Here is a 144,179-nt window from a genome sequence, read left to right as displayed (position 1 = left end):
TCCATAGACTCACCATTCAGACTTTAGAAGGAAGATTATTCAATTTTGTTACAAGAATGATCAACCCTACTAATAAAACCTTGAGTCTCCACAACAATTTTCTAGGTTAATATAAGTCTCAAGCTTTTTAGTGATCATGAATATAGTTTTGATATTAATAAGTCTGGATTTCTTTGGTGATCATGAAAATAGTGTGCTCTGCCTCACAATAAAAATAGTAGCGAAGAATATCAGTATGTGAATTGTTTAGTGCTTCTGCCACCCTTCACACTTTTGTTGCTTCTACCACTTTTGATGTGTCCAACTTGATCACACAAAGAGCATTGAGTGGACACTTGTGGTAAGTTACCAACCTCATATTTCCATGTGGAAATGGCCTATCAAGTAAATAAAAATGGAGCCATGTTAGCATTACTATAAAGTGTAAACAAAATGGAAGCATACTTTAGAAACTAATGCAAAAAAATAATGAGGTCAATGATTTAGAAACAATAAAATAGGGTTTTTAGTTAGATGATTTTAGCTATTTTTTGGTTTTGTATTTTTAAGAAAGCTCAAATTTGACAAATGAATTTGCAAGTGATTTTAGTGGAACTTAGAATAATTGAATTCCACAAAGGACATATAAGGTGGAAAATTGCCAATCAAATTATTATGCACATGAAAAATCACACATTAATCGTTTATGGCCCATAACCATTTCCAGTACACTTTTATCCCAATGGAAATAAGGGTGGCTTTGATGTAATTAGCCAAAGGTATGCATTATCATAGTCATAACCATTGCATACATATTTGAGATAGACACTTAACAACACCAAAGAATTGCATCTCAAACATTAAAGGCAGTAAATGGTTGGTTAATTGTCAAATTTTTACGTAGATGAAAAATCACACATTAATCAGTTATGGAACAAAACCATTTCTAGTCAACTTTCGTGCCAAAATAAATAGGTCGACTTTGATGTGATTGGCCAAAGGTAGCTATTATAGCCATTGGAACTACTACATACATATTTGAGACTTATTTGGCTTCCTCTTAACTATTATAAACTTCGAAGTCCTAGTCCATAAGCAACATTTATACATTGTCATGTTGTTGTTGGGAAATTTCTTCTTTTTTAATTTCCTCAACAACTAATCCAATAAATAATCTCACATTTGAGATAGCAAATTAGGAATTTTTACTATATTTACAACTATTTGATAAAGAGAAATGCACTTAGCTTAAAGAGATTTTATTTCCCTCTTCCAACCATGCATATTTTGAGAAGACCTTAACGAAAATACTGATATCTTAGTACTCCCATTACTAAGGTCTTGTAATGGATCACTCTCTTTGAATTCCGCGAGAAATTAAAATAAATAATGTGTCTCCTCGGGCATTAAATTATTTCAATCATGCCGGATTTCAAGTGGTAAATTATCTAAATCTTTCAGTAACCTGGTCAACAAGGCAAAAGACAGACCAATCCTTTCCTTTTGGATTACATCTATTGTTGTTATAGAGATGATACTTGCGTGCACTTTAAGAAAGTATACTTATCTATAATATGATTAACTCTTCCTTAAAGTTGTTGGGTTCATTAACTTTTCTATGAAATTTTAGGATTTGGGGTTTATAATCTTAGGTTAATATTAAAGTTTAATAAATATATAGAAAGTATTAAGCTTTATAATATTTCTTTTGTTGGCTAACTTGTAGGGTTTGAACTAAGAACTTCTGGAAACTTAAAATTTATAATATTAAATTAATGTTAAAATTTAATAACTATATTAGATTTATAATATTAGAACTTAAAATTTTGGATTTATAATATAAGATATTATCTAGATTTGCATTTCCTACCTTGTTGTAACAGTGGAGGCACACTCTAGAGTGATAGCAGCGGTGGAGGCACACTCTAGAGTGATAACGTGTATCCTCTGTGACATGGATATGGTATTCAAAATTTTCCACCTTCTAGGGATATGTGTTTATTCTTTCATGAGAACTAATGGCATTTGGAAGAGAAAATTAGCAAATTCAACATGGTTGTTACACTTTATCAAGTTATATTTATTTTGTGAGGTTTTGGCATTTCATATTGGTTATGCCTGGTCCATTCCATTCCCAGTATGAGTGAGGAATTTTATGAATAATTTAATATTATATTATAGATGTTTTTTCTTTTTTTTCCCCTTAAATATGTAAGTTACTCATTCATATTATTATTTGATTAAACATAAATGTGAGTAATTTTATTTAATGTTGGGAAATCAAATTAATAGTATAGGTATTTAGTCTTTGTTAATGAAATTTATAATTTAGTTATTTTTTATGGCATAGTCTAACTTATAGAGGAAATAGTCTTTTGCACAATATTTTTTTTTATTAATTTTAACCAAAATCCCGCTAAGATTGATAAATAATACCAGTTATCAACATTACAAATTAATAGAAAAATATCCAATTATAATATTTTATAAATTTTAACTTTAATAAATTTTATTATTTAAAAAAAATATCTTAATCAAAATTATATTATTGTGTTAAATTTTGTAATATTTTAAAAATTAATATTTGATATAATATTTTTAAATTAAAAAAAGTGAAATGTTTTAAAGTTATTTTATCTTAATATAATTTTACATTTAAATTTAAAAGATTATGTAATTATTTTTTATAAATTTAATGTTATTTTTAATTAATAACTGAAATATTAATGATAAAAAGGTATATATATATATATATAAGAAAAAAATGAGTGAGGTTGTTCTTACTAAGTTGTTTTGAGATTTGAAGTCATTACATTATTAATCATGAACTTATCAAGGTTTGGAGTTTCGAGCTAGTGACCTTTACATCAGTGAGTCCCTTAATAGAATACCCTATCATTATCTTCTCTATGCCCTGTGGGAGGTATGGATGAAATTGTTGTTTATACTATTGTGACTAATTTATATTCAACACCCTTTATCTCTCTATTTCCATTTACATATTTGTTTCTCTCTCTCACTAATTTCTTCCCTCGTCTTCTTTACCTCCCTCTCTCTTTTGCCCATAAGCACTTCATCAACTATCATTGAGATGGTTCCATGAGCTCTTTTTTTTTAATCGATGGAAGCATTCACCTTAAAATAGTGAATAGTTTATGTATGTCAAATATATTATATAATAATGTGTGAGTGACATTATAAAAAATATTTGTAATGAATCGTAAAACAAATAAAATAAAAATTTCTTGTTTATATTTGTCTTAAGAAAAAATGAGATGAAATTTTTTTCCCCCTTAGGAAAATCGTAATTTTCATTATGTAAAGGAAAATTACATGTTGTATATGCATATTGCATATGTTGTAAGAGAGGTAAAGTGCCTGTCAAAGTAAAGATAACCCAATGTAGCAAAATTGGTTCCTTATATCCACGCAGGGAGGCATAAATCTTTGATGAAGTTTAGCAAAATTTTAAGCAAAATTACTCTAGCATATAGAGTGCATGACAGTTATATATACATCTGTTAATTTAAAAGCATATATGAATATTTACAAATGGTAGCAATAAAATATATAACCAAGCTCCCTCTGAGCCATCGAGTCTTCTATATCCATAAACGACCGATGGTAAAACTGGTAATGAAAGTCATCCCTCTGTTCCTGGATCATCCAAGTGTCGAGAGGCCTGACCGCAGCTTCTTTGGATAATAGATCGGCAGCTGAATTTCGTTCCCTGTAAATATGATGGCATACAAATCAGTAAAAATGAGTGGTAAGTCGATATGCCTCTTCTAAGATCTGTCTCAGAGAAAATGCGGTGCATTTGATGTTTTATTTATCCAATCACAAACAACTTTTGAGTCACCAAATAATTGAAGAACTCTATAGCGTTTTTCTAGAGCGAATTGTATGAGGAATTTGGCTATGATTAGTTCAGCGTAATTGTTTGTGCCTCTTCCCAGACCCATTTGTATTTTAGAGTAGTGGGATTCAGATAGGTACAAGATGGAACCTCCCCCACAGCCAGCCTCCTATGCAGATCCATCAAAAAAAGCCCATGGAAGCAGGGGGTTAATGGATTCTGGGACAATGGTACGGGGCCGAGGGGTATCCTCATCATCAAGGATGATGTTATAGTCATTCATAATGCGAACAGATATGGAGGGCTAGTAAGGGGTAATATTCTGAAAGATGAGTTTATTGCGGACTATCCAGATTGCCCAACAGATAAGGAGGGGAAGATTTCTAGATTTAGTTGGGTTTGCCCTAGTCCACCAATTAGACCAGGCCTCCTTGATAGTCAAACCCTGCCATCTGTTTTGGGAGGATAAGGTCGATAAGGTCGAGCTCCAGAGGTCCTTTGCGGCCTGGCAATCAAGAAAGAGGTGGTCCACAGATTCATTGTTGCTCTTGCACAAGAAGCACCAAAATGGTCCATGCTAAGCTCGTTTAAGGAGGTTATCGCCAGTGGGGATCTTATTTTTAGGAATTGTCCACATGAGAAGTCGGGTCCTGGGGGATGCTTTGAGATTCCATAAGTGTTTCCACCAGTGCTCAATGGCTTGTGGTCGATGTGTGTTGGGTGTGGAGCCTGATTATCTTCTATAGTACCGGCATTTTGGACCCCAGTTCAAAATGGGGCGGCAACGCCGCCCGTAAAATGATCGCTGCCGCCATGGAGCCCCCCCCTGGCGGGGGGTTTCGGGGGCAGCGCCCCCGAAGCTAAAAACAGCTGTAAAATTGCCTTGTAAAAGTATAGTAATTTCTAGTCAATCTGGGCCGTTCATTAGGCGGATGATCTGACGGTAGAACTTATGTTTAGTTTAGGGTTTTTTGCCCTAGAAGGCAACCCCTCTCTTTATATGAGGGCATTGTATTTGAGGCTGTGATATGTGTGTATTCGGTGAGCGAGAAACATAGAGGTGAGACTGTGAGAGAAAACAGACGATATTACAGCGGTTTTGCTGTAGGTTGTATCTCTTCATTTTGCTGGATAATAAAAAGGAAGGACTGGCTGTTCGGGGTGGACGTAGCCCAAACTGGGTGAACCACGTATATCTGTGTCTCTCTTGTTTTGTGCGTTTTCTGTGTTTATATTTCTGCAATATTTTATGTGTTCCATTGCTCCGTAATATATAATTTCCTAACAACTGGTATCAGAGCCGAAGGTCTATTTGGCTGATAAACTCGCAGGAAAGAAGGGTTCCTGGTTCGAGTGGGAGCAATGGCGGAAGATGGTAAGTTTAGGGTCGAGAAATTTAACGACCAAAACTTCTCGCTGTGGAAGATGCAGATGGAAGATTATATGTATCAGAAATATCTATACCTACCATTGGGCGGAAAAACAAAGATGCTGACGGGTATGAAAGACGAAGAATGGAACCTTCTCGATAGAAAGGCACTCGGAACAATACGGTTGTGTCTTGCTGCGTCAGTCGCCTTCAACATTTCGAAGGAAACCACGACAGAGGGTTTGATGCAGACGTTGTCGAAACTATATGAAAAACCCTCGGCCTCAAACAAGGTATTTCTTATGAAACGGTTATTCAATATGAATATGTCGGAAGGTGGATCTGTTGCAAACCATTTAAATGATTTTAATACAGTTACAAGCCAGTTAAGTTCTGTAGGGGTAAACTTTGATGATGAAGTTAGAGCTCTGTTATTCTTGTGCTCATTACCAGAAAGTTGGAATGGTTTGGTAATGGCCATTAGTAACTCCGTTTCTGGATCTAGTACTTTAAAGTTTGATGATGTTGTCGGTGCTATCCTTAGCGATGAAATGCGACGGAAAAGCTCCGGTGAGACATCGGGAAATGCTTTGAGTGCAGAGTCTAGAGGAAGAAAAATGGAAAGAGGAAAGAGCTTAGGATATCACAGTAAATCAAGGAAAGGCAGATCCAAGTCCAGATCGGGGATAGTGTGCTGGAAATGTGGAAAGAAAGGACACCTAAAGAAAGACTGTAGATCTCGGAAGGGAAAAGAAGGAGATGCACAGCAAGAAAACAATCATGAAGCAAATGTGACAGGTGATGTGTTACAAGATGCTTTGATTCTTTCTTTCGAAAATATTACTGATTCCTGGGTGGTAGATTCAGGGGCCTCATTCCATGCCACACCTGAAAAGAAATACTTTTATGACTATGTTCAAGGAGATTTTGGACAAGTTCGTCTGGGTGATGACAAACCCTGTAAAATTGTTGGAATGGGTAAGGTTCTTGTAAAACAGCAGAATGGAAACCAATGGCTACTAAAGGAGGTAAGGCATGTTCCAGATCTAAAGAAAAATCTGATTACAACAGGGCAGTTAGGCAGTGAAGGTTGTGTGACAACTTTCACAGATAAAGCTTGGAAGGTCACAAAAGGAGCCCTGGTAATAGCAAAAGGTGAAAAGGTTGGTACATTGTATTTATGCAATGGTATTTCTAACTCTGTTAATGCTTTGACTTCCAAAGGAGCAGATGCAGCATTATGGCATCATAGGCTCGGACACATGAGTGAAAAAGGGATGAAGATTCTTCACTCAAGGAATTTGTTGCCAGGTTTGAAGAATGTTGATTTGGACTTCTGTGAGAACTGCATTTATGGAAAACAGAAGAGAGTCAGATTTCTCAGAGTTGGGAAAGAAAAGAAGAACGAAAAATTAGAGCTTGTGCATACAGACGTATGGGGACCTGCTCAGGTATCATCTCTTGGTGGCTCTCGTTATTATGTTACTTTTATTGATGATGCAACTAGAAAAACTTGGATTTATTGTATTAAGAATAAATCTGATGTATTTGATACTTTCAAGAAATGGAAAGCTTTGGTTGAGATTGAGACAGGAAAGAAATTGAAGTGTCTTAGATCAAACAATGGAGGTGAATATTGCAGCAAAGAGTTTGATAGGTACTATTCAGAGCATGGAATTCGCAGAGAGAAGACAGTTCCAAGAACACCACAAGAAAATGGTGTGTCAGAAAGGATGAACAGAACAATCATGGAGCGTGCAAGGTGCATGAGATTGCATGCAGGATTGCCTTTACAGTTTTGGGCAGATGCTGTAGATACTGCTGTTTATCTAATAAACAGAGGGCCTTCAAGTTCCTTGGATGGTGGTGTTCCAGAGGAAGCATGGACAGGTAAAAAGGTAAACTACTCTATTTTAAAGCCTTTTGGTTGTGAGGCCTTTGTCCATATTGATAAAGAAAATAGAACAAAGCTTGAGGCAAAGTCAAAGAAATGTACCTTTATTCGATATGGTGTTAATGATTTTGGTTATCGCTTATATGATTACGAAAATCACAAAATCATTAGGAGCAGAGATGTAATATTCAATGAAAAGGTCTTGTATAAGAATCAGTTGCAGGAAAAGAAACAGGAAAAGGAAAACAAGGAATACGCAGTCCTTGATGAAATCACTGAAAAAGTAAAGGTGCCTGAAAATAATAATAATCAACAACCACAACAACAACAACCACCACAACAGCAACAGGCACCCCAAACACCTGAAAGTGGTGTTAGAAGATCTACCAGGATAGAAGCAATGCAGGTTGAAAACAAGAAGAAGTGGGAGGTAGCCATGGAAGAAGAGATGGACTCCTTAATGCATAACCAGACTTGGGATTTAGTCAGGTTGCCTGCAGGAAAAACTACATTGAAGAATAAATGGGTTTACAGGCTGAAGGAAGAAGATGGAGGAAAGCAAAGGTACAAAGCTAGACTTGTGGTGAAGGGGTTTGCACAGAAGAAAGGTATTGATTTTGATGAAATATTTTCTCCTGTTGTTAAAATGACTTCAATCAGAACTATTTTAAGTCTTGTAGCAGCTGAAGATTTGCATCTTGAGCAGTTAGATGTAAAGACAGCCTTTCTCCATGGGGATTTGGAGGAAGAGATATATATGCAGCAGCCACAAGGATATGAGGTGAAAGGGAAGGAGAAACTTGTGTGCAGGTTGAAGAAGAGCTTGTATGGTTTAAAACAGGCTCCAAGGCAGTGGTATCTAAAATTTGACAAGTTTATGTCTGAACAAGGTTATACTAGATGTCACTCTGATCATTGTGTTTATATGAAAAAGAAAAATGATGGCAGCTATATTATATTGTTATTGTATGTAGATGACATGCTTGTTGCAGGATCTAACATGCAGGAAATAAATGTGCTCAAAAGAAAATTGGCAAATTCATTTGCAATGAAGGATTTGGGTGCTGCAAAACAAATCCTTGGTATGAGAATAACTAGAGACAGGAAAAATAGAAAATTAACATTGTCTCAGAATGAGTACATACAAAAGGTGTTGAAAAGATTTAACATGCAAAATGCAAAACCAGTTAGTACACCTTTTGCTAGCCATTTCAAACTTAGCAAAGAAATGTGCCCAAAGACCCAAGAAGACATGGATTATATGTCTAAAGTTCCATATGCATCAGCAGTTGGAAGTTTAATGTATGCAATGGTCTGCACAAGGCCTGATATTGCACATGCAGTGGGAGTTGTAAGCAGGTACATGAACAATCCAGGAAAGGAACATTGGATGGCAGTGAAATGGATTCTCAGATATTTGAGAGGTACCACAAATCAGGCATTATGCTTTGGTGGTTCAAACATATCCCTACAAGGATATGTTGATGCAGATATGGCAGGTGACAGAGATAATAGGAGGAGCACTACAGGATATGTATTTACTGTGGGAGGAACAGCTGTCAGTTGGGTTTCAAAAATCCAAAGTGTTGTTGCACTTTCAACAACAGAAGCAGAGTATGTTGCTGCTACAGAGGCTAGTAAAGAAATGATTTGGTTACAAAGGTTTATGGGTGAATTGGGTAAGGAGCATGATATGGGCACGTTATACAGTGATAGTCAAAGTGCCATTCATCTTGCAAAGAACTCAGCATTTCATTCCAGGACAAAACACATACAGCTCAAGTACCATTTCATACGAACAGTGTTGGAAGATGGAGAGTTGAAGCTGGAAAAGATACACACTAGCCAGAACCCTGCAGATATGCTAACAAAAGTTGTAACCAGGGAGAAACTGAGAATATGCTCAGTTTCAGTTGGTCTTCAAGGATGACGATGAAGATGAGAAACAGCCAGGTCCAAACAGGAGTCATTGTCCAGCAAATGGAGCAGCGGTGGAGTTGCTACAATCAGTCTCCAAGTGGGAGATTGTTGGGTGTGGAGCCTGATTATCTTCTATAGTACCGGCATTTTGGACCCCAGTTCAAAATGGGGCAGCAACGCCGCCCGTAAAATGATCGCTGCCGCCATGGAGCCCCCCCTGGCGGGGGGTTTCGGGGGCAGCGCCCCCGAAGCTAAAAACAGCTGTAAAATTGCCTTGTAAAAGTATAGTAATTTCTAGTCAATCTGGGCCGTTCATTAGGCGGATGATATGACGGTAGAACTTATGTTTAGTTTAGGGTTTTTTGCCCTAGAAGGCAACGCCTCTCTTTATATTAGGGCATTGTATTTGAGGCTGTGATATGTGTGTATTCGGTGAGCGAGAAACATAGAGGTGAGACTGTGAGAGAAAACAGAGGATATTACAGCGGTTTTGCTGTAGGTTGTATCTCTTCATTTTGCTGGATAATAAAAAGGAAGGACTAGCTGTTCGGGGTGGACGTAGCCCAAACTGGGTGAACCACGTATATCTGTGTCTCTCTTGTTTTGTGCATTTTCTGTGTTTATATTTCTGCAATATTTTATGTGTTCCATTGCTCCGTAATATATAATTTCCTAACAATGTGCCTCACCTAATACAAGATAACCCTCCTTGGAAGAGTATTTTCCTGACTTTGCGAGTGCCCATATTATCTCGTCCTCCCCTTCTACAATTTTGACGTGAGCTTCTGTTAAGGCCGCTGTGTAGTCAGCCCATAGTTTTTCCCGCTGTTGTGGTATGTGCAAGATGCGAGCCGACTTCCAGGCTTGTTGAAACATAGTGGTATGATCAGGGTCAATGTCACTGATGTGGGTAAATCCCGTTGCACTGAGATGGGCTTTGAGCTCGATGGGCAGCCTGTGGGCATTCCCACATCCAATCCAGGGATCCTCCCCTATCCGCACAACATTTCCAGCTTGTATTCTCCAAGTAAGGCCAGTTCTAATGATCTCCAGAGATTTCAACACTGCCTTCCATATAACAGATATCCCTGTGATATATCTTAGAGGTTGTCTTAGCCAATCCATCAAATTAAGAGGTGCAATGTATTTTGAGGTGGCCACCCTTGTCCACAAGCTGTTTGAAGTGATGAGCTGCCAACCAAGTTTGGCTGCTAGAGCTGAGGAAAAGTCCTCCAACTTCTTGATGCCCCACCCTCCCCATTTCTTTGGTAGTGAGAGAGCTTCCCATTTGACCCAAGAAAATATTCTTCCAGACTATTTGCCCTTCCAGAGAAACCTACAGCATAGGGTTTGTATCCTAGAGAGTATGCCCCTCGGTATCCATGCTAATGCCATCCAGTACACCGGAGTAGCCTCCAGTACTACTTTTATGAGGATTAATCTGCCTGCCCTGGATAAGTACTTGTGATACCAAATATTGAGTCTTTTTTCCAATTTGGCTATAAGCCATGTCCAGTTTGTTATTCTGTATCCCAGGGGCTTTAGATTTTATCCCAAGTATCTAAGCCCATCCTCCATTCTCATCTGCGTAAAGTTGAATCTTTGGAGAGCATATTGAATCTCATGTGGCGAGCATTCAGATGTTGTCAATGTGGACTTGTTGCAGTTGACAATCATGCGAGTAACAGATTGAAACAGGGAGAAGGTATTCTTCTTATTAGTCAGGTCCCTTATGCCTCCATTGAGGAATATCAACACATCATCCACAAATAATAAATGAGTCAGTATGCATCTATCAGTGATTTTGATCCCTTGGAGTTTGCCCCCATTATGTTCTTGTTTGATGAGTTTGTTGAGCCCTTCCATGATGAGCAGGAAGAGCAGTGGACATAGGGGGCATCGTTGTCTAAGGCCTACTTTTGAGTGAAAGAAAGGAGATGTTGCTACATTTACCAGAACACTTAAAGATATATTAGTAATACAACACATGATCCATTTGATGAATTCGAATGGAAACCCTATGTGTGTTAGAAGCATTCTTATATAGAGCCAGCTTACTCTGTCAAAAGATTTTGAGAGATCAACCTTAAGTATCATACCTTTCATTTTCTTAGTCTGAAGAGAGTGAAACACCTCTTGTGTTGTTCCAACCACCTCATGGATTTGTCAATCTTGTAAGAAGGCAAATTTCTTAGGTGAGATATGGGTGGATAGGATGGGCCGCAGTCGATTGGCTATGATATTAGCTATGATTTTATAGATACAATTTCACAATGAAATGGGCCGAAAGTCATCATACAAGGCCAAATTATCATATTTGGGTATGAGAGCAATGAATGTATAATTGAAAGCTTCATACATCTTGCCATTGATCGTGGTATCCTTGACGACCTTGAGGAGGTCTATACCAAGTGTCTCAAATAAAGCCAAATAGAACTCCACCGGCCAGCCATCGGATCCTGGGCTCTTGTATCTCTTGAACCATTTGAGAGTGGCCTCAAGTTCTCCAAGAGTGACCTCCTTAGCTAGCTTCAATGCATCCTCCTGATCCACAAAATAGGGAAATAGTTGTGCCACTCGAATGATTTCAGCAAGAGTGGCATTGGTGGGCGCTCTATAAATATTCTTAAAGTGTGATGTTGCCAAGGGCGCTAGATGTGGGAAGGTGTTTACAGAGTTCCCATTCTCATTCGTGAGCTACCATACGGTGTTGATTGCTTTCCATCCGTTTGCAAATTTGTGGTAAAATTTTGTGTTATCGTCTCCCTCTAGCAACTAGATTGCGCTGCTTCGCAATCTCCATGAATCTTCTTTATCCTTTAATATTTTGCCTCTTATACCGTATAAGGATATGAGCCTATCCTTATGTTCAGTCAAGGTGAAAACTCCTCCCTGATTATTCTCAAAGTCATCAATCTCTGCTTCGATATCCCTTAGGGTTTGGTCATCGTGTACTCTCTTGTTATGTGCCCAAATTTTAGAGTCTCTTCAGCTCTTTTAAGTTATGAGAAAAACCCTCTGCTATATACCCCCTAGCAGAAGGAGGTGGGCCTTCTAATAATCCATGACCATGCGAGCATAAGATGCATCCTTTATCCAAGAAGAGTTGAATTTGAAACGACCCTTAGGCTAATTGGTCCTCTCTCTGATTTAAAAATAAATAGGCAGATGATCTGATAATCCTCCCAATCCCACCCATTGTCTATAATTAAACCCCAAGCTTAGAAGGCTTTCCTTAATAAGGAAACAGTCTAGTCTTCTGGCAAGGCTATCTTCCCCGGCTCTGTTATTCGTCCAAGTGGGCTGCAACTTTGCTGATGGAATGTCCACCAAACTATGGGCTTCCAAGATGTTCTCAAAATAAGCTGATAGGGGATTATATTGGGCACAATGTCCCCAAGATTCATAGTGGCCTATGGAGAAATTTAGATCCCCTCCCTGAATTAAGTATTCCTTTTGTAGAAGATCAGAGCTCATAATTTGTTCCTAGAATTCAGGCCTATGATGGCATGGCCCATACACATTAATAAGCCTGATCTCAATGCTCAGGTCGGCTAAGAATATATTTTCCCCCATATACCCATAGCCTCCCCAGCTATTGTAAAGGTTGATGGATCGGGTGTTATATCCCAGAGAAATGCCTCCCGATCTTCCATTTGCATCAAGTGCTAGAAAAGACCATCCCGGGAGCATCGATTCGAGCAGATGGGAGATGGATTCAGCACTACCCAAGGTTTCTTGAAGAAAGATTACATCGAATGATTCAACATTGATCAGTCTTCGAAGTGCTAATTTTTTACCAGGCCTAGCTAGCCCTTTGAAATTGAATGAGAACAGCTTCATGGAGGGGGGTCGACCAAGGTGTTCAATGCTCTAAGTTCCCTGTGAATGGTGTTTTGTTTCCTTAATGCAATTTCCTCTCCGGCCTGCAATTTTACTTTGGAGAGAGAAGAAGGATGGCCTCGAGGTAGCTTAGGAGGCATGGGGGTTGAATCCATGTCGATACCTAAATGATCTGAGGCTTGTAACTTCACCTTAGATCGAGTCAGGTATCGCGGGGAAGGAGGCCCTGACTTCGGAGCATGGGTTATGTTAGGGGGAAACTCCAGGAGGGAAGGTGGGATGATAGAGACAGTGGGGGAGGGGATATGGAGGGGGAAAGCCACAGAAATGGGGGGCTGAGTGTAGCCGACAAAGTCCTTGTAATTAACAGATGCAGAGAGTGAAATACTTTCAGACAAAGCATAAATATGAGAAGAGCAAGGTATAGAAGTACTCTTACCTGAAGATAATGCAGCCCCGGCAGCCGCCCTAGACCTGGTGAGTGGAGGAGAGGGAGACTGATGAGGTGTTTTGTCAGTCTTCTTCGGTAACTCCTTTGTGGGTGTCTCCTTAGCTGCTTTAGGGTCAACATGAAGCTCTGCATCTCCAGAGGAGGGATGCTCCTCTTGCGACTTATGTTTCCTTGTCGGCATTGCCTTGCCAGACTCCCCTGCTCTTGCCTTATTGTTAAGTGGGCAATCTTGAAAGAGATGACCAACCTTATGGCATCTCCTGCATTTGAAGGGCACCCCTTCATAATCCAATATCTGCATCCTTGATAAATTTCTCCATTGGAGCGTAATGTGCTCCTATAATCCCTCCCTGGTATCTAAGTGTACCAGTATCCTTGTGTAAGCCATCATGCATGTCGACAAGAAGGATTTGTCATGTTCCAGGTATGTACCTAGGGTATTCTTGATGCGCCTAAATATGTCTTCAGACTAGAACTGTAGGGTTAGTCCTGGTAGGCGAACCTAAAGGGGACCAGCCCCAAGTTGCTCTCTTTGGATCAAAGAGGGGATTACACCTGCGCAAGAGGACGGGAGCCTGTTGAATATGCAAAACTGATGAAAGGACTCAGTTTGTATGCTCGACCCTCGCAAATATTAACACAAACCATCCCATGACGAAGGTTTGGAAAAAAGGGAGATCGGCCAAATGATGTCCCCATACTTCGGCTGTCCATTGCTTCAGCCTGGCCGCAGTATAATTCTATCCCCATCCTCTTCCAACCAGAACTCTATCTATTGTATCCATGGTGTCTCCCCACTGAATTTCCTCGCCCAACCTGAGAATTACATCCTATGCTTTAGATCTTACGCACCTTTGCTTCTTGCTTGGCCTGTGCCCTGCATCAGATTGGGCCTGTGGAGGGCCTCTCGAAGGAGGGTTTGTAGTAGGGTTAGGAGGCTCTGTAGGAGGCCCAGAGGGGAAGGCTTCGAATATGGGTGGGATCTCGGTGAAACTGTTAGATGGAGGGGGCGAAGAGATCAATTCCAAATGAAACCCTATTAAAGTGACCAAGAGTTTGCCAGGTAGAGCAATAGAGGGATTGTGGGAGCCTGCTGATGGTGGGAAGGATGCGAGACCTGAGGAGGAGTCGGCTAGATTAGGGCCTACAGAGTGGGCCACAAAATTTAGGGTGGATGGCGACAGAGGAGGAGTTGAGTAAGCCGGCCAAGAGGGGGTGACCTCTGGGAGGGTAACGACCGAACACGAGGGTCCTGAGATCGAGGGTAGCGTCGCTATTGTGTCGGATAGCTCGCAACTGTAATGGAACAAGCCTGTCGGGTTTGCATGTGGTGTTGTCTAGATGGGGGCGCCCTCTAATGGGTCCTCTGAATAATCCACTAGGTCATCCATAACCGCCCCGAAAGTCCTGCGCCAACTGTCGTCGTAAAGAAAATTGTGCCCATCGTTGTTGAGACCAGGAGCGGGTGGAGAGGTTCGAGAGAGGGTGATAAAAAACGGAGGGGTAATAATCCTGACCGCTACGGAGAATAGCAGAGGATGAAACAGCATCATTCATACAATGAACAGTGCGGCCAGAACGACACAGACTCAGACTCAAGGGGACAAAGCTTTAGGGTTCAGTTCTCCGGCTCAAACCCTAACCCTCGTCGGGTCTCCTCTTTCATCTCTTCATCCCTCTGAGATGAAAGTTTTTTATATACATGTTCACATATAATAATGTATCAAAATTCAAACTTAAATTAGTTATAATGCTATAAAAAAAAAAATATCAAAGTGATATCTGAGTTGTTTTGCCTTAGCATGAAACTTTACTTTAGATAACTTGATTTTATCATTAGTATCATTAAGCTCAGCTTTAGAATGCACCTTATTAGACATGTTAGTCTAAATCTTATAGTCCATTGTTGGATTGACTTAGTACATTGGGGGATTCACTTTCAAAATTACATTATGAAAACATGTACAACTTATGAGATTCATATATATTTGCAACTACCTATTGAATTTTCCTTAGCATAGATATTTCTCATACAATTCAAGCGATAAATGAAATACAAACTCCATAGACTCACCATTTCAGACATTAGAAGGAAGATTATTCAATTTTGTTACAAGAATGATCAACCCTACTAATAAAACCTTAAGTCTCCACAACAACTTTCTAGGTTGATATAAGCCTTAAGCTTTTCAGTGATCATGAATATAGTTTTGATATTAATAAGTCTATATTTCTTTGGTGATCATGAAAATAGTGTGCTCTACCTCACAATCAAAATAGTAGTGAAGAAAATCAGTATGTGAATTGTTTAGAGCTTTTGCCGCCCTTCACACTTTTGTTGGCTTCTAACACCTTTGATGTGTCCAACCTGATCACACAAAGAAAATTGAGTGGACACTTGTGGTAAGTTACCAACCTCATATTTCCATGTGGCATTGGCCTATCATGTAAACAAAAATGGAGCCATGTTATCATTAACATAAAATGTAAACAAAATGGAACCATCTTACTTTAGAAACTAATGCAAAAAAAATATTGAGATCAATTATCTAGAAACATTAAAATAGGGTTTCTAGTTAGATGATTTTAACTTTTTTTTGGTTTTCTATTTTTAAGAAAGATCAAATTTGACAGATGAATTTGCAAGTGATTTTAGTGGAACTTAGAATAATTGAATTTCACAAAGGACATATAAGGTGGAAAATTGTCAATCAAATTATTATGCACATGAAAAATCACACATTAATCACTTATGACCCATAACCATTTCCAGTACAATTTTATCCCAATGGAAATAAGGGTGGCTTTGATGTAATTAGCCAAAAGTAGGCATTATCACAGTCATAAACATTGCATACATATTTGAGATAGACACTTAACAACACCAAAGAATTGCATCTCAGACATTAAAGGCAGTAAATGGTTGGTTAATTGTCAAATTGTTACATAGATGAAAAATCACACATTAATCACTTATGGAACAAAACCATTTCTAGTCAACTTTCATGCCAAAAGAAATAAGTTGGCTTTGATGTGATTGGCCAAAGGTAGCTATTATAGCCATTGGAACCACTGCATACATATTTGAGACTTATTTTCCTTCCTCTTAACTCTTATAGACTTGGAAGTCCTAGTCCATAAGCAACATTTATACATTGTCATGTTGTTGTTGGGAAATTTCTTCTTTTTTAATTTCCTCAACAACTAATCCAAAAAATAATCTCACATTTGAGATAGCAAGTTAGGATTCTTTACTATATTTACAACCATTTGATAAAGATCAATTCACTTAGCTTAAAAAGATTTTATTTTCTTCTTCCAACCATGCATATTTTCCCATGATGAATGCATATCATTATCTCTAATTTCTTCGTGAGATTGCATCCTACTATTCACATATAAAATTGAATTCTTACTCTCTCCAATGAGACTTTTATCTTTTCTAACAACTCTATGGATATTAGTGGTTTGACATAGTTTCATAATGTGAATGATGTTCTATTCTGAAATCACTACATGATGCAACATTTCATGTTGAAGTTAAGCAATCTTCACCAACTAGAAAAGGAAAATCTGAAGGCATTTAGATAATCACCATCTTCTACTTGAAACAAAATCTGATGCTACATACATAGCCAAGTCTCGCAAAATATCATGTTGAATAAAGGAAAGCTCATGGTTGCTACCATAAAACTTCACCTTAGTACCTCTCAATAGAAAATTATTTTTTAATTATATTTTATTCAAATAATTATATTATTTAAAATTAAATAATTATAAATAAATTTTAATAGTTTTTTTTTATTTACACTTACTAAGCTATATTATATTTTTATCACATTTTAAAATAAATTTAATAAAATCTTCTTATTTTGAATAATTATATTGAAATTTATTTTTATTTTTTAATATTATTAATATATTTTTATAAATTTATAAATAAGTATATTTGCTAAAAAAATAAATTAATATTAATGATTTCATATAAATTTGTTAATTATAAATAAATAAAAATTTGAAAAAAATAAATTGTCTATGATTTCATATGTATTGAGTGAGAAGGTATTATCTTCCAATATTACTTAATATCATGATCATTTCAATATCTAATATGAAAATGATTTAATTTGGTTCTTCAAAATCTATCAAATATTTTCTATTGGAACTTGAAAGAGCATCTTCGAAGATTAAGAGGCAATCTATGTTGGAAAGGTTATAGAATCTATCAATTTGGCATAATGTAAGTGATTTCTCTTTATCTTCTAGCTTTGAATGACATTTTGTTTACTAATTTCTATCTTCAATGATTTTTTATATATCATGATTCTTCTCAAATTTATGTCTTACAACGTTTCTTTTGCAACATCTGGTGCAATTGCTATTTATATATGGATTGATTTTTTTTTAGAGATTTGAAATGCCATGAGTTTCACCAACACATTTCAACCACAAGAGTTTCATCAACACAATGCAATCCAAATTATTATTGGTGTTACCTCGCACCTTTATTTGGTTATTATGCCTGGCGCAGGTATTGTATTACACACTCAATTTTGCCTTCAACTTTTGACCTTTGATTACGTATTAGTCTATCTTTGATCAAAATTTTCGCTTAACCATAGTTTAACATTATGAATTCAATTTTTGATATTTTTATTATTATTTAAATGTATTTATTTGTAAAGTGATGTGTTTAGTAACTTCCATTTCTATTAGCTACTAATTTTTTGTTTTAAGTTTTATTTTCTTATTATATAACTTTTTTTTTTTTCTATTATTTCCATTTTTACTAATTATAGTTTATTCTCCATATTTTCAATTTAAGATGACTTATTATTATATTAAAAACCTATTATAATAAATTTAATTATAAAAAATATATATTAATAAAAATAAAATACATAAATATATGTATAAAAAATAAGCATACATATTAAAGTGTATATATGTTAATATAAATAATATTAATTGATTATATTTCTTTATTTTTGGTGATGGCATTCAACATTGTAGTATTTTATTAGTTGTTTTATTTTTATGATGAAATTTTGTCTTTATTATTTTTTAGTTTATTTAAATTATGTTTAAACTAAGCTATATATATACTAGCTACTATGTAGCTCTTGCTAGAAACTCCCAAATATATAAGATCGTGTATATATAAGATGAAACAAATCAACACCATGCAACCTTATGAAACACCAAAAGAGAATTTAATATAGAATGATTATCCATGCATGCAAGGGTTGTCAGGTTATAAAATGGTTATCTATGCATTTGTGATGCATGCAAGGGTTGTCAGGTTCATCTATTGATTAATTAGTCAGGGAATAACATCTATAGCATATTATCAAGGCAACCCATCACTCCATATAAATTATTGTGTCAATGTGCACTTTATAAGGACAATACTATGAATTCGAGTTTTGATATCATAGTTTCTTCATGTGAATGTATAGAAAATTTCTCGATAGTTAATAGTAATATACTTCCTTTTTTATTATGAAGTTTTTTAAACCATAGTATAATATATATATATATATATATATATATATACTATTAAGTTGGAAAAAGGTACCTATGTTCAGTCTTCAATAATGTACTTGTGTCATTATGTAATGTACTTGTCAAAAGAATAAAGAAAATATTTATTATTATTATTATTATTATTGTGACTTATTAAAGCATGGGTTTCATGCTTGGGTCACCATGTTTTAGGTCAAAGTCCCCATTGAGGACTTCTGGGATTTATTATGAGTTTATAGAATTAATGTACATTTAAAGAGACCCTTCTTTGGCTTTTGAATCATGTAAAAAGGTTTAGTATTGAGTAAAATATGAATTATGGAACCTCAACACCATGTCGGCCTAAGGGAAGATCAAATCGACATAAGACCCTATTCGACCCCACAAGAACCCTATAAAAGGAAGGACATCAAATTCATTTGGATCATCACTTCTCATCAAGTTTGAATTTTATCTACTAGTCAGAAGTGCGAAAATCTGTTTGTTGGGTAAAAGTGTGAAGTGGGTAGCTGGGAAAGTCTATTGCCCAGAGGTCGAAGTGAATGCGAATTTGAGGGAGTCTAAGGAGTCAAGGAAAATTGAAATTTTGGTGGTGGTCTCTCTCTATTTCGTGCTCTAGATTGGGATATCGAAGCCTTGCAAGTTGGATTGTTGCTAGAAGTTTTTGGTTGCTACAAGTTGTTGCATAATCAAAGTTACTAGGAAGAGGTCAATCTTCTGGAAGTTGACTTGGTGTGGAGGGAAGATCTGGTCTTGGTCTAGGGTGAAGAGTCTCAAATAATACTATTGAAAAGAAGAATTACTTTGATTGGATTTTCCCCTCAAGGGGGTTTTTCCCTGGCATGTGGCTACATCTTGTGTTCATTGTTTTAGGTCTTGTTGCTTTTGGTAATTGCTTGATGAACTAAATAAAGAAGATATAAAAAATCATAATTATAAGAAATATCACAAGTAATTATCAAGATCGAGAAAAAACTTTATCTCCTTTCTGATTTTACAACATGGTATCAGAGCTTTGGTGAAGAAGGAAGAAAAAGGCAGATGATCCATTCATAGGCACTATCTGAGGGAAGGAGTCAATCTTATTCAATGAAGACATCTAATTCTATCAAGGGTGAGAACAAGCTTGAAGGAGCATCTAACTTCATATCCTGGAAGAAGAGGCTTGACCTAATCCTCGAGAAGAACAAGGTATTAGATTTGATAAAAGGAAATGTAAGAAGCCTATACAAGAAGCCAGTGATGTTGACAAAGCGAAATTCAAAGATCTAGAATTGGTGGTTATGACTCTGATGGTGGAAGGGATAAAATACAATATTGTCCCATTCATAGCTAACATAGATCATGCTCAAGAGATGTATGAAGTGATAAGGTGCTCAAAATTAGGCTATAAACTCAAAGTGGTAGAATCTTGATAAACTTAGCTTCAGATCGAAGTGCTCGTCATCCTGATTCCAACAGTGTGAACAACACTCGAATCCGAGCTCATATGAAGAAGTTAGAGCAAGTCAAAGTTCAGGTTTGACTTGGACAGATGGCAGGAGAAGATGACATGGCAAGACTCTTCAACGAATGGGGAAGCACCAAGTGGTAGGCTGCCATTGGCCCCGCATTTCACAAATCGCATATTGCAGGTGGGTCGGCGTTAAATAATCGGCCCCAGAACAAGCCAGGGTGCAATGCGATAATCACAATCGCACATCGTAGAAGGGAAGTACTACAGAAATCGGCCCCCAACGTACTGGGTTGCAATGCGATAATCGCAATTGCAGATCGCACAGTGTAGAGTCCCGTATATATGTTACCCCCTGACTCTGCCGATTACAATTTACGATGGATCTTGGATGTGATAAGATTATGGGTTTCAGTTGATAGTTTTGTCGGGTCTGTCGTTTATCGCAATCACATATCGTCCACGTTGCGTTCACAAACCATAAAACCTATTGGTTCTCGCTAATTGCGATTTGCGATGGAGCTGCCGATGTTGATAGCTTATGGCTGCCGCGTGGAGAAATTTTCACCCAATTTGCGCTTTTTGGAGAAAAATTATAGGATCATGTCGGAAATTGTGCAATTTGTGGAGCGAATATTGGGAAAACTAGGAGAGGTCATAACTTCTTCAGTTTTCCACCAAATTGGATGCAAAAAGAGGCTAGATAGCCATTTTTTGGATATTTTGGACTCATTGGAGCAGGTTTTAGAAGCATTTGAGCATTGTAAATACATCTTTTTACACTTTTGAGCATAATAGAGAGGCCCAAGCCATTGGAAGCTAGACCAAGGAGATGTAGCCTAGGAGGGGTGAACTCATTTATCATGTTCCTGTTGTAATGTATTTTTGATGATGTTCTGTACATGTTTATGTTGTTGTTCAGTCTCTTATTTATGTTAAATTTCTCATAAAATTAACATAAAAACTCATCATTTCACTTGCAAAAATTCATGAATCCTTAAGCACAATGAAATCATTTTGTTTCTAATTTGAGGAGGATCTTAGCACAACAATATAATATTCTAAATCAGATCCTTTTGGTATCAAAGCTCTAGGTTTGCTTTGTGAAAGAAGGATTTAATTATTTGCAAGTTTATGTCATGCTTACAAGGTTAAAACTCAAAAGAGGAGAAGGGAAGATGGTTGGAAGCCCTAAAGTTGGGTCAAGTCGAAGGAGAGCAAGGTTGCCACAATCTCCCACACCAGTTCAGCCTCAAGTTGCAGTTGAGACTCTAGAGATCATGTCTCATGAAGGATAACCTACAAACATGACAAAAGATGATAAGACCTTCAGAAAGGTTTTCTTTGACATGGCATAGATGGTGAAGGTCCTCTATGAAGAGAGGAATACCAGGTTGCAAGGGGAAAGTTCCAAACCTCCCAAAAGAGAAGGCTCTTGAGGAGGAGGTAATGGAAATGAATACAAACATCCACCCTCTCCACCATTTTCTTCATATTCTTCTTCACAAGCATCTTCACCCTCTTCCACTAACACAACCCTTACTCATACTCATCATCATACTTCAAAAGGAACTGGTAAATCACCTTTTTAAAAACTTGATGTTAAATTTGAGCTACCCATGTATAATGGTGAAGTGAATGTAGAGAAACTTGATAATTGGATTTGTCAGTTGGAGGTCTATTGCAGGATTCAAACCCTTCCAGAGAATAACATAAAGATTCAATTAGCTTCCTTGATAATGGAGGGTGCAACACTAGTATGGCGGGAATCAAAGACCCAAGAGGAGATTAAAAAACACAGTAAGATCTCAATTTCTTGGAATGATTTCATTGCTACAATAAAAAGACAATTCTACCCTCTAGCTTATATGCAAAAAGCCATCATGAATTGGTAGAACTTTAGACAGCTTAAAGGTCAAAATGTGTAAGATTACACCCAAGAATTCAGAAAAAGGTCTTTGATGTTAGGTGTAGATTTGCAATCATAGGACACATTGTTGAAGTACATAGGGGATTTACACAGTTACCTTAGGCATACTATCTTAATGTTTAATCCCAATAATCTAGATGACGTGTGTGTGCAAGCCACTCATCTTGAGGCAAGAGGGAAAAACACCCCAGAAGAAGGTAGTGAAAAGCCATTTAAGAGTAAAGGAAAGGAAAAGGCTTTCACAGGGAAGGCAAAGAAAAATACGTCTAAAAAAAAGGAGAGAAAGTTACATGCAAATATTGTTATGGAGAGGGTCACGATGAAGCTCATTATTGGAAGCTTCATCCCAAAATGATACCAAAAAGGAACAACAACAAGTGAAAACAAAAGACAACTGCAACCACTCAATAGGATTTGGGATCTAATTCGAGTGATGAAACTAAAATCATAGCCATGGGGTTAAAAGGAAAAGAATCCATTGTTATCACTAGTTCTTCAAACTCACAAAATGAAACTCCAAATGAAAAGAGGGGAATAGAACTTTTTCACATAAGGGTGATTTCAAAACATAACAAGATTGATACGCTTTTCGATCGTGGCTCTCAAGCCAATCTTATCTCTGAAAACATTGTCATAAGTTTAAACTTGGAAACTGTTCCACATCATAAACCATATCCACTTGGATGGGTGTGTGACTGTGTAATTGCAAGTTACTAGAAAGTGTAAACTGAAATTCTCCATTACCACAAATTTCATAGATGAAGTGGAGCTTGATGTTGTGCCGTTAGATATTGGTGGTATAGTTTTGGGTAGCCCGTACCTTTATGACAGAAAAGTTATCTTCCATAGACATGAAAACAAATATCATTTATTCAAATATGGAGTAGAATATATTGTGAGAGATCATAGCAAGAAAATAAATCTTTCGCTTGTTAATGCAGGGAAGATGAAAAGACTAGTGAATTTGAGCAAGAATTTTGTGCTTCTAATGATCAAACCCAAGAATGATGTTGATAATGAAGCTTTTAAAGGTTGTGATTCAAATTTGAAATTTGAATTGGTTGACGTAGTTAACCAATATGATGAGATGTTTCAGGAACCAAAGGGATTACCTCCCAAGAGAGGAATCCAACATGAGATACAATTGCAGCAAGATTGTCCTCTTCCTAACATTGGCATGTACAGGATGTCAGTGATGGAAAGTGTAGAAATTAAGAAGAAAATTCAAGAGTTGTTGAATAAAGGGATCATCAGACCATCTTCCTCGCCATGTGGTTCACCTATTGTCTTGGTGCCAAAGAAGGATGGAACATGGCGCATGTGTGTGGAATTTCGTGCATTGAACAAAATTACGATAAAGAATCATTACCCACTACCTAGAATAGATTATTTACTTGATCAATTGAAAGATGCAAAGTATTTTACTAAGCTGGACTTAAGAAGTGGCTACCATCAAATTAGAATAGTTGAAGGAGACATTTGGAAGACAACATTCAAAACAAAACAAGGTTTTTTTGAATGGCTAGTTATGTCATTTGGTTTATGTAATGCTCCCACTACAATCACGTGTGTCATGAATGATGTGTTGATGCTATTTCTTGATGAGTTTGTCATAGTCTACTTAGTTGACATCTTAATTTTCAGTAAATCTCTTGATGAACATGTCATGCATGTAATAAAAGTACTTGATGTCTTGAAAAAAGAACAATTGTATCTTAAGATGTCAAAGTGCGAGTTTGGAAAAACTAATTTAGTTTACTTGGGTCATATTGTTGGAGGAGGTGAGTTGAAAATAGATCCCTCCAAGGTTGACGTAATTGTGTATTGCCCAAGGCCCGAGAAAGTTATTGAGGTAAGAAGTTTTTTGGGAGTAGCCCAATATTGGAGGAAATTCATTGCTAATTTTTCTCTTATAACTGCTCCTTTGCATGCGTTGACAAGTGTGAAAAAGGTTTTTTAGTGGGGAGGAAAACAACAAAAGGCCTTTGATGCATTGAAGGAAAAGATCAGTACAACCCCAGTACTTGCACTTCCAGACTTTAGACAGTCATTTGAGATTAGACTGATGCTAGCGACTACACCATGGGTGCAGTCCTCATGCAACATGGTAAGCCAATCTATTTTCATTCAGAAACTTTTAGTGGTGTGGTAATTAACTATCTTACATGTGACAAGGAATTGTATGCATTGGTGCAAAGTGTGACAAAATGGAAACACTACTTGATGGGTAAGGAAACAGACATTCACATTGATCATCAACCATTGCAATACTTGCAATCACAATCAAAGTTGCAGCAATCAAGGCACTTCCGATGGATGGTTTTTCTTCAACAATTCCACTTGGTAGTCAGGTATAAGAAAGGTGTCTACAATAAAGTTGTTGATATGCTTTCTAGGCCTATTATTAGTGTCGTTACTTTACTCAAGCATAATTTTGTTTTACATAAAAGTTATATTGAGAAATATGCATTAGATAATGACTTTCAAAATGTTTATGCAAGCTTGATTCAAGGTAACCAAGTAGAGGAATTGGATTACCATTTGCATGATAACTTGTTGTACCATGTTGGTAAGCTTTGTATTCCATAGGGAGAAAGAGTTAACATCATAAGAGAGGCACATACTTCTCTTATTGTTGGTCATTCCGGTGTAAGTAAGGCGGTGGCACATCTACAGAGGTATTGTTATTGGCCTCGTATGATTGAAAGTGTGTCTCGTTTTATTAAAGGATGTTCATTATGTGCAATCAGTAAGCCTAGCAATAGGAAGTTAGGATTGTACACACCACTTTCGGTTCCTTCACGACCGTGGGAGAGTGTTTCTATGGATTTTGTAGGAGGTCTTCCATTGTCAAAAAGAAGTCATGATTATTTGTATATAGTTGTGGATAGGTTCAACAAATGTGTATTTTGATGCCATGTAAAAAGCAAGTTACAGTTGAACAAACTGCTCAGTTATTCTTTCAGAATGTTTGGGTGCATTTTGGATTGCCCACATCCATTGTTAGTGATCGAGATTCTCGCTTTGTTGGGAATTTTTGGTCAATATTGTGGGGATTCATGGACACCAAATTGCAAAAAAGTACAGATTTTCATCCACAAACAGATGGTCAAACAAAAGTGGTGAACATAATAGTGATACATCTTCTTCATGGGTATTGCAGCAAGCATCCTAAGTTGTGGGATGAACTTTTTCACTATATTTAGCATGGTTACAACCGAGCCAATCACTCTTCAACTCAAACATCGCCATTTGAGGCATGCTTGGGATACTTTCCTAAATCTCCTTTGGATTTTATTTTTGGTAGATATGTTGCTATTGAAGTCATAGCGACATAGACAGAGCAAGAAATTTCATTGAATAAATCCAATTAGTACACCAAAAGGTTCAAGAACAGCTTGAGAAAAGCCAAGGCAAGTACAAAGCAAGGCACGACATGCATCGTCAAGATCACAAGCTCAAAGTTGGTGATGAAGTTTGACTTAAAAATAACAAAGAGAGGCTCCAAGGAGAAGGTAAAAGGATAAAACCAATTAGATATGGTCCATTCAGAATTTTGGAAAAGATTGGTAACAATGCCTTCAAGTTGGATTTGCCTTCATATATGAAAATTTATGTTGTTGTTAATGTTGAGAATTTAAGGTTGTATGAGCCTCCTTTGATTGAAGATGAAGGAGAGAATATTCAAATTTCATCTATTGAAGACTTTTCTCGAGAATTCTTTGATGAGTTTCAGCAAGACACTATACTTGACAGAAGAACAAGGATATCAAAAAGGGGAAGTGTCAATTATCTTCGAGTGGGGCTCAATGGTACAAATCCTTTAAAATCAAAATGGATAGAGATTGGAAAGGTGAGGGAACTATACCCTCACCTACTGGACATTTAAATGAGATCTTTTGGGGTCCAAAAGGCTTCTAGTGGGGAGGAGTGATCAGGTGCTCAAAATTAGGCTCAAAACTAAAAGTGGCAGAATCTCGATAAACTTAGCTTTAGATCGAAGTGCTCGTCATCCTGATTCCAATGGTGTGAATAACACTTGAATTCGAGCTCATATGAAGAAGTTAGATCAAGTCAAAGTTCAGGTTTGACTTAGACAGATGGCAGGAGAAGATGACGTGGTAGGACTCTTCAGCGAAAGGGGAAGTGCAAAGTGGCAGGCCTCCATTGGCCCCGCATTTTGCAAATCGCATATCACAAGCAGCCAGTGTTAAAGAATCAACCCCAGAACAAGACAGGGTGCGATGCAATAATCGCAATCACACATCGCAGAAGGGAAGTACTACAGAAATCGGCCCCTAGTGTAATGGGTTGCGATGTGATAATCGCAATTGCATATCACATAGTGAAAAGTCTCGTATATATGTTATCCCTTGACTTTGTCAATTATGATTTGTGATGGATCCTAGATGCGATAAGATTATGGGTTTTTGTTGATAGTTTCGTCAGGTCCGTCGTTTATCGCAATTGCATATCATCCACGCCGAGTTTCACAAATCATAAGACCCACCTGTTCTCACCGATTGTGATTTACGATGGAGTTGTCAGTGCCAATAGCTTATGGCCACCGCGCGATGAAATTTTTGCCCAATTAGCGCTTTTTGGAGCGAAATTGTAGGATCATGCCGGAAATGGTGCAATTTGTGGAGCGAATATTGGGAAAACTAGGAGAGGTCATAACTTCTTTAGTTTTCCACCAAATTGGATGCAAAAAGAGGCTAGATAGCAATTGTTTGGATATTCTGGACTCATTGGAGTAGGTTTCATAAACATTTGAGCATTGTAAACACATATTTTTGCACTTTTGAGCATAATAGAGTGGCCCAAGCCATTGGAAGCTGGACCAAGAAGGCGTAGCCCAAGAGGGGTGAACTCCTTTATCATATTCCTTTTGTAATGTGTTTTTGATGATGTTCTGTACATGTTTATGATGCTGTTCAATCTCTTATTTATGTTAAATTTCTCATAAAATTAACATAAAAACTCATCATTTCACTTGAAAAAATTAATGAATCCTTAAGCACAATGAAAGCATTTTGTTTCTAATATGAGGAGGATCTTAGCACAAAAATCTAATATTCTAAATCATACATGAAACCTTTTCAAAAAAAATCATTATTAATAACATCGGTCAAGTAGCAAGTTTGAAGAATGAGTTGAGAAATACGAAGATGACAAAAGAAGATATTGTGTCAACCTTATTTGTGAAGATAGCTAAACTCTAGGATGATCTCTTGGTCATCAATGAGGTTATTCTGGACAAAGAACTAGTGATCAATGCTATATTAGGATTGCCACCCTCTTGGGGTGCATTTTCTTCAAGTCTCAACAGTTGGAAGGAAGCTCCCACCTTTAAAGAATTATGGACCGCATGTAATCTAGAAAAATTAAGGACCTCAATGGTTGCCAATCCTAAAGGAGTATCAAATGCTTATGTTTCTCGTCATAAAGGAAAGAGATCAAAGGGACAAAGAAATAAAGTTGACATGTCTAAGATAGAAAGAGTGACTGCCCCGAGAATCAAAGGAATAAGAAGAGAGGAAGAGATTAAGCCAACTTTGTTGAAGAAGGAGACTCAAAGAAAGTCAAGCCTAAAGAATCCGACATTATGGACTTACACTATTAAATCATTTGCTTTACATAACTTGTTTTATATGTTTTAGAATTTATAATTTTTTAACATATCTTTGGAAAAGACATTTTTGTATTGCTTTAAATTTGTAGGTTTCCCTCAAGCTTTGGAGGGAGCTCTCAACAACTCTCAAAGATAAGTATCTCATGTATTTTCAGTTTTGGGTTCATGTACTCATTTAGTTTTGATTATATTAAATATTAATTACCTTTCTCCCTTTGTTGTCTTGGTTAGGGAAAACATCTGCAAGAAGGAGGATCTCTCAAGACAAGGTTAGTCAAGAAACAAAAGTATGCTTTGAATACACTGATTGAAAGGATTATTCATTTGATGATCTATTACTAACTTTTTTATGACTAGCTATATTGAATCTTAGTGATTCTTGTTCGAGTGATTCATCTCTTGATAAATCTTCCCACCCCACTCATATTCTTGATTGACTATGTAAAACCCTAGACATGTTCTCGGAAACCCTAATCGAAGGGTATGCTAATGTGAATATCTGAAATCCTAAGTTAATTAGGGATATTGAAAGTTTTATTAATGATGTCTTGTTTGGGATTTTGTTGTGCTCTAGAAATCCTAACTTATTAGGATTGAATGATGAGGTCTAAATTCTTGAACCCTTGAAGTTTTGGTAATGTTGGGTTTGATATGTTTCTACATTGGAACCCTGGCTCATTAGGGTTTGGTGGAATGTGTGATTCTACATTGGAACCCTAACTCATTGGGATTTGGTGGAATGTGTGAGCAAGACCCTTACATTGTCTTAAAAAAATTTCCTTAGTATGTGTGTGTTTTTCTGATCAAACCCTAGTGTAATCAAAATGATTGCGTATCTAATTCTTATTTGATATTGTTGTGACGCTAGGTTTGACTAACACATGATATGAAATATTTTTGAATGATGATGAAATCTAGACATATATGGATATATCCTTTTGGTTGAAATCCTAGGTTGGTCCATGTCAAATGCATTTATGTTATTGGACATATGATATGCTTATTTATGGTTATGAATTCCTATATATGTGTGGACCTAGTCATTGATGGTCATGAGCTTTAGGATTTAATGGAAGTCCTTGTCTGAGATTTTAGGACAATGATATCTGAAAATCTAGGGTTTAGTAGTGAGTGGCATTGTCTAGTGAGAAATATAACAATCTGAGATCTATGTATGTAATGATTGTTGAGATTATGAAAATGGAATTCTAAGGTTTTGGAATTAAACCTTAGTCAAAGTAAAATCTCTGGAATATGATGGTTTGATATCTTTATATATATTGGTGAATTTGTGAATTCTAGTGTTTTGGGTTAAGCCTTATTTGAAGTAGAAATCTCTGATGAATGTTTAACTATATGATAATCTGAGATTTGTGAAGAAATTGTTGAAATTAGAATTTTTGGTTGAGTTTGATGATTGCTCAAAAATCTAGGGTTTGTGAACTTACCCTAGTGGTATTTGGTCATGATAGTGAATGATTGATGGTAGATTGAAAATATAGGGGTTTGGAACTAACCCTAGTGGAAGATGGTAACGTTAATGACTAAGTTGTGATTGACTTTGATTGATTCTTTTGTATGAATCCTTAGTGAGAAGTCTAACATATATGTTTTGAAAGGTTATTAGATACCTTGGAGATCTATATGTGTGTAAATGGTTTCTAGGATTTTTTATATGTTGTAGTAAGGTATTTCATACCTTTGGAAGACATATTGAAACCTTAAATGGAATGAATGGTGTTACGAAAAATTCTAGGGTGTATAACAAAGTCCCTATCAAGATGTTGAAGAGTATATGTCTCTTGTTTGTAATTGAGTTTGGGTATCTGTTATGAATAAATTTGAAATGATTATGTGATTTTGATATGGCTAACATCTTGCTTCTATAGCTTTGGTTGAACTTGCTATTAAAGTTGTGTAGGTACACAATCTTCAACTTGGTGAACATGCTCGATGTGACAAGAAAGTTGTGCTGGTACACAATCTTCAACTTGGTGAAGTTGTGATGAGCATGATGGGGATGATGATAACTTTGATGAAATGATTGGAAGCCACAAAAGGTTCTTAGATTTCGAAAAGAGGACATTGGTCTCCCAGAGGAAGCATGAATATGAGATATCTCCCTAAGATTAAGAGGGAGTCTGGATAAAGAGGTGCTTCCTAGTTGAGAGGGAGGGCATAGCTTGGTATCAATTGAAGAATGAATTTCGAAGGATATGTTGTTGCATGTAAAGTAGGAAATATGATTGAGGAATATTCTGTCAAAGATTCAATTGATATTCCTATTATGGAAAGTTTAGAAGCAACATCTATTGTCTGTAAGACCCCGAAGGTTTGTATTTGATTACGTACATGTGAAAGTATATTATTGATTGGGGTTTTGTTTGTACAGGTGAATTTCTCGAAGTATTTGATAGCATGTTGGTTACCAATCATTTTGATTGGGAGAGATTGGTCTTTCTTGATCTGCTAGATCAAGTGGTGTTGAGGCTTTGCGAGTGAAGCATTGCCTGGGGAGACATTTGGCTGACACTTTGTGTTGATGTCTGAGTCCCTAAAGTTGGAAAGGTGGTGTTGATTATTGAGCTATGTTTTGGATACACAACTGAATTTTTGGGTTGGTGGTTAGCAAGTAAGCCCGATGGTACCTAGAGGGGTTGAAAGCTTGAGTCCAACTTAGTCCCACTTAGATAGATTTCCCTGGTCAGGAATCTAGTCCATGGCATTGTGGTGCCTAAATTATTGAGTGACTAGTTGGATAGATTGTCCTGGTTAGGAATCTAGTCCATGGCATTACGGTGACTAAATTTCTTCATGGTTCATATAGTTTTATATGTTCCATTGTGTATGTACATTATGAATACCTCCCTATTTAAGAGGGAGTGTTGGAAAAAAGTAACTATGTTCGATCTCAAGAACGTACTTGAGTCATTTTGAATGTACTTTTAGAAAGAATAAAGAAAATATTTATTATTATTATTATTATTGTGACTTATTAAAGCATGGGTTTCATGCTTGGGTCACTATGTTTTAGGTCGAAGTCCCCATTAAGGACTTTTAGTACTTATTCTGAGTCTATAAAATTATTATACATTTAAAGATACCCTTCTTGGGCTTTTGAATCATGTAAAAAGGTTTACTATTGAGTAAAACATGAATTATGGAACCTCCACACCATGTTAGCCTAAGGGAAGATCAAGTCAGCCTAAGACCCTATTCGACCCCACAAGAAACCTATAAAAGGAAGGACATTGAGTTCATTTGGAGCATCACTTCTCATCAAGTTCGAATTATATCTTTTGGGTAGTAGTGCCAAAATATGTTTGCTGGGCAGAAGTGCGAAGTGGGTAGCTGGGAAAGTCTATTGTCGAGATTTCGAACTGAATGCGAGTATGGGGGAGCCTAAGGAGTCAAGGAAAATTAAAATTTTGGTGTTGGTCTCTCTCTGTTTCATGCTCTAGATTGGGATATGAAAGTCTTCCAAGTTGGACTGCTACCGAAAGCTGTTGGTTGCTGCAAGTTGCTGCATAGTCAAGGTTACTAGGAAGAGCTCAATCTTCTGGAGGCTGACATGGTGTGGAGGGAAGGTTTGGTCTTGGTCTAGGGTGAAGAGTCTCAAAGAATACTATTAAAAGGAATAATTACTTTGATTGGGTTTTGCCCTGGCGTGTTCATTGTTTTATGTGCTGCTACTTTATTGCTTGATGAACTAAAGAAAGAAAATATTACTAAACACACTCCTCAACATCGAGATATTACTAAATATGAATAGTAATTTATACTTTACAAAATGAGGATACATTGATTTATAAATATCGTTCGCCATAAGAATTACATTAAGTTGATTATTCCTCTTGATATGATTGGCAAACGTGTTCCAACTAAAAGTATTTTCATTCAAGAGTTGATGAATTTCATATAACTTTCTTGAATGTCATTAATTCACTAGTGTATTTCCCTGCCTACACCATGGGTACTCTCCTTCCTCACAAATTCTCGAGTTGCAATGGAGTTGTAGGATAAGTGAATATTCTAGTAATGTGGAAGAGAATTCTCAAGCCCAAAAAGTTTTCATTCAATATAATCTCCGCACACACCAAATTCACAAAAATACTCTATTGGTAATTCCATAATCGCTTTGCATTAGGGCAATTGTCTAGCAATAAGGTGCGTAAAAGATGAGCCTCTCATAATTTGGTCTTCTTTTATAGGAGTTTTATGTGTTGTCATTTTGATCTTATCTAAAATTTATCCAATTCTCTTTTATTTTTATTTTTTAAATTCCATTATTTTATTGTTTTCTTCTAACTCCTTTTTTTTATTATTTTCTTCAAACCTCCTTTATTTTATGTTATTTTTATTTAATTTTTCCAAATTTTAGTTAGAGATTCCAATTCTATGCTTCTTCCACATGGACAGTTCTCATGAATATAATTTTTCCTTAATTTTTAATTTGTTTGTTTTTATTTCGTGCACACCACCTCCATTTAGTGTTAGAATTCAATCAAGATTTTATTGTCATTATTTCTAAATTCAAAATATTCTCTCCATATATTTTTAGAATATCTAGAATACTTAATTGAGTTAAAATTACTTCATTTGGTTTTTCTTAAGTTCGATTTTAAGTATATCCCAATAATCCTCTTTTTCCAAGTTTTTTTTGTGTGTTTTTAAATTTAGATTTTACTTGGAACTTCATTTTATTTATCATCCTTTAACTTAAGTGTTTTAGCCTATTAACTTGAATTTCGATTAGCTTTACATTTCCCAATATCATGGATTCCTAATCGGTTATGCCCTTCAAGAACTTCCTCACGAAGTTCTGAGGTGCCACAACACTTTCCCTTCAAGTATCTACGACTAATTGAGGAGAAGATAGACAAGATGATGAACACAACTATTAAATCCATGGTTGCCCTTTGTTGTGAGACTAATGGTAACTAAGGATTAAGGTATCTACATTAATGCACACCCCTTAGTGAAACATCATGAGTCACCAAATATGTGGTCCAACATTCATGACATCACACAATTTCAAGGCAAAGGTGTTCAACACCTTCCAACCCAAGCCACGACTAGTGTGCTTGCTAGTGGACTGAATCAACGATGACATCCCAACCTTCCAAAGATGATCTAATCTACTCCATACAACCACATCACCTATTTGTGAGTCATTTGATAAGCATGCAACCTATTATTGCAATCACTAACATGTCAGCAGTAATTTTGTAATAATATATTATTGACTAATTAAAAATTCAACATCATGTACTCAATAACCAAACTGGAATCACTAACCAATCACATGTCTATGTGCCATCATGGTATCCTGACATACTCAGACAATGTTAGTAATTCATATAATCATAATGATTAGTGATCACAATATATACATGATAAGTACCATTAAAAACATCAATACCACACTAATATCCTGATCATCAACATAGTCATAAGTGATAATCAAAACAAGCACATCATGAGTAATAATCACATGAAATAACAACTAGACCATCAATATTTGATTTCCTCAAAAATTAAAGTGTAGGTCACAATATTTGTCTTAGAAGTCAAAGTGAAACTGAAAGTGTCTATCTCAAGTCAAGCTAGGACGGGGCACTATATATTTCATTATAACATCCTCATGGAGGAAGCATTTTTTATTTCAATATTTAATTAATGCAGTAAAGTGTTTTAAAAATCACTCCCCATAACCTTGGAAAATAGGTATTTATTTCGACTCAATCACATGATCGTGGTGAAGACCCTGCACACCAGGAAATTCAACTAGATCATAGAATTATGCTAACCATGGAGGGATCTCCCTATTTTTTGTTGATAATAAAAAGTGGTAGTAAGGCTAAAATGAAAATTGAAGGTGTAAAATGTCAAAAAGAATATGATAATAGAGTTTTCAATACATGGCTTACTTACTATACTTCTTACCTTAGAGAGAAATCCCTTGTGTTGTACCTCTTTTAAATTTGTTTAGTGGAGTCATCAAGTGAGAACCAACAAGTTAGTGATAGTAATCTCACCACAATAAAAAAAACATAACAACTTACCAAGATGATGTGTTGGACACCAAATCAATTGACCTTATCCTTGACAATGGTGCCAAAAAATGTTACACCAAAACTAGCAATCTCATTAAGGTCCTCACGAGGTGCTAAGTTGGTACCACACAAGAAAAGTGCCCACTATCACTTTGATACAAGTCCCCACTCTTTAGGCAAATTCCTACAAAGCCAAGGAGGCTTTCATATACTAAAATATACTCCATCCTATAGACAAATGTCTTACAGTACCTATTGGGTGATGGATTTTAGGAGTTAGTTTAGAATCATTGCCAATCTGTAAATAATATATATATATATATATATATATATATATATATATATATATATATATATATATATATATCGTAATTAAATAGATTAAATAAAAAATTATGTTGCAGAAAATGCAAACCAAAAAAAATACTCTACTTGTGGGAAATAAACCCTAGAAATACATAATTGTAACTAAGTATTTAGTGTCCTTACCAAGCTTGAGATGAAATAATTCATTGTAGGTATTGATATGTGGCCGAATATGAACAATTTGCTTGTTTTTTTGATACTTCAAAAAAAAAAAAAAAAAAAAATTCATAACCCAACAAACTAAAACCTCTTTTTGGGGCCACCCACAAGCCTATAAATGCTCAAATAAAGATACTAGGTGGAAATGTTAGGGAAATAAAATATGAACAAAATAAGTATCCTAACACTTAAAAATAATGAATAATATGAAAAGGTATTAAAATATGGAAAATCTTGCTCAGTAGGAGAGGTCAAATCCCAACAAGGGTCAAAACCCATATTTTCCTTTATACAAAAAAATAAAATAAAAAAATCTAACAAACTTGAAATTGATTGTTTACTTTTAAAAATTGTTAATTTAATTTCATGTCCATAAGTGAAGAAAATTAAGGAATTTGAAGATATATCCCTTTAGGCTCAAAACCCTTATGAGAGGGTTTCACTTACCATGTAAATTTGTTTTTGTAAATTGAATTTGAAGACATGTAAAACCCTTCTATAGCTCGTTGAATTGCTTCAAATCTACCTTCTTACATTAGACAAGCAAGCCATACCTTCCTTGGGCCAATGACATAATATTTTTGTGTAACACAAGTGAATAAAATGACAGGAGAAAATTAAATTGAGCTCAAGCTAGTGAAGTACTTTTTTGTATTTTAATTAAAAAGAATTTTGGGAAAAAAAAAATGAAATAAATGGTGGTGAAGTGAGACTTACTTTTACCTTTCAAATTACCCCCTCTAGTGTCGAATTTTGATCACAACCCTCTGTAAATTGGCCTTTTATTTTTGGACAAGAAAATGAGTTTGAAGTCTAGGACTAGTTTCCCTCACTCTTATCTAACATGATATACCAATATCCAAACCCAACTAGTAGTGATCCCCTTGTTGAAATATCTTCGACCAATGGATCAACTATGGAATTATGAAAGATATTGTCCTTGAAGAAGAAGTGTTATGAAACCATCTCACAAAAATATAGAAAATATAGATCAACGCCTTAGAAATAAGCCTCTTCGAAATAAGCCTTTTTGTATTTTAATTAAAAAGAATTTCGGGGAAAAAAAAATGAAATAAATGGTGGTGAAGTGAGACTTACTTTTACCTTTCAAATTACCCCCTCTAGTGTCGAATTTTGATCACAACCCTCTGTAAATTGGCCTTTTATTTTTGGACAAGAAAATGAGTTTGAAGTCTAGGACTAGTTTCCCTCACTCTTATCTAACATGATATACCAATATCCAAACCCAACTAGTAGTGATCCCCTTGTTGAAATATCTTCGACCAATGGATCAACTATGGAATTATGAAAGATATTGTCCTTGAAGAAGAAGTGTTATGAAACCATCTCACAAAAATATAGAAAATATAGATCAACGCCTTAGAAATAAGCCTCTTCGAGGGGGCAACCTCCTTTACATTACACAAATGAACAATTCTTAGATGATTCAAATGACAAAACCTCATTTCTATATATAGGAGCCTAAGGGGTCACAATATAACCAAAGTCGACCTAACAATAATAATATAAAGGCACAAAAATAAAAATAGTGGGATTCTATGGGGCACAATAATAACAATATGGGGACAATAGGGGCACAATAATAACAATAAGGGATACAACAACAATAGTAATGGGGGAATCACTAGTATTATAGGGACCTAACATGCCCCTCTCCTTCAAAAAAGTGTTGTCCTCAACACTTGAGTAGTTCTGGATGCTTCTGTATAAAATTCTCATCCTCCCATGTGGAATCTTCAACGGGTAAGTTCTTCCACTTGATGAGATACTTTGAAATTGATCGATTTCATAGCTGTCGAGTTCTTGTTTCTTTGACTGCTTCAGGTTCCAATATGATTTTTCCTTCCTCATCAAGTTTTGGCAATATTGTTTGAACTGGAATCTTGTCACCTATAACCTTCTTTAAGCATGAAACATGGAAAACTAGGTGCACTCAGGAAGCTACATGAAGCTCCAATTTGTATGCCATAGTACCTATCTTTTGCAACACCTTGTACGGACCATAATACTTTGGTGATAATTTATTATCCTTCTTAGCTTGCTTGAGGGAAATTTGTTTATATGGTTGTAGCCGTAGGAATACCCAATCACCTACATCAAAACTTCTTTCGCTGCGATGTTGATATGCCTGTTGTTTCATTCTATTATGTGCCAAGGTGAGGTTATCCTTTAAGAGTTGGAGAACTTGTTGTTGATGCTCAATGTGATCTTCCACTGCTTAAATCTTAGAATTTTATCTTAAATATGATGTGATGGATGGTGGATGATATCCATAAAGTGCCATAAATGGGTTCATTTTTGTTGCAGTATGGAAGGAAGTGTTATACCACCATTCAGCCAGAGGCAAACATTTGACCCATTGTGTCTGTTTATCAAATACAAAGCAACGAAGATATCCTTCCAAACATTTGTTTACTATCTCAGTTTTCCCATCAGATTGAAGATGATAAGATGAGCTATGAGCTAACTGAGCACCAAGACAAGAAAATAATTTTGTCCAAAAATTTCCAGTGAAAATGGGATCTATGTCGCTTACAATAATCTTTGGTTTTCCATGTAGTTTTTGAATTGTTTCCGTAAATGCAGTAGAAACTGTATTCGCTTTAAATGGATAAGATAATGCACAAAAGTGTGCATACTTGGTAAGTCTGTCAATTACCACCATGATAACACTCTTTCCATCGGACTTGGGTAAACCTGTGATAAAATCCATTGAAACCTCCTCGCAACGTTGGCTTGGAATTTATAAAGGTTGTAATAGTCCTGGGGTCTTAATTGTTTCAACTTGATTTTGTTGGCAAACCAAACATTCCACCACAAACTTTTGAATATCCGATTTAAGGCCATCCCAAAAAAAATCCTTCTTGAGTGTCCTCCTAAGGGAGAGGTGTGCAATTCCCTAAGAATGTTTTGTTTGAGTTGGGAATTCTTACATAGGTATGAGATGTACTAGGATCTTGTTGTATGTTTTGAATGAGTGCCCACACTTCCTCGTCATTCTTCCATTCATTCCTTGCTTCGTTTATCCAATCTGGTCGGATAATAGAAATGGCGCAAAGAAATGCTTCCACATCCTCATCCTTTCTTGAGAGTGCATCTGCCACAACATTTTGCTTCCCTTTTTTGTAGATGATTTCAAAGTCATAACCCAACATCTTTGTGACCCTTTTTTGTTGCTCTTATGTAGATAATCTTTGTTCTAAAAAGTATTTAAGACTATCATGATCTATTTTTACCTTGAAGTGTCTTCCCATTAGGTAGGGTCGCCATTTCTTAAGTGCATGTAGTATTGCCAGCATTTCCTTCTCATAAATAGCTTTGTGTAAATACTTTCCTTTTATTGGATGACTTTCGAGAGCAACGAGTCTTTCTTCTTGCAATAAAACAACACCGATTCCATTTCCTGGGGCATCACATTCCACAATAAAGGTTTTTGTGAAGTCTGGTGTAGTTAGGACCAGTGCTTGGCACATTGCCTCTATGAGGTGTTCAAAGGCCTTCGTTTCTTCTGGAGTCCATGAAAATGCATCTTTCTTCAATAATGTTGTTACAGGTTCTACTATTCTCCCATAATTCTTAACAAACTTGCGATAATATCCTGTCAACCCGAGAAATCCTCGTAGATGCTTTATGGATGTGGGGATTTTCCATTCCTTAATGGTTTTAATTTTGCTAGGGTCTACCTTAACACCTTCATGAGATACAATATGACCCAGATATTCCACCTCTTGTACTCCAAAGAAACATTTGGAGATTTTTGCATATAATTGTTTCTCCTCTAATAGTTTGAGCACCATGTCAACGTGTTGGACATGATCCTTCCAAGACTTGTTGTAGATTAGTATATCATCAAAAAATACTATTCACAAATTTTCTAAGGAAGGGTTTGAAAATGGAATTCATCAAACCTTGAAATGTAGAGGGTGCATTAGTAAGGCCAAAAGGCATGCCCAAAAATTCATAATGACCCTCATGAGTTCTAAATGTTGTTTTTGGAATGCCTTCAGTCTTCATTCTGATTTGATGATATCTTGAACAAATATCCAACTTGGTGAAGTAAATTGATCCATGCAATTCATCCAATAATTCATCAATGACGGGAATGGGAAATTTATCTTTAATAGTGATCTTGTTGAGCTCCCTATAATCTGGACACATGCACCATGATCCATCCTTCTTGTGAACCAATACTACCGAAGCATAGAAAGAACTTTGACTAGGTTGAATTATACCAGCCTCTATCATTTCTGCAACCATACGTTCAATTTCACTCTTTTGGACATAGGGATATTTGTAAGGCTTGATGTTTGGAGGAACACTTCCTGGAATCAAATTAATAGCATGATCATGATCACGAATAGGTGGGAGACCTTTGGGAGTCTCAAATACCTTGGAATGATTGTCCAAGACTTTTTGGAGATCTGGAGAAATGGATGATTTCGATGTGGGGACCTCTAGTGAAAATAATTGTGCAATATGGCTCGTTGTTCTTTCTTTAGAAGCTTTGTCATTCCGTTAGAGCTAATTAACTTTCCCGGTTTCCATGCCATACCCCTTAATTCAAATTCCTTTCCTTCTGAAGAGAACTTCATGAAAAGTTATTGAAAATTAAAAGCTATTGTACCCAAGGATTGTAGCCATTGGACTCATAGTACAACATAAACACCACCCAATAGAATGGAAAGAATTGGGCTATTCAATACATATTCTCCCACTTATAGCTTGATATTATGGCACTTTCCTAAGCAATTTATGGTTCCTTCACTTGCAACCATCGCTTGACACTCTGGTGCTGGATATAGGAAGCAATTCAATTCCTTGGCTATCTTACAATGAATAAAATTATGGGTACTTCCAGAATCAACCAACACTATTACCTTTTATTCTTGATGTGCCCTTCTATCTTGATAGTTTGAGGAGTGGTAATTCCAGCCAATGCATTACAATATATGATCGGATTCATTTATTCTTTTCTAGGGTTTGTTCCTGGTGTATATCCTCTTCTTTTGACATTTCTTGTTCCTTTTCTTCCTCCTCTTCACAATCTATGTAAAATAATTTCTTCTCGGCACACTTATGACCTTTAGTGTATTTTCTATCACAACTGTAACAAAGCCCTTTTGCTCTTTTTTCTTCCAATTGTTGTGGTGTCAACCTTGTAGGTTGTGAATGGCTAGGGGCAGCAACACTTCCATCTTTATGATTGTGAGTGGTAGGCTTCCTTGTTGCCATAATTTTGCTTTCCATTTTTATTGCCAACCTGAATGCCTTCTCCAATGAATCTGGTTCCCAAAGGCGAACCTCATGTTGGATTTTATCTTTTAAATTCCCTATGAACACATCAATCATATGCTCCTCTCGAATATCTTTTACCCTTATATTCGATTTTTGGAAGTCCTTAATGTTCTCCATCATTGAACCCTTTTGTTTGAGATTTATCAATTGGCTAAAAAAAGTGTTGCTTTTTGTATCCTAATAATGTGCTATGATTTCATCCATAAAAATAGCCCAAGTGACAACTTGTTTACGAGAGCAAAGCCATCGATACCATACAAACTGATTTGGTTCCAAATATAAAGTTGCAATGCATACCTTTTGTGTGTTTTGCACATTATGGAGATTGAAAAATTGCTCCATCTATAGTATCCATGTTTCGAGATCCTTGCCATCAAACTTCCTCATATCGATCTTTGGAACATGGTGGTTCTTCGATCCAACATTAGAGTCTATGAAATCATGACTAACATTTATTTTGTTCTCATCATGAGTTTCCTTTACTACCCTTTCGCCATTATTAAGCATTTCTTGTAGAAAATTTGTCAAATCTGTCTTCAAATCTTCCATGCCTTTCTTTAAATCATCCATCTTAGCTTCCACGCCGTCCATCTTAGCTTCCATGCCGTCCATCTTAGCTTCCACGTCATTAATCTTAGCTTCTACACCTTTCTTTAAACCATCCATCTTAGATTCCACGCCATACATCTTAGCTTCTACGTCTTTCTTTAAACCATCCATCTTAGCTTCTGTTACTTTTTGTGCGAGTGAAATTTATTGCACTTGGTCTTGTAATTGTGATATATCATGTTTCATTTCTTCCTCTTCTTCATGAGTCATGCTAGAGCTTTCAGGTTGCTTACTAGGTGTTTCCATTTTCTTTCTTCAGGGCATCAATTACCGATAATAGTGCTTCACTATGCCCTTTGAATTCCTTCAAACTAATTTTTCAAACCAATGTTATGCAAAATTAAAAAAAAAAAAAAAACTACACACCTTTTTCACGTTATAGGAGCTTGATATTGAATATGATGTACCTCTGTAATTTTAGATCTCCAAGGTCTGAAATTTCTTTCTGCGGTAACGCTCTAAGTAATCTTTCTAACCCATCAAGTTTGATCAAGATTGGATTCTCCAATGAAGAGTTATGCTAACTCTCCCATGATGACCTGAGTATAGACTCGTTCAATAGAGCAAACTTGCACAACGTGCCGCGGGTCACCGTTTCAACCTTAGGTTCTGAAAACGATACCCAAAAAACTGCAGTCCATCCTCTTTCTGTAACTTCTTACGAAAATTCAATTTGATGCTCAGAGCGAAAGTTATGACGATTTTCCCAAGGTCACCTGTTTGGAATGTAATTCGGGGGTCTGCAAAAACCCTAACTTCCTCAGATTATATCTCCAAAAATATAGCGAGACAAGATCTGAAATTTGGGCCCAAGGTTCAGACCGATTCTATCTCAAATGGATTTTTTTTTTAGCTTCTGAAACTTTGTAGCGAAAAAGTTATAGCAAAAATTCCACGATGACCTGTTTGGAGCAGCAAAACCCTAGAATCCAAAGCTCTGATACCAAATGTTATGAAACCAACTCACAAAAAGATAGAAAATATAGATCAATGCCTTAGAAATAAGCCTCTTCGAGGGGGCAACCTCCTTTACATTACACAAATGAATAATTCTTAGATGATTCAAATGACAAAACCTCCTTTCTATATATATGAGTCTAAGGGATCACAATATAACCAAAGCTTACCTAACAATAATAATATAAAGGCACAAAAATAACAATATTGGGATTCTATGGGTCACAATCATAGCAATAAGGGATACAATGACAATAGTAATGGGGGAGTCACTAGTATTATAGGGACCTAACAAGAAGCCCCCTATAAGGCTTAGTCCAACAATGGGATTTTGAAAACCCTAACCTAATGAAAAGAAAGTGAGTCCTAGTGTCTTAGCCTTCCTCTCGCATGTGGCTATGTATCCCCTCAATGGATTGATCCACAAACTTTTTGTGAATTGGACTAACCTGCAAAACTCTAATGAAAGCACAATATCTAACAACGATTAAGAAGAAAGAGAATAGAAAATCCAATCCCAAAGATAAATTATTTGCACCAAATGAAGTTCTTATTATGACATAATGACATCACATTTTCACAATGCACAAATGGGAACGAGGGACTAACCTTGTATAATTTTGAATTTAACAACTAATTGAAGCACTGTCCCAAAAATAATGAGAATACTTGTCATCTACAAGTTGAACTCTAAGTATTTACAATCAGAAATATTTTTTACATGAGAAATATCTCACAAAAGGGGGGTTGATTTGCTACAATAGGCTAAACAACTAGCTTTGGGAGGTTCGATGTCCTTGAATTTGACTTGAGAAGAGATTATTTTCTTGAAGGAAGACTTGCTTTGATAACCAATGAATAGACTTTATCCACTTGAGGTCCAAATTTCCTTTAAAGTGCCTTTAACATTGTTGACATCTTGATTTTGACGCCCAACGAATCCCTTGATGAATTCGAATTTTGAATTAACTTGAGATGCATTTTCCTCCTTTTTGCTTGGATGATAATTTATTAACTTAACCTTTTTTTATTGGCCTGGCCCAATGATCATATTATTACCTTCAAATGGCCTAACCCCACTAATTAATGTGCTACAAGAGTAGATCTCCAATGCATTGCTTGGTTTGCTATCTTGGGGTACACTGGTTTTTTTGGAAAATAATTTTAGATGACTTTTGATATACCGCATGCCTCATTTGACCAAGGATTGATCCCAATATGTCTAAAAAGAGTCCACACATGCCACGAAAAGAGGGTGGTCCCCTTTGACTAAGGATCTCTCTATGATTCCTTGACATTTGACAAAATTTCCACCTGGCATGGAAAGTACAAATTACTCTAAGAAATTTGAGCCTTTGTTAACTTTGACCCCTGGAATCCTAATTAGGATCCATGAAATTCAATGGGAAACGTGAAATGTTGGGAATTGTGAGAATGGTATGTTGAGAAATGTGACATGATAATGCACCAAGGCCAAAGAATGCATGCAGACTCAATAAATATGACTATGTGGGAACGACATAGGTGTGTTCAAGGCATGAGCTGGATTATCCCTACAAAGTATGATCAACCCTACAATACTAGTGGCTCATATAAACCATGAGTCCTAGGAGTTCCACCCCTAGTACTTCATCCTATCTAGGATGAAAGGAGTTGAGAGCAGGTACTAGAGGGAACTTCCCTGACTAATAGGCCTAGGATACAATAATAGATAGCATTTACATGGCTTACAAGGATTTGACTTGTAGTATTTGGGCTTACAATGCGTTGCCAAAAATTAAAAGTGCATATATGTGCCCTACTAAAATAAGGGGTAATAGTAACCAGGGTAAACTTTAGAATCTTCAACGTACAAGCTTGTCAACAACAAGGATCATAGCCATTGTAACAACATATTTGATATGAACTTACGATATCACTTGTGGAAATTAAACCAAGGTGGGATGGGGATTATAATCAATCCTCCCAACCACCAAAGATAAACCCAATTGATCTATATATAATTTTATTATTTAACTTGTTCATTGCATACATCTAAGATAATAATGTGTAAGATCACTCAAAATGGATCCATAACTTTGTATAAAAGTGAATGTGAACACCGGCAAAATAGGATAAAACCCAACCAAACATAATGCATTGAACATCAATCAATCACTTATATTATATTGGCTCAAATTACATGATGTTTTTTTAATTATATAATTCAGTAGTGATTTGTATATCCTTTTTAAACTGTGTCTAAGGAGATAAAGAAAAATTCGAAAATATTAGAAAATTGTTAATATTTAAAATTATATCCTAAGAAAACCTATTTTGTTGAATGCTAAGGGTAAAAGGCCTTTGGCAAAAACATTAGAGATATTAGGTAAAGCAATTTTTTTGTTAAGTAATGTGTGTCCTAAGATGACTGGCACGCCTAACCTATGGCATGAGTAGCTATGCCTTAGGGGCTTCTAAGTCGTCAAAATCACTCAGGGATCACACTCGATCCAGGCCACACTAGCACTTAGCATCACTAGATTTTCGCCCACAAAATTTTGAACAGGTGACCTTTTCACCGCGGAGTGTCTTAATAGAGCACCTTGTCACCAACTATTCTACACCTTGTAGGAATTAGTTAAAGCATTTAAAGAAAAAACATGTGATAATTTTCCTAGGGAATTTAGAGATGTTTTTTTCTAAGGAAAAAAAACAATAGTTTTATTAAGATATAAAATTACAACTAAATATGTTGGAGAACATTCATATGGCTATGATGGGTGTGTGTGTGTGCCTCAACTACCTAGAAAGTTCTAGAAAATCATAGATCAAGATTGTCATACAAGGTCATTTGTTTTCGCTGATCAAAATGAAGATTCTATTGCATGTTTAGATTTTTAAAATATTTCATAATGGGCCTAGGGGTGTCTAATGCTCATGAAGAAATATTGTTTGCGACCTCTCTTTTCTTCTGTGATTTTCCATGTGTTAAACCATTTCTTGAGTGTCTAGAAACTTCTTGCTTCTTGTTCCTCTATACATGATATAATGTTATATTGGTGTAAGAGGAAATCATGAGCTGCAAATTTTGGAAGAGAGGTTAAAAAGTGTAATTTTGTAAGGGATATTCTCCTTTCCATCTAGTTTATCGCTAATAAAGAGTCCCCATAAATGTGCAGATTAATGATTCCTTGATCTTATGCTAAGTGTAAAAGTAGCTCAAGTGCCATGAATTCAACATAGTTATTTGTGACAGAGCCCAAACCTGCAGAATGTTAGAGAATGTTCCTCTTATAAGAAGAGAATGTGACTCGTGCCCCCCTTGGGGAGATTCCCTTGTGGTGCGCCATCAAAGAGTTCCTAGGGATATTTATTTTGAATTACCACCTGTCAGGGAGCTTCCTTAGTAAAAGGGCCATGTGATAGCACAAAGTCTAGAATAACCAAACTCTGCATAGCAACCTTAATAACCATTGGCAATTTTCCTTTGAAAATTACCTAATTCCTTTCAAGGAAAATGCCTGAGGCTACTATGAGTGGGAGAGCTTTAAATTTCTTTGGGACATGGGAGGAGAGCCATGTGTGCAAACCTTCCTCAATTGAGGCACCAACCCATCAGAAATTTTGAAATTGATTTTTTTGAATATCTTTCCAAACATATTTGGAGAAGGGGCACAAAATGAAGATACAAGTCATTAATTCTGAATCATATTTGCACAATGGGCACCGACTTGGACCATGTAATGACTACTTCTACAATTTATCCCATGTAGAAACTTTGTTTCTTAGAAGATGCCACATGAAAATTTTGTCTTTTTCAAGACCATAGTGTGTCTATAGTTTTTTACGCACCAAGGCGGAGGATCAAGAAGAGATTCCTATACAAGCCTAGATGCAATATTTTCATAGACAAGATAGCCCAAAATATTGGGAATTGTGAGAAGTGATGAAAGAAGAGTTTTGATATAAATTTCCCATGTTGTTGCATGCTCTCCTTCAAGTTGAAAAACTTGACAAGTATCCTATCATTGTTTCCATTATCTCATTTCCCTACGAGGGACTTTGTTGAGATAAATGTAACCTTCACTGTGTAATATATGAATTAAAGAATCTAGAAGTTTGTGATTGTTTGAGCTACCAATCCAAGGTTACTTCCTAGTCATTACTTGAGTTCCATCCCTCGTATTCCAACGAAGTCCCTAGTCAATAATGTAAAATGCATGAATAATAACTTTCAAGTAAATATACAATTTATAAAGGATTTTTATAGCTCTTTGATCCAATCCATAAGAGAAATAAGTTTGATATATTTGAACAACATAAATTGTGCCCATAAACCTTCTCCTTATATGAATCTCTAGGCACTCTTGGAAGCTAGAGTAGATGCAAACTAGGCTAGAACCTTTAGACCCCACCCACTTGAGCTTTTCACGAAGCAATAGACTTCCAAGAGGCCATAGTAAAGGTTTGTTTGTCCTCCTTACCTGCCGGTAAAACATAGAGGGATAAACATTTGATTTTCTCTAACTCCTTTTGGGATCCATGATAAGGAGAACTAGGAAACTAGAATAACTTACAAACTTGATTTGAAGAAAATGACTTACCTAAGATAGCCACCAATGATACCAAAAATTGTTCCTTTTTTCTATCTTAGATAGTAGCCGATACCAATATGACTTTAGTAGTTGTTAGGATTTGAAGTAAAGCCTGAATATTTGAAGTTTGTGTTGATTTTTCCAATTGTAAACACATTAAAGTTGAGGTGATAAGAAGTTTGTGATATCAAAGTCCCGTGAGAATAGGGATTATTTTGATCTATTAACAAGAATGGAATTGTTTAAGGAATCTAGGAGTGCTTCCAAAGTTTTCATATCTATGATGCCGCCATCACAAAATATCAAAATATCATCTACAAAAAGTAAATGAGATAATCTATAGTTTTTTTGAAGAGAAATGCCTTTAAATGAATTATTATTCTAAGCATCCTTTAATATATTTCTAAGGCATTCAACAACCAAAAGAAAGAGAACATGAGAGAAGGGGCAATCTTGCCTCAATCCTTTGTCTGCATTAAAGAAGGGGGCATCGCTCCAATGACCAATAATGCAAAAGAAGTGGTAATGGTATAATTGAATATCCAAGAGACAAATGAGTGATTGAACCTTAAATAAATAAGAAATGGACAAATATATGACCAACTTACCCTGTCAAAAGTTTTTTATAAATCGTCCTTATACACCACAATTTTTAGATGATTTGTGTGGATGGAATGAAGCCTTTCATGAGCCAAGCCAACAACATTATGGATATATCTATCCTTTAGGAACATGAATTATTTTGTGGAAATGTGATAGGAGAGGATGTCTTTGAAAGGTTTTGCAATAATTTTGGAGGTGGTCTTGTATATGGAGTTACAAAGGGAAATAGGATGAAAGTGATAAAAGGAGGCGGGGTTGTCCTTTTCAGGAATTAGAGCCACAAAGGTAGAGTTGAAAGGAGCCAAACTTTGGCCCCTATGACTAAATTGCTCCACCACTTTGATCTAGGATATATGAAGATTAAAAGGAAATGCATAAAAATAAATAATATACACACAAAGAAATATAACAAAAAGCACAATAATCTGGTGAAAACCCAACTTATATTGATAAATGAAATAATAAAATATTGTAGAACACAAACTGGCTAGAATTTCGGTAGCTATCTCTGATCAGAGAGAGATGGTGGTTACGCACATTCACAAAATTCATTACTAGAGGTTGAAATAATGGACTTTTAACATAAATAAAGAAATCCAGAGGTCAAAAACCCTAACCCTAGAAGATGAAATTCCAAAAGGTTTGTGGGCCTTGAGGTGGTTAATTCGTACATCAACTTCTCAAGGGTGTAACTTTTGTATACAATATGTGTTTAGGGTGCTTGATAGCTCATTGGAGAGAACTGTAAGAGGAATACAACTTTTGACTATGGCCAAGGCACTACATGGAAACCCCTACCACCCCACAAATTGCCAAAAGCATCATTTAGGGTCTCAAAATGACCTCGAAAGTTTGGGATCCAAAAATCACAAAAAAATTATCAAGAAGATAAAGAACCATTAAGACACTAAAAGAGGTGTGTGGCCATTGATATATGCTTGGATTACACTTATAATAGGTATTTGCCTAAAAAATAAGGCATCCTACATAGAATTCAATTGGTAGTCCATTCGGCCATGGGCTCTTTCATTTTTGAAAACCTTGGAGAACCCCCTCAAGCTCTCCCTTTGTGATTTTCACCAATAGTTGTTTTTCCTAATATACATCGATGAAAATAGATTAATATGAAGCTACTTAAAGAATATTATCAATATTGACCCTTTCTTGGCCTTGATAAATTTATTTGAAGTAATTTCTTCTCTCCTTGGTTAGCTCCTAAATAGATGATACATAAGTGCCATAAGGAAGAATAATGGACCATATCATATTTATGAATTTCCTGTGATTGGCACAGTGGTGAAATAATTTCGTGTTTTCATACCTTGCATGTAGCCATAGTTTACAAATTTTAATCCTCCACTTTTTTCCCTTGTCAAGTAGTAAATTCCTTATTTTATTCTCTAACTCTCTTAAAATATTCTTGTTTTCTTTAGAAATCATTTTGAAACCTCCCCCCTCTATCTAAGATATGTTTTGGACTTCAATGTCCTCAAGTAACTTCCACTTTCATTCTCTTTTTTCTTCACCAAAGCACTAGCAACAACCTTGGCTCTTTTTTTATTTGCTTGGAACTAGATCAAGGGTGAGGCAACATCATCTAGATTATAATGTCTCTAGACATCTTGAAAGGTTTGTATGGATGAGGGATCCTCAAATTTGTGGGGATTGGGCTTGAAGGGACTTAGTGGCTTTGGGACCACTTTATTAATTTCTAGAAAATAGCGTAGTGGTCTGACTCTCCTCCAACGTCTTCCCAATGCCTAATTCTCATATTTGATTCCACAAAAGCTTCAAAGATTAGGGTTATGTCTAATCTTCTGGTTATTCAATCATTTCATATTCTATTGTTTCACCAGGTAGGGAGAAGCTTGGGGATTTGAATATCGATAAGCCCACCCCTCTCAATTTACTCTAATAGGAAATTGACCAAAGGGTTAGATCGAGCAGTCAAACACATATTTCATTGTGGCCAAATTTTAGGTCCCCCACAATGATGAGTGATTCTCTAGTTGAAATAGGCAAATTTAGAGTGTGTTCCCAAAAAACTTCCCAATTATAATATTATTTATATAGATTTAAACAAAGAAGAGAAAAATCTAGATCCCTAGAGTAAAGATCCAATGCCAAGCCATTCCTAATTGACTATGTTGATTGTAAACTAAAATCCCCTTTCCTTCATATTGAAAAAATTCCATTGGAGTTTCTTGTTGTGTCACTTGAAAGAAAATCCTAATCAGGAAAGAGGAAGAGAGAAAATTGGTGGCTTTGTTGCCTTTTATCATCGATTCTTGGAAAAAAATAATTTGAGGCCCATGAACATTAATCAAATGCCTTAGAGCCAATTTTTTCATGGTGTTCGCTGTGCCCAAACAGTTTAAGGAGAGAATTTTCATTTGAGGCCCCTTGAAGGGGCAGATGATCCAAGGGCCCCAAAAATGGGTTTTTGCTTATACATGCAAACTTTTGTGTGAGCTTGAGAATGGGTTAGAGAGAGGAAGGATTCCCCCCCTTTACCCTAAGATCTAGTGCTCGAATTATCCAAAGAATCCATACCACCTATCACATTTCCCAAAGAGATACCCTCACTTGCTAACTTTGAATAAGTGATAGAGATTGATTCGGATTTTGAGTGTAAATTGTAGTTTGATGGGAAGGTCGAAGGAGAAGGGGCAAAGGATGACAAGGGGAGCTAGATTCAACTAGAGTAACCCCAAATGAAATGGTGGTTTCGACTAGTACTCGTGGAAGGATAGAGTAAGAAGGTGTAGTGGAGGGCCCACCTAAGACTGGGAGAAGTGTCAATAGTTTAGGTAAGGATAGAGATGGATCCAAATTATTAAGGGGAGGGGGAACATAGATTGAAATAATAATGTCAATAAATACTTTAAGTGGAGAGTGAAATTTGAAAGCATACACATCTCCTCAACAAGTGAAGGCATCTCTACTCCCTTATCCATGCTCACGCATATCCCTTGACTTGGCTTTTCAAAATCTATTTGATCAAGGATTGTCCTCAAGGGAGATACAAGATGAGTAAGAGCAATGTTCTCCTCCTGAGTTTGAAAAACCTTCTTTTCCCATATTTTGTGTTTGTTAATCAATGAATAGTTGGTACCCAAATATCCATATATGTAGCAATGACCACATTTGAAGGGGACACCCTCATAGTCAAGGGCTTGTCAAATGAATTGGTCCTCATTCATGATGGTGATAATGTATACCAATCCCTTAGATATATTAACCCTACCAAAATATGGACCATGCCCATATAACCGGTGTTTTGATAGGATTCATCAAACTCATAAAAAACCCCAATGTGTTGCCAAATTTTCTAAAAATTTCAGAGGACCAAAAGAGGAGTGGGAGCCCTAGAAGCTTGAACCAAATAAGGAGTACCTCCATCTTCTCAGATTGAGCATCAAAATTGATTTGTTATTTTTTGGTGAAGAGGGATTATGAGCCCTGAAACCATCGACCTTGGAGTAATTTTTGAGTATCAGATGTTGAGTTTATGATCTAGGGCATCCATCCTCACATGAGAATCATATACTTTGGGGAGTAACCCCAAATTCCCAAGAAGTTTACATTTGTCCATTTATGTATACTTTAACTATCCTTTTAAATTTTTAGCCAACACTAAATTAACCAATATATAAAAAATATAATTTAAATAATAACATATTATATTTTCCCAAACCATAAAACCAAATTTTAGTAATCATTTAAAAATTAAATTTACATGCCTAGAGTCCTACAAAATTAAATGACCATAAAACTTTATTTAGAGTCCTACAAAATTAAATGACCATAAAACTTATATAGAGTCCTACAAAATTAAATGACTATAAAACTTATAACGTAAACACGAAGTAATAAAACTCTTTCTTCTTTATTTGGGAAAATTGAATCATGTCCCACGTCCCACTTTCTTGTCTTAGAGGGGCTTTCGTGCCTTCCTAGTAATGGGATGTGAGATTTTCCGTGACATATATAGATAACTATAGCAATGAAGACACCGATTATTTGAGGATTTGAATCTGTGATAATGATACTACGAGTCGGTTCAAATTTCAACGAAATCTTTATCGATTTTACCTAATATTCACCCCATTTTAAATCTCTAGTGGTAGGCCTTTTCCGTCTTAAATTTATAAAAACTTCTTAAATCTATGAAAACTTTACTGGGGGACAAAATAGTTGTCCCACCATTTGCACTTTTCATAAAGAGGTTCTCCTAATTTATGGTTATTTGGCCTTTTCCTTCTTAAATTTATAAAAACTTCTTAAATCTATGAAAACTTTACTTGGGGACAAAATAGTTGTCCCACCATTTGCACTTTTCATAAAGAGGTTCTCCTAATTTAGGGGTTATTTTACCAAGCTTACAGTACTTGAATGTTTATTGGTGTTTTTTTAAAATGTAGAGGGTTAATAATGTAGGATATTATTATTATTATTATTTTTTATATAGATTTTTTTGAAATGGGGTAAATTTTTTATAGACGAAGTTTTATTGTTAAAGTTTTTATGAATTAATTATTTATTTCGGTATTTATATTAAATTTAGGGAAGATTTTTTTGAATAAGAATTGAGTTTATTTATATTTATACCACTTTAAAATGAAAATCACATTATTTATGTGCTCGAAGCACTTCATAAATATAGTGCAATTTGAGATTGAACAATATACTCATAAGAATAAAATTACATAAACAATGTATCTTTCACTTTTTACCATTTAAAAATTAAGAATCAATTTTACCTTCTTTTTTTCCCTTCTTCTTTTTAATCTCATGGCGCCCCCTCAAAGAAAGATCTACAGTGACTATCTGTAACTCAGATGATGGGAGCTTAGGAATTGAAGATGGAACCATTTTCTTATTAGAATTAGAGTTGTTAGTATCATGAAGGCACTTCATTCTTCAAGGAAGGAGAACATGCTCAATTGACATCTATGAGGAGGAAATGTGTGTATCAATATCTTTTGTTTGAGCGTTCCAGATAAGAGAGGGTTCCCTAATCAATGCTTTTAAACAAATAATATAATCTTCTTTGAATATGGTGTTTGTTGTTTTCCATTATCCTTTTTCTCATCTTTATCAAGTGGAAATGTCGAACTTTTAGATTTAGACTTAGTATGTAAAAGACAAACTCATGCACGAGGACAAGAATCTCATAGATATCTTGGAATATGAAAAATTTGCATTGAAATACTGTATTCTCATAAACCAATATCAAAATCCATCTCATTTTTCATTTGAGAATGATTTTGTCTAGAAGACCCTTATTTAAATTGATCTCAACATAAAAGCAACCATATATGCATAATACTATTATTGCTTTCTTAAAGTTTATTTTTACGTAACCAAACATAGTATTTTCCATATCCTCCATTACTAAAATATGTCAAAACGTAATGGAAAATTTGGAAGGTAAACCCAAATTTGCATACGAATAACTAACATAGAGATTGGATCAAATTTAAGAAACCAAGAAGTTATAAAAAGTCATATTATTCCTCATAACCAATGACCCTCATCAAAAAGTTCTTTATAGTATACAAAAATGAATGATAAAAAACCTTTTGGAACAGAGAAAAGTCTCATAGCTCTTTGTCCAAATTCAATGGATCGACTTGTAATAACAGATGAAAGAACTCGATAACCATTAAATTTCTAAATAATAGTCATTTGTTCATAGTTTTGATGTAGTTCAATAACATTCGATGATGTAATTTCCACCAATGTTTAATCGTCCACTTTATCCACTATATAAACATACAAAGAAGGAGTTGAAATTGTTGTTGCATATGGTTTTTTTTTTAGTAATGAAACTAACTTTAACTTTGAAGAGATCACCAGTCTCAATACTTCTCTATATAATCACAATACCAAATGGATAATCAAATAATTACATAACTGTATTCTAATTAAACATGCAATGCCATTTATAAAAATTATTAGCTTAATGATATTTAATGATTGCAACAATTCACGATGAAAGGCGGTAAAACAACCACATAATTTATTTGGAGAATTTTATGTTATGTAATATGGAAGGAAATTTTATCTTTCAAACTATTTTGCAAAATATCACATAGTATGTAACTTTATTAAAATGTAAAAAGTTATAGAATACATTGTTTATTGATCTAATTAATGTTAATAAGATAATAATTAAATTAAACACTCTTATTTATAAAAATAAAAAGATATACATTGATTTCATTATTTAATTCATAAAATTGTATGTATTTTTATTATATATTGATTTTATTATTTAATTCATAAAATTGTATGTATTTTTATTTTATATATATTTTTATAAAATGAAATAAATTTATAATATATTTTAAGAATATTAATATTAAAATCATAATAATTATTAAATTATTATATAAAATATAAATATTATTATAATTTAATAACAATATATACAAAATAAAAATATTAAATAAAAAAAATAGTCCTTAAAAATATTAAAAGTTTATTTTAAAAATAAATGTCAATTCCAATTTAATACTTTAGCTAACCATCTTTATCCACTCTTACATGTAACATAATAATAATACAAACCAATTTTATAAAGTTAAACAAATAAATACAAATGACTTGACCAATTTATAAAGTTAAACCAAAGGAAATTTTATTAGTTTATATAATTCCTTAAAAAAAATATTAAACATCAATTCCAATTCAATATTCTAGCTAGCCATCTTTATCCACTCTTACATCTAATAAAACTAGCAATTGCCCTAAAAAGTGCAAAAAGAGGCCGATAGATTTTTAAATTAGAAAAATAGTATGGAAATTGGAAAAATGATAAAAAAATGCATTTATAGATATGTATTCAGCTCATAAAAATGAAGGACCCCATAACAAAAATGAATAATATATATTATAATTTTTAAAATATAATAATTAAAAATTTAATCTTATTGTTTTGAAAAAATTATTAACAATTAATTATTTAATGGTTAACATTTATGAATTTCACAATTTACTTCTCATTACGATTATTAGATTTAAAATAATATGTTTTTATCAACTAAACAAAATGGTTGGTATTTTTTCCTTGACTTCCATTTAGTATAAAAATCATGTACTAACATTTTAATGGAATTATTTCCTTCTATTTTCATGTTAAATTTAACCTTTTTCGCATTATTTCATACATACATTTCATATATAATCATAGTCATTTCTAATGATAACATATTATTTAATATTTCATACCTACATTTGATATATAGTCATTTCTAATGATAACATATTATTTAACAATTCATGCCTAAACTGAAATTGGTCAATTTAACTTTGAGATACAATTAATTTAACTTTGGAATTAACAGAGTTGGTCAATTTAACTTTGAGATACGTTTAATTTAACTTTGGAATTAAGGGAGTTCCATTATAATGTGTAATGGAGTGTCATTTTGTATTTTTTTAATACAATATTATTTATTAAGGGTTATAGTGATTACCTATTACTAATTTTGTTGGGTTAGTAAAAATAGCATGCCAACATGGTAATAATTTTGTTGGGTTAGTAAAAATAGCATGCCAACATGGTAATAAATTATCTGGAGAACGACTCTAACAAAGCAGCTACACTAGTATGTAAAAGATTGTTTCAAGAATTATATCAAAAGTATATATGAAAAAGCAACAGTAAACTTGAATTTTGGAAACGGAATCAAATCCATAGATAAGAAACAGTTATCCTTGGATGTAAAATATCATGTACAAAGAAGCACACATAATATACAGCGCTTCATGATGCAACGATTGGTCCCATGCACATAAACATGGCTATGTTTGGGTGGAATCCATCAAGCTATGGAAACAAAGGTATTTCTGCTTTGAAAATGCATCTTATATTCCATTATTAGACAACAAAAATTACATCAAGAATTATAGGCTGTGGAACCAAAGCATGAACATGCAAGCCTCCATGATTTAAAATGCCTAAAATTCCATGCAGTCAACAAATTATTTAAACCCGATGAAGGAATGTCCGTGAGTATGTATGGTACCAAATTTGAAAAGTCGATAGTGCATGCAAAGAGTCTCTCTAGGAGCAATAAAACAGGCTGCAGTGTACTAAAACTTTTGGGAATAACATGTTGGCCTCTCATATGCCTATAATGTAACTGCAAAAATATAAATATACTAAACTGGCAATACCAATGACCAAAAAATCATACCTGTGTATGATTTCAAGTCAATGAAGATTCAAGAAAGATGGTTTCTAATTTTTGCAGGTTGTTTCCCCATCCATGAATCAATCATGTTCCTTTACTCTGTTCTCAGTTGCATATCCTCATTTGTTGAAGTTTTTCTTCCTGGGCAAACTACTATCATACTTAAAAGCATGCAACATGAAAATAACTGTAGGCCTTTAGAAGGAGATCATACTGCTTGGCTCAGAAGCTGAACAAAACAAACATTCATGTATTTGAGTAGGGTTTTTTCAACTCTAGCAAGAAGAATGCATTTTAACACATGATATCTCTCAGCTTTCAAAAAGAGTTAAAACCAATTTAAACTGCAGATTGTACAACCCAAGCAGGACACTTGGCATGAAAAAGCGAGCTATAACTCATGGAATTAGACTGTGTCTACATCCCATATTCAAGTGTTCTTGCCTGTATGCTCAATTATGTGCATGGATAAATCACAAAGTGCTTTTCAGTTCTCCTGTCTGAATCAGCAAGCCTTGAAAAAAATTAGGCTGATGAGATATAACATTATAAGAATAAGGCGTTTCCCAACATAGCGCAACTTCTAGAATATATTTAGTTATTTCCAGTGGTAAGATTTAAAAGATTTCCAAGAACTCCTATAATGCTCACAACCAATGCCATGACAAGCATAGCCCACGGGAGAATCTTCTTCCTTAATCCTAAGCTTTCCTCTCGTTAGCAGGAAATATGAAACCTAAAGATAGACCTGTGGTTGCTCCTGTGAACTGAAAAGCTACCCAAATATTGGGAATCAAAGTAGATCCCATGTAAAGAAAAACCAAAACAGTGATAGTCAAGATGACAAACCTCCTGTTGCTCTCAGAGAGGGGCTTCGATCCCTTGAAGACCATGCAATCCATTGTCTGCCGAAGTGAAAAATGGATCACAGGAAAAACAAGCATCAAATGGAGCACATATCCAACCCTAATAATGTTATCAAGAATGGAACTGAAAGGAATTTCAAGGTCTTTGTCAAAATTTGACAAAATATCTGAATCTGTAGATTGCCCAAATAGAAGATAACCTGATATTGCAGTAGATTCGTACACCAACACACACAGCACTGTGGTGATCCTTCCAACCCTGTTCATCTTAGCAGGCGTTCTATCCTGCATTTCGTTATAGATCGGCTGTACATTGAAATGACATATGTATGCATTGGTCATGATTGGGATTACCACGAGAAGATCCAAAATTGCCCTTTTGGACCCAACATCAGGAAGCAGCCGAGGCCTCTCGATCTTGCCTTCTATAAGCCTAACAAAGGCAATAATTGATGACAAAACAACAAAAACAACTGCAACTGCAACAGATGCAGCAGATGTGAATTTCAATGAATCTATCTTTTTAAGAGCACAGAGAGGCGCCAGAACAAATACCATTGTGATGAAAACTATCAGTCTCCGATCGCTCCACCACCCTTCCTTTCCTGTCCATTGATCAAAAAGCCCCTGGTGATGCGAAGATCCGGACATCACATCTCCCATGATAATTAAATAAACAATCATAATCCCTGCATTGTTTACAATAATATAAATCTCTGATAAAACCCTGGCAGAGTGCCCACAAACAGATTCAACAGTTTCACCATAATTAGAAGCTTTCAGGCGAACAGAAAACTCGACCAGCAAATACCCATCAGGATTATCACTGCAAAGCATAATGGCAGACCCAAAACTTTCATTGTTGCAGGCAGTGCCATAATTCCTGCACCAATTACAGTCGTCGCCAGATTGAAAACTGCACTAGGGATACCAGATCCAGACGCCACTTCTGCTATCCCTGATTTTTCTGTTGACAATAGGGGTAAAGCATCACTGTCTTCCGAACGCAATGCCTTTGAGGTAACCCCATTGACAGACTTCTTGATCTCTGCCTCGTTGTCCAGCGATATGTCCTGCGTTTGCAGCTCGATGAACGAGTGCTTTATATGGCCCTGCATTGTGTAAGTGGTGGAATTGCGAATGCCAAGAACATTGCCCATCAATTCAAATAGTGGTTGCAATTGAGTGATTATTTACTATTTAAACTTGTTTTCAATTGAAATGCAGACTGTGGTGATGCTTTGTTTAATATTGAAACTGAAATTGTTTATAGCATTTGTGAAAAAAATCAGTTGTGTGAGATACTGCAGGGGGTCGCAGGCTCACTGCAACATGTTAGGCTAAAACCATGGATTTATGGTCCATGGAGACCTGCAAAAAGTAATCCCGAGATAAGAAATCTGCAAACCTTCAAACTCCACACTGGCAGTATCCTCTTTTTTGATATCTTGTCGTAAAGCTTGTAACTTTTCCAAAAATGTCGGAGATTCCAGAGTCTTCACCAACTGTTCATACAACTGAAACAGAAAAGAAAATTCATCAGGATCAAGTTGCTGCCAACTTCAGACTAAAAGGTAGTATTCCAAACAACAGTTCTTAGATTTATTCTGCACTCAGTTCCAATGTCAAACTGTCTGGTCTGCTAATTATGGGGCAAGCATTGTAAGTGATTATGGAAAATATCTCCAAATATTATGAATCGATATCTTTAACTCTGATAAATGATTGGTAATGGTCATTATTTAATATTTATCAAAGTTGAAAAATTCAGCTGGGTGAATGAGTTGGTGAGGCCAGAGCGTAAGACCGATTTCGAATCAGCAAAAATTGTTCAAAATAAGGGTTTTCTTTTCCTTATAGACATTTGTACGGGATTTTCCAATTGCCTGCCAATCGGACTGGCCAGGGAGCAAATAACTCACAAGTTACAGAACTAAGTGGCTGTCAGGAAGTTCGACTTGCTGGCAAAGAATCAAACTGGATATGAGTTAAGTTAGCCTGGGAGAGCAATTTTCAAATAGCTTCAGCGAAGAAAATCATACTAGTTCGATAAAATTCATGTTAGCTTTAGATTTTTGATCTAGCATGCCCCAAAAGATTAATTATATAATATGTCAGGAGCACTACAGACAGACTTCCATCATGATAGCAGGCTGACAAATCCCACCCCGGGGCTGCAATAGATTCACTGAAAACATGTAATTGCACAGAGAAAAGCTGGTTTCTTTTAAATCCCAGGGTGGAGAGATCTTGAATAATGTTAATAAATTATACTCTGGAAAAAAGAATAATGTATCAAATTTAATGTTAAACGACAAAAAATCCCAAAACAAAGCCTTGTTTGTCCCTGAGAGAAGCAATATGCCTTTGTGATAGGTTGCTGATCTGATTTATTTCTGGCTTATCTGTTCAGTTGAGGTGTGATGTTAGATTTTCTAAGCCCAGCAAATTGATTTAGAGTGCCAATAACTTTTATACGCAGAATTTAGTTTTAACAGCATAACCAAATCTGAAATTTATGCGCAGGGAATATTTAATTTAGTTTTAAGCTAATTTTAATTTTCTACAGTGAATGCACATCCCAGGGAAACTCTCTGGTCACTTCTGATTTCGAGGATGGTAGCCGCGGTGAACTGGCCGGTTGCAATTTTTGTAATTTAGTTTTAATCTAATTTTAATTTTCTCCAGTGAATGCACATCCCAAGGAAACTCTCTGGTCACTTCTGATTTTGAGTATGGTAAACGGGGTGAACTGTTCAGTTGCAATTTTTGGCAACCTAACCTAGCCCGGACATTGAATGAGGCCCAATAATATACACAGAGGTAGCCATCCCGGGGACTTGACCCCATGACCTCCTGCTTGTAATGCACAGCACTCAACCACTTGAGTTAACCCACTGGACTAGATTAAAAACTAAACATGCAATACCTTATGTGGGGTTTTGCCCATGCATTCAATTTCCTCTTGTTTTGTTTTGCACTAATTGCCCACTTTTTGTGATATTGATGTGTTAATAAAAGAGAGCTGATTTACAGGTATCATTTCAGGAAGGCATTTGAGTCATTCAATCAATAACGAAGTACATCTCTGTCTCCGCTGTTCCCAGTATTTGAATTTTCGCTGATGCTTGCTATTCTTTAAATGCCATAAACGTTACTTTGTTGGTAACCTGAACAGAGAACACCAACCCAACTATGTGGGTTAAGGAAGAAGGCATTGAGATTCATCTCAGCTGTGGCTGTTCCTATTCCTCCACCTCCAGTTAATGACAAAGAGGAAAGAATGCACCTTGCTGAAGATTATGGATTTACCCAAATTGGGGAGCCTGTTCCTGATAATGTGACATTGAAGCATGTCATTGATACACTACCTCAAGAGGTATCTCGTTGTCTCAGTTGTTTTGACATGTAATTACAAATCCTCTAGACGTGCAAGTTGTGGTGTATTTTAAGGTCACCTAATTCTGCTTTGTAATACCTGGACAGGCATTTGAGATTAACTATTTTAAGGCTTGGAGAACTGTAGTTACATCAGTTACTGCTTATTCACTAGGGATTTATATCATATCAAGAGCACCTTGGTACCTCCTCCCTCTTGCTTGGGCATGGACTGGAACTGCAATCACCGGGGTCAGTTTATTTTTATATATCAAACGATGCTTTCATGACAGTGAGCATGTTAATTTTTGAAAAGAGTTGTACAATTTGGGAATTTTGTCATCATGCCTTTTTTGTTTGTATTCTTTTGCTAATTGTTTTTGTTTGTAGTTCTTTGTGATAGGACATGATTGTGCACACAAGTGCTTTTCAAAAAACAAGATGATAGAGGATATTGTTGGGACGCTGGCCTTCTTACCTCTAATCTATCCATATGAACCATGGCGAATCAAGCATGACAGACATCATGCCAAGACAAACATGTTCTCTCTCTCTCTGTATGTGTGAAGTTTGAACAGAGGGAAATTAGTGAAGCAAATGGTATTTGTTTAATTTGGTTAAAATGCTGACTATAATTCATAACAAATAGTTTCATTTCTTTCTCATTTGCATGTAAGGAAGCAAATTATTATCGAATCTGCTAGTATGCCTGGAGAGGATCTACTTTGGATTTTTCTAGACAATGATGAGTCCTTTTAGTTGTTTGTATTTAGCCTACATTCCAGAAAAAGTTACAGTCTATATGATAACTCATCTGAGATTAAATGGACCTGATGCAATTATGTGAGAGTGGAATTCTTACTTGAGTTTATTATTTTTTCTACAATATTAGCCATTGGATAAATAGTTGCTACCAGTTCAGCCTGTAGAATGGTTTGGCATAAACAGTTATTAAATAACAAAAACCTAAGTGAAGAACATATCTGCCAAGCCTCAACTTATGGACAAATATGTATCTAGCATACTCAAACGAAAATAAATATTTGGTGTTTGTGCATTATTCCATGCATGTCGACCTGGAGGCTGGCTCTATATGTGTGTGAGAGAGATTTCCTGCAATCCACCTAGAAAAAGATGAGAAGTGAAGGTTCCTCCTTGACAGCGGATCACTAATTTTACACTTATAGTCCAATAATGGCACCTTGACAAGACCAGTTACTAATATTTGGATATTGATATGATCTGTGACTAATTTCTTTGCACCTTGACATAAGTTGTGACTCTTTTGTGCCTAGGCTAGGTGAAGACACTGCATGGCACCGATTGCTAAGGGAAAATTATGACTGTTTACCGCTGTCTTTGAGGCCATTGTTTGATGCTGGATTTGGTCCATTACGTCCATGGTTATCAGTTGGTCACTGGTATGCATCTATATTAAAGGACTATCTTAATGGTCTCGGATGTCCATATTACAGTACGATAGGGCATGATGTACCATTTAATTCAAGATGATCTTTGACAAATAAGATTAAATGAATGTAGTTGACGTTTTTTATTTGTTTTTCCTTTGTTATGCTGAGAGCTTCACCTAGGAAGCATGAAAAACGATGAATCCAATCTCGTAACAGCTTTTGTCTGTATCATACTCTATTATACCCACACACATTTTCTGCTTTATGACAGGTTGAATTGCCACTTTGATTTGAACAAATTTAGAGCATATGAAAGAAAGAAAGTTCTTATAAGTTTGACTTGGGTCTTTGCATTCATGGCTATTGGATGGCCACTGATAATATACAAGACAGGAGTTATAGGCTGGTTCAAGTTTTGGCTCATGCGATGGCTTGGATATCACTTTTGGGTAAACTTCTCTTCTCTCATATTTGTCATCAACTCTATTCAAATGGGCATGTTCGTCCTATGATTTTCTACTGGTTATGTAGTTTATTTAATTTACTGCTTCTGAAATTGTACAAGGATTCGTTAAAGCTTGTGGCATTCTTTGTGTGCCTTTTTCTGACATGAAATTGTGCAGATGAGTACTTTTGCTATGGTCCATCATACAGCACCTCATATACCTTTCAAACATCCCAAACACTGGAATGCTACACAAGCTCAATTAGGTGGAACAGTTCATTGCAGTTATCCACATTGGTGATGCTCAATTTTACTAATTCATCCTTTTTCTATTTTCATTCAATTTGTTTTTCTTCATCTTATTATTTTGTGTGTGTCAGGATAATGAGGCCTTTGCAGATCACTCATATATTTATTTTGCAGGATTGAATTGTTGTGCCATGACATTAATGTTCATATTCCCCATCATATTTCTCAAAGAATTCCAAGCTATAATCTACAGTTAGCTCAGGATTCCCATTATATTACAAAATGAAAGAAATTCTTCACTAAACATGTTAGTAGCGTACTGATCATCTTGGCGGTTGGAGACAGAACTGAAACCCAGCAGGGGCTTGCTTGTCATAATTGTGAGTACAAAATTTGACTGTCATTTTTTGCATCTTTCTATTTATATAGATTGTTTGAAATGTCTCCTGCACTAGAGGTTCCAATCTCCAAAGCTGTCCAAAAACAGTAGCTGCCACAAGAGATCCCCATGTTAGGGGTTAGTATCTTGAAATTAAGTGAAAATTTATGTCTTAAGATTAAGTAAAAAATTGTGTCTTAAGACTTGCATAAAATCCTGTGTGATTCCAGAACAAAATTAAAAATGTTATACCTGAGAGGTTTGTAATAGCATTAGATATTGCCAGGGCTGTACATACTCCTTTACCACCACCTGACATGTCTTCACCCAGCAACAACTTTGAAAATCTTTCTTTCATCATTTCAACTTCTGCAAACATAAAGCAGTAGAGTCATTAAGGCAAACAAGTTTACTTGCCTGAAATTAGACATACCATCAGGCCAAACAATATGCAGTTACTCATTTGTCACCAAAAATTCAGTGCCTCTGGTTGGTATAGAAAATGGTCAAAATAAAGGGACAGCAGTTCATGGTTAAGCGGTCAAAGCAACCAGACAGCTAGACAGCTAAAATTCCACACAAGGCATATCAATACTATCTAAATACACCTCAAAGTGACAAACTTGAAAACGTATTGTCCATCCCAAGGGACTTGATGAGCAAAGGTGAAGAGTTAATATTTACCAACCAAATAAAAATATAAAATGAGCCAATCTTTGACGAAAAACTGACCACACAGCATACGGAGTAAAGACATAATTAAAACTTAGAGCAAATCTCTGAGACACGTCATAGGGGAAAAGTATACAGCAGAACCAGAGGCACAGACAAACTGCATAAGATCAGTTTCATTGAAATATATGCATATAGAGCATACGCAAAATACCCTGCAAATAGTTCCAGTGCAAGATAGCCATATGAAATGGTGACAAAATGCATTGAGAGGGATTTCAGGGCAGAGGATGCATATAGATCTCGGATAAATTGCATTACAAACAGTTATAGAAAAAATTATTTGCATTTAAGATGTTTCCATTGCAAGATTTGCAGCAAGTTATTCACTGACTGAACGGAAATCAGTTGGAGAATAAGTTATGCAGAATAAACTTAGAACGGAAAACAGTTGCAGAACAAGGTATGCAGAAAAATTAGGCAAAACTCATATCTAAGGGGGTATGCGCACCGGCTCGCAAAATGGATGAGAGAGAGCTTCATCTCAAGATATGCAGTTGGACAATAGTTAAACTACATCAGACGGCTTGTTCTCTTCAACATGGCTGTTATTGTGTACCCTAGAGCCATCAAGCCTCCAAGCAGACGAACACTAACTTCAAATGCAATATTTGGAGATATGATAAATGGATTATCAGCAACCCATTCCTCAAACATAAGACTGTACTTTCCATCCCTATTCCTCATCCGCAAGTAAGACTGACAAGTCTCTGGATCTTCCCCAGGGGGCAGTAGATGAATGTCATAACTTTCTTCAGTTCTCTCTGTATGATCTCTTCACAATATTTCTTTAATTTGGTCTACTGTGGCAATACGGCTAGACTTTAAACTGTAAGTCGGTGTTTGAAATCCAGAGAAAGGGTTAAATTTGTTCACAATTTTAATATGGGCAGCCTGCAAATCAGGCTCAATGTAGGCCTTATACATAGGATAAACTGTCTCTGATATTTGATAAATGATGTCCGCCGGTGCCTGACCAGACCAATTTATATCCCTCAAAACCCTCTTGACAAGATCAAAGTGAACTCCTCCAGTGACAGACACGCGGAGATCCAAGAAAGGGCGTAACCGTTCGCTCAAAGCATAGATACCTTCAATAATCACAATCCTAGATGATGCAATGTCAATATCCCTGTACCCAGTGCGTTTGCTGAGTTTAAAATCATAGACAGGAACCTTCACAGATTTTCCAGCCTTTAAATCATGAATATTTTGAAGCAGAGTATCATAGTCTGTTAACCTGGGATCATCATAATTTCCGTCGATTACTCGGCTGGAATCGTTGTAATTATCCATGGAAATAGAGATGATGTTCGGCATGAAATTCAAAACCCTCTCAGAGAAGACCGTTTTCCCTGCACCAGAAGGCCCGGCCAATCCCACCAATATAACCCCCCATTCCTCTGTGTCAGGAGCTGGCACGCCCTGATAAAAATATAGAAACCCTTCTCAAACGACAGACTATCAGGAATCATCGCAATTTCTTATCTGTCGCAGTCCTTCCTCTTCACAAGCTCAACCTGGTTCTTCAAGAGGCCTCCGCCCTTCCTATGGCTCGAACGAATTGAAATATGCGGCGAAGACGATGGTTCTAGAGCTCTCCGCCCATAACAACCTCTGCCCATAACAGAAATGAAGGCCATGTTCCGCCATGTTCCGTCCGTAACTGAAGGATGAACGCCATGACGAGTAACTGAACGAGGATAAAAGTCGCCAGGTGTCAGCGTCTAGTCGTTTCTTCAACAAAGAGGAAGTTCGCCAGGTGTCAGCGTCAGAATGAGAAGGACGACGAAAAGTCCCTTTCAAAGAAAGGCCTATCGGCCTAATAATAATACAAGCTACCATCTTTATCCACTCTTACATCTAACATAATAATAATACAATTTGACTTATTGCAAGTTTATTTAAAAAATAAACATCAATTCCAGTAGCCATCTTTATCCACCTTTACCTCTAACATAATAATAATACAATTTAGACCAATTTTATGAAGATAAACGAATTGACTTAGACCAATTTATAAAGTGAAACAAAACAAAATTTTATTAATTTATATAATCAATAAAATCTATCTATCAATAATAAATTAATTAACATAAAACAAAGTAAATTTAACAACCCTAATGAATTATTATAAGCATGGGATATTTTATTAATTTATATAATCAATAAAATCTATTTATCAATAATAAATTAATTAACATAAAACAAAGTAAATTTAACAACCCTAATGAATTATTATAAGCATGGGATAGATCTGGCTCTCCATTTGTGTCAATGATGAATTCAATAGGCTTCAAAACGAGTTATCCAAAATTTTCGATATAATTTATCTGGAAGAGTTATACTTAAATTAATATATTTTTATCTAATTTTTATTTTTATTATTTTAATTAATATTTTTAATTTAATTTTTTGATTAATAATATATATCTATTTTTACATCAAAATAATAAGATAAAAATTTAATATTTTTTTAATAAAATATAAATTAAAAATATTTATCATTATTCATTCTATAAAGAAATTATAAAATATATAGAGAAATTATATTTATATAAATGTGTGTTTGGTGCAAAACAAAGATTTAGAATTATATTAAAATTTGTTATTGATTTTTATTTTAAAAAATTGCCATAGGCATGCGGTTTATGCAATATAATTATTATATAGTAACAAAGTTCTCGTTTCAAATCATAAAAAAGTAAGAAAAATGCCCCAAAAAGATACAAATTTGTATAAAAGCTAGTATGGAAAATTTTGTCCCAACTTGAAGGTAGTAGCATGCTGATTTTTAGCCTTTAAATCTTCAATCTGGAGCCTTAGAGCATTGGTTTCATCCTTTAACTTATGAATATGATGTCTTTGCTCAATGAAAATTTCCATTTTTAATGTCTAGTTGGTGGTCAATTGAGCTTGTTGAATCTACATCTGATCATTTCCATGCCGTATCTCTGCAATTTCTTTTGCTTGGCCACTAAAGCAATCCTGATTTCCTATATGTGCCTTGAAAGCCATACTCATAGTTGAATTTGTCTCCTGAGGAAGTTTAGGGATGAGACACACATGACGATGCTTAAGCAAACTAGATACCAAAGAGATCCAACAAATGCATAAAATAGGATAAGGCATTTTCCAAAGTAAGAAAGGAATAATGGAATGAACTTCATCTACACCGGTTGAGCATTGTGTGTAGATGACCTCACACGATGATAGACATGTGAACTAATGATCTCAATTCCATGGTGAGATCATACTTGTGACATGGGAATGACATAAACCTAATGAGAATAAATAATGAGTGTGGGAACCAATGGAGCCATATAATCATTAAGGTGAAGGCTTCAATTCGTACATGGGTTGGCGTCACCATTTATCCACACCCTAACCTAAGACTTAATTCCATGCTCAACATGTTAAGTGAGGTTAGGGGATGGGATGAAAGGAAACTTAATCATTAAAATTCAAGGTTTCTTTTTGATGCCCTATTTGCTTGATTTGTAAGGGAGTCCACTCTTTTATTATTTTGCCTTACACATGATGAATTTGAAATTTTTTGAAATGGGATAAAGTTCGTTGGATTCTTTTGAAAAAGGACTCTAACTCCGTCATCTGAAGACTAAGATGAAGCTACTGGATTATGAGCATCAAATCTCCCACTATGATTACTTGATTGATATTGAGATTTTTAGCTTGTTTAATTCCTTGATATAGTGCATACACTTCACAATTAAGATGAAGATATTGGATATGAGCACTAGTTTCACTATGATTATTTGATTGATGTTAAGATCCTTAACTTAATTCCTTTATATAATACATATGCTTCATCTTGATCTTCATTGTTTATAGCTCCAACTAAGTAAAAAAATAGAAAAAACAAAACTTTTTTTCCATTTCCTCTGGACACACTAACACTTCCACTCTACATTTACCACCCATTAAATTATAATATATTTTATAGCTTTAAAAAATAATAATAAAACATTAAAATTACATTTTTAAATATAATTTTTCAAATTAAAATTAATATATTTGATTATTTAAAAAAACAAAAATAAATAAAAATTAAAAAATAATACATATATATAAAATCTGATAATTGACAATTTCCTTATCATGTAATTATTTTTCTCTATTTAATCTGCAACACGTTACCATTAAAATTAATATATTTCATATCTAAATTCCATCCATCACCGGTATTCTCCTTCCTATCAACTACCTAACAACTACTTAAACTTAGAGGGAAAACATTCAAAAGTTTGCGTCACACCAATTTCATGAATTTATCAGCAATTTAAGAATGACAACAATAGCCAACTACGCAATATACAATCCGCTGGACTCAATAAATAAAACGTATAGAATTTTGTGTTTTTTAACCGAGAATTTAGTCTAATTAGTTGTTAACACTATAAAGAGGTAAAAGGAATTTCTATTTTTATTTTAATGAACATTTTTAAAATAGGGATAAGATAACTTTTAACTTATTATACTTAAAAGATTCATAAATTTTTTTAAAGAATAAAAGGATTATTTAAATATTACTCAAATGAAATATTTTTTTTTAATGATGATAATGTTTATTGATATTAATGAGTTTTATAGATTTTAAGAAAAAGGATTAATGGAGAGTCTAGACTTTTTATAATATTTTATTTTTATGATTAAATCGAAATGAAAGAATTGTTCTTAGATTATATAGTTTATTTTACTAAAGAAGTTAAGAAGGTTGGTAATGTGACGTATGTTTTGGAAATGAGAGCAGATGTGAGTAAATGTTGAGCAATCCAAGAGAAAATGTTTCTTATTTTCAATCCTCTTAGTATTATCCATTTGACAATTTTTTTTTCCTAAAGCGTTTTGGGAATAGACCAATGCTCGGTTTCACTTCAAAGCTCATGGGAGTTAGTGCTTATCTTTGCGATGTTCATTTTTTTCTTAGCATTGGTCAAGATACAGAGAATTCTGGTTAGCAAGAGTGGGGTTGATCACCTCCTTATAATACCTTAGCTTTCTTTTCCCTTCTAACTCCTTGTCATCTCAAAATTTATCCTTAAATTTGGAAGTAATAATATTTTTAATGTTATATATATTATCCAAGATGATCCTCCTTTAACCCCCAATATTCAAGCCAAGACTAAGCATCCTTGTGCCAACCTCGCTTGAGCCGGAGGTGGGGGTTTTGGCTAGAGTTAGAAGTAATTTTGGGGAACCTCTTAGTTTCCATGTTGTAAAGCTTCTTTTTATACATTAGATAGCGAAACATGGTCATGCTTTCAATGGGGAAAGACTAGCTTCAGTCAAGAGGATAAGATAGGGAGTATTACCTTTAATCTTGAGGTTGTAGGTTATAAATTGCTTTTCGATCAACTCGATCTCCCTCCACGATTCTCTAGATATATTGCAACCTGTTATGAAACCAACCAAACCTCACATTCTAATAAGATAACAGGGGTGATGAGAGCCTCAATGAGAAACCTTTTTTTTTTACTATAATCCCGGAGATTAGTCATCTTGCAACTATTTTCATGCTCATAATAAGGTCTCCAACCACCAATAATCCTTTATTCAAAGGTATAATTCCAATTGAGTTGATGATGAATGTTAATACCTAAATATTTGTATGAAGAAATCTTCTCCAAGTAATTGTTATCATAGATGAAATTGTCATGGTTGATATTTTTGGATTTAATTATCATGACTTTAGTCTTGTCGATATTAACAGTCATACCCATCTTGGAGCAATAATTATCCGAGGATTTTAAGTTGTTTGTCGAGATCCTCATGGCTTTCACCTAGAAGAATAATATCATTAGCATAAAGGAGAAGAGTAATGACCATACCAGTGACCTTGGGGCTGACGCATCCTGCAACTTCCAAAAACACTTCTAGCTTATCATTGTAAATGCCAAAAAATGTAGGGGATAGGGGACACCCTTGCTCAACACCGATATTGCATTTAATTTCTTTAGGCCATCTCTCAATAATCTTAAGCTTGATAACAACGTTCTTGTATAGTCGAATCACAACAACCCTCAACTTAAGAGGAACCGTTATCTCTTCAAGCCTTTTCTATAACTTATCACTAGGAATCGTGTTGAAAGCTTTTCTAAAGTCAACAAAACAACATAAGAAATCAATTTTACTATGTAACTTATCAAAATTATAATAATTTTTAAAGATTTTTATTAATAAAATATCAAATAAATTTAAATAATTTTATTATTATTATTAACCCACAAATGTAATTTATAAAAATATTAATCATTATTTTAAAATTTTAAATATTTCAAAATTCTAATATTGATTTACTCAAATTTAAAATATATGTAATTGTATTTTAAAATTATTGTATAACAAAATTTATAATTAACCAATTAAAGATATTATAGCTTACATCATTTTAATTTTATAATTATTTTAATTATAAAAATAAATTAATAATTTAAAAATAAAAAAATAAAATTAAAACTATTAAATAAAAGGCATATTTTTTTGTTTGCTAAGTTATGCGATGATTACATCTAAGTTATGCAATGATTACATTTAATTTGTGGTTACGTGAGTCTTGAAATGACTACATTTAACTTGTAACTTTAATAGCCACGACTTAGAAGCATTTATACTGTCAAATTCACCAAAAATTAACATAACACTCTGTCATTATTCACTCTAACTCTCTAATTCACCAAGCCTCAATATAACGCCCTGCACCATGACTTGACATAAAGCCCTATCACCATTCACTCTACCCTCCATGATAAATATACATTTTATGAAAATGTAATTTAATTATTTAATATATACATTTTATAAAAAGAATATAAAAGGTATATGGATGACACCAATGTCATCTGGTCTCACGACCAAGAGGAGTTAGATCTCTTCTTCGATCATCTCAACAATCAATCCTCGGCCATTAAGTTCACTAAGGAACAAGAAATCGATGGTTGCCTCCCTTTCCTTGATATTCTTATTTCTAAGAATAATGATGGTTCCCTCTCCCACCAAGTGTTTAGAAAGAAAGCACATATGGAGCAGTGTCTTCATGCTAGTTCCCACCATTTCCCGGCTCAAAAGATGGGTGTTCTTAATACCCTTGCTACTCGTGCCCTAAGGATCTCGGATAAAAAGAGCTTTGAGAAAGAAAAATCCCATCTCCTCGACGTCTTTGTTGAGAATGGTTGTAATAGATACTTAGGTCAGAAAGCGTTCCTCAAAGCTGCCAGGGATTCTCTTAGTAAAAGAAAACTGAAGGATCGGATTCCTGGTGTCGATCTTCCGTTTGTTCAAGGGACTACTGACAAGATTACAAGAATTCTTAAGAAGCATAATGTCCCCGCGACCTTTAGGCCCTTTAACACCATTTGTAAGTCCCTCAGATCGGTGAAGGATCCTATCAACCCTAGAGATATGAAAGGGGTATACATTATCCCTTGTTCCTGCGGGACCCCCTACATTGGTGAGACTGGTTGCTCCATTAATCAAAGGATTAGTGAGCATGCAACTGACCTTAAGCATAGAAGAACCAAGTCTTCTTCCTTAGCAGAACATGCGGAGAAAACCAAACATCATGTTTGTGTTGAGGAGGCTAGTGTGATTGCTAGGGTTTCACACATATTAATCTAACATTTAGATATTCGATTAATTATTTAGGGATATTTAAAATATTATTTTCAATTCCTTTAGAACAACTATTATCTGAATAAAATTTCATTGTAAAGTAGTTAGAACCTTTATGTAAATTCATATAGGCATTGGATTAAATCTGGATAATTGATTGAATAGATCAACCTCTAGGTTAATTAGATAAATAATTATTTTTATTAAAATATGATCCTAGCACCTTACTTTTATATTTTACCTTTTATAACTAACTAATAACTTAATAATTATTAAAATCACTTTTTATATATATATATATATATATATATATATATATATATATATATATATATATATATCACTTTATATATATATATATATATATATATATATATATCACTTTATATATATATATATATATCACTTTATATATATATATCTATATATATATAATTTTTTTTTTGACTTTTATATTTTATATATTTATTTATTTAATACCTTTTTAACTAACTAATAACTTAATAATCATTACTTTATATATATATATATATATATATATATATATATGCCCCTTTGACTTTTTATAGTAATATAATTTTCAATTTGATAAATTAAATTAACTTGTTTTTATCAGCTGGTTCTAGTCCATCTAAGTACTCCCCAGTCAAATTTAGCCGTTATAGCCATTTCCCGATCTTGAATTATAGCCATTGGAGGTCTGCTCTAATCTATTTAACATGCATAGCTTGATCTGCGCCTAAACTTGTCGTGACGATGAACTACACTGGTTGGTTCGAAAATGGGTTGACAAATGAAATACCATGTGATTTATGGCAAAAAATCTATCATAAAAATGAAATTTAATTATTTAATATATGGTAATTTAATTATTTAATATTTTATTTTTAATTAATTATATGCCTATTTTAATTATGATATTTTGCTTTATTTAAATATATATATAAATAAATTTATAAAAAGATGCTTAAAACATTTTTATTATACAAGATATAAATATCACATGGGGATTTTTTTTGAAAAACAATTAACTAAATAATATTAAAAAAATAAAAAAATCGTTTAGGTGAACCATGCTCTTTTATTTAAGGAAAAAAACAACAAATTCAAATTTACAACACATTTAAACACCACCACATTTTTTTTAAATTAATATTTTACTTGTTATTACACTTTATGGTTAAACTAATTTAATATCGTTAAAAACAATAACGACACATACACGTCTGCTTGCTCAATGCCACCTGACAAAAAGCAAATGCCCGAAACTAAAATCATTTATGGTTTGGGTCGGTGAGAAATTAGGTGGACTCCTACTTCCATGCCTGTCCTGTCTTCGTTCATTCGAAGGTGAAAAAGAAGCGCGGAGCGAAAAACGCACAGCAACGGGGCTCTCAGGTTTCAGGTTGCAACCACCGTCCTGCCACTCTACAAGATTTGTGGTCCAATTTCCCACGCCACTCTCGAAATTGAGCTTCAAAGCAGACTCACGGAAACTGGCCTCCGTTATCGCACGATCGCATGTTCAATTCCCCCGGCTGCCTCCAACAGGTCTCGAGTTCAATTCCCATCCCAGTCCAGAAATGACGAACGAATTTCATTCCAATGGCTTCACGAACGGAGATAAGCTCAATTTCCCACATACAAACGGTGCAACGGAGCATCAGCAGGGCATCAATGGCAGCGACGGTCCGGGGAAGCCCAGCAACAACGTCGCAGAGGAGAGACTGGACGAGCTCCGTCAATTGCTGGGAAAATCGAGCGGCGACGTGCTGAGGATCGCTGGTGTGGGGGCAGGGGCCTGGGGCAGCGTCTTCGTAGCCCTACTGCAGGACGCTTACGGAAGCTTTAGGGACAAAATGCAGGTTAGAATATGGCGGAGGCCCGGCAGGTCGGTGGATCGAGCCACGGCGGAGCATTTATTCGAGGTCATTAACTCCAGGGAAGATGTTCTCAGACGCCTGATCAGGCGTTGTGCCTATCTTAAATACGTAGAGGCCAGGCTCGGGGATCGCGTTCTGTATGCCGACGAGATTCTGAAAGACGGTTTCTGTTTGAATATGATCGATACACCGCTCTGCCCGCTGAAAGTTGTGACGAATTTGCAGGAGGCCGTGTGGGATGCCGATATTGTTATCAACGGCCTCCCTTCGACAGAGACTAAGGAGGTTTTTGAAGAAATTAGCAGGTATTGGAAGGAGCGGAGGACTATGCCAATTATTATTTCGCTGGCGAAGGGGGTTGAAGCGGCTTTGACGCCTTTTCCGCGCATTATCACTCCCACGCAGATTATCTGTCGAGCTAGTGAGTCATTTGTTTTAAATTTTCTTAAGCTCTCTCTTGGTTTCGTTGAATTTGAAGAAATTTATGATGCTTTAAGCTTTTATAATAGGTGCTGGACTGCATGCTTTTAGATGCCGTTCAATTTTTAGTTCTGCCGATTGGGAGGTTATGACCTTAAAGTCAAAGACATTTGTTGAGGGACGCCCTTATAAAGTGTGCAAGTTTTTACTCCTTGAAAGTCCTCATCACTAACCATTGTTTACTGCTCCTCCCCCGCCGGCCAAAACAGCTTGGTTGCCAAAAGACTGCAAGTTGTCGTTAATTGAATGGGACAATAATTACAACAACTAGCCAGGTTATGGTTAGGTTAATGGGACCATAGTTGGCTCCACAGATGTCTGTATATAGGGAAAATAGGGTCATCATATCATGCACCATATTTTAGCGGCATCTTTGGCTATAGTTCAGTCGTATTAGGCCTCATCATATCGTATTCGTATTATTTTTCACGTAGTCCTAACAGGCCACAATTTCACCCTGAAAAGAATAGAATTCAGGGATGATTTTGAGAATATCCGGCATAAATTTTTGAAATTACAGCTGTGAAGATGAGGATTTTGGAGAATTTTGGGTGACCTAGGCTTTTTGATGGGGCGGAATCCATTTCCGCCAGTAAAGAACAATTTAAAATACTCCCACAATCAAATTTTTTGAATTTTTTTGGCCGGATTCCAATGAGAAATCAATTTTAATTTTTTTTATTTTTATTTTTAATTTTTAATTTTTTTATTTTTTTAACGGATTCCAGCAAGAAATTTGATAAATTTGACGTCCAGGCAAAATTGTATTCATGTAAGACTACACCATTATTTTTTTTTGGTTGTTTTTCATTTTTTTCAAATATAGATTTTGCCTACTCTAATATTTAGGCTGTATTTCCTTTTTTCAAATACAGATTTGGAGTATGCTCCTGTATTTTTGGTGTATTTCATTTTTTCCAAATAGGATTTATTCTGTATCGTATCAGTATGTCCATATGATTCATCTGGATCCATATCAACCCCAAATCTATTAAGCGATGATGGAATTTAAAAAACTGAGGATAAAAATCGAGGTTAAGATAAACCTAGTTATCATATATATATATATTTTTTATCATGGTTGTGTTTTTTCACTATTATAATATAACCGCAAATTTTATTTCATTATTGGGTTGTAGAATACGCATCATGGCTCTTGGTGCAATAACTATCGAAGGGAATCACACACGGTTGCTCAAACAACACACAGGCCATGGTCAATCAACATACCCAACAGTAGGAATTTGGACATTTGTGGATATGACATGCGGCAGGTACTTGTGGCAGAACTTGGTCCCTCACATCCACAAATCAAAAAACATTTGAATTTTCGACGTTCTATTTGAGGGAACATGCAAATTTCCCACCTTGCTTTTCTTGGTGCAATAATTATGAATGGGATCACATTGGGTTGCCCAAAACAATCAGCAGGCTATGGTCTATCATCACACCACATGATAGGAATCTGGACATTTATGGATATGGCAAACGGCGGATACTCGAGGCAATGTTGTTAAGAGTTTTTCCCTCGTTGCTTGTTAGTTGTTTTCTCTGTCCTCATGGCATAGTTGTGACAACAGATCCATATCCTGGTGCAATAGATGTATACCCTGGGACGCAAGCACAACATTGATGATTGGAGTTAGGTGCAACACTAGTTGCTTTGGAAGGAAGCTGTTGTTATGTAGGGGTGAATCATGCTTCCAGCATGCGCAAGCATGGATGCACAGTCTAAAGTTCAGACTTTTTTCAGTCGAGTCTTAAGTTCAGACATGCATTTCCATAAATAGCTAGGCTGCAGATACTTGCGGTTTTTTTTTTTCCATTTTTAAGTAGAGGGCGCAGATCTCACTGAGGGCATGCATGGATGCATATTTAAGCTCATCCTCTAGTTGAGGCTCTCTTTACTTGGAACTAGTACCCATGCAAGGGGAATGCACTAGGCTATCAGATTAGGGTATGGATTTGGCACAGTTAAATAGAGTGGTTTTTGCATGTGTCCAGATTCTTTGTACTTTCCCTTCATAAATGAGATTAGGGTCCACCACTGTGCTGGTTAGCGAATTTTACTTATGAGCTATTGCATGTATTTCTTCTAGTAAATTGAAGATAGATGCAGTATAGAGAGTTTTGCATTGTGAGTTTGTTGTTTGCAATTTCCAGTAGTATGTGTTTGCAGATTAATGTATTTAGAGATTGCTATTTTGATTGAGGTTTTCAGTTTTTCAGCTAGCTAGGTTTAGGTTAACTTATGTAAGTGCAAAATTTGCTCACCATGGTTTGAGATCATGGTATCATAGCATGTTCATTTAAATCCTCCTGATCCATTGATGGAATATGTCGTTGAATATGAGAGAAGTTGTTGGAGGGTTTTGAGGGTCCTGATGTCCAAACTTTGGTGAATGATGTAGATTTGGAATTGTGATAGGTTGTTGATTGGGATGCCTAAGATCTTCTGCAAATTGGAAGGCTGTTATTGGCACCAATGCAGATCCATCTTAAACTTGGACCTATTAATCTTTGAGAGGGATCAAATTTCTTGAGGTGTAATTTTTTTTATCATTTAATATGAAGGAATTGATACATGAAATGGAATTAAATGGTTATTATTTGACATGGTATCATATCATGTTCATTAAAATCATTTAGATCCATGTACATAATGCGTTGTTGCATATGAGAGGGAGTTGTTGGAGTATTTCAGGGGGTGTGATGCCCAACCTTCAATGCGTGAAGTATATTTGGACCCATGATAGTTTGTTGGTTGAGATGCCTAGGATCTTCTACTAATTGGAAGGATGTTATTGGCACCAATGCAGATCCATGTCAATCTTGGACCTATCAGTCCTCGAGGGGGATCAAATTTCTTAAGGTGTAACTTTTCTTTATCATTATTAAATGATAAAAAGTTTCACACAAGAAATTTGCACCCTCTTGATGCTTGATAGAATTAGGTTTAAGATGAAAGTAAGTTGATTTGATTTTGTTTAGATGTTGTTATGTACATGTACATACATATTTGACAACATCTATGTCATACTGTGTTGTAGAGCACCTTGCTACTCTCTATGCAATGAGATAGGAGATCTACACTTGGGATAGGTGTGGCACCACTGAACACTTTCTTTTTACCAATACTTATGTTCGTGGACTACGCCTAACCACTTATCCTACTTAGTTTGTGTTTATCAACCAAGTAATTATTAATGTTCCTTTATACCAATGAACACCCATACACATTCATTATCAACCATTGTTTACTTATATGGTTGGGAGGGCGAGTCGTGCTGCCCAAGCCAACTCGTCCTTCATGTAAGGAGCGCCCCCTACTCATTGCAAATCTTCTCAAATACATGTCGGCCTTTGCATGAATTGTAGGTCGGCCCATGGTCTAACCATCCATGCTCCCATGCTTATATAAACCTTCGTTCAGCCTTCCTTTTATGCGCATTATTACATAGTAATCTTCGCACCTTTGGTAAGCTTGCACTTTTCATGTTCAAGCCGCTCGTTTCACCAACAAGCTCGCACCTCGTGGTGGTGGGCGTGCCAAGGACTGCAGGTCCTTACATCCTCTTCCACCTGAAATCGTTGTCGTCCCTGACAACATACCATCCTGGTAGCCATCCACCAAGATCACCATCAACAACTGTCTCATCCTCGGTCCATGATATCAACTCCTCCACATACTGCAAACATTCCTGCAACATATGTAGAACTGCCATCTCCATCATGTGTCGTCCCATCCTGTGAACTATCTTCCTTGTTTGCCTGATGCCAACATCTCTTTGGTACACTGCTAGCCCTCATGACTCGAACTAGTAGGGTGATCAATCCAACTGTCACGCTCAAATCATAAGAATGTCCATCCTTATGTTTTCACCAGCCTATCTCAGATTCTGCCACATCCTGGACTCACCAAGAATCTCTCCCATGCTCAAGTCCATGGGAACTCCATCCCATCTGCAACATGTCATGATGCTTGATGCCGAACCATCCCTGCACCATCTGTCATACCTGCTCAACCTATTTTAAGGACTCACTGGCATAAGCAGCTAACAATGAGCCCCATCTTGTTTCCCATCTAAGAAGATGTGGAGGGAGTAGAGCCTGAAGGCTCACCCTCACTAATCAACTCAATCCATTTGTCAGGATTTTCTATCTCCATCCTCTGTAGATAAGTGACCCGATCCTCCTCTCGGACATTCGACCTCACATAAGCCTCGTCATCATCATCATCATCATCCTCAACCACTTCTAGTCTTCTTGACAAATCCAAGATATTTTCAGAAAGTGTCTTGATGACCAATGACTGCTCGGTAAGCTTTGTCTCAACCGTGAACAACTGCTTACTCATATCTTCCATCCGCTTCTCATCCTCCATTTGCATTACTGCCAACTTACAATCAGGCTTTGTCACTCCAATGGTTGGTACACCAATGGGTACATCCTCCCTTCCATCGTAAATGTACAGCCTCTTCAAATGTGGAACAATCATAGCATCGAATTGTTTCAAGAATTCCATTCCCAGCACAACTTCATAGTCATCTATCCACACGATAGTGAAGTCGACCTTCCCTGTCCACTCACCTAGTGTTGTGTCCACTTTTCAGCTACACCAAGAACACAATCAGGAGGAGAATTGACTGTCTTCATTTGTGCCTTCACCAGTACAAACTTCAGCCCAATTCTTCTCGCAGTATCTTCACCCATGAAGTTGTGAGTTGCCCAACTATCCACCATAGTGAGTATATCAACACCCTCAACTTTCATCCAAACATACTCCAACTTGTTCCTCTCAGGATCCCTCCGAGAGATCACTTCTGTAGTAGCAGCAGCGCCAAGTATCTGCATCATCCCTACAGAAGCTTCTTCATTCTTCGCATTAGATTGTGCAATCGCAGCGACTTTCAGTCTAGAAGGACAATTCTTCACCGTATGTGGTGTAGCACATATCCAACACTTCAAGGCTTTCTTCGTCTTCGACTTATCATCTGATTTCGAAGCATCATCCTTCTTCTTTTCTTTCGGCTTATTGGACTCCTTCCTATCATCAGAAGTCTCATCATAATGCTCCACCAACCTGTCCACAGCAACAAAAGCTTCCTCAAGTGTTTTAATCTTCTGCCTCTTCACTTCATTGCGTGCCCAAGGCTTCAGTCCAATAATGAAGTTGAACACCTTGTCCCTCTCCGACATGTCAGGAAGTTCCAGAACCGCACTTGCAAACTCCTGGTGATATGTCTGAAGGTTCCTTGTCTGCTTTATGAACTTTATCTTCATCCTTGCTTCCCACATTTCATCTTGAGGACTGAAATGGGTCTGCAAAGCCTTCTTCATCTCATCCCACGAAGTAATGTCACCAGCACTGCCATTGGCAATCTGATCCATCCTCCTTCGCCACCACATCTTAACATCCTTTGTCAAGAACTGAGGAGCTACCTTCAATTTCGTCTCATCATGAGATAGACCCAATCGTTCCAAGTATTGCTCCATGTCCCATAGAAAGTTGCCAAGAGTCTTCGCACTCCTTGTACCATCATAAGATTCTGGTTCTTTGACTTTCACATTAGGCACTCCTCCACCTGAGTTATGCCTCACGGCCTTCTTCAACACCGCGATCTCATCTCTGGCTTCGTCAAGAGATTTCTGCAAGTCCACGATCTCTGCCAAGCCTTGATCTCTTGCCTCTTCAATCTCCTTGACCCTTATTTTAAGTTGTGTGCACAAAAGGTCAGTGTACTTGTGTTGATTCCGGAGTTCATCGAGCTCTTAACCGCCTCCTCTACCTCTGTTTCCGTCTTTGCCTTTGCCTTGACCTCCTCTGCGGGTTCCTTATCTGTATCTGTACCTAGCACTGAATCCGCAACATCTAGCTCTAGATCCAAGTAGGATCAATTTCATTTGTTTCTTTTGAACCAGCAGAAGATCCCCCAGCAGCTCAAGTATCAGTAGTGGTTGATACGGTTGAAGTTGAACCGGCATCCTCGTCATCACTTCCAGATCGAAACCCAATAGCAGCAGTTGTTTCACCCGTTGATCCGGAACCACTAGTAACCGTTTACATAGAGTCATAGATTCGAGAGACGATTGACCGAAATGAAAACCTTAAACCTTCCTTCATCTTCGAATTGGCCTCTTGATCCTTCATGACCAAGTCCATCTTCTTATTCCAGTAAGCCTCTAAGCCCTCCATCCTTTCCAACACTTTCTCAATGAATGCCATAGTAGCATCTTTCGCACCATGACTAGATCCAACCTGAGATTCACCTGCCATTGCTAACAGTTTCCTTCTTTGCGATCTAGTTTCCACCATCCAACAACTTCACCAAGATGCCTGCAACCTGAACCAGCCCTCGTTCCACTTGTATGTGAAACAACTTCCTTCACCTGCAAGTACCTGCTTCGTTGTCACCAATTCCAAGCTTCCAAGTGTATCCACACCTGCACTTTGTCACGAGCAACCCTACTCTAACACCAGCTCCAACCGAGCTCTGTCACGCCCCCAGGCCGGCGGTAGTCTTTCAACCGCGCTTGGCGAGGTGCAGCACCACCGAACACTTTCTTTTCACCAATACTTATGTTTGTGGACTACGCCTAACCACTTATCCTACTTAGTTTGTGTTTCTCAACCAAGTAATTATTAATGTTTCTTTATACCAATGAACACCCATACACATTCATTATCAACAACAATTATACATGAAGAACACAATTGCACAGTATAAAGGGAGGGGCAATTCCTTGAACAATGAGTCTGCTCGAATAATATTTTATACAACTTTACAAAGTTACAATGCTTTACAAGTATACTTGGAAACCTCAAGTTTCATACTTGGCCAAATTTACAACTTTGTCACACTTTCGTGTGATGACCAAGATTTACTTGCCCAAGGCCTTTCGCACTTCACAACCGAACCTTGTTCTCGTGCACGATGGGCGGGTGACTCCACCAAGTCACCAAGACACTCCCTCGCACGACCGGCTTCACCGTTCACCAACTTTGCACTGGCGGGCGATTCCACCAAGTCTCCACCGTTTATCCTTGCACTACGGGCGGGCGCTCACTCGAGCTACCTAAAACACCCGTGTCAAGTCTTCGCACGACCGGGCGCCCACGCCTTCACCCATGCTTGCGTCCGTTCAACCGGCGGGTACTCCTACCCCGCCCTCACCCAAAACCGAGACAACATGCCTACCTCCGTGCAGCCTTGCCCAAGAATGGGCGCATCACCAATCTGCGCCTTTCCTTCTTGCTGCGGCTACACTTGTCTTGCGCCTTCTATGCATTAGATGAGCGAGTTGTGTGTTGTCCAAATGAGCTCCACGCGTTGTTTACTTATATGGTTGGAAGGGTGGGTCGAGCTGCCCAAGCCGACTCGTCCTTCATGTAAGGAGCGCCCCCTACTCATCGCAAATCTTCTCAAATACATGTCGGCCTTTGCATGAATTGTACGTCGGCCCATGGTCTAACCATCCACGCTCCCATGCTTATATAAACCTTCGTTCAACCTTTTCCTTTTATGCTCATTATTACATAGTAATCTTCGCACCTTTGGTAAGCTCGCACTTTTCATGTTTAAGTTGCTCGTTTCACCAACAAGCTCGCACCTCGTGGCGGTGGGCGTGCCAAGGACCGCAGGTCCTTACATCCTCCTCCACTTGAAATCGCTGTCGTCCCCGACAACATACCATCCTGGTAGCCACCCACCAAGATCACCATCAACAACTGTCTCATCCTCGGTCCATGATATCAACTTCTCCACAGACTATAAACATCCCTGCAACATATGTAGAACTACCATCTCCATCATGTGTCGTCCCATCCTGTGAACTGTCTTCCTTGTCTGCCTGATGCCAACATCTCTCTGGTACATTGCTAGCCCTCATGACTCGAACTAGTCGGGTGATGAATCCAATTGCCACGCTCAAATCATAAGAATGTCCATCCTTATGCCTTCACTAGCCTATCTCGGATTCTGCCACATCGTGGACTCACCAAGAATCTCTCCCATACTCAGGTCCATGGAAACTCCATCCCATCTGCAACATGTCATGATGCTTGATGCCGAACCATCCTTGCACCATTTGTCATACCTGCTCAACCTGTTTTAAGGACTCACTGCCATGAGCAGCTAACAATGAGCCCCATCTTGTTTCCCATCTAAGAAGATGTGGAGGGAGTAGAGCCTGAAGGCTCACCCTCACTAATCAACTCAATCCATCTGTCAGGATTTTCTATTTCCATCCTCTGTAGATAAGTGACCCGATCCTCCTCCCGGACATTCAGCCTCACATAAGCCTCATCATCATCATCATCCTCAACCACTTCTAGCCTTCTTGACAAATTCAAGATACTATCAGAAAGTGTCCTGATGACCAATGACTGCTCGGTAAGCTTTGTCTCAACCAGGGACAACTGCTTACTCATATCTTCCATTAGCTTCTCATTCTCCGTTTGCATCACTGCCAACTTACAATCAGGCTTTGTCACTCCAATGGTTGGAACACCAATGGGTACATCCTCCCTTCCATCGTAAATGTACAACCTCTTCAAATGTGGAACAATCATAGCATCGAATTGTTTCAAGAATTCCATTCCCAGCACAGCTTCATAGTCATCTATCCGCACTATAATGAAGTCGACCTTCCCTGTCCACTCACCTAGTGTTGTGTCTGCCTTTTCAGCTACACGAAGAACACAATCAGGAGGAGAATTCACTGTCTTCATTTGTGCCTTCATCGGTACAAATTTCAGCCTAATCCTTCTCGCAGTATCTTCTCCCATGAAGTTGTGAGTAGCCCCACTATCCACCATAGTGAGTATATCAGAACCTCCAACCTTCATCCGAACATACTCCAACTTGTTCCTCTCAGGATCCCTCTGAGAGATCACTTCTGTAGCAGCAACAACACCAAGTATCTGCATCATCCCCACAGAAGCTTCTTCATTCTTCGCATTAGATTGTGCAATCGCAGCCACTTTCGGTCTAGAAGGACAATTCTTCACCGTATGTGGTTCAACACATATCCAACACTTCAAGGCTTTCTTCGTCTTCGACTTATCATCCGATTTCGAAGCATCCTCCTTCTTCTTCTCTTTCGGCTTATCGGACTTCTTCTTCCTATCATTAGAAGTTTCATCATAATGCTCCACCAACCTGTCCACAGCATTAAAAGCTTCCTCAAGTATTTTAATCTTCTGCCTCTTCACTTCATTGCGTGCCCAAGGCTTCAATCCAATAATGAAGTTGAACACCTTGTCCCTCTCCGCCATGTCAGGAAGTTCCAAAACCGCACTTGCAAACTCCCGCTGATATGTCTGAAGGTTCCTTGTCTGCTTTATGAACTTTATCTTCATCCTTGCTTCCCACGTTTCATCTTGAGGACTGAAATGGGTCTGCAAAGCCTTCTTCATTTCATCCTACGAAGTAATGCAACCAGCACTGCCATTGGCAATCTGATCTATCCTCCTTTGCCACCACATCTTAGCATCCTTTGTCAAGAATTGAGCAGCTACCTTCACTTTCGTCTCATCATGATTTAGACCCAATCCTTCCAAGTATTGCTCCATGTCCCGTAGAAAGTTGCCAAGAGTTTTCGCACTCCTTGTACCATCATAAGATTCCGGTTCCTTGACTTTCACATGAGGTACTCCTCCACCTGAGTTATGCCTCATGGTCTTCTTCAACACCGCGATCTCATCTCTGGCTTCGTCAAGAGATTTCTGCAAGTCCACGATCTTTGCCAAGCCTCGGTCTCTTGCCTCTTTAATCTCCTTGACCCTTACTTCAAGTTGTGTACACATAAGATCAGTGTACTTGTGTTGAGTCCGGAGTTCATCGAGCTCTTCCTTCATCTTCGAATTGGCCTCTTGATCTCTCTCGACCAAGTCCATATTCTTAGTCCAGAAAGCTTCAAAGTCCTCCATCTTTTCCAACACTTTTTCAAAGAATGCCATAGTAGCATCCTTTGCACTGTGACTAGACCCAACCTTAGATTCACCTGCCATTGCTAACAGTTTCCTTCTTTGCGATCTAGTTTCCACCATCCAACAACTTCACCAAGTTGCCTGCAACCTGAATCAACACTTGTTCCACTTGTATGTGAAACAACTTCCTTCACCTGCAAGTACCTGCTTCACTGTCACCACTTTCCAAACTTCAACCAACTTTCTGAAAGACTCCTCCAAGTCTTCGGACTAGCTCTGATACCAACTGTCACGACACCGGAGATGCGGTAGTTTTTCAACCGTGCTTGGCGAGGTGCGGCACCACCGAACACTTTCTTTTCACCAATACTTAAACTTAGTTTGTGTTTCTCAACCAAGTAATTATTAATGTTCCTTTATACCAATGAACACCCATACACATTCATTATCAACAACAATTATACATGAAGAACACAATTGCACAGTATAAAGGGAGGGGCAACTCCCTGAACAACGAGTCTGTCCGAATAATATATTATACAACTTTACAAAGTTACAATGCTTTACAAGTATGCTTGGAAACCCCAAGTTACATACTTAGCCAATTTTACAACATCATCACACCTCTGTGTGATAACCAAGATTTCCTTGCCCAAGGCGGGCGGGCGCACCTTCACATGAGCTGCCTTCCGCACTTCACAACCGAACCTTGTTCTCGTGCACGACGAGTGGGTGACTCCACCGAGTCACCAAGACACCCCCTTCGCACAACCGGCTTCACCGTTCACCAACTTTGCACTGGTGGGCGACTCCACCAAGTCTCCACCGTTTATCCTTGCACGACGGGCGGGCGCTCCCCGAGCTACCTGAGACACCTGTGTCAAGTCTTTGCACAATCGGGCGCCCACGCCTTCACCCGTGCATGCCTCCGTTCAACTGGCGGGTACTCCTACCTGCGCCCTTACCCAAAACCAAGACAACGTGCCTACCTCCGTAAGGCCTTGCCCAAGAACGGGCGCATCACCAATCTGCGCCTTTCCTTCTTGTTGCGGCTACACTTGTCTTGCGCCTTCTCTACATTAGATGAGCGAGTTGTGTGTTGTCCAAATGAGCTCCACGCGTTGTTTACTTATATGGTTCGAAGGGCGAGTCGAGCTTCCCAAGCCAACTCGTCCTTCATGTAAGGAGCTCCCCCTACTCATCGAAAATCTTCTTAAATACATGTCGGCCTTTGCATGAATTGTAGGTCGGCCCATGGTCTAACTATCCACGCTCCCATGCTTATATAAACCTTTGTTTAGCCTTCCTTTTATGCGCATTATTACATAGTAATGTTCGCACCTTTGGTAAGCTCACACTTCTCATGTTTTGTCACCTCGCGCGCCTAGTTGTTGAACCAACTTGTCGCACTTGTGCCGTTGGGTTTGTCAAGGACCGCAGGTCCTTACATCCTCCTCCACCTAAAATCGTTGTCGTCCTCGACAACATACCATCCTGGTAGCCATCCACCAAAACTAAGATTTCCATATCCGAACAGTCTTATCCATGATATCAACTCCTCCACATACTGCAACCATCCCTGTAACATATGTAGAACTACATTTCCATCATGTCTCGTCCTCATCCTGTAGTCTTTCATCAGATGCTCCACCTGATATGGACATCTGTTTACACAAATGTCAACTCATGTAGAATCAACTCCTGTCGACACACCTCTGCACATTGGTACCCCTTATGACTCGAACTAGTCGGGTGATCAGTCCAACTGTCACGCTCAAATCATAAGAATGCATATCTTTATGCCACCATAAGTTTTTCCCTGACTCCTGCTACATCTCAGACTCATCAAGAATCTGTCCAATTCCCATGCTCAGGTCCATGGAAACTCCATCCCATCTGCAACATGTTCAGCTCATGGCCTTGTTGCACAAGAGTGTACAACCTCTCCACCAGCTCATACATCTCCATGTCATAATAACATCTGCACAACATCCTTTGCTTCGGCATTCCCCATAGAATGTCCATGAATGACACCTATACACATGCTCCTACATAATGTCCCTGCATAACTGTCATGCTCCATGTCTCCAACCTGATGTCCATGACTCTAGTTGTCCATGATGTCCAACCCATGTAGACTCCATCCCAACATCTGGTCATCTGCATCCAAGTCTGCAATTTGTCATAAAGAAGCCTCTTCCTAAGGCTCCTTGCCAAGTTGATGTGGTTCCTTCCTATCAAGGCCTCCACACCAACCCATCTCCAAGGTTGTCTATAGAGAAAGGAGGGCCAGGAAGTTTCCTCCCTGACTCTCATTCACCCATGTATCAGATTGATGTTGTGTCCTCAAGTATCTATGCACAGCTTCAATCTCCTCACATGTACATCCAAGTTCCCCAAGCTTGCCTTTTGTCAATTGAAAGTCATATATGCCCATAGCGTACCTGCAAAAATCCACTATACCATCCGGATCTCTACCTCCATAATCTTCTCCAATCACTGCCTCTAAAGTAGTACTCGGACTCCCTTCTTTTGCAACTCCATTGTGAAGATCATCAGTAGAAGATGTCTTTGTCAAGTGCTCCAAGGTTCGTGAGATTTCCCTCTCACTTACTTCATCCTTCCTCGCTCTCGCAACGAAGTCAATCGACTTTCCTTCCTTCGTTGTTTGAGTCATACTCCCAAGTCCTCTTTGCTCCACATCCTCATGCTTCACATTCAGATCTTTGGGATACAAAGTCATAGAATTCATCCTCGGTCTATACCCCAAGCAACTCCTTCTATTCATCGGCACCATCATGGTTCTTCCTTCAGCTGTGATCAAGAGAATGTCCTGGTCCACCATTGGTATGGCTTGTGCAAGCCTCATAAAATCTTGTCCCAACACTATAGAATGATCATCCATGTCCACGATCCTCAAGTCCAACTTTCCAAACCACGATCCCACTCTCACTTGAGTGTCTTCCATCACACCAATAACAACGTTCATGGTAGAGTTGACTGCTTTGGAAGCACTCCATTCCCTCTCCATCTTTGCTTTCTTCCCAAAAGACTTTGCTGCTTTCCTGCTTAAGAAGCTATGAGTAGCTCTTGTATCCACCAAAACTGCAAATCTCTTGCCCTTCACGGTAACCTGCACAAAACTCAGCTTCAAGGCATCACTTCCTTCTGTTGGCTTTATCTTGTGTCTCACATCAACAACCTTCTTCAAGAATTCGGCCTCAGAAGTGTCAATTGGCTTGTGCTCCAACTTGACATTCCTCCTAAGGTACTTCACTTCCTTGCTTGGCTCTTCTAAGCAACTTGATCCTGGTCTAGCTTGATTTCCTTCAAGCTTGTCCTCCATCGCATTCTGCTCAAGTGCACCAACCAAGTGTCCATTGACTACCTTCATAGAACTAAGCTTCCGAACATCCTCTGGATTGTCTCGGTAGTGAGTTCCCAGCCTGTCAATGTAGTCGAGCTCTTCCTGCTCAATCACAACGATCTTCTTACCAAGAAGCTTCTTTTTTATCTCTTCCTCAATTTGCTTGATTTCGGCTTCCACCATGGCACTTTTCTTCCTTAACCGGGCTCTTTCATCCAAGAGCTCTTGAAGACCAAGACCACTTTGTCGGATCTCCTCATCAAGTTCCTTGAGTTCACCATCTATCGTACTTCCGCATTGGCTTTTGAGTTCTTCAAGTTCCCTCCTTAGTTCCGAACAACCTTCCCGAATCTTCATGTTCTCAGCCTTCATCGAAACCCAGTTAGAACTCCATCGACCCATCTGTTCCAACACTTTGTACCGGAAGACTTCACCTGCATTATGGCTAGATTCACCTGTCATAGGTTCATCCACCATCTTTGCCTTTCAGCCTTCTCCAAGTTCCCTGCAAAACATGAACCAACTCTTGTTCCACTTGTATGTGAAACCAGCTTCCTTCACCTGCAAGTACCTATCACCAATTTCCAAGCTCCCAAGTGTATCCTCACCTGCACTTCGTCACGAGCAACCCTGCTCTAACACCAGCTCCTTGCAAGACTCCTCCAAGTCTTCAGACTAGCTCTGATACCACCTTCACTTCAGTGGAGGTGTGTAGCAGCTTCAACCTTCAATGCCCGAATCAGCTGCTCTGATACCAGCTACAAGAGCGAGGAAGGATGAAGTAAGTGAGAGGTCAACCTCACGAACCTTGAAGCACTTGACAGAGACATCTTCTACTGGTGATCTTCATAATGGAGTTGCAGAAGAAGGGAGTCCGAGTACTACTTCAGAGGCAGTGATTGGAGGGGATTATGGAGGTAGAGGTCCTGCTGGTATAGTGGATTTTTGCAGGTATGCTATGGGCATATATGACTTTCAGTTGACGAAAGCCAAGCTTGGGGAGCTTGGGTGTACATGTGAGGAGATTGAGGCTGTGCACAGATACTTGAGGACACAACATCAATCTGATACATGGGTGGATGAGAGTCAAGGAGGAAACTTCCTGGCCCTCCTTTCTCTATAGGCAACCTTGGAGATGGGTTGGTGTAGGGACCTTGTTTGGAAGGGGCTACACCAACTTAGCAAGGGGCCTTGGGAGGAGGCTTCTTTATGACAGATTGCAGACTTGGATGCAGATGACCAGATGTTGGGATGGAGTCTACATGGGTTGGACATCATGGACAACTAGAGTCGTGGACATCAGGTTGGAGAAGTGGAGCATAACAGTTATGCAGGGACATTATGCAAGAGCATGTGTAGAGGTGTCATTCATGGACATTCTATGGGGAATGCCGAAGCAAAGGATGCTGTGTAGATGTTGTTATGACATGGAGATGTATGAGCTGGCGGAGAGGTTGTACACTCTTGTGCAACAAGGCCATGGGCTGAACATGTTGCAGATGGGATGGAGTTTCCATGGACCTGAGCATGGGAATTGGACAGATTCTTGATGAGTTCGAGATGTAGCAGAAGTCAGGGAAAGACTTATGGTGGCATAAGGATGTGCATTCTTATGATTTGAGCGTGACAGTTGGACTGATCACCCGACTAGTTCGAGTCATGAGGGGTACCAATGTGCAGAATGATGTTGCTGTTGGGTCGACATGTTGGCACATGATAGGAGTGTGTTGGCATCTGATGAAAGACTACAGGATGAGGATGGAACATGATGGAGATGTGATTCTACATATGTTGCAGGGATGTTTGCAGTATGTGGAGGAGTTGATATCATGGATAAGATTGTTCGGATATGGAAATCTTGATCTTGGTGGTAGGCATGTTGTCGGGGACAGACAACGATTTCAAGTGGAGGAGGATGTAAGGACCTGCGGTCCTTGGCACGCCCACCGGCACAGGTGCGACGAGTTGGTTCAACAACCAGGCGCGCGAGGTGACAAAACGAACGGAGTGCGAAGGTTAGCTAGAGGCAAAGTGTGCACGGACAAGTGAACAAGGCAAAGGCATATGTGCGAAAATGTGAAGGCAAGCCATATGTTTATACGGTGGATGAGCGTGGGCAATCCACATAGCAAAGCCGACGATGGAGGAGAGTGTTTGGGGGCGTTGGTCGATAGGCCAACCAACCACAAACATTAACAAAGGCGTTGGTTGAGGTAAAATGATAGTCGGCCGAGAGGTGGCACGACTTCTCCATGGAAGCGTATAAGTAAACAAAGCGTGGAGCTCATTTGGACAACGCACAACTCGCTCATCTAATGTAGAGAAAGCGCAAGACAAGTGTAGCCACAACAAGAAGGAAACGCGCAGATTGGTGATGCGCCCGTTCTTGGGCAAGGCTGCACGGAGGTAGGCACGCTGTCTCGGTTTTGGGTGAGGGCGCGGGAAAGAGTACCCATCGGTTGAACGGAGGCGTCCACGGGTGAAGGCGTGGGCGCCCGGTTGTGCGAAGACTTGACATGGGTGTCTCGGGTAGCTCGGGTGAGCACCTGCCCGTCGTGCAAGGATAAATGGTGGAGACTTGGTGGAGTTGCCTGCCTGTGCGAAGTTGGTGAATGGTGAAGCCGATTGTGCGAAGGGGGTGTCTTGGTGACTTGGTGGAGTCACCCGCCCGTCGTGCATGAGAACAAGGTTCGGTTGTGAAGTGCGGAAGGCAGCTCGTGTGAGGGCGCGCTCGCTCGCCTTGGGCAAGGAAATCTTGGCTATCACACGGAGGTGTGATGATGTTGTAAAATTGGCTAGGCTATCACACGGAGGTGTGATGATGTTGTAAAATTGGCTAAGTATGAAACTTGGGGTTTCCAAGTATACTTGTAAAGCATTGTAACTTTGTAAAGCTGTATAATATATTATTCAGGTAGACTCATTGTTTAGGGAGTTGCCCCTCTCTTTATACTGTGCAATTGTGTTCTTCATGTATAATTGTTGTTGATAATGAATGTGTATGGGTGTTCATTGGTATAAAGGAACATTAATAATTACTTGGTTGAGAAACACAAACTAAGTAGGATAAGTGGTTAGGCCTAAGTTGCAGGAAACGTGGCCCTAGGGGTCGTTTCCCCAGGGGAAACGAAACGAAACGCGTTTCCGGCCGTACGGGCCACGTTTTGTTTTTGTTTTTTTTAATTTGTTTTTAAATTTTTTTAGGGTTTCTAGGATGTTCTAGAAACCTATTCTAAAGTTATAAAAGAGCAGTTTGTCTCATTCTCTCATCACACTATTCAGCAAGTCGTTTCTCTTGGAGACTGGCAGTTGTTTCAGCTAGGGTGTTTTGAGCAGTGAGCAAAGTAGATGTGCACTCCAACCTTCGCCTTGCATCTCGTAGGGGTCCAGAATATAACAGTGGTCCTTCTAAAGAATGGGATGTGGATGCAGAAAATCCTGATTTGGATCTCTCTCTTGCTGCCCTGAATATTGAGGACGATTCTGGAAGTGGAATTGGTGCATCATCTTCTTCAGCACCACCATCCACTGTTGAGCATTCTGCTGCTTTTATTTTTGATGGGGATTGTTATGATGAGGATTAGTCTTTTGTGACTTGTCTCTATAGTTCTTGCAGCCTTATAGTCTTTATTGTACTTGCAGCCTCATATACTAATATAAATAAAGGCTGATTTTGGATTTTCCAGTTCCTATATTTTTATTTTCATTATGTGATTATTCATGACTCATGAGTAAATGTGATGTAAATTTAATCTTAATGTTTAAATGTAATAAATTATAATCATATAATGTAAATGTATCATTAATGCTTTATGATTGCACATATATATATTAATAATTTTTAAATATTTTTAATATATATATATATATATATATATTCGCGTTTCCCCGTTTCCAAAATTTGGGGAGGTCGCGTTTCGTATCGCTTCCCGTTTCGGAAACTCGTTTTCGTTTCCCCGTTTCGTGCAACTTAGGGTTAGGCGTAGTCTTTCAACCGCGCTTGGCGAGGTGCGGCATCACCGAACATTTTCTTTTCACCAATACTTATGTTCGTAGTCTTTCAACCGCGCTTGGCAAGGTGCGGCACCACCGAACACTTTGTTTTCACCAATACTTATGTTCGTGGACTACGCCTAACCACTTATCCTACTTAGTTTGTGTTTCTCAACCAAGTAATTATTAATGTTCCTTTATACCAATGAACACCCATACACATTCATTATCAACAACAATTATACATGAAGAACACAATTGCATAGTATAAAGGGAGGGGCAACTCCCTGAACAATGAGTCTACCCGAATAATATATTATACAACTTTACAAAGTTACAATGCTTTACAAGTATACTTGGAAACCCCAAGTTTCATACTTAGCCAAATTTACAACTTCGTCACACCACCGTGTGACAACCAAGATTTCCTTGCCCAAGGCGGGCGGGCGCGCCCTCACACGAGCTGCCTTCCGCACTTCACAACCGAACCTTGTTCTCGTGCACGATGGGCGGGTGACTCCACCAAGTCACCAAGACACCCTCTTCGCACAACCGGCTTCACCGTTCACCAACTTCGCACCGACGGGCGACTCCACCAAGTCTCCACCGTTTATCCTTGCACGATGGGTGGGCACTCACGCTACCCGAGACACCCGTGTCAAGTCTCCGCACAACCGGGCGGCCACGCCTTCACTCGTGCACGCCTCCGTTCAACCGGCGCCCACGCCTTCACTCGTGCATGCCTTTGTTCAACAGGTGGGTACTCCTACCCATGCCCTCACCCAAAACCGAGACAACGTGCCTACCTCCGTGCGGCCCTGCCCAAGAATGGGCGCATCACCAATCTGCGCCATTTTCTTCTTGTTGCGGCTACACTTGTCTTGCGCCTTCTCTACATTAGATGAGCGAGTTGTGCGTTGTCCAAATGAGCTCCACGCGTTGTTTACTTATATGGTTGGAAGGACGAGTCGAGCTGCCCAAGCCGACTCGTCCTTCATGTAAGGAGCGCCCCCTACTCATCGCAAATCTTCTCAAATACATGTCGGCCTTTGCATGAATTGTAGGTCGGCCCATGGTCTAACCATCCACGCTCCCATGCTTATATAAACCTTTGTTCAGCCTTCCTTTTATGTGCATTATTACATAGTAATCTTCACACCTTTGGTAAGCTCGCACTTTTCATGTTTAAGTCGCTCGTTTCACCAACAAGCTCGCACCTAGTGCCGGTGGGCATGCCAAGGACCGCAGGTCCTTACATCCTCCTCCACTTGAAATCGTTGTCGTCCCCGATAACATACCATCCTGGTAGCCACCCACCAAGATCACCATCAACAACTGTCTTATCCTCGATCCATGATATCAACTCCTCCACATACTGCAAACATCCCTGCAACATATGCAGAACTGCCATCTCCATCATGTGTCATCCCATCCTGTGAACTGTCCTCCTTGTCTGCCTGATGCCAACATCTCTCTGGTACACTGCTAGCCCTCATGACTTGAACTAGTTGGGTGATCAATCCAACTGCCACGTTCAAATCATAAGAATGTCCATCCTTATGTCTTCACCAGTCTATCTCGGATTCTGACACATCCTGGACTCACCAAGAATCTCTCCCATGCTCAGGTCCATGGAAACTCCACCCCATCTGCAACATGTCATGATGCTTGATGCCAAGCCATCCCTGCACCATCTGTCATACCTGCTCAACATGTTTTAAGGACTCACTGTCATGAGCAGCTAGCAATGAGCCCCATCTTCTTTCCCATCTAAGAAGATGTGGAGGGAGTAAAGCCTGAAGGCTCACCCTCACTAATCATCTCAATCCGTCTGTCAGGATTTTCTACCTCCATTCTCTGTAGATAAGTGACCCGATCCCCCTCCCGGACATTCGGCCTCACATAAGCCTCATCATCATCATCATCATCCTTAACCACTTCTAGCCTTCTTGACAAATCCAAGATACTATCAGAAAGTGTCTTGATGACTAATGACTGCTTGGTAAGCTTTGTCTCAACCATAGACAACCGCTTACTCATATCTTCCATCTGCTTCTCATCCTCCATTTGCATCACTGCCAACTTACAATCAGGGTTTGTCACTCCAATGGTTGGTACACCAATGGGTACATCCTCCCTTCCATCGTTAATGTACAGCCTCTTCCAATGTGGAACAATCATAGCATCGAATTGTTTCAAGAATTCCATTCCCAGCACAGCGTCATAGTCATCTATCCGCACTATAGTGAAGTCGACCTTCCCTGTCCACTCACCTAGTGTTGTGTCCACCTTTTCAGCTACACCAAGAACACAATTAGGAGGAGAATTGACTGTCTTCATTTGTGCCTTCACCGGTACAAACTTCAGCCCAATCCTTCTCGCAGTATCTTCTCCCATGAAGTTGTGAGTAGCCCCACTATCCACCATAGTGAGTATATCAGAACCTCCAACTTTCATCTGAACATACTCCAACTTGTTCCTCTCAAGATCCCTCTGAGAGATCACCTTTGTAGCAGCAGCAGCACCAAGTATCTGCATCATCCCCACAGAAGCTTCTTCATTCTTCGCATGGTGGGATCAAATTTCTCGAGGTGTAACTTTTCTTTATCATTTAATATGAAGGAATTAATACTTGAAATAGAATTAAATGATAAAAGGTTTCACACAAGAAATTTGCACCCTCTTGATGCTTGATAGAATTAGGTTTAGGATGAAAGTAAGTTGATTTGATTTTGTTTAGATGTTGTCATATACATGTACATACATATTTGACAACATCTATGTCATACTGTGTTGTAGAGCACCTTGCTACTCTCTATGCAATGAGATAGGAGATCTACACTTGGGATAGGTTGTAGATTTGATTTCTTTTGAGTTTGATATGTTTGTTCAAGTATATTCATAGGGTTTCTGGTGATGGTCAATGTCTATCTTTGAGTGTGTCACATGTTGGAAAGTGCTTCCAACTATGCACTGTGGAAGTGCAGGATACAAAATGTGTTGGAAGATGTTGAAGTATAGCATCCTATGGATTAGGAGGTGACACCACTTAGTGATTCCAAGAACTTTTTATAACATACTAAGAAATTAGTGAAGGTAAAGGAATTGTCCTTATTCTGTGTAGGCTTACTAGATCTCTCCAATCTGCTGGAGAACCTATGCAATATCTGTCTCTGAATCAGGATCATATCATTGAACCAATCCCATACCTGAAGTCTATGGTACCACCCTTGGCTCAAGAAAAGTTGTCTCTAGAAACACCTTTGAATACCAGCCTAATGAAATGTGCTGGACCTTAACCCTCCAGTATTGCAAGGGAGCAAACCTGGGGGTTAACACAACCATGCCCAATATCTGAATAGTTGAATAAAAAGACATGCATATTTTTAAAAACAAAACTCAAACTGACATGCTTTATAAGGGATATGAGGCTATGGTAGTTTTGGGAAGTATGCATCTACGATATTGGGTTAGCCCTCTTGGGAAATCCTGAGATGTTTGGGACTCCCCAACCTCCAAAGTATATGTACACTGTATATGCTGCTTATATGCGAAACCTTTGGACTCTGTTTTCTGTATTGTTCCCTTTTCTCATGATGTTGCTGGTTTCCTTTTTCTGGGAAGAGTTTCTAAATGATGATTAAATGGAATTGGAATTGTGGTTGTTGGAGGTTATTGAAGTGGCAAAGTCAAGTTAGTAAATGTGACCAAAGATAATATTGATATTATGTGTCTCGACATAAAACAGCTATTCCATTGGACTGTTTCTCATGGAGTTGTGTTGAGGCCTATATATATATATATATGTTAAGATCTATGTCATTGTTACATCCAAAATATGTATGCGGAAATAGTGGATCGTTTTGCTGGAGAATATGAACATAGAAGGCTATTATTTTCATTCTGAAGCAAGCCCCTTCTGGATAGCTTCTTTTAGATTCATTGTTCCTTGCTGCATCTCAACCATAGTGGATTGTAATATGGTGCTATCATCTCAATTGTGATTAGTAATTTTAATTCTTTTCTTCTTTTAGCTTTGCTCTTTCCTCCTTTTTGGTGTCTTTAACATGAGTGCTGTGTTTATTGATTTATCCCATGTGGAGTTTTTTGATTGACAGCTGGAGTGCCCACAGAGAACATCCTTTATTTGGGAGGACCAAATATAGCTTCAGAGATATACAACAAGGAGTATGCCAATGCTAGAATATGTGGATCTGACAAATGGAGAAAGCCTCTAGCAAAGTTTCTACGTCAGCCCCATTTCATTGTTTGGGACAATAATGACCTTGTTACTCATGAAGTTATGGGTGGTTTGAAGAATGTTTATGCCATTGGTGCTGGTAAGTTTCTCTTCTTGTCATTGTTTTGGTAGCACTTTGGGCTATGTATTTTCTCAATGGATAAGAAGTTGGTTCTTGTTGCATTCATCACATGCTTTTGTTATGTGCATTTTCGTGTGAATGTCTATTTGCTCACTTTTTCTGAGTTAGAATATAATAAATCTCCATGCAAAGCATGATAGCTAATAATATATTTCTCATAATTTTGGCTTGTGTGTGTGTGTGCGTTTCTCCAGTTTTATACCAATGGAAATATATTGATTCTCAGTATAGTCCCTGAACATTTGAAGAGAAATGACCTGAGTGTGGACCATGGAAGATTCAAAATTTTAATGTATAACATTTTAATCTGGCTATTTCTTTTCGAAAAAAAGAAACTATGCCCCATTCTGTAGAGAATATTTCGCTTGTAAAACAGAATTTGTTTGCTTGAATAAAAGCAAAAAAAATGCTTTTCATAATAGACATAAAGGCATTCAAAACTACATAATTTTTGTTTTTGCTAACATTAATACAGGCACTGAATACTACATAATTTCCATATTATTTTTCTATCAAAAACATATATCTAGTACAACAATAATTTAGATGGATGCATATGAACATAGGCTGGTTCCTTGAATCTATTTTGAGCAGGTTTTACAAGGTTGAGTAAATAGTGATGTAACAGAAAGGCATTTAGACTCTAGAAGGATGTAATTAGGTTATGTTTTTGTCTGTGATGTATTTGACTAGGGCACATACCATTTCAAGTTTGTTCTACCCTTTCATTTCTCAACCATTTATAAAACAAACAAGAAACTAAAGGCGAGATGGCTTCAAGTAAGCATTTCTGTTACCTTGAATTCAGGAAACCCAAGGACCTAACCCCAACTCTCCCGAAGTCTAACCTGTAAGTGGGGAAGTCCTTCAACCCTTTAATTGCACATTTGTACTTTTTTGTACACCACGGACATTTTTAGCTTTAAGATGTATAGCTATTGGCTATTTTAGTTTGAGACTGAAACTTTCTGTTACTGAAGTTTTCATCTCATTTATTGCCTGGTCCAACCGTGGAGTGAGTAAAAAATGGTTTGGTGCAATGTCATAGTTTTTTTAGAATGCTAGAAGTGGTAAAGGGCATTATCTCCCTTTCAATTTGCCTTTATAGTTAGAATAAATGACTTAACAGGAAAACTTCGTAGTGTTCCAACTTCTAGCACAAGAGGATATGACTTTGGAAGTCCATGTTTTCCTTGCAACATTTCAACTGTTCTACTTCTTGCACTTGTTTTGGTGATGTGGATATGATCACTGGTTATTATCTAATATGCTTGGCAAGATCTTAGTCATAACCTATGTTTAATCATTTTTCCTTGCAACATTTCAACTGTTCTACTTCTTGCGCTTGTTTTGGTGATGTGGATATGATCACTGGTTATTATCTAATATGCTTGGCAAGATCTTAGTCATAACCTATGTTTGGGATTCATGATTTATTCCTTGTGAGGTTGCAGGTATGGTTGCAGCTTTGACAAATGAGAGTGCCACTAGTAAATCAGTCTATTTTGCCCATTGCACATCGGAAATGATATTTATAACTCACCTTATTGCCGAAGAACCAGAGAAATTAGCTGGTCCTTTGCTGGCTGACACATATGTTACATTATTGAAGGGGCGGAATGCATGGTATGGGCAGATGCTAGCCAAGGGGGAACTGAGGCCAGATATGGGGGATAGCATCAAAGGCAAGGGAATGATTCAGGTAATGATATTATGCACTCTGCCAAGGTACAGTGTATACTGAAGCTGTTTCTTCAATTCTCCAAGTGACTCATTATAACATAAGGTTTCTAATATTATGTGACCATAGTATGCATAAACTGAGCTCATTGTCTTGTAACAGGGTGTGTCAGCTGTAGGGGCATTTTACGAGTTGCTTAGTCATTCTAGCTTAAGCTTCATGCATCCTGATGGAAATAAACCCATAGCACCAGTGGAGTTGTGCCCCATTTTGAAGACTCTCTACAGTATATTGATTACAAGGTGATTTTTTCAACTTTGTGAATCAAAACAAGGTAGCATATCTAAAGGAAAATTTAGCCTCAAGGCAAGTCAAAGCAGAAAGTAGGAGTTGATTTTCTGCTTTTGTATGATTGGAGAAAGCTAATGGCATATTGAAAATTTAATATGAAGTCTGGAATTGTAATTTATAATGCTCATGTTATTTTCAGTTAATTTGTCAAATTTTTGCTACTTTTCTTTGAAGAGCATGGGTCTCTGGATGCTTACCATTGCAGTCCTATCATTTAACGGGCATGGCTCCAATAAAATAATTCTTGCCAACTTGTTAAAATGAGAAAATGTTGGTATAGTGTTGTTGATGACATCTATGTAGGTTTTCTTCTTCCATTTTCTAGGAGTTGCACTGGCACTCCCATTTTGTATTCATACTGGTTGTACTCTTCAGTCCCATTGACCTACTTTTGTAGTCATTTATAGGACATTAATAAAATTATCTTGTCTTATCTTATCTCATGGCTTCATGGTCACTCTACTTTGAATCAATCTTAGCAACATTTCAAAAGATTTCCAGTCTCAAGTGACAACAACCACCCTTTTCTAGATGTCCTCGTAACCAAAGAAATGGACAGAACTGTTTCCCATCAAGTCTATAGAAAGAAAACCCACATGGATAGGTATCTCCATGCTCAATTTCATGACTGCCCTGCTCAAATGCTGCTATTCTCAACACCTTAGTCACCAAAGTCCTCTTTATTTCTGATAAACACCCACCTTGACCATGAGAAACCCCACCTCAGAAAAGTCCTCTGAAGTAATGGCTATTCAAAATCTAAGCTAAACAATCCTCTGAAGTAATGGCTATTCAAAATCTAAGATAAACAATGCTTTTCATAAAGCCGACAAATGTAAATCTAGCTCCTGCCTGAAGTGTAGAATTTCCACGAAATTCTGATCTGCTATAGTGAACAATATGAAATACTAATTTCTTTTCAAATAGACACATAAGTTCTCTACTAGAAGCATCCCAATAGGAACAGAAATAAAAGCACAACTCACACAATAGAACAACACAATTTTTCTAGGGAACCCAACTGGGAAAACCCTCAGTTGCTTGAGAATTTTATTGAAGAAGAATAAGCTACATATCTCTTACAAATAACCCTGCTTCAATGGAGAATACAAACTGATCTCTCAGCCTTCAACTAGGCTTGAACCAACCTTGCAAGAATGCTGATCTGCGCCCCTCAACCAGCCCGCACTAACGCCCGAAATCCTTGCGCATTCCTTAGGAAATTGGCCCCTATTTCCTAGTGCATTCGACCTCCTAAAAATAGGGTTTTCTTCCTTTTTTTGTGCACTTCCCAAGGGAAATTCTCCTCCAATAATTCACACAAGGAAATCTCTTTGGCTTGTTCCTCTCACAAGCTCACAAACTTGTGCTCAAATTATGAATACAAGGTGTGCCTTCGATCTTCTTATAAGCACTTCGATTTGGCTATTGTTAGTGAGTTCTAAGTTTGGAAAGTTGAACTGGTGGTTTTCTAGTTAACAAAAGTCAACACAAGTTGTTAACTAGTTTCTCCTAAAAGTTTGGAGGCTAACTCCACTAATTCTTTCAGTTCCCAAACTAACTCACACTAGAAGACAATTAACTCGGTCTTCCACAAATTCGCACTCGTCAAACTGCTTCTTGAACTTGTCCTCATCACTGGAACTTGTACATGACCAAGGAGAACACAACTTCAATTCCTTGAATTAAGGCACAAATCAAGGAATCGATTGCTGCACTACTTTTCAACATGAACCATGATATTACCAGTTCCCAAGCCTTTCACCACTACATTGAAGGCTTCACTGGTAAAAGGTCTAAAATCCTCATGAACGAAAATATCAAAACCATTTTTAAATCCCATATATCTCTAAGGATCAGTTTAACAACTTTAAAGGCAAATCTGATGCTTTCCTTCAACAAGGTGTCTTTGAGATCTTTTGCTTTTGTGGAGTTTCATACGTAGGCCAAGTTCGTTGTTCCATAGAAACTAGACTTAGAGACAATATTGCTGATAATAACCATATCTGGACCATCAAACCTGAAATTTGGCCAAAACTCAATATGATTCCACTAGGCTCACTAGAGTTGTCCAAATTGAATAGAACCCAAATAACATTAATCATGAAGATGGAATTGGATACAAAGTGAGCCACTCTTGACACCCTATTATGGACCGCCTTGTAGCCAAAAGGAACACCCTTAAGTTGTGGTACTTGTTATCAATCTGATTAGCAAAGCTGCCAAGGTCCTTGCAACCTGCTGGGATTGACACACAGAGGGTAAGGGGTCACTATCACTTCAGCCCGAACCTCCACCCTTTAGGCCCAACTCACTCTTTAAAGGCCAAGAGAGGATTCCTTATTGATACTTTAATCAACTCCAAGTAAGACTAGTCCCTTAAATGCGGTCAAAGAGAGGCATATGAGTTAATTCTGGGGCTGTTCTGCTGTGTCTGTGTATAATTATGTAGCGGAAAAAAAAACAACAAATTAAACTATACCAAATGATTTAAACTATAACGTGTAACTATTCAAATCTAAGGTACAAAAAATTCTTCTTTGTTTGGACTGTTGACCAGGGATTTATGGGTCAAAATAGATAGCTTTCCTATTATATCAAATTGCAAAGTTTGCATAAAATGACAGGGACACCAACTTATTTTGCCCAATTTGGCCACCCAGTGAGTGCGTTTGCATTCCTAGCTCACAAATCTAAGGGTGGGGAGGTTGTTGGATGTTAAATGAGGCCTTTAAACCCACTTGCCAAATTGTAATAGCAAAAAGACACAATTTTTAGCAAGCTTGATTTCTTTTTTTTGAAAATGAGAGTACATCTATTTAAACAAAGTGCTCAGAATTTTTCTCGATTTAATATTTATTTTATTTTTGGTTAGAAATTAAATATTTGACTCTAAAACAGTAAAATCAACAAGCAAAAAAAATGATAGTCACTAAAGAAGATTTCAGAAAGTTACTTGCTGGGAGCTTGAAATCATGGATTTTGGTGCAGATTTGGTAGGTACAGCTAGCAAAAATTTGAGATCTGCATTCAATTGACTAGATACAATTGTAAGATATTCCCAATATAACAATGTATTTATCCTTGGTTCAAATCTAGCGTTATTTTCAACTTCTAAAACTTGCTATTAAGATGAAATATATAAAAACTAGCAAAGTAATTATTCCTTATCTAATGCTGAAAAATAAAAGTCTCGAGGTTTTTAAAATCAAGTGGTTGTTGGAAATATACCTTGTACCAAGTAATGCTTACCTCACTTTGCAGGGATGTGAAACATGTGCCTTCTTAGATCAATCTTGCAATTGGTCAAGGAAGAGGGCTTGGTTTGCTCAAAGAAGTCATTCCCCCTTGTTACTTAATAAGCTTTCTAACTTTCGGATCCAACTAGGGGTGACACCTAGGGGTGACACCTTGATGTGGCTTCTTTCAACCTTTAGTTTTAGTGAAAGATGGAATATGAACTTCCTCCTGGATGAAGCTACCCTTTGAAATGGTCCAATCATTTGAAGCAACCCACCTGCAAAACAAAAGGAACAAGGTAGGGTTTCCCCATAGTCTGTCTTCTCCATGTGACTAGTAGCCCCTCGGTGGCTCAACTCTTTAACTTTGTGTAATCTTACTTAGAGAAATTATTAGATTATAACATGGATACAACAATAAACCATGAAAAAAGAAACAAGTAAAATCGACACCATAATGAACAATTATTTGAACGAGGGTTTGCAAAAATGAGCTATTTTTTATTGATGACAATTATCTCATAATGTTAAATGTAACTAGTGTCGGTCTTCATAATTATGATGTCATGACTTGATGTAATCATTGTACTTGTCAAAAGAAAGAAAAGAAAATATTTATTGTTAAAAGAAAAATTATTTGTACATGGGTTTCTTGCCCATGGTTTTGATACTAGGTTGTGCACCCATTAAGTGCTCTAGGGATTCAAAGTCAAAGTCATAATGTAAAACCCCTAGAAGGGCTCTTGTATCAATGTAAAGAAAAATATTTTATGTCATGGATAGAGACTGCCCAAGAGATCAGGTCAGCCAACCCTAAGGATCAGCCTAGAAGAGGCTTGAGGACCCACTCAAATGGCTATATATTGGAGAGGAATTTGTCCTCCAAAATGTACTTGTGCATTCGACTTTCTCAAGGAGATCTGAGGCAAAGCGGAAGGGCGAAAAAGGAGGAAGAAGGACAATGAATTTGGAAGATTGTTTTGGTCTTGGATTTTGGTTTATCTCTTTCTTTGGCAAACAAATTCTCTGTGGAAGGTTAGATTGCCTCAGATCCGAAATTGTGAAGTAAGAACAAATTTTGTTTGGGTGGTTGGCCTGGTCTCTTGGTGGATGGTCTAGTGTCTTGGTCTTGGAAGTCTTCATTGAAAATTCTATAAGGAGTTCTCTGGGTTTTCCCCCTTTGGAGGGGTTTTGCCCTAGCTTGGAGCCTATTTCTCGTGTCTCTCTTTGTTTGCATTGTGATCTTCTTGTTGGCATTTATTTTGATGATGAAAAGAAATAATAATGATGATGATGAAGTGATAATATATCTCAAGTAAATGTCAATGTTAAAGAGAAATCATGTGATAAACTAACCCTAATGGATGCCCTAGATTTCTCAACATGGTATCAGAGCTTGGTTCACTTGTTTAAGGGCAAGAAGAAGATCATAAAGGGCTTCAAAATGTCAAGGAGAACTCTGATCTTTAGGACCAAGCTCCTAGAAGGAAGTAACTCAAATTCTAGGCACATATAAAAGCCCTAGTCTCTGTGTAAAGGCCAAAGGTCAGAGGATGTTAAAGGAAATGTAACTAGGTTCGGTCTTCATAAATGTACTTTTATATTTATACTTATTCAAGAAAAGAAATATTATTTTTATAATATATGTCAATGAGTTTCTTGCTCATTGAAAGAGGTCTAGCACATGTTAAGTGCTATAGGTGATTCAAATGGTCAAAATAAATTGTTAAAGACCTTAAGGGCATGCTACACCATGTATACATTTGTATAAGAGTCAAAGAATATCTCTCCAAGCAAAGTCAAAGTCCTCTCCATGCAACAACATCATCAAAGAAGCAATTTCGATGCAAAAGAAGTGAAGTCGACCTAAAGGAGAGGGACAAACCTCCAACGACAAGCATTCATACCTCTGAAATTAGGGAGCAAAAGAAGTCGAGAAAATGTGAAAGAAGTCAAGAAAAGGAGCCTCTAGTGTAGTGAAAAGGGAAGAGACAAAACTGAGTGATAAGGGCTGTTCTAAGTGTGAATTACAGTCACACATGCGAGAAAAAGAAGGGTAATCTGCGGTCATTACAATAGCCACATCACAATTACATATCTCTCTTGTTTGGGCTAGAAACTTAGGCCTATAAGGCCTCCTACTCAAGTGAAGAAGAGACTCTCACAAGCGAAGGAGAAAGGAGTCAAAACCTAAGGGAAACCTCCTACACTAGCGAAAAACTAGGGCTGCAGTGCTGTCACATCAAGTTTGCAACCTCACATCAAGAAGGAGCTCGGTTGAAAGAGTTCACTAAGGATCAAGGAGAAATATCTCTTCTAGAACTAAGCATAAGAAGGTCTATCACTAGTTGCCGAAAGTAGTAGGAGGAAGAAGTGCCGGAAGGAGGAGGACGAAGGAAGGATTTGACTTGTGCTTGGAGGATATTCTAGTCAAGGGTCTAGGGTTTGGCATTGATCAAGAAAGAAGCTTCAATAAGAGAAAACTTACTGACGGGTTTTCCTCTCAAGAGAAGAGAGGGTTTGGCCCTGGCAGAGAGCCAACATCTTGCGTTCTTGTTTTATGTTTTGATAGCAGTTTAATGAAGCACACACACATGCATTAATAAGCGAAAAAGAAGATTAAGCTAACAAGAAAAGTAAAAAGACTTCACAAATTGTTATCTAGTCCCGAAGAATCACTCTACACCTAATTGCCCTAGATTCTTCAATAGAGGAGGAAAGAGCAAAGGTCTTGAAGAGTGTATAATCTCTGTTTTGAAGCACCAAAAGGCTAGTTTGATAGCCTATAGGAGGCGAGTCCATTGATGTAGAGATCAAACCTCTGGGCACAATAGGTAAGAAATCTCTATTTAAAGAAGTCTGAAATCTCTGTGCTACCACAAAGATCCGAATTTTTGAGCATCAATTCTTTATTGAAGTTATTATAACCACCAAGAAGGAACTGAGATTTCTTTTGAAGAGTTCTGAGCATAAATATTTAGTTGAAGAGGGAGCTGAGCCTCCTTAAGTTTTGGGCATAAGACCTAAAAGGAGCCGAGTCTCCTACATTGAGGTTCTATGCATAAAGAAATTTTGGAGGGCTTGTTTTAGAACTTCTATTCCTTGAGAAAGAGGAGCTGAGACTCCTGATGTGAAAGGTTATATCAATCATTTTTGGATGGTGTTGATCTGAATTGATTGAAGTAAGAACCAAGCCTCCTACCCAAGCATAAAAGTATAATCTCAGTCATCTTGTTTTATGCATTGATAATCCAAGTGCTTGGAAGATCTAGAGGAAGAATCAAATTCTGAGCATAGGATCAAGTGTGAAAGGCGTCAGTCATAGTCACAGTCATATTCAAGGACAGAATCTATATTGTTGCAATCTTCTTTCTCCAAGGATGTTCATCCTTCTTGCAGTGATATAGAAGACAAAAATTTGTGACAAAGAAAACAAATACCCTATAGCATATATACTCGATTTAAAGTTTGAACAATCACAAGGAAAGCCGACCTTGTGACACCTGTTCTGAGCATTTGAAGTCTAGACAGCGTGAATAGAATTGCCATCCTTGAATTTTTGATGGTGGACAAAGGAACACTTTATCTAGTCCTACATATTCATCTTGCAGAGGTAACGAAGCTGAGGTCTTAAAGGAAGCAATTTTGGGCATATATATGTATATACTGAAGTAGCCTACACAGTCACTTGAGAAGTTGACTTGGACAGTGAAGTAATAAGACGACCTTTGGAGCCATATTTGTGGTTGTCAAGGGTATTCATGTGAAGGACAAATCCATTTGTCAAACCATATCAGTGGTTTTGGAAGCCCTAACCATAGGGTCATTCCTAGTACTCAAAACAACATTCAATAATCATTTCTCTTTTATACATTCTGGTAAGCGGTGATGATCTATTATACAAACTTAAGGTGATGGAAAATTTGCAAGTAAAATTTTATGTATTTTGGGTAATGGATCACTTTACAAAACACATAAAATAATGATTTCTAAATTTAGCTAACAACAATACCATATTAGAAACACATAACAAAAATGATAAAGGAGTTTGCCCCTCCTGGGCTACATCTCTTGGTCCAGCTTCCAATGTCGCGACTCTTTCATTAAGTGCTCAAATTTGGGTTTACATGGATTTATAGTACTCAAAATGTAAATATTATGTCTCCAATGGCTTCAGAATTGTCAAAACCCCTAACTGGGCTCTTGTTGGGCTCAATTTGGCCAAAAACTCAAGAAGTTATGCTCTCCCAAAGTTTTTCTCTGCTAACTGATCTACAAACTGCACTGCACTACTAACCATCCTATGAATTCTGCCTTTCCAAGGCATGCTGAGTGACAATTTCGCCATGCGCCGACGAGATTTGCGCCAAAATTGGTGCAAAATGTTACTTAGTTTAAATTGCTCAATAAGACCTTGTGGCGGCAGAAAACTAGGGCCACATGGGGCCATGCGCTTGGGGGCTGGGGCTAATTGCCTGCCTTGTCGGCATAGCCCCTGGCTCTTCGGTGTTTGGTTCTATTGTGCCTATGAAACTGGGGCCGTTCCCAAACTTTGCGTAGTGGTTGCAAAATCCACGCTAACCCCTTCGCTGTGGTGGAGTCTGGTTAAATGGTGGTTATGTGACTGGGGCTGTTCCCCAAAACTCCACCCCCCAATCTGTTCCGCTCTGGGGTGTATATACTGTGGTCCGATGGCTTGTAGTTGTTGGTGCCGGAACTGTGGGTCGGGGCTACGCCCGAGCCCTTAGCTCCCCTGCCTGCGGTCTCGTGGGCGTGGGGTGATTGGGGGCTAGGGCTTAGCCCCGACCCCATCCCCCAAATACCAACAACATAAACTTTAAATGCAACTTCGCCACTATACCTGTTAAGAACTACCACGTGCCCTAGCGGTAAGGGGCTGCACTGTTGGTTAAGAGGTCGTGTGTTCGACTCTCCCAGAGAAATCTTCAGGAGAGAAATCTTCTATTGAAGGAATCTGAATATGCTCTCCTTGATCATCAATCAAAGGAGGCTCATATAATCTCAAATTCTCAACATTAACAACTGCATACATTTGCATATATGGAGGCAAATCCAACCGGAAGGCATTATTACCAATCTTTTCTAGAATCTTAAAAGGTCCATACCTTATTGGTTTCAATTTTTTACCTTCTCCTTTAAGCCTCTCCTTGCTAATGTAAAGCCAAACTTCATCTCCAACCTGAAAACTGTGGTCAACACGATTCTTATCATGCCTTGTCTTGTACTTGACTTGGCTCTTTTCCAACTGTTCTTGAACCATTTAATGCACCAATTGAACTTGTTCAATGAGTCACTTAGCCTTATCAATGTCACTATGACCATCGATAACAACATCTTTCCCAAATATAAAATCTAAAGGAGATTTTGGTAAGTATCCAAAGCATGCCTCAAATGGAGATGTTTGAGTCGAAGAATGCTTTTGCTGGTTATAAGCATGCTGAATGTAGAGTAAGTCTTCATCCCAAAGCTTAGGATGTTTGTTGCAATAACCACGAAAAAGATGTACTACCGTTCTGTTCACCACTTCTGTCTAACCATCAGTTTGTGGATGGAATGTTGTACTCTTTTTCAACTTGGTGTCCATTAGTCCCCATATGCTTGACCAAAATTTCCCAAGAAATCGAGAATCTTGATCAGAAATAATATATTTGGGTAAACCCAAAATGTACCCATACATGTTGAAAGAACATTTGTGCAGTCTGTTCAGCTATAACCTGCTTCTTACAAGGCATCAAAATACACATCTTGCTGAAACGATCCACCACAACATAAAGATAATCATGATTTTTTTTAGACATAGGTAGCCCTCCTACAAAGTCCATAGAAACACTTTCCCAAGGACAGGAAGGAACTAGAAGTGGAGTATACAATCCTAACTTTCTATTGCTAGGCTTACTTGTAGCACATAAAGAACATCCTCTTACATATCGTGACACACTTTCATTCATTCGAGGCCAAAAACAATACCTTTGTAATTGTGCCACCGTCTTGCCTACACCAAAATGGCCAACAATAAGAGAAGTATGTGCTTCCCTTATGATGTTGACTCTTTCACCCTATGGAATGCATAGCTTGCCAAGATGATACAAAAGTTTATCATGAACATGGTAATCTAATTCCTCTACTTGGTTGCCTTGACACAAAGTTGCATATACATCTTTAAAATCGTCATCTAAAGCATATTGTTCAACATAGCTCTCATGCATGATAGAATTATGCTTAAGAATAATTGAAGCACTAACAATTGGTCTAAGAAGCATTTGACAACCTTGTTATAGATACCTTTCTTATATCTTATCACCAAGTGGAACTTCTGCAAGAAACCCATCAATCTGAAATGCTTCGCTTGCTGTAGCCTGGTTTGTGATTGCAAGTATTGCAATGGTTGATGATCAGTGTGAATGATAGTTTCCTTTCCCATCAAATAATGTTTCCACTTTTTCACACTTTGCACCAATGCATACAGTTCTTTGTCATATGTAGGATAGTTAACTACTGCACCATTAAAAGTTTCAGAATGGTAACATATGGGCTTACCATGTTGCATCAAGACCGCTCCCATGGCATAGTCACTTGCATATGTTTGTATCTCAAATGGTTGTCTTAAATCAGGAAGTGCAAGAACTGGAGTTGTGCTGATTCTTTCCTTCAATGCATCGAAGGCTTTCTGCTGCTTGCGTCCCCACTGGAAAACTTGCGTCACACTTGTCAGGCATGTATTAGAGCTACAATTGAAGAAAAGTTAGAAATGAACTTTCTCCAATATTGGGCTGCTCCCAAAAAGCTTTTAACCTCAATTACATTATTGGGCTTAGGCCAATCTACAATGACTTTGACCTTTGAGGGATCTATCTTCAATTCACCCCTCCAACAATATGTCCCAAATACACTAATGAGGTCTTTACATATTCACATTTAGACATATTTAAAAACATCTTCTCTTTCTTCAAGACATCTAGGACTTACCTAACATGCCTGACATGTTCTTCACGGGTTTTATTGAAAATCTATATGTCATCTAAGTAGACAATCTCAAAATCATCAAGAAAAGGCCTCAAGACATCATTCATAACTCTTACGAATGTTGCAAGAGCATTACAAAGCCCAAATGGCATAACCAACCATTCAAACAAACCTTGCTTTCTTTTGAAAGCTGTCTTACATATGTCTCCTTCAGCAATCCTAATCTGATGATAGCCACTTCTCAAGTCTAACTTAGTGAAATACACAACATCTTTCAACTGATCAAGTAAATCATCAATTCGAGGAAGAGGGTAATGATTCTTTACCGTAATCTTGTTCAAGGCTCTGAAATCCACACACATGTGCCATGTACCATCTTTCTTTGGTACTAAAACAATTGGTGACCCACATGGCGATGTGCTTGGTTTGATGACCCCTTTATCAAGCAACTCTTGGATTTTCTCTTGATTTTTGTATTCTCCATAACTGACATCCCGTACATGCCAATGTTTGGAAGAGGACAATCTTGCTGCAATTGGATCTCATGTTGGATTCCTCTTTTTGGAGGCAATACTTTGGGTTCCTGAAACATCTCATCATAGGTGTTAACAACCTCAAACAAATTAGATTTTAATCTTGCATCACATCCTTGGAAGGCTTCATTTTCAACATTTTCTTTGGGTTTGATCATAAAGAGTACAAAGTTCTTACTAGCATTAACACGCCTCTTCATTTTTCCATCACCTTCAAGTTTGTATAACAGATCATTTTGGTATTAGAGCTCAAGGTTATTTTGAAGGTTTGATTTTGTTTGCAAGTGTTTTATGATGCTTACAAGGTTGAAGCTTAAAATAGGAGAAGGAGAACTTGTGGGTCCAAGTCCTCACATTGTTTCAAGGAGAACACACACACCTCAAGCTTCAATAGTCATGGCACATGAAGAAGGTCCTGGAGGGATGTTTGAAGATGAAAGAACTTTTTATTGGGGTTAACACTTTGTATTATTCAAAATGTCGCTTAGTTTAAATTGCCCAGTGAGGCCTTGTGGTGGAAAACCAGGGCCACATGGGGCCATGCACTTGGTTATAAGCATGTTGAATGTAGTGTAAGTGTTCATCCCAAAGCTTAGGATGTTTGCTACAATAACCACGAAGAGATGTACTACCGTTATGTTCACCACTTCTGCCTGACCATTGGTTTGTGATTGCAAGTATTGCAATGGTTGATGATTAGTGTGAATGATAGTTTCCTTTCCCATCAAATAGTGTTTCCACTTTTTCACACTTTGGCACCAATGCATACAGTTCTTTGTTATATGTAGGATAGTTAACTACTGCACCATTAAGAGTTTCAGAGTGGTAACATATGGGCTTACTATGTTGCATCAAGATTGCTCGCATGGCATAGTCACTTGCATTTGGCTGTATCTCAAATGGATGTCTTAAATCAGGAAGTGCAAGAATTGGAGCTTATCAAATTCTTTCCTTCAATGCATCAAAGGCTTTCTGCTGCTTGCCTCCCCATTGGAAAACCTGCTTCACACTTGTCAAGGCATCAACATACACATCGTGGTGAAACGATTGACCACAACATAAAGATAATCATGGTTTTTTTTAGACATAGGTAGTCCTCCTACAAAGTCTATAGAAACACTTTCCCAAGGACGGGAAGGAACTGGAGGTGGAGTATACAATCCTAAATTTCTATTGCTAGGCTTACTTGTAGCACACAAAGAACATCCTCTTACATTATATTCATGTTCCTTCAATAGAAGATTTCTCTTCTGAATTTCTTGAAGATTTGCAACAAGACATTATTCTTGACAGAAAAACAAGAACTTCAAAACGAGGGAATGTGGAGTACCTTCGTGTGGGACTCAGAGGCACAAATCCAAGCAAATCCAAATGGATTGAGATTGGAAAGGTGAGGGAACTGTACCCTCATTTGTTTGTTGGCTGAAAGTAGCGTTTTGGAGGTCCAAAAGCTCCCTGTGGGGAGGAGTGATCCAAGGGATCAGTAAACTGCTCAAAATATGAAGTGTTCAAAAGTGCTCGTAACTTGTACCAGAGCATAGATCTCGACGACCTGGATCCAACGTAACTTGAATGGCTCAAAACCAATATCGTATACTCCCGATATCGCGTTCTAATCGTTTTCCCAAACAAGTAAAAAAAATTGCAGGTTGGACGCAGGACTGCTGATTGGGCAGTTCGTACACTGATTGGGCAGGGTGACTATACAATTTGGTCCAATGGCAGGTTGACAAGTGTCCTATGGTGATTGGTTCGAATTTGGGTGATTTTGATTAGTGGTGGATTTTGTTAGGTGGACCAATGGTGGGATGAAACGTGGCCCAATCATGGGTGGCCAGGTGGGACCCTGGGGTTCACTAAAATTTTGGTTATCGGCCAAATTGCTTCCGAGAGAGTCAAACACACAACCTCCGAAACAACAGTGCTACGTATTACCGCTAGGGCGCATGGTAGTACTTAATAGTATTGGTGGCAAAATTATATTTAAACTTTGTGTTTCATTGTTGGGGGAAGGGGACAGGGCTGGGGCTAAGCCCTGGCCCCTAGTCATCCCACGCCCGCGAGATTGTAGGCAGGGGAGCCGAGGACTCCGGCCTAGACCTGACCCCCGGTTTCGGCAGTAGCAACTACAAGCCACCGTACCACAACGTATATACCCGGAGCCAATAGTTGTGAGGGTAGACCCTGATCATATAATTGCCATGTAACCACACTTCACCACACCAAAGGGGTTAGCGAGGATTTGCAACGGGCGTGGAAAGTTTTGGAATGGTCCTGGTTTCATGGGTGCAATAGAACCAACTGCTGAAGAGACAAGGGCTATGCTGATGGGGGTAGGCGGTTAGCCCCAGCCCCCGGGTGCATGGCCACATGTGGACCTGGTTTTCTGCCACAAGGCCTTATTGGGTAATTTAAACTAAGTGACATTTTGCACCAATTTTGGTGCGAATCTCACCGACCTCGGGCGAAATTGTTGCTCGATGCACCCTATAAAGGCGGAATTTGTAGGATGGTTAGCAGTGCAATGCAGTTTTTAGATCAATTAGCAAAGAAAACTTTGGGAGAGCATAACTTCTTCCATTTTTGGCCAAATTGAGCCCAACAAGAGCCTTTTAGGAATTTTTGACAGTTCTGAAGCCATTGAAGACATAATATTTACATTTTGAGCACTATAAATCCATGTAAACACAAAGTTGAGCACTTAATGAAAGAGGCCCAACATTGCAAGCTGGACCAGGAGATGTAGCCTAGGAGAGGGGTGAACTCCTTTATCATTTTTGCTAATATGTGTTTCTAATATGGTATATTGTCTCTATTATTGTTGTTAACTAAGTTAAAAAAAATTATTTTATGTGTTTTGTAAAGTGATCCATTACCCAAAATACATAAATTTTTTCCATCACCTTCAAGTTTGTATAACAGATCAGGTGAGACCTAGGAGCTATAGGTAGTAAGTGAATACAACAAGACTAAATTTCTGTGTGAAGATCTATTGTGAAGTCTTGTAGCCATCAATAATAAAAGTAGCATATTGTCTCTGTTGTAATTCTGAAGCTTGAAGTGCAACAATCATACTATATCTTAAAGGAACACTTGGAGAAGCAGGTCCTATCAGAAGAGCAATGATATCCCTGTTTGAAGACTCATTGGAAGGAAGTCTTGAAGATGGCAGAGGATCAATAAAGATTGCAATACCTTTGTGAAGAAACCATGGCATCCGAAAGTGTTCGTCAGTACAGGTATGTAACCATGAGGTATGTATGGCATATTTTTGTTAAGGGTCCAACATGTATTATAGTAGGGTTGATTGATTATATAGGGTTTGTTAAAATTGTTGACACTAGTAAAACCCTAGTCATATAGAAACCCTAATCTTGTTCCCTCATAGAAACCCGAACCCTTGGTCTTTAGGGTTTATATGCAATCTAGGGCTCATAGGCATGGATAAGGTTGGAACCCTTGGTCTAGGGCTGGCACTTGAAAACCCTAGAAGTACAACCTTTAAGTCTCATGGTAACCTTAGATTGACAAATAGATATCATGCTTTTGTTATTGTATACTTTGCTTGGGGGTACTTGTCAATGAATGTTGCAAGTACAGGAAGTAAAGGAAGGAGGATGGGTTGATCCTCTGTTTTGGGAAGCATGATGGAAGGAGGGAACTGTAAGGACCCTTGGATCCTTGGGCACTATGATAGATTCATGATATAATTGTGCAACTGTGGATGCCTGGTAAAGTTAAAGACAACGTATGAAAGAATTTATAAAACTGATATAACAGACAACTAGCCGATATGAAGATTCTGCTGCAAGCAAGGATCATTTATGGATCCTCCTTTGTGATGACATAAAATGAGTTCTTCACCTTGGGAAGAATGACTATGATGATATCACTGTCTTTGAGCAGGCCTCATAAGAAGCTTGCTGGTTCAAGTTGCAGCACGATGGACCTCATCTTGGAAATGAGGAACAGGGCTAGATGATTGGCTAAGATATGTTCCGCGAAAGGCTCTGATGAAAATTGAAGACCATGAAATTGATGAAGACATGATATGCTGCACGATCCTGCTATATGGAGAAGTTTCACTTTAAAGAGGGATATGATGACTCCATTGGGTTGTTGCCTTGGTACTTAGTCCAAGGACGTTGATGTACATCATGATATCAAATATAATAACAGGTTGTAGATAGTTTGATGATCATGTCCTGGTAAGATCTCTTTACGGATGTTCAAGAGGGACTCATGTTTGAGCTTGATAATGATTAGCTCGTGAATATGAAAGTGATAAAGATGATGTCATGATGAAGGGCCATCATAAAAAGAGAGTTGTAGAATGTCAACTACAACTAGTACTCGTGTGATTGGATGAAGGATCCTGAAAGAGGCATGACTTAAAAGAGGTAGCTGTATGAAGAATGGCCATATGTGGACTAAAATATCACTTTTTGATGAGAAGGATGACATGACTATTTGTTCAATCCTATGTGTCGTTGAAGAGAAAGTGATGCAGAAGATGGCCCATGCCCTACGAAGAAGTTATAAAGAAGAAGGCTCCTTGACGAAGAAGTTGAAGTTCACCCATGACATGATGAAGAAGAAGAAAGAGGAGCCCTACAAGCAGCTGATAATAGTATGATCTCCACCAAAGAAGCAGTTGGCAACTGTTAGAAACAAGTCCCTAGAGAGCTTGGGCAAGTCCCATGGTAAGAGGGAGCTCGAATATATTCCTCGTATAGGAATGATTAGATCCTCCTTAGTTAAGAGGGAGTGGCAGATATGGTTCTCTACTTCATGTGTCATGCACTAGACCAAGACTAACAACCGTAAGTCTTAGTGAAGGCCATGAGAGAGAGATAAACACATCATTCTTGTCTTCATGTTATGAAGAAAGAATGGAGGATTCGGTAAGCATCTGGTTTCTAATACTCTTTGAGTATGTGGTAGGGCATCCAATAGGAAAGATTAGTCGAAGAGGAAATTCCTTGAGGATATGTTATTCCAAGAAAGGAAAAGTACTAAAAGGACATACCTTGTGAACATCCAGATGGGGTATGTGCCTTGAGCGATAATGATTTAGGTGTCTATAAATCATTGGTCTAGCCAACATTGTGCTCTGATCTTGTGGAGAGATAGAGTTGTTGGTCAAGGCCTTGCTATGTGGTTGATATGTTGAGATGCACTGATATAAGCTGATGAAATAGCTTATGAGATGGCTTACCAATCCGACTCTTCTTATGAGAACTTTTCAATGGAAGTACTGTCCTTGTACCTGTTGTCAATTATGAATACCTCCCTAGTTAAAAGGGAGTGTTGAAATGTAACTAGTATCAGTCTTCATAATTATGATGTCATGACTTGATGTAATCATTGTACTTGTCGAAAGAAAGAGAATAAAATATTTATTTTTAAAAGAAAAACTATTTATACATGGGTTTCTTTCCCATGGTTTTAATCCTAGGTTGTGCACCCATTGAGTGCTCTAGGGAGTCAAATTCAAAGTCATAATGTAAAACCCCTAGAAGGGCTCTTGTATCAATGTAAAGACTTATTTTATGTCATGGAAATGTCTAGAAACTACCCAAGAGATCAGGTCGGCTAACCGTAAGGGTTTGGCATAGAGGAGGCTTGATGACCCACTCAAATGGCTATATATTGGAGAGGAATTCACCCTCCAAAATGTACTTGTGCATTCGACTTTCTCAAGGAGATCTGAGGCAAAACAAAAGTGGGAGAAAGAAGGAAGAAGGACAACGAATCTAGAAGATTGTTTTGGTCTTGGATTTTGGTTTATCTCTTTGGCAGCGGAATTCTTTGTGGAAGGTTAGATTGCCTCAGATCCGAAATTGTGAAGTAAAGAACAAATTTTGTTTGGGTGGCTGACTTGGTCTCTTGGTGGATGGTCTAGTGTCCTGGTCTTGGAAGTTTTCGTTGAAAATTCTATAAGGAGGAGTTCTCTGGGTTTTCCCCCTTTGAAGGGGTTTTACCCTAGCTTGGAGCCTTGTCTCTCTTTGTTTTCATTGTGATCTTCTTGTTGGCATTTATTTTGATGATGAAAAGAAATAATAATTGTGATGATGAATTGATAATATATCTCAAGTAAATGTCAATGTTAAAGAGAAATCATGTGATAAACTAACCCTAATGGATGCCCTAGATTTCTCAACATATAAGACAACAACAACTATTACAAGAGGGGAGACTAACTTTTTATAAAACATTTCTAATGGTCAGTTGGACTCCTCAAATAATATTTTTTTACTAATCATCCACAAGTTGGAGACTTACTATTTGTTCATAAAATATTACATAAAAAATATTTATTTGCACATTAAGGGGTCGATTTCGGTCATAATGCACGAGTAGGTCCAAGGTTACCTTTGCTAATAGCCCAGAATCATCGATGATGAAGAATGGTAAACTTAGTTGCTCAACATCCCACTCCTTAGTCCTTGAAGAGGCTCGATTTGGTCATTAATGAAATCGACTTGACTAAGAGAGCTCGACTTAGTCATTTGGAAGATTATTTTTCTTTGTAACGGTACTTTCTTGGTCCATGACTTAACTTTTCGGTCCTAGATGTCCCCAATGGCTGGTTAGACCACCCAACATTTAGTTGATTTCTCCAGTGGCTAGTTCAACTTGACTTTCCTTTGCTTACTAACTTGACATGGCCATGTGCCCTCTGAATCTCCAATGCTGTGGAATTTTTGGCAATTTTGACACTTGGGTATGCTTAACATACCCTAATCTAAACTGGGTATGCCTACAAATCTCCATATCCTACCTAGTGTTACCACACCATCATTGCCCCTACCACATCATCAGTCCATTCTGCTAATTCTCTAACACCTTGAGGAATCTAGAAATTCGGGTTGACATTTTGAAGCAACAAGTGTGGTTCATCTTCAAGACGATGATGAGAAACTTGATCAAGTCTAATGGATTAAATAGGGAAGAGATAATAAGAAAAAACCTAAAAAAGTCAAAAACCGATATAAAAATCAAAATCCATCAATGAACTTTAGGACAAAATAAACGTTCAAAAGGAAATTTTAAAACAAGAAAAAAATATTTAATATTTATATTAATTAACTAATATTATAAAATTCTTAGAAATAATAAACATAAATAAATTTACCAGAAATATAATTAACATTAAACCCTAAAACAAGGAAAATAGCTTATAATAACCTAATCTCACTAAAAATATATAATAAAGGCTAATCATAGTAATATATATATATATATATATATATATTATAATTCCCAGAGATTATAATGTTTCATATTAATATTATTAATTTCATATTTTTTGTTTAATTTAATTTGTGTTAGTTATGAATATGAATAAGTTAGATATTCATATTCATAACTAACACATAAATTAAATTAAACAAAAAATATGAACTTAATAATGTTAATATGAAACATTATAATCCCTTGGAGTTATAACCATATATAATTGATATGTAATGATTATAATATATGATTAATATTTAATAGTAATATTAAATAAATAATAAAGGGACCCTTCAAATGATAAACATAAATTATAAAATTAAAACATAATATCTATGTAATTCTTATAATAATAGTAAAAACAATAAAATATAAATATATATCCAAAAATATTACTTATTTATAATAACCCCCAACTAAAAATATATAATAAAGGCTAATCATATATATAAATATATATCTATATTTATATTAATTCCCAAAGATTACAATGTTTCATATTAATATTATTATTCATAACTAACACATAAATTAAATTAAACAAAAAATATGAACTTAATAATATTAATATGAAACATTATAATCTGTCGGAGTTATAACCATATATAATTGATATGTAATTATTATAATATATGATTAATATTTAATAGTAATATTAAATATTTAATAAAGGGACCCTTCAAATAATAAACATAAATCATAAAATTAAAACATAATATCTAAGTAATTCTTATAATAATAGTAAAAACAATAAAATATAAATATATATCCAAAAATATTACTTATTTATAATAACACCCCCTCCACACACATATATAACTTAGGTACTCAAGAAATAAATGATCATATAACCAAACAACAACAATAAATAAAGTTATAAAAATCAATCTCTCTTGTTGTTTTTCCACGATCCTGGTGTCTAAGATAGAATCTTAAATCACTGAACCACAACGAAGCTACTTTGAACAATAGAACAATATACAATAGTAAATCCACTAGTGCACAAAATATACACAACTTTTTACAAAATTTTATAATAACCCAACTTCGTTATATTAATCAAATTGATAATACGACAGTCTAGGGCTCCCATACTAGGGACAATGGCCCTCATACATTCACTAATACAAGATACAAAATTGGGGCTTGGTGTCAGTCCATCGATAACCAATCTACCCTCAACAAGATACTCTGACCATCTGGCTGATGTAGCACGCTCTTTCAACTCCCCTCGGTCATACCCTGTACCTGCCCAGTCCTTCGGCCCTCGATCTGCAGCACTGCCTCTATCAATGATCCATGTCCATTTGGCCATTGAACCTCGGCCATCCAATTTGCTCTCTCGTTGATTACTTGTCCATCAACACATCAACACATCGAAACTCCTTTTGAGTTGTTCAAAACTTCGTTTGTGAACAACTCACAATTGCTTCTCAGCTACTCAGGGACTTCTGCCCACTATAATCTTCCTGCGCTGCTCCAATGAAGAATAACATAGGGCACGGATGGCTGCCCTGCCACCTATCATTACTAGAAGTCTTTTTCCAACAATGAACATGGGCTAGGAGGATTGCCCAACTTCTGCTGTAGATGCCCTTCTCTACTCAAACTGCTCCTGGCTGATCAGACCTTGGGCTCAACAACTGCCACACTAACAACTATTTTTGTCCATCAAAGTGCTGCACACTGGGCTCCAACTTGGGCACTATCACGCTGTCCTCCAACATACCATACAGGCCTAATCCACTGTACATACTTGGTCCATTCTCACGTTGCCTTCCAACAGACCACAAGTGACCAATCCTTGTTGTAGCATCTGCTCACTAGTTAGGGCATCCAACAACTAGGATCACCCATTCTTTTGTCTGCTAACAGACTTCCACAAACTGTCCACCAAGATCCTCATCCATCTAGCAAATCAAACATCAACAAGAGAGCACAAACTCCAACACACTGCTGGTCTACTCTTTTCCTAGGGATCTGTGCTACATGAGCTCTAGTTAGGGCTGAAGTCACACTGCTACAATACCCAAAACACTGCTCCAATCTCTGTGTTCCCTTGTCAAAACACCTGTCACCCTTCGCTGTCCTTCAAGGCTTCCAATACGCTGCTGTTAGGCCTAAGGATCCTCCTCAAGACACTCTACAGCTCTCGGATCTGCTACATCAAGGAGTTCAAATCACTGATCAAGCGTTAACGCCCTCTGTTTAGGCTCCGTCTTGGGGAGAGGGCCCTAACTAGGCCTCTTGGCCGTCCAACAATTCTCCACACATGCTGCTGTAGCTACAGCACACCTGCGGCCCATAACAGAAACAAATACACTCTTAAACCAAGCACAAAAAACACCCTACCTCATCTCTGAAATCTGCGGCCTGTTCTCCAAGAGAAGTTGCACTATCCAACAAGAAGATGCTCCACAAAACTCATCCTTTCTAGCCCTTTGCTTGGCTGCCTCAGTCCTGCAATATTTCAGAGGTATACTTGATATGATTTGTACTTAGGATGTGTGAAATGAGGTTTCCCTTACCTCCATTTTATACGCCTCATGTGGCAATGTCTAGCCCTAAAGGGCACCTTTTCAACCCAAGGCTGACATGTCCTTTGTGCCACAAACCCACATCATAACTTCAAAAATTCATATCTCCACTTCTACAACTCAGATTCGAGTGCTTTTCATTACATCCGGTTACTCTCAAAGTCCTCTATCAACTCAATTAATCACATGTAGAAATCTCCTCATGGATTCACACCCATATGCTTGGGTGCAAAGCCCCCCAGAGGCTTGGGTTTCACGCCCACGAGTGCTTTTGTGGCGCTCCAACCTCCAATCCCCGAACCCTAGGGCTTGGAGTACCTCCCAGGGTACAAATCTCAACATTTCTTTCTCTATATATGTATATGTATGTATATATGTATATAATTGTTAATGCCTAGGTACAACTAAAGACATGAAATCTAAAACAAGAAATGAAGGACCAAACAAATCAAGTCAAAATGGATACATTAAAAAAATTAATTTAACAAAAAAAAAAAATTCCTCCCGATACAAGGAAACTGTAACACAACCCCGTATATAATACCTATGTATCTCCCTCTCTTATTTTTTTTTTTTTCGGTTCAAGAAGATCTAACCTAACAGGGTGCCACCCTATAGTTGAGACTGTGGGAAAAATATCTAGGGGAGGTTGGAATTTTTTTCCAGATATCCCTCTTGTAATTAGAGAGAGAGTCATGACTGAGTTCCTAAGAGATGGTTACAATACAAGAGGGGACAGTCAAGAGTCCTACAGTTTGGTCAATTTTGTTCCCATCTGACTGCTGCCCCTAAAGAAATCCTATATTACACCTCAAGGGAAAGTCACACTACATTGTTATACTTACAGTCGTTTAATATATTGTACTTGTACTCACAACAACAGAACGAACACCCCTCTCTAGGAGATAAGCTTGGAATATGAAGGGGATACCATAAGCGTTCCCTTCAATTCCCTCATGCAAGTGTTCAGGGAAAGCAGATTGAAATGAAAGATGAATGGTCACTGTCAGATGTTTTTCCCTCTCCTATGATACAACTTGATCCGTAAAAAAAATAACACTCCCAACCAGTTTAGAGTGTAGCCTAATTATAAATTCATTTTGCTGAAGATTGCTCCATCAGGGTAAGTATACGCTCAACTCCTATCAGTTTTGGACAGTAGACTTCATATCACATATAACCAATCTACAGTTGCTTCGACATTTAAAACTGAGATCAGAGCTGATAAGTCATCTTAATGTAATACGATGAGCAGAAACATCATGTAATGAGAGACAGAAATTTCCAGCAAATATGAAGTACAATATTGACTGCTAAAATATCTTGAATCCTTGTCATTTACTTCATAGTACAAGTTATCATGTAATTACTTTTCTTTCTATCAAGCAAATAACGTAGGTACAGAACTTTTATTGTCCCTTGTTCTTTTAGGGGTATAGTAATTAGAAGATTTACTTTCATGGCAGTACCGGTTATGTATGAAGTAATGCCTACTAAAAGTTATCAAAACAGATGCTGGTAATATTTCTGTCTGTATATACAACTAATAATTTGTAACTAGAAGGAAGCAATCCTGTACATTGACATATTTGTCAGCTTCATTTCTAAGCACGATACCACTTTCAGATTTTATCTCTATTCCATGATATTCTCTGTAATTTGGATAAATGAATCAGCAACACCTATTGTTTAAATGTATGCGGAGTTTGGCTATAGGTTGTGGAAGAGTAATATAGAAAGAACCAGCGAGCGACGAGTGAATAAGCTTGTTGTCAAACTTCTGTCTAATTCCTTAAAATGATATTCATGACCACAGCCAATCCAAAGTGAACTGAGATATTTTGGGTGTTAAGGCGAATGGCGTTACATCTGGTAATATTCTGTCCAACATTACCATTACTTGTGACACCATGCCCAAATATAAATACACAATAACAGTCAATCATGAATACACAGGACTAGCATAGCGAGTTTACTACTAGGAATAGAGATAATGGCAACAGAATTGATACAAGGAGATGCCAGGGACAGAGTTATTATAAGCCACAGTCAAGACTCAATAGCATATGCCAACAGAGCAAAGCATGTACAAGTCTGGAACGGAGTTTTAATAAGCCTCAAATAGTATGCCCAATCTGTGCATAAGCAAAATTATTCTAGATGTACTAGGTTTTCTTCCTATGAACATCATGAAGAATTGAGGCTTCAAGTGAGGTACTACTCTGGTATACTGCAATCTGTCAAGTACCAAACACCAAGATCTGGAATCTGTTGGCTTAGTCTTTGTTAGTTTTTGTAGCATCAGATGTGTTCTAGTCTTGAAATTTTGTGGAGAGGCTAGAATACACGAGATCTCCAAAACCCATAAATCATTTATAAAAATTCTACCTAGAGACGACTTAAATAAAATAATTAATCGTTTTTTAATGTTTCTTAAGTCTAAACTTAGGAAATATGATTAATTAAAGGGTATTATGGTGAGAATCTTCTAGAGGAAGACATGGATCAAATTCTAGTTAATCTTAGCCATCGATTATGTTTTAATCTTAGCCATTGATGTCTCAACGAGAGATTATAAGAAGACACTCAATGGGCTTGGAGAAAACACATCAACAGTTACTCAGTTGCTTGGGCAAATCAATTTTCTCAGTGGCTGAAGTTTAGTAGAGGAGATAGAGCTGGAGGGTGAATTGCAGGAGAGAGAGAGAGAGAGTATCAATAGTGGTCCGGGAAGTGCAGAATGAATTTTGGAAGAGATAGCGTGAAGAGAGACACAATCCACTAGAGCACTGCGCAGAGGGTGATGCAGAGACACCAACGTATGGATAGAAGGTCCATCTCGGGGTCAAGGAGTTGCTGTGGAGAGTGAAAAATTTATCAGTAGATTTCTCTCAGTGTTTTTCCTCTGTTTTGCTTTCCGAATTCTTGTAGTTGAATTTCTGCTGAAGAATTAATAAAGAAACCCTCATCTACTTCATCGGTTTTCCCACATTGGGTTTTTTTGGGGACAATTGTCCAAAAATAATTGTCAAAATTCTGTGTGTGTGCTAGAATTTCTCTAATTTTCCAGCATTTATTTTTCCACAATATTTGTTTTGTGAAGGCTGCAGTGTATATATTTCAATATTTTCCATAGGAAATTGCAAATAGTTTGTTTAATTAATTTAACAACTACAAGAAATATTATCAATGGTTGTAGTAGGATTCCGGGTTACGGAATTTTCACATGGTATTAGAACACAGCTTGGAAGCTAGAGAGCTTTGTGGCAGAAGGGAAGAGGAATTTTGAAGCTTTGTGTAGGCAGCAGTTCGAAACACTCAGAGGCAATGCGGTTCCTTTGGCCAAGAAGGTCGTTTTTTTGTGGAAAAAATTATTTCTCTAAGAGAGTTGACAGAGAATAAATTTTCCAGATCAAAGATTACCAGAGGTAGAGGGAGCAACCGTGTTTTCCTTGCAGAGCAGATCTTTGGCGGGAATGCAGTTATTTTGCATCAGTTTGCTGGTATAGAATAACGTTAGGAAGGAAAGGAGAAATAGCACAAAAAATCATGGACAAAATCAACTGTCAGGAAGCCTCAGAATTATCTTCTAGGTTGGAGGATGAGTTCGCGTGCTTGTCAGGTTCAACATCATCTAGTGTTTGGTATATTGATAGTGGAGCTTTGGCTCATATGACAAGAGTTAGAGAATTTTTCTCTAGCTATCAGGAGGAGCAGATGGACTTCCATATCACTATGGGTAACAAAACTAAATGTGCTCTGGTAGTGAGAGGCACCATAGAATTTCAGAGGCATCATAGAGGTATTTTGGATATATATATATATAGAGTAGACGCTTCCGAGATGGTTCGCTTCCTAGATTTTTGGGAAATGACGCTTCTATGGATCCGCTTCCAAAAAATGTTCCCGCTTTGTGCAACATTGGATTAAACTGCTGCACTACAATTCCCTAATTTATGGTTGTTTCTACTGTAAGCTGGCTTCACTATGTCTGCTAGATAAATCAGGTTGTTGTTAGTTTAGTTGCTTGTGTTTGTAATAGTTTGAGCTTGTTAAAGTCCCTCTGGATAGCAGAATTCGTATTAGAATTCTATTTCTAATAATCTGATATCAAATTAGGTTCGTAACAGGTACATAGATCAAATAAGTATATCATGGAAGAAAGAGAAGTACATCACATGAACAATAGGGTTCTGGAAAATGCTGTCCTGAAAAGGCCAAAAATGTTAACATATGACCTTGTGCACCAAGAGCAGGGGACTTGACATCTCGTTGGATCAGCTCAAATCCCCTAGGTTAAAATGGGAGCGATCCTCCTGAAAAGTAATTTTACAATAATGTTTCCTTGAAAGCCATTTGCAATCAACCGGACTGTGGGCCACAAGGATTTGTAGTTGTCCCAAATCATCCAAGTGTCTCCCAGAATAAGAATTTTCTGTGAAAGCGACATAGTGAAAAAGGAAGTGAAATTCAGCGAAAAACTATGCATAAAATACTTTGGCTGACTGACATCTCCAAAATAACATGTTCAACTGTTTTATCCTTGCCGGACAGAACACAAACAATATTTCTCATACCAACCTTGTGAATCCTGCTCCTGATAGTGAATTCTTGATGCAACAGAAGCCACACCCAAACTTTCTGTTCAAAAGGAGATTGTGATTTGCAGATGTACTGGGACCTCCTCAACCATCATGCGACATGATCCCCAAACCCTCACCTTTGGTTCAAGCGAGGGACAATGTTAGACGTGTGCCACACCTTGTCATAAAGATCCTTGGTCACATTAGATTAAATGGCTTGCTATTATTCCATCGCCAATCTCTCCAGAGCAGACCCAACCCATGTAATTATCGTTGTTCCGTTTGTTGGTGACCCCTTTTAACGACATATATCTCAAGGCAGGCAGGGCATTTGTGATTCACGGGACAGTCTAAGTTATGGAGTATCTAAGCTAAATTGGGTAATGCTAGAATGAGTGTTTTCATCCTTATTTGTGGCATGGTTGGATATTGTTTTTTTGTTGTTAAAATTGGAAAGTAGGGCCAAACTCCATGTGGGTCATCTTATTCATGGCTGATAATATTTTTATTAGATTCTTCTTGTCGAGAGGTGTAGGATTGATCTAAAGATCATCCGATTCCGATAAGTATTTATGGAGATATGAATTGATTTTGATTATGGAATAATTATCAAGCCGACCTACAACTCATGTAGGCTCAGAAGCCCAACAATGGAATCTATTCAAACATCAACAGTTGTGTATAAATACAGGAGGACTTTTCCTCATTTGCACTCACTCATCTCATCACATCTCTCTCTCTCTCTCTCTCTTTTGCGCAGAAAAGAGGCTCCTCTACTGCGCAAAAAAGAGACTCTCTCTCACACATGTGGAAGGAAGCTGCTGAACCTGAAGTTGCAACTTCAGATCCAAACTTTGACAAGCATTGACCATCAAACCTCCTTTTCTGAACTGCGCTGTAGGTCCATTTGGACCTCCTTTGAAGGCCACATTTTTTGGTGGTGGAATCAAGACGATCCGACGGTTGGTTTGCGAGATATCGACTGCCCTAGTTTTGATGATGAAGCCGCTAATGCTGACGCTGTTGATCTAGGGTTTGCTACTGCTGATATAAATCAAATTTATTGTACTATTTCTCTCTGTTGAATTATTGAAGATAAAAGAAGATTTGATCAAAGGGTTTCCCCACACATTGTGGGGTTTGTCCCTGGGTAGCCGCCACATCTTGTGTCTTTTGTTTTGGCTTGTTTTCTGTTGATCGTTTAATGTTCTATCTGCACTTTATTTATGCACATGTGATTGCTAATCTATGAATAATAATAAGAAAGAAAAGTAAATTGCTCTAAGCATAGAAAATACCGTAACTTAACATGGTATTAGAGCTAAGGTGAAGACAAAGCCCGAGTAAGAGCAAGAGCAATCACCGAAGAGAAGATTGACAAGGCTATTCGAAAAGAACTATGGGGTCCTCATCCCGCTTTCCTGCCGAGGATAAGCTCCGTGAGAAAGCTGACTATCACGGATGGAAGATGTCTATCGATCTAACCTTAGAAGATCAAGGAGTGTTGGACCATGTGAGAGGCAATATTGTTGAGCCTCCAACAAATGCATCCGCTGCTGCTTGGAACAAATGGAAAACCGGAGAAGTCAAAACAAAGAAGATCATCCGGGACTCTATCAACAAGCACTTGATGGCCTACATTTCTGACTTAAACACCTCCAAGGAAATCTACGATAGATTTGGTGAGTTTATTTAAAATCAAGTTTTGTTTCTTAGAAATAAACTGAAGGAAATTAAGAAGGGTAAAGATGAGAGTATGCAAGCATACTTCTTAAGGATCACCGAAATCATGAACAATCTCTTATCTATTAGGGAGACTATTACTGAAAGGGAAATGGCACTCATGACTCTTGGAGGATTACCATCTGAATGGTACGTGTTCAAGACTACTCTTCTGAACAATAATGTAATTCCTGGTTTCGAGGAATTAATGGCTAGATGCATTCAAGAAGAAACAAGGGTAGAAGAGCAAGAAATGCTCATGCCTAAAGGTCCTCTTGCTGCCTTTTCTTCTCATGCTAAGAAGAGAAACAATTCCGGGACTAAATAAAAAAGAAAGGCTGGACCTAAGGGTGGAAGAAAAGGACATTGTTACATCTGCGATAAAGCAAGTCACTATGCAAGGGAGTGCCCTGATAGAAAGGACTCACACCGGGACGATGATCAAAATCCCTCTGATGGAAATCAAAGGAATGACAAATTCAATAGCAAAGGTAAGAGGAGTGCTGGGAATCAAGGAAGAGGACAACCATTCAAGAAGGCTAGAAATTCCATGATGTATTTTAAATGCACCTGACCTCAAAAAGACCCTGGTGTCCATCTCGGCAATGGAAGATAAAGGCTACAAGGTGACCTTCAATAATGGCAAGGTACGTGTATGGAAAAATAATGTTAAAGATGCCTTCACTCTTGGATTTCGAATTGATTCATTATATCAGGTCGGTGGAAGCTCGCTGGATGTCATGTCTTGTGACACATCTCTTCAGTGCGAACTTTGGCATCGGAGGTTTTCCCACTTTCATTACAAAGCTCTACCCGATGTAAGACAAATGGTAACATGGATGCTCGAATTCCAAGTAGAGAAAGAAGGTGTATGTTCGGGATGCCCGAATTTCGAGTAGTGAAAGAAGGTGTATGTCCAGGATGTGCCAAAGGAAAGCTCAAAAGGGGACCATTCCCCTCAAGCCAAAGCAAGACCTTCGATATATTACAACTGGTTCACTCAGACATATTTGGTATGAAGCCTGTGAACTCCTTGGGAGGATATTCATATTACCTTACTTTTATAGATGACTATTCTCGAAAGACGTGGATATACTTTTTGAAAAAGAAGGATGAAGTTTTCTCTTGGTTTCGACACTTCAAAGCCTTGATCAAGAATCAAACCGAAAAGAAGATCAAAATCTTAAAGACTGATAATGGGACTGAATATGAATCTAACGAGTTCCATGATTTTTGCAAAGAGGTTGGCATCAAGAGGGAGACTACTACATCATATACTCCTGAACAGAATGGTGTGGTGGAAAGGAAGAACTGTACGATTGTGGAAGTTGTCCGTGCCATGTTCCATGATCAAAGACTTTCGAAGTTTCTATGGGCTGAAGCTGCAAACACCGCCGTATATGTACAAAACCGATGCCCTCATCAAGCATTGGGTTCCAAGACTCCTGAAGAAATGTCCACCGGTAAGAAACCTGACATAGCTCATGTTAGAATTTTTGTAAGCCTTGTATATTTTCATGTGCCGAAAGAGAAAATGAATAAATTGGGTGCATCTGGAAAGAAAGGAACCTTCGTGGGCTATGGAGAAAATACTAAGGGCTATAGAATCTATGTATCCAGTCAAAGGGAAGTCATGATTAGTCATGATATCACCTTTGACAAAGATATGGCTTTCAGCAAGGTGGACAATCTTCCGACTTTGAGGAGTTCTCAAGAAGTCGACACCAAGGAACCGAAAGAAAAGGATGATGAAACAATGCCTGATATGGAAGAACCCATGGATCCAATTGATCCTCCACGAGCCCTCCTCTTCTAGGAAGAGGTCTTCATGGCTTAGGGGGCTACTTGATGATGCTAAAGGACATGCTGCACCCCAAGGAACCTTTCGTGAAAGTAAGAAACCTAACAGGTATCAGGGATACCTGACCATCATGAGCACGATCATACAAAATGAGCCTTCATCATTCTCAGATGCCGTCAAGCATCAAGTATGGAAGGATGCTATGACCGAAGAATATGAGTTTATTATAAACAGACCCCAGGACAGGACAATTGTCACTTCTAAATGGCTTTACAAGATAAAGCATGCAGATGGAAGTACGGAAAAGTATAAGGCTCGTTTTGTTGCTCGTGGTTTCTCCCAGAAGGAAGGTATAGACTATGATGAGATATTTGCACCTGTTGCCAGATATACGACCATCCACTCGATCATAGCCCTTGCGGCTTCACAAGGATGGAACCTACATTAGATGGATGTCAAGACCGCGTTCTTGCATGGTTCAATCAAATAAGAGGTCTACGTGGAGCAACCCGAAGGATTTGAGATTTATGATAAAAAATCTCATGTATGCAGGTTGAAGAAAGCTCTCTACGGGTTGAAGCAAGCACCTCGAGCATGGTATGAGAGGATCGATAGCTACTTGATGAAGCTGGGATTCACTAGGAGTGAAGCCGATCCTAACCTTTACTTTAAGGTTGAAGATGACAAACCTCTCATACTAGTGCTGTATGTGGATGACCTCTTCCTAACAGGCGCAGACCCTCTCATTCACAAATGTAAGAGGGAGTTGGCTTCTGCATTTGAAATGAAGGGTCTAGGACTGTTGCACTATTTCCTAGGACTTGAAGTCTGGCAGAAGTCAAGGGAAATTTTCCTATCTCAAGGAAAATATGTGGTGAAGATTCTAGAAAGATTTGGTATGGTGGATTGCAAGCCTGTACCTATTCCGCTGGAGCTTGACTTCAAGAAGTTAAGCGGTAGTACTGCTGGACTCGTTTTACGAAATGCTACCGAGTATTGGCAACTCATTGGAACATTAATGTTCTTAGTGAACTCCCGTCCAGATATATGCTTCGCAGTCAACACGTTGAGTCAACATATGGTTGAACCTCACCACATACATTGGGTTGGTGCCAAGAATCTGTTAAGATATCTTTGTGGCACAATTACATATGGGTTAAGATACACTGTTGGAGATGTGAGACTACTTGGATACACTAATGCTGATTGGGCAGGCAATGTGGAGGACTGTAAGAGCACTTCTGGGTGCTGTTTTTCCTTGGGATCTGCTTCGATATCCTGGATGCGTAGGAAGCAAAAGTCGGTGGCTTTGAGGATTGCCGAAGTAGAGTATATTGCTGTTAGCATGGCCTTCTGTGAGGCAGACTGGTTGCGTAAGCTCTTTAGTGAGCTGTTTGGATTTACATTGGATACCACCGTGATCCTATGTGACAACCAGAGTGGGATTCGTTTGTTAGAGAATCTCGTATTTCATGATCGCGCCAAGCATATCGATATCAGGTACCACTATATTTGAGATATGGTGCAGCGGGGAGCTATCAGGCTCCAACATATCGGTACAAATGAACAGGTCACTAACATTCTGACAAAGCCCCTAGGGAAAGTAAAATTCCTGACTTTCCGAGAACAACTTGGTGTTGTTCAAAGACGCTCCGATGAGAGTCCTGTATGATGCATTGAGCACTGGGAGCTCTGAGGGGGTGCAGGGTACTTCTTGGAGCGACATATGGCCACAGGGTGATTCACTATCCCCTGGTGCTGTACATGTACACCCCGTGGCGACTATGTAGCAGGATGATTGGTTCTCCTGTGAGGTCTGGATGTTGTGTTCTCCATGACGATTATGTAGCAGGATGATTAGTTCTTTTGGGAGGCTTGGATGATGTGTTCTCCATGGCAATTGTGTAGCAGGATGATTAGTTCTTCTGTGAGGACGGGATTGATTAAGTTCTCCTGTCAAGGCATCCTACCCATGCAGTCTGGGACTCATGGGAAGTACCTCTCATCTGATCAATGAGCAGGGAAATGAAGTTAGGGACCATAGTAGTACTGATGGACGCATCGCTGTATCTACTGTACTCCCTTTGCTAGGATGACCTTCATTGATCTGGGATCAATGATACTGGTCTGGAACCAGTGGTAGGAGTTGTACCTACTATGACGCTAACTTCGGGTCGGTTGAGATTGGTCTAGGACCAGTGGTACATACTCTGAGATTGACCTCGGGTCAGTGTAGTATTGGTCTGGGACCAATGAGAGTGGTACATACTATGACGCTGACTTCGGGTCGGTTGAGACTGGTCTGGGACCAGTGGTACACTCTCTGAGACTACGATACTGGTCTGGGACTAGTGGTAGGAGTGGTACCTACTATGACGTTGACTTCGGGTTGGTTGAGGCTGGTCTGGGACCAGTGGTTGCACTCTGACTGACTTTGAGTTAGTGGAGGATGATACTGGTCTGGGACCAGTGGTAGGAGTTGTACCCACTATGACGCTAACTTCGGGTCGGTTGAGACCGGTCTAGGACCAGTGGTACATACTCTGAGACTGACTTTGAGTTAGTATGATACATCGTCGATCATTTCTTCCTCTTCATAATTTGGACAAAGCATAGTATATCAGAACAGAGCAGATCATAACAGGGCAAAACATAACAGAGCAGAGTAGGCAGAACAGAGCAAAGCAGGCAGGATAGAGTAGAGCAGAGTAGGGGTCAAGCTGTACAGAGCAGTGCATTTGATGGATGAATAGTAGCGACCGACAGACAGATTGCAGATGAAGTTCTCGCTAGTTGAGAGGGAGTGTTAAAATTGGCAACTAGGGCCAAACTCCATGTGGATCATCTTATTCATGGCTGATAATATTTTTATTAGATTCCTCTCATTGAGAGGTGTAGGATTGATCTAAAGATCATCCGATTTCGATAATTATTTATGGAGATATGACTTTATTTTGATTATGAAATAATTATCAAGCCGACCTACAACTCATGTAGGCTCAAAAGCCCAACAGTCGCATCTATTCAAACATCAACAGTTGTGTATAAATACAGGAGGAATTTTCCTCATTTGCACTCACTCATCTCATCACATCTCTCTCTCTCTCCTGTGCAGAAAAGAGGCTCTTCTCTATTGCACAGAAAAGAGACTCTCTCTCACACGTGGAAGGAAGTTGTTGAACTTGAAGCTGCAATTGTAGATCCAAACTTTGACCAGTGTTGACCATCAAACCTCCTCTTCTGAACTGCGCTGTAGGTCCATCTGGACCTCCTCTGAAGGCTGCATTTTTTGGTGGTGGAATCAAGCCGATCCGACGGTCAGTTTGTGAGATATCCACTGTCTTAGTTTTGATGATGAAGTCGCTAATGCTGATGCTGCTCATCTAGGGTTTGCTACTGCTGATATAAATCAGATTTATTGTACTATTTCTCTCTGCTGAATTATTGAAGATAAAAGAAGATTTGATCAAAGGGTTTCTCTACACATTGTGGGGTTTGTCCCTAGCTAGCCGCCACATCTTGTGTCTCTTGTCTTGGCTTGTTTTCTGTTGTTCGTTTAATGTTCTATCTGCACTTTACTTATGCACATGTGATTGCTAATCTATGAATAATAATAAGAAAGAAAAGTAAATTGCCCTAAGCATAAAACATACCACAACTTAACATTTGTCCAAAACGTGTTAAAATGGATATATTAGGAAGAGAGTGTAGTATAGAAGCCTTTATTTTTGCAACATATGAAGCAACAAGTCTCAATTCTATTGCAAAGTATGGAGAAAATAAGCATAATCCTCATAAAACAAGTCAGATTACAGGTGAGAGTTAGTAAGCTTTACATGGAGAAAATCAATCAAAACATTAAGCAGTCCAGTGAAAATATCTAAATATTTTGTAGTCTCTCTTGAGCTTTATTGTTTCTTCTGATTGACGATAAATCAGGGTTATAATTATCTTTTGTTATTTTTTTTTTTCTGTGTGCGCACTGTTATGAAACTTGTATTTTATTTATTGGCAACACCCAGATGTTATAATTTCAATCCAATGTAATGTGGAAATCTTATTTGATACCTTTCTGTGAACAGGGACTCCTCAACACAGGCAATTCTTCAAGCATTACGGGATGAGACCATGCATGATCCTCGGGAGCGAATTGAAATTGCCCAGAGTCATGCTTTCTACAGGCCTTCACTCCTAGGGCAATCTCAATAAAGTTCAATGAGAGTGGTTGGCTTATTGGTACTGCATGTAGGAAATTGAGTTCTTGCTTAAGTCGAAGTCATTGGGATCTGTTTTATCATTCCGTCTTTCCTTTTCTTTTTGTGTATAAATTTATTCGTTTACATATTGGAAGCTACAAGGCAGACTTTGCAAAGTGTTCTGTATAAGGGAAACATGCAACTTTAATATATTATATCAATCTGATTTCCCTGTATTCCATGTTTTGGCAAAACATGCAAGAGCCTCCCACTTTTCTTCCTTAGCAAGCGCGTGTTTTGATTTCTTTAGTTCGTAAGGAATGGGGAATATAAAATTAGTTCTGCGATGGAATGTTTGCTAATCAAAGAGCGTTGTGAAGGGAAGATACGCCCCCTGTTAATTGAACGCTAACATGTATATTTAAATGTTTCAACCTTTCCAACGCTTTACTCATGCACAAAATATTAGAGAATTATCAGTATAGAAGAATGCCAAAAGTGATTCAAGATTAGCAAATGGCCTTGTTTACTCTATTCAGTGTAGAGTTCATGTTTTATATGATATAATGATACATTGATGATCCGGATTCTGAAAATTTTGAGGTTGCATGTCAACCATGGTGTATAATTGCATGGAGAATTTGCCATTTGATTTCAACAATTGATGGCAACATATCTTCTTCTTCACGGGACGCAGGGTTGATTCCCACTACTACTAAATCTGTAGGCGAACCCAGGGGTTGATGGGCACCCAGTATGGCTCATAAGGCTTTCAAGGGAATTTGAACCTCTAACCACACTTCACAAAGACTTAATATCATGGCAATTGCCAATTGTGCTGCCCGGGGGCAATCGATTGCAACATATCAACAACAAAGTGATGTTTTATTTTTGCCTACAGATACCTGTGTGCCTTCGATTTTTGTTTGTTTACATTGACTTTTGAATCTTGATTGCTGTCCCAACATTGAGAGCATGTGGTATTTCTGTAATTGTATATGTTTATCGGGAACTACTTAATACTTTGTTATGACTTTTTCCCATCCATGATCAGCGTTCTCTAATCTGAATGGTTGGGTTTGTGTTGATTAAACCAAATCTCTAAACATGCACTGGATGTCATTGCATGTACAGTTCAAGTGCTGACTACAGTCTGTACTCGTCAAGCATATAAGACATAGCCACTATTTTGTCTGTTGACAGTTGCCGCAGGTCTTTACTGTCAAACTAGTGAAGAGGACGAAGGAGATGCAATCCTGCTGCCTATGTCCCCGTTAAGCTTTAGAGGCAGGCGTGCATTGTTCCTTATGCGACTTAATGTCTTAAAATTATAGTAGCAAGCTGGTTTCAATTTTCTGTTAGGATTTAAAAAGGCATGCGAAGCGTTTCATGAAAAGAACCCGTTTATTTTATTTTCTTCTGGACAAGAGAATGGGTGCAAGCGGTTGGTTGAAATATTTATTTTCTAGAGTCGTCCATTTTGTTTATCGTTTGAGATAGTGATATATACTGTAAACCTCCAATGTGCTTTTCCTTTCCAATTGGCGAAGCTATTTGGCAGTCTAATCAAACCTCATAAACAAGTGACAACAAAGCCAGTAGTCTAATTAAGCCTCCTTGTGTTTCCCCTGGGAGCCAAAACAAAGCAAGCTGCTGTTCTGTTCATGCCACTATTTTGGAAATGCATGTAAACGGGTCACAACAAAGCCAGTAGTCTAATTCAGCCTCCTTGTGCTTCCCTTGGGAGCCAAAACAAAGCAAGCTGCTGTTCTGTTCATGCCACTATTTTGGAAATGCATGTTGGAGTGTAAGCCAACTTATCTATTGTGATTGTCTCGTTAAAAGCATACAAATAAGGTCATTTGGCCTATCAAAACTTTTGCTACATTTTCACACTCATGAAAATCCATTTCTACATTTTCTCAGCGGGGACAACGGAAGGTCAGCAGTTGGACGAGGACGTTGTAGGCTTGATTCCTGTCATGGGATGGATCTTCTTTACAAGATTGTTTTCAGTTCTCTGTAGATTGATCACTTCAAAGTTTTGTACATTGCAATGTATGGGAAATGTGTAATTTTCATTTCCAACGTTAATGTAGGATATGTTATAAGTTGATTTAGTGTAGTACTTAATAAAAATTAAAAATTAATAGTACAATATATAAGGCACGTCTAAAATATTTATAAATGAAAATATGAAGAATAAATAATACATAATAATATAAAAAGGAATATTTATAAATGAAAATATGAAGAATAAATAATACATAATAATATAAAAAGGAATATTTAAGAAAATAATGCTAAATATTTATTATTTAGTATATACACCGGGATTTTTCTTTTTTTAAGTCTTTCCCAAACCTTGAAACTAATTAATCAAATGGTCTTCCTTTTACTTTGTAATTTTTTAAATTCTAACGTTTATAGCAAACTCTTGGCCCATTGGGGTGAAAAATAAATTAATTTTTTAAATTCTAACGTTTATAGCAAACTCTTGGCCCATTGGGGTGAAAAATAAATTATTATTATCATTACAGGGGAAGATGAACTTATAAGTTGGAATTAATTAATTATTTATGTTTTTGAAACTATAATTGAAACTTATAAGTTGAAATTAGTAAATAATTTATTTTTGAATTTTAATATTACTGTAAATTTTTGAATTGTAACTTTGCAATTAATAAATAATTTATTTTTGAATTTTAATATTACTGTAATTTTTTGAATTCTAACTTTGCAATCTCTTCCTTCATCCTTCATTATGATGGTGGAAAAAAGATTATTATTATTATCGAATTCTAACTTTGCAATCTCTTCCTTCATTATGATGGTGAAAAAACGATTATTATTATTATCGAAAAATAGATTATTATTATTATCGAAAAAAACTTATAGTAGAGATAGTTGGAATTTTGGAATGAGTAAGATTATCTACTTAACTTATGGTAGAGATAGTTGGAATTTTGGAATGAGTAAGATTATCTACTTAACTCCCAAAAAAACCATGTTATGAATTGAAAATGGCTGATAGCTTAAGAAACACAATTTTGTAATTTTTTGAATTTCAACTTTTAGAGCAAGCTCCTTGCTTAGTATGTGAAAAAAAAGTATTATCATTATTGTGGGGGAGAGGAGCTTATTGTTTAGGGGTTAAAAAATGGAGATAATAGTTGTATTTAACATAGAGGGCGCCTTAGTCACCAAAAATAAGTAGCAGTGGGCAAACATTGACGGTTTCAATCAGATTCAAACTTGTGACCGAAGGTCTTTCAGTCGACAACATGCTATGACGGTTTCAATCAGATTCAAACTTGTGACCGAAGGTCTCTCAGTTGACAACATGCTATGAGTAGAGCATCCAATCGAATGGGGTAAGGCTAAACCCTTTATTTGACTCGGATTTAAACAGGAACGCAACAAATTACAGAAATAACCATAAATACAGAGATGCATTGGAAATAATACTTCATTTCATTAATGTAAAATACAAAAATACGCTTAGTAACAAACAGAAATGGAATAAACCAGCTAGGGCGATGGTAGCTTATCTCTGAGAAGAGATGTGGCGGCTACATGCCTCTGAAAATTGTTATAATGTGGCTCGAAGGCCTATTTATTGTTGAGAAACAATGGAAAACCTTAAACATCTAAAAACCTAACCCTAGGAGATGAAACACCAAACTATGGGCCCTGTTTTGGGTAAATTGGTACATCAACTTCCCGAGATCAAAACTTTAGATTACGATCTCCGTTTGACATGCACAATAGCTCGTTAGAAAGATCTATCTGAGGACTATAACTTTGGGAAGAGCAACATCCGTCCATGGACCTATGTTGCTCCTAGATTTCACAAAAAACGTCGCTTAGGGCCTCAAAACGGTTTTGGAAGTTCAGGACTCGAAAAATTGCTAAAAATAGTAAATTGTGCTACAATTAAGGAAACTGAAAAACTGAAAAAAACAGTTGTGGGGGTCCAAGTGGGATAGGTGGGTGGCCACCAAAATCCATCTGGATCATTTCTCCCCCCTTAGGAAGAAATAGTCCCCATTGCGTTGAGTTCCTCCATGAGATGAGAAAACTTCTGCTGAACTTGGTCCCTGGTGAGTTGTTCTGCAACCTCTGTGTCCAGTAATGTTGGGAAGCATGGTTGACGACGATCCACATTGAACACTCGTGCAAGCGAAGGAATGGGGGAATGTTGTGCTCCAAAGCATTGTTTCCCATAGCCTTGGTAATGGTGTAAGGACCATGTCGGAGTGGTCGAAGCCTCTGATGGGCTCTTGTAAGGCGTTCTTTCTGCAGATGCAACTAGACTTTTTTGCCCACTTGAAACTTGTGTGGTACCCTTGTGGGTGAGGAGAAGTTGTTCCTGTGTTTTTTCATGACCGTATCCCTCCACTGCTACTGCTGAGTGGAGGAACCCTTCGCGGGGGTCATGGATGTGGTGACAATCTTCCCCTTACTTAGGAGCGAACCAGACAAAATGAATTTCTTGGTCTGCGAGATGAGCTTCCTGCATTTCTTAGCAGTGATCAAAGAGGTGGCAGTAGGTGGGGCTACCTCCGATATCTTGTATAATGAATTACCAAAAGTAATAATAACAGCGTGAGGCCTTGACTCATACACAACATGTCGCCTCCATAAGTATGGTTGGCCTAATAGTACATCACAAACATCCAGAGGTGTAACATCACACAATACCTCGTCCGTGAAGGGTTTGATGCTGTAGGGAAGGCGACACTGCTGGCGAACTCGGAGATCTCGTCCTTGGTGAAGCCACCCAATACTGTACGGTTGCGGGTGTGGTGTAGTCGGTAGGCCCAACCGCTTCATGACCTCTACTGAAATGAGGTTCTTTTGGTTCCCACTGTCAACAATGAATTGCAGCGACGAACCCTTAACCCACATCTGTGAGTAGAAAAGATGTTCATCCTCTGGATCTTCGGGCTCATTCTTCTGGATCTTGGCAGTGGCAACAATGGCGCTGGGCTCCGCATCAATGATCTGCTTCCCTTTGTCATTCCCCTTGTCGGGTTCTGACTCAGGGTCAGAACATGCATCTAATTTTGAAGCCTTCAACTCGGCCACCAGCGAATGCTTGGTCCTACACTCACTTGTGTTGAGTGGCGCTCTTATGGAACTCACACCACTTTTTTGTGTCCTTCTTCGACTTCGTGGTGTTGTTGTTTTCTTGCGGCTTTGATGGGTTGACTTGTGTCACCTCGCCTTGGCTTTGTCCTTTGTTCTTTGGATTCGCAGATCCAAAGTCCCGCTTCTTTTGTTTAAACTTCTGCTCGATTTTGACAGCGTATCGGTACGCTATGCTGAGCAAGGAGATATTCAGGAACTCCATCTCATCTTGGATGTATCTGTGTAGGCATATGCGGTATTTGAGTACCAAATGCAGCTCAGAATCCTTGATACCCTGGGCATGAAAAATGTTTGTGAACACCTGCACATCTTGGTCCCTTCCCTGCCGCAACGTGGTCCACTTTATGTATTTGTCCTCATAACTTTTGACAGGGTAGTACTACTCCTTGATGGCATCTCGGAATGTATTCCAAGTGGGTGCAACTGAAAATAATGAGCCCGTACTTTCATCCTTCTGCTCGCAGTAGGTTTCCCACCAGTTCTTGACGTGGGGGGCTGCTTTGAGAAGAGTGAAAAATAATCTTTTCCCGACTGGAAAAATCATGAACAGAAAAATAACCCTCTAGCATATTTAACCATATATCTATGACATCTGCATCTATTTGACCCTCAAATATGGGGATTTCAAAATTAACCTGTACCTTAAAGGGTGTGGCGTTTCCAGAGTAGCAGTTGGAAGCCGTGTGTCGCCTCTGGGTAGCCGGTGAAGGATCTGGGCAAAGTTGTCCATGATCACATTCCTTTGCCGCTCAGTGCTTCATTGAACAAGATTTTGATAAGATCTCCTGCCCCCTCATCTTTCTTTTCATCCGCCATGGGAGGCCGTCAGGATTTGCGACGCTGATCTTGCAAAGGTTTGACCAGTTCAAGCCCTAACTTCTTATATCCCGACCTCATTGGGGACATGCAAAGAAAAACAAAGAAAGAGCAGATCTCTTTGATACCACTGATCTAGATTTAAGCATGAACGCAACAAATTATAGAAATAACCATAAATACAAAGATGTAGCGGAAATAATACTTCATTTCATTAATGTAAAATACTGAAATATGCTTACAAACAAAAATGGAAATAAACGAGCTAGGGCGATGATAGATTATCTCTGAGAAGAGATGTGGCCGCTACACGCCTCTGAACTGTGTTACAATGAGGCTTGAAGGCCTATTTATTGTTGAGAAACAATGGAAAACTCTAAACATACAAAAACCTAACCCTAGGAGATGAAACACCAAACTATGGGCCCCGTTTTGGGTAAATTGGTACATCAACTTCTCGGGGTAGTAACTTTGGCATACGATCTCTGTTTGACGCGCACAATAGCTCGTTAGAAAGATCTATCAGAGGAATACAAATTTAGGAAGAACAACATCAGTCCATAGACCCATGTTGCTCGTATACTTCCAAAAAAACGTTGTTTAGGGCTTTAAAACAGCTCCGGAAGTTCAGGACCCGAAAAACTGCTAAAAATAGTAAATTGCGGTACAATTAAAGAAACTGAAAAACTGAAAGAGACAGTTGTGGGGTTCCAAGTAGGATAGGTGGGTGGTCACCAACATCCACCTGGATCATTATTGTACATAAATAGTTGACTGTAACCTTGAGGGACTTGATTGGACTCGGCATTGTGATCTAAGAGCTCCTCTAACAACATGTCTTGGGCAGATGTTTCCACTAATTTAACTAGCCTTTGGGGTTAGGCCTTTTATTGTACATAAATACTAGTTGGTAATGTCAAAGAATTGGATTGGGGAATAATGATTGGACCATAGAAGTACAAACTGTGAAACCATTTCTCACAATAAATTTTGAATTCATTAAATATGAAAGTTTGTAAAGTTTAAATATATACAAGGTGTTTTTTTGGTTGTGTTTCTATGTTGTATGGTCATTGGAAATCGGTCACTGCTACACCCATACAATAATTGTATCACGTAGATCTACTCAAAAAGATCAGTTCTTTTCGGCTCAACCACATAGCTTGACCTCGAGAGTGTCGAAATAATTCAACCAATGACTTTTAGCAGAGGTGCTTTTACTGACGCGGACTTGACCAACTAAGCTAACCCTCAAAGCTATAAGGTTTTTTCAACTGTTAACCACTTCTTTGAATTACCAACCCATAAAAAACACAATTTTTGACAAACTATGTAGAAATATGGGGGTAACCTTCTCACTTTTGGAGAGTGTGTTCAAAATAATTTAATTGATTGACTTAAATTTCAAAAATATGTTCAAATTTTTTCTTTTTTTGCAATTGGTTAACAAATCATCCATTCTAAAGAAAAGATAATCAAGTACAACTTCAAATTAAACTTTTGGGCTATTATTTATGATGTAGGAGCATCTCTTCAAAGTCGACCAGACCTAGAAAGTCTTATCACATCTACTAAAGGGAATGAGTTCCCTTAATTTAATTTCATTTAATTAAGTTATACATATAGGATTAGGAGGTTTGTTTTCTAATATAATAGAAATTGATTAGAATGAGGAATTAATTCCTCATGATACGTAATCCACTATTTTGAGTGTGAAGCATGAGTTGATAATTTTCAAGAATTGAATGATTTGATCCACTTTTAGTGGATCTCAACGAATCTTCATTTTGTAAATAAGTAAGGCAGAGAAGGGAGAGGGGAGTGACTGAGTGAAAAAAGTGGTTTAGTAACCAAGAAAGGTTTCATTTTGTAAATAAGTAAGGCAGAGAAGGGAGAGGGGAGTGACTGACTGAAAAAAGTGGTTTAGTAACCAAGAAAGGTTTAAGAGAAAAAAATGAAAGATGCACCAACTAATGTAAATTAGAGCATTTAAGAAATTTGAAATATCTAAATTTGAAATATGTCGATATGTATTATGTATATATTCCAAGTTAAATGAACTAGATTGCCAGTTAATACTTGTGTTATTGAATGAATGCTTTTATAGTCTAGGTATGAGGAAGTTAGTACTTGTGTTATAGAATGAATGCGTTTATAATCTAGGTATGAGAAAGTTCAAGATTGTGTATATAAAGGTTGATCATTGTTGCAGGAAGAATCAAGTGATGAAGGATGATCGATTGAGATCTGAAGTTTGGGACAAAGTTCAAACTTAAATCCGATGAATAAGGTTTGGAAGTGTGAGCGTCAGCTAAATTTCAATCATTTGAAATCTCGAGACAAGGACCCAAGGAGAAGTCTGGTCGAAACTTCAGTACGGAGTTCCCTGGGGGAGTTTAGATTCGAGAGATTTGCGACATTTGTAAAACTTGAAAATCTTGGCGAAATAATAAAGTTTGGAGCTTAATGTCAGTTGACAGAAGCATGAGAAATTTTTGTCATAGAATTTTTGTCTATCTGGTTCGGGAGTTATCATTCCATGAATTCGGGTCCAAAGGAGGTTTTCACTTTGTGTTTGGAGTGAATCATCCAGACCCCAGATTCATCTGCGAGATAGCCAATATCCGGTGTGTGACACAGTGATTCGACCTCAAGTCGTTCAATAGGGTCGATGCGTAAGTAATCAAGCAAGTCACCGAATCCTAAGACTAAGGTTTAGTACAAATCTCGAGGAGTGGACCCCATGTCAAATTACTATAAGCTATATCTGGTTGATCTAAGTAAAGGTGTGGTGAAGTAAAACCAGACCTTCGTATTTTGATCAAGGGACGAAGGAGAATCTAGCATTTGGGCCTTTATAGGGTCCTCGAAGCACGCACGTGAGTGCATGTTGTAACGGTCGGGGCGGTTGGTTTGCTCACCCCCGGCCGTGTTCGAATCCGCGGAGCTGCACGCGTTGCAACGTATTTAGATCTATGGAGTATCCTTCGGTGATGGCGATTAATTCATGATGTGACGGTTGTCAGCCTAGTTCTGACATGTATATGTAATATATGTACAAAAAAGAGGGCCCATAATGCTTCTGAAGGGAACTAGCCCCTCCCATTTTTAAAAAAGGGTCCTCAAAGCACATTCAACTATCTAGTTCAATTGGAAGGTAGTCATTCCTTGAACATTTAGACCCTCTGTATACCAGATACAAACATTGTTCAAGGATAATGCAGTCAGGCAAACACATCTAATCTCGGGGAATGTTATAGCCTCGAATTAACTCGAACCCCCAGATATACTTGGGAAATGGTTAATATGAGAAAGTGCTAATGGGAGAGGGCGATAGGCCTTAGCATCTTAGGAGTTAAGCCCTTGGTCTTGACTATGATCACATGGAGGTTTTTAAATTAAGCCCCTAGGGTTGAAGGACTAATAAAATTTGAGGTTCATGGTCTAATTTTTAAGAGATTCGGGCTTCCGACTTTGATTGAAAATGTGGATTGCTAGTGTGGATTAATAGCATTGTCAGCACAACTATTGAAATTAAGAACCAATTCTGATTTGTGGAGATCTGCAAACAAGAGATCAAAGTGGGTGAATGATAGACTCGATTTGGAATCCTTAAGAAGGAACTGGTCAACTGGGATTAACTTCATCAAAGTGGTGTTGTCTGCTCACTTGAAGTAAAAACCTGAAAACACAATTTTTTTTTTGCAAGACAACGTGATTCTTGCATATAGTGATGGTGAGGTACAAGTATGAAGCATGATTGTAAGAAAGAAGATGCCTATGTGTTAAAGGAATGAAGTTCAATGAGAGAACTCTGAACTAGTGGAGAATTTTGTAGATTGGAGAACATTCTCGCTGAGGAGAAAAAATTGGATAGAAAGTATTTGGAGGACAAAATCCTAGTGTAGAATTTGTAGATATTGAGTTTTATGTTTTTTAATAACTTTAGTAAAGATGTATGTGATGATTGTAGGTAGCACCAAATAAGGTATTGTGGCAAAGAATTATAGCTAGAAAGTTGTGACAAAGGAAACGAGGGAAAGTGAAGCTCTCAAGTGAAAAAGAGTGTGACAAAGACTTTAATTGAATTCTAATCGATGTTGGATGTGAAGGAGGAGCAGGTGAAGCTTTTAAGAGGAGAAGTGAGAACATTGAAGAAGGTTAAAAGAACAGAGGAAACTTGTGAGGTTCTAGAGGAGAGAACCGAGAAGGTACCAAAAGACCAGGTTCAGGGGAAACTTGGTGAGATATTTTGTAACAAGGTGAAACAAACTTGTTACTATAGAGGCTTGGTTCCAAATCATAGTGAGCATGGAGAAGCTCACAAATGAAGAAATGAAGATGACTAGAGGTAGTCATATGAAGGAAGAAATCCACATGAAGATAAGAGAAGATGCTAAGACAGTTGGAAAAATTGACATGAGTCAAGAAGAATTTGAAAGAGAGATTGTTGGGTTAAAGGAAGAACTCAACAAAATGATGCTGCTGCTACAAGAAAGTGGGAAAAGCCAAAGAACTAGATGGAAGTTGAAGAAAAAGATGAAATGGCCTATTAAACATTTATATGTAAAAAAAAGATGTAGGATGAATGTCTTGATAATGAGGGACAAGAAGCTCAAAGCAACTGAGTATGAACATATAGATCTTTGGAAGAGGAAGAAGTAGTTTACATTTGTGAACCAAAAAGGGGAATCATGCTTAGAGAAGAAGAGAATGTTGATGGGAGACCCGTTAAGAATATCTTGGACTGTTTGGATCAGCATAAGGAAGAGAAGCTAGAAGCATCAACAAGGATAACAAAATCTCATGTTTATCGAATTAATGAATTGTGTGTGAATGCAAGATATGACAATGGAAAACTACCAAAAGTTTTCCTGAAAAAAGGTGAAAAAAATACCTCATGAAGGTATAGAAGAGAATGAGATCAAGAATGATTAAAAAATAGAAGAAGATAGTCAACAAACCTCTTAGCAAAGGGTCTTATAGGATTTAAATTTCGATGGCATAATAGTACAAAGTTTCCAGTTAAGGAGATGATAGACTTTAAGGAAGAATTAAAGTATTTAGCAAATCCTAGGATTCAAGAAGGCTACATTACAACTACGAATACAGAGAATCCAATGATATTTAACATAATTAATATAGTGGAGACAAATGAAAACAAAAAATTGAATTTAGAGGAAGAAGATAAAAGGAAAACTTGTGAAAGATAGCCTAAAGATAATTATCTAGGAGGAAGATAAGAATAATTATGCAAGGAAGGAAAGTTAAAGAGAAAAGCGAAGAGGTGATCTCAAAGTTGAGACAATATTCTATGCAAAAGGAAGACAAAGGGCAATTTTGTAATGTAGAGTAGTATGAAGTAGATTAAGAAAAGATTGAAGCGCATGAAAAAACCATTATGTCATGTACACATTAGCAAAATGAGAACCAAGACGATGCTTTCAAAGGAATTTAGAAAAAAAATAGATGTGAAATATAATATGATTTCAGATTTTAAATTTTCAAATGAATGTATAAAGAAAGTAGAAGATTTCAAGAAAGACTCTCTACAAAATGGGGCACAAAATATTTTTGGAAATATGTTTGTTCTTTGTGCTGATGTAGACAAGAGCAAGAGTTTTGAAGATTGAAGTAATCAACCTTCCTTAATGGAGTAAGAAGATGAAAGAAAACAACTCGATGACTTAAAAAGTTGGAAAGAAAAGAGGAGAGTTCATATAACTCTTCTGCAATACATTGTTGAAATAATGTTGTAGGCAATGAAGTTTTTTGTGTATGGACAAGAATATGTTTGAATATGAGATGTTTTCTCTTAGAAAGGAGAGGTCTATAGGAAAGCAAGAAGTGAAAATTTGAGAATTACCTAGGAAGGTAATGAAAAGGTTGATAACACAATTGAACACAACCTAGCTATAAATGACCAAGCATGAAGTTTTGCAATGAAGAGACAAAATCAAGAAACGAGTAATCCTAGAGGAATGAATGAATGGTTGTATGTCCTCATATCAAGTAAGGAAATAAGGTCTTATGAAAATAGGAGGATTCCACTCGAAACAATGGATGGAAATGGAAAATAGTAGAAGAGATATGTTTTATGTATATATGAAAAATATGGAGAGTTTGTTACTACTTTTCAAGATCAACAAGCTAATAAAATATGGATTGATGAACATAAGGAAGCATCTTGGATGAAGTAGACGATGTTGAACTCAAATATTAGAATATACAAGGAAGTACAAGATAAGAAAGCTGGTAAGGGATGTATGGAGCATTTACTTGTTGGGATGATGAAAGCAAATGGGTATTGCAGACAAGGTATTTGTCATAATGTACATATTTTATGTGTAGATAAAGGTAGAGACACATATTTTGAAGATTGAAGTTAGTCCTTTTTAAAGTGGAAATGTAGAAAGCAACCAAGTAAATTAGATACTAATATAACAGTATATAAGAAATAGGTTTCCATTCGAGAAATTTTGAGGTTTAAAATGGGCCTCTTGAGGAATATTATAAAATAATAGTGAAAATAATAAAATAAGATTGGATTACCTCATCAAATTTTAGAGGGAAAAAATAAAACTACCTTTTCAACTTGTATTTTCAGCTTATCGCCTCACAATTTTACTCAAATTTCAAGTGGGAACACTCGTTGGATGCATAATTTAATTTCTCATCCAAGGAGTACCAATGTTGCTATTGATGGTGTTGGACCCGCCAACATGTCAAGGGGATCTCCCTGGTAAGAAGTCCCAATTAGACCTCAGACCGTTTGGTGTAGGAGTCCCAACAGTGGGTCGTAAGGTAATGCCTTGACCGTGATGTCGCACAGAGGCAAGTAAGATAACTTTGTCAGTAGCAAGGGTGTGACTGATGCAGTGAGTCAAGGAAGGTGTATGAGAGGTTCTAACACTTCGAAGGGAGATGAAGGTGAAGGTGAGTTCCAGGTTGAAAGGGATCAGTCCCAACTCGGCTAGGAACACACAACACAAAAGGACATGCACAGCTTCCGGCGGAGCAGTCCACTCGGATGCAGAAGTCACATCATACAAGGTAAGATAACATGTACAACACTCACAGATCAGTCTGAGACGAGTGCGACGATTGTTACAAAAAGGTTCATGTGAAAGGTCTATCTGATGTTCGACAGAGCAGTCGAACCAGACAATGAAAACATTAACAACATATGCAACACATTAACAACAAGATTCATATAATTGCATACGAATCAGTTCATACACAAGTACGTAAGTTAAACAACATATATCATTAAGGCAACCAGAGCAGTCCAACTACAATAACAACATATGCATGAAAATGTGCTGGCTCTTATTATACAAAGAAGTGTAAGTCACAATCATACAATACACCATGTAAACTTGCTAGCCCCAACAATGGAACGTTACAACCACATCTGCCTGCTCCTCCAAAGAGATGAACTAGCTCAATGTAGTGGAGAAGCCAAGGCACATTTCAATACTGTCCAAGCTTTATCCAAGATAGTCTTAATAGATGCTTGGCTGACCAAAAGCCTCTATAATGAGTTATGAGGGACTATTTATAGCAAAGGATGGGGTGGCCCTTGACATTCCTCTTTGTGACAGTTCAACTACCCTCACGACTCTTCACCTACTCTATGACTGTTACATCCAACTATTGACACTTGACTTACACTTGACATGACTCAACATTAGAATGCACATGTACTCATGTGAGACAACATGGCTTGAGCAAGCCTTGCAAGACATCACTGACACTTGGTCTGCTGTGATGAGACCAACTCTTTGACATGGTTGTGATGGTGAAGGTGGTGAGCTGTTTCCAAGCTTGGTCATCCGTGATGGTGTGCATGCACCTCATGGTGACATCTTGCTGAAGCGAACTTTTGTCTCCATTGCAACCGGTGCATTGGTTCGATTCCTTCATCCAACTCGTCTGCTAACATGCGCATGGTCTTCTCGGGTGCAGTTGAAATGAAAACACACTGATGCATAGTGTCCATGATAATATTCAAGTGTGTGCTGGTGGTCATGCACATCAACTTGCCAAAGTACATGTTCAACCCCAGTTGGAATTGCTCCTTGTCTTCGCCTTGGTGAGTGTGTTGAATGGGTTGGATTGCATGAGTGCACTCAATGACATGCATGCTGCTGAATCCATTGCATGCGATCAACAACACTGCTCACCATGTCTGCTTTGTGTCCACTGTTGGGATGGATCTTTAACTTGTATGGGCACAGTTTCATCCATGAGTGCATGTTGCACCCACCGCTGTTCCTGATCATGATGTAACTCATTCATTTGTCTGTGAAGCTTCATGTTCTTCCTTGAGTTGTTGCTTGGCACATGCAACTCTTTCTTCGTTCCACTCTCTGTATTCATGCAACCTTCATGTCGTGCCATCACCTCATAGCCTGAGTCTCCAAAGTTTCTTTCATTATCAGTGGATCTGCTTGATCTTACAACTTTGTTCTGCCTCTGTGTTGTCAATAATCTTCCTCTTGCATTTGCTGTGTTCACTGAATTCGGTATGCTGCCTTCAATTGCTGTTCATGATGCTGCTGCTTGATGTCCTTGTCTACGAGAAAATTGATGTCTTCGTGAGTAGGAAAGCTCATAGACACTTTATCGACTGCATCCCCAAGCATGATCTGAATGGTGTCTTTGTCTTTTCTCACCTGGAAACCATTGTACTTGTACTACTGAGAGACAGATGAACACCTGCGATACTTGGAGACATGGAAACACTCATAGCAAGAAATCTATCAGTCGAAAACCAAAGGAACATGAGAACTGACTTGCAACATACTTGGGTGAATGATCATGAAGGTTGTGCAATTTTGGCTGGGAGGTCAGGAGACCAACTACCAAGACTGCTCACAGTCTAGGTTGCTGGAACTGTGCAATGCATAGTCTAGTCTGGCTGCTGACTATTGGAATTGCGCAATTCCAGCTGGCAAGGACTATTGACCTAGGGACATATTTGCACAATTTCTTGGGCCAAGTAGCCACTGTCCTCCAGAAATGCGCAAAATAGTCCTAGAGGCCAGTGTTGGGTAGGAATGTTCAAATTTGGAGAGGAACGTGAGCCTTCCCTCCCCAGATTGCGCAATGCAACCTTGGTGAAGGCAGAGTCCGGGCCAAGGTTGGCCCAACTCGCCGACAAGCAACTGAAAGCAACTAAGACAGTAAATGCATGGCGACACTAAGTGGTAGCAGAAGTGATTGACAGTGCATGCAAAAAGTGAATGAATGATTCAGAAAACATATCAACATGCATGTGGGTGAGGTAGTTCGCTGGTTGGGCGAACATTCGTGCAAAACAGTTTCATGAATGCGACATCAGTGAGATAGCAACGAAATTGAAACAGAGCTAGGACAAGCTAGAATACATGTAAACGACAATAGACATTCAAAGAAATCAAGCAAATAGTACTCCCAGAAGAGAAAACACGGAAAGCGATAGAAGTGCATTACAAGGCATGGGAAGTGGGCTTACCCCAAAACAATT

At 37.8% G+C, this 144,179-nt stretch overlaps 2 protein-coding genes and 2 pseudogenes across 3 annotated transcripts; 2 read left to right on the top strand and 2 right to left on the bottom strand.

The window, feature by feature from the left end:
- Positions 1-55,221: 55,221 nt before the first annotated feature.
- On the bottom strand, positions 55,222-62,754 carry LOC149265284 (amino acid transporter AVT6E pseudogene; annotated as a pseudogene). The gene is made up of 4 exons (XR_016260051.1): positions 62,619-62,754; positions 61,688-61,804; positions 61,377-61,546; positions 55,222-57,089 (listed from the first exon to the last, which is right to left on the bottom strand). The product of XR_016260051.1 is annotated as an amino acid transporter AVT6E pseudogene (transcript).
- Positions 58,090-61,326, top strand: LOC149265285 (omega-6 fatty acid desaturase, chloroplastic-like). The gene is made up of 7 exons (XM_089429259.1): positions 58,090-58,652; positions 58,751-58,951; positions 59,059-59,202; positions 59,341-59,492; positions 60,246-60,371; positions 60,634-61,104; positions 61,231-61,326. The coding sequence occupies exons 2-6, from the start codon at positions 58,856-58,858 to the stop codon at positions 60,872-60,874; spliced, it is 759 nt and encodes a 252-aa protein (XP_089285385.1). The 5' UTR covers positions 58,090-58,652; positions 58,751-58,855; the 3' UTR covers positions 60,875-61,104; positions 61,231-61,326.
- Positions 62,755-62,899: 145 nt separating the features above from the next.
- On the bottom strand, positions 62,900-63,487 carry LOC149265283 (inorganic pyrophosphatase TTM2 pseudogene; annotated as a pseudogene).
- A 7,628-nt stretch (positions 63,488-71,115) lies between these two features.
- LOC149265282 (putative glycerol-3-phosphate dehydrogenase [NAD(+)] 1, cytosolic) lies at positions 71,116-128,934 on the top strand. Its single transcript, XM_089429251.1, has 5 exons — positions 71,116-72,100; positions 93,569-93,790; positions 95,287-95,534; positions 95,676-95,815; positions 128,585-128,934. Exons 1-5 carry the CDS (start codon positions 71,380-71,382, stop codon positions 128,709-128,711), a joined length of 1,458 nt encoding a protein of 485 aa, XP_089285377.1. The 5' UTR covers positions 71,116-71,379; the 3' UTR covers positions 128,712-128,934.
- The last annotated feature ends 15,245 nt before the right edge of the window (positions 128,935-144,179 follow it).

Source organism: Pinus tabuliformis, chromosome 6, assembly GCF_031772625.1.
Source record: "Pinus tabuliformis cultivar Carrire ecotype Pingquan chromosome 6, CPIR1, whole genome shotgun sequence".
NCBI classification, from domain to species: Eukaryota; Viridiplantae; Streptophyta; class Pinopsida; order Pinales; family Pinaceae; genus Pinus; species Pinus tabuliformis.
Note: the sequence above shows the minus strand (reverse complement) of the source record. Positions and strands in the feature narration are given on the sequence as shown.

Coding starts and splice junctions, on each gene's coding strand:
- LOC149265285 (XM_089429259.1), top strand. CDS start 58,856: ATGCACCTTGCTGAAGATTATGGATTTACCCAAATTGGGGAGCCTGTT. Junction 59,203..59,340: donor CTGGAACTGCAATCACCGGG/GTCAGTTTATTT, acceptor TTTTGTTTGTAG/TTCTTTGTGATAGGACATGA. Junction 60,372..60,633: donor TGGTTATCAGTTGGTCACTG/GTATGCATCTAT, acceptor GCTTTATGACAG/GTTGAATTGCCACTTTGATT.
- LOC149265282 (XM_089429251.1), top strand. CDS start 71,380: ATGACGAACGAATTTCATTCCAATGGCTTCACGAACGGAGATAAGCTC. Junction 72,101..93,568: donor GCAGATTATCTGTCGAGCTA/GTGAGTCATTTG, acceptor TTTGATTGACAG/CTGGAGTGCCCACAGAGAAC. Junction 95,816..128,584: donor TACAGTATATTGATTACAAG/GTGATTTTTTCA, acceptor TTCTGTGAACAG/GGACTCCTCAACACAGGCAA.